The sequence below is a fragment of the Motacilla alba genome, chromosome 11, assembly GCF_015832195.1.
Source record: "Motacilla alba alba isolate MOTALB_02 chromosome 11, Motacilla_alba_V1.0_pri, whole genome shotgun sequence".
Taxonomy (NCBI): Eukaryota; Metazoa; Chordata; class Aves; order Passeriformes; family Motacillidae; genus Motacilla; species Motacilla alba.
This window is the reverse complement of record NC_052026.1, coordinates 907,098-1,051,276: the sequence shown is the minus strand read 5'-3', so window position 1 is coordinate 1,051,276 and position 144,179 is coordinate 907,098. Positions and strand designations below refer to the sequence as shown.

The 144,179-nt window shown below is 42.3% G+C and overlaps 1 protein-coding gene across 5 annotated transcripts; it reads left to right on the top strand.

Annotated features, from left to right (window-relative positions):
• The first annotated feature begins 27,108 nt into the window (after window positions 1-27,108).
• Window positions 27,109-110,413, top strand: CDH11 (cadherin 11). 5 transcript variants are annotated; one of them, XM_038147981.1, is made up of 15 exons: window positions 27,109-27,252; window positions 27,581-27,726; window positions 67,384-67,505; window positions 89,936-89,966; window positions 90,054-90,331; window positions 92,280-92,574; window positions 93,337-93,456; window positions 93,856-94,023; window positions 96,273-96,460; window positions 97,939-98,192; window positions 99,384-99,520; window positions 99,719-99,840; window positions 100,968-101,085; window positions 106,948-107,199; window positions 108,510-110,413. In XM_038147981.1, the coding sequence occupies exons 5-15, from the start codon at window positions 90,104-90,106 to the stop codon at window positions 109,004-109,006; spliced, it is 2,379 nt and encodes a 792-aa protein (XP_038003909.1). In that variant the 5' UTR covers window positions 27,109-27,252; window positions 27,581-27,726; window positions 67,384-67,505; window positions 89,936-89,966; window positions 90,054-90,103; the 3' UTR covers window positions 109,007-110,413. The 5 variants fall into 5 exon arrangements, with proteins under 5 accessions (XP_038003909.1, XP_038003908.1, XP_038003906.1 ...); XM_038147980.1 differs by adding an exon at window positions 69,227-69,313 and having other exon boundaries at window positions 27,110-27,252; window positions 89,936-90,331; XM_038147978.1 differs by adding an exon at window positions 39,983-40,047 and having other exon boundaries at window positions 27,110-27,252; window positions 89,936-90,331.
• The last annotated feature ends 33,766 nt before the right edge of the window (window positions 110,414-144,179 follow it).

Sequence of the window (144,179 nt, the reverse complement as noted above, 5' to 3'; positions counted from 1 at the left end):
CACGGAGACCTCACAACACCTTCCAGAAGGAAGTTGGAGAGCGACTTCTTATCAGGAATTGGAGTGACAGGACAAGGGGAATGGGTTCACACTGAGGGCAGGGCTGGATGGGATCTTGGGAATGAGGAATTGTTCCCTGGCAGGGTGGGCAGGCCCTGGCACAGGGTGCCCAGAGCAGCTGGGGCTGCCCCTGGATCCCTGGCAGTGCCCAAGGCCAGGTTGGACACTGGGGCTGGGAGCAGCCTGGAACAGTGGGAGGGGTCCCTGCCATGGCAGGAGTGTGACGAGAAGATCTCTAAGGTCCCACCCAACCCAAACCACTCTGATCCTATCCTCAGGTAACTTTTCCTCTCCTCCAGAGCTGAAGTTCCTCTTTCCTGGCTCTGTCCCTCAGAGTTGGGTCCCCATTGCACAGAAGGAAACCCCTGGAGCCCCAGCTGTAATGGAACCCCTGAAGATCCAGCCCTGGCAGGAGGCAAGGGCAGCTTCTGTGTCTGGAAAACATTGCTGAGGTGAAGAGCAGGGAAGGATTTTTAGTTTTCTGCCTTCTTGTAGCTCCTGTCAGTCACCTTTATCAGCCTAGGGTATTTATAAGGCACGTACCACCTCGGGATCTAAACCACACAGGCCTCCCATGGAAGACAGCCTAGATAAAATAACTTTGTGGAATAATGAACTGACAATTGCAGGGTGTCCTCCGATGGGAATTCACTTGGGACAACGAATATATCCCACAGCATTTAACTGCTAATATATAAATCCAATTGTAAATATTTATACTCCACACTATAACACAGAGTTTTAGCACATTGTCCATAAAATCTTGATATTTTGAGACAAGCAGAATTTATTTTCATATATTTCATGCAACTATATTTTTAATCAGTTTTGTACTGAATTGTGTGCTGAACTGCAGCAGGAGTAAAGTAAATATTAATGAAAATACATTTGAAATAGTATTTTAATTATTAAGATGTGCTGAAATATTATATATACAGAAATATTCATGGCTAAATCCTAAACTAATACTGCAAGATAAATTTCCAGAGCCTCAATTAGCAGATGACCAGTGGAAGAACAATAGGTTTGGGAGAGTAAATGTTTTCCTGTAGGTATGAGGTGTGATGGGTAGAAGCATTTTTGAGAATGTTGCTGGGGTATCACCAAAATGTTACTTTCTGCAGCACTAAAATTCATCACCAGAATTCTATTGCTCTTTTACACTTAGCTTGAATTACAGGGAGAAGTATTTCAATTTATCTCTAATAAAATACCTGGCAATCATTTTAGTGGAAACCAGAATTACTCAGAAGATGGAGGTTGCTTTAAGAGGAATATGGTATGGGTAAATTAAAGAATTCTCATCACATTCCAGTGAAAATGCTTAAAAACCCCTTAAATGTGCATGCTTTAACCAGAGGTTCTGGCTCATAGCCCCTAATTGTGCTCAAAGCTGTTCCCAGAATTGCTGAACTCTGGATTGATGTATCTGTAGTGAATATACAAATAAGAAATAAGTGCAATTTATTTAGTTAAAATCTAGGAATTAAGAGAATTGAAAACAAGTTAGAGATTTCCCAGGTTTGCTGTTATTAGAAAAGCAAAAACTGTGGGGCTTGGAGGAGGTTTTTAGTCACTTACATTGAGTCCATTTCATATATTTGGGTGTTCTGCAGGAAAAAATACTCCCAGTCTCTGAGAGAGCTTCAATTTATCCTATCTCATGAGCTCTAAATCTGAAAAGGTGACAAAAATGGCTGTTTCAATGAGTTCTTTCACAGTGTCATGCCAGCCCTAAAATCGAGAGCATCTATTACACATGCACCATGCTCTGAGCAAGTAGGGAACGTGTTCTGATCCCAAAAAAAGTTCAATATTTTTCATCTGGAGTTGGTTTACTGTTTTTACTGTCAGCAAAAAAAAACAAAACAAAACAAAACCAAAAACCCGACCATGGATGCAGTTGTGTATTTATGAGCAAGTTTTATCTCTAAACAGATTTGTAACTAAAAACAGAAATATCTTTTTATGGGAGACAGCTGGTTGGGAGATTAAAGAAACCCAGCAAGGGAGGGCAGTTCAAATTAACAAACATTCCTAGACAAGGAATGCCTGTAAGCATTAGCAAGCTTTTAGCTTGCGACCTAAAAACATATCTAATCTCATCCATGGGGCTGCACTGATGGCTTCCACTTGTTCATTTGCTGATAAAGAAACCTTTGAAAAGCCTGGGGTGGAGCCAATAACTCTTGGATGTCTTAAAGTATCAGACAGACCTCAAAAATCAGTGTCAGCCTAAAAATTTCATATTATGCCATGGGTGCCAAGGAGTTAAACCTCAGAGAGCTTTGCTGGTAGTTTTTGTTGGGACACACTGCTCTGAGTCTTTAGCAGCTTCCCTGAAAACTTCCAGATCCTGGAGCAGAGCATTGTCACCAGAGATGGTTTTTGTCCTAAGGAAAACAAAATTGTCTCCCTGAAGAGCCAAATATCTGAAGATGGGCAGGCAGGAAGCAGCTTGTCCACAGTGTGTAAATCAGAATGTCATATCAATAACTGAACCCCCTTTTTGGCACAGGAAACTGTGCAGGACAATGTGTGTGATGTTCCTGTTGGTACCAAGGTGCCTCCTGGGACTGGAGCTCCTCAGCACATTTGTGATGGGATGCAGAAAGGCAGCTCTGCAAAACAAGGCCATTGTTCTGTGCAGAGAGGTTTGAATAGCCAGACCTTGAGTGATTTGACAAATCTCATTGAACTTTTCTCAGAAAGTATACAGTAATGTGTCAGTTAAAAATAGTTGGAGTATGCCTGTGCATATTGTATTCTGTCTTTGCTTGTTTAAATATTATTATTGGGAATGCTGCCAGTTTCTAACAGAACTATTGCTTGTTTTTAAATCAGTATTGTTACATTTGGAATTGTGTTCTTCCTTCAGTCTGGCTGGTTTTTATATAATTTTTCAAGTTCATCTTATAAGGGCACATCTTCTGCTGGAGGAATCCAGCTCAGATTTACTGTCTTCCCATTGCACCAGAACAGTCTTATCTATACTCAGAAAATTCCCAGAAATATTTAGGCCAAGGAGAGAACCAAGGCACCAGCTTACTTAATACCAACTGCTTTGAAGCCTTTTTTTAAATATTATTTGTTAAGCTTTACCCAATGCATGTCTGTGTTTTTGTGCTGTATATCATAAATATGCCCTAAAAATTGAAGGGTGGAAAATCCTGTTCTCAGTGCAGTTAGTTAAATCTAAGTTTCCCAGTATCCATATTTTCACCTCTTCTGCTTGACTTTTTACAAACCCCAAGTTTGCTCAAAAAGAGTGAAGAGAATAAGGGAGATTATAATTAACTCTGATAATTAGTATGTGTATAAAAGGAGCAAAATGGCCAGGATGGGACTTTTTATGTCACAGGGAAGAACTTGGAGAAAACTTTGAAGGTAATTTATATTTGTGCTTGACCCCAGCTCCCTCAAAGAGTTCCTGGGTACTGATATTTGGCCACAAAATGTGGCTCAATGCAGGGGATGCTGGTGGAGATGAACAGAAATGAGTTGAGGTACTCAGTTCCCTGATTTCTTGTCTGTGTTTCACTTCTGTTATCTCACCTGCTTCACTCAGATTCCAAGTGCTACATGGAGGATAATTTATGTCTGACATCCATATTTCTCAGCAGATATCTCTTTGAAGACTTGCAAAATCAAATCTTCCTAAAAAATATTCAAACTAATTTGGGTGTTGTCTTCACCACAAATATGCTCTGGGCCATTTCTGGTTATTGCCTTTTAGACAGAACAATAAACTGTGTGAGTGATGAAAAACACACAAATTAAATTTTAAAGGGGAAGAGTTGTAAAATCCTTAAACTGTGTTTTAGAGAATCAGAGATCCAGTGGAGAGTTTGTTGGCATTGGGGTATTTTAAGTGAGTTATTAACAAATGTTTAGCTACTTAGATAAATTTTAAAGATATTTTGTTCCCTGCAGGATTGGGACTTAAACATTTTAGGGGTTAAATATGGAATTTTAGAGCTCTTCTATTTGCTTTTTAAAGTGGATTGAGTGCAGGTGCCTGTAGCAATTTATGCTTGCACCTTCCTAGTTGCAATTATGTACATACATTACCAAATCAGAATCCTGCCTCTGAAAATCTGTTTCTTTCAGTGCTTTGTGAGAGTATCATCAGTTTAGATCTTTCTCACACATGTTCCTGATTATATCCTAAAGAGGAAACACTTTTCAAATTCAGAAGTTTAAAAAAAAAAGGAAACTGTATCTGATTCTTGAACCAAAGAAAGTAACATGAGAATCGTTCTATTTTGACTGGAATTCTTCCTTCATTATGTGCAATTCTAATCTAGAACACATTTTTATTGCCCTCAAAGTGACATTCTTTCAGCATGTGCTCGGGTGGAGAGCCACAAAAAGGCTCAAATACATCCCGACGGCACAAACTTTTTTTACATAAAAATAGTATTGGTGATTATCCATTCCATATATTTATGCTGGGAATATTGCCCTTTCCCTACTCCTTTCTGTCAGTTTTCCAGCCATAAAAATTGTGGTGGAAGGGATCCATGCATTGTTTGATGCATTTTTCTCCTGTATAAAGATATTCATGGGATGTTTAGAAATCTGATTTGTTGGTATGGTGTTTTTTTTTTCTGGGTTCTGTTTTGTTGATTTGATTTCTTTCATTGTATTTATGACACATTAAGTAATCTTGGCAAGTCACATCTTAGAGATTTCTGTAGAAAGCACATAAATCCTGATTTTATTAATTCTAAGAACTCACCTTGAATGCATTCTGGTGCATTCTTTTGTCCAGAATTAAAGTGGGTTTGGATTGGAAGAAAGTCAAAATGGGTTATTTTTATAAAAAGACCTAAACTAAACCTTTCCTTTGGGCAGCATTCACTTTTGCAGTGTGAATGGCCTCTGACTGACTACCCCTGAACATTCACCCCCTTTGTTGGAATATTCATATTGAAAATATCAGCCATAAAATCATAAGGGATTATGTATTATGTATTTAATATGTATTTAAATATTTTTTTTAGATTGATCTCTTTTACCATCCATTTTCTTCTCCATTAAAAAAAAAAAAAAGAAAATCATTTGGAGAACAATAAGAAAAGTGAGTAATGGACCACATGATGGAAATTCCTCCTACACTACAGGCATTTATGAAAATGTGTGTGTATAGAGCTCAGAGAGCAAGTAAATAAAAGTTGGGGTTTTTTTAATTTCAGGATTGGCTGGAACCATTAGTTTATCTGTTTGACCTTTTATGTGCAATAACTCTTGCCCTTTTCCTTTCCTGCACTGGGCCCGTGATGTGAGGGAGGCAACAGTGCTTGAACGAGAGCAGCACCTCGATGGGAGAAGGTGAAGGTTCCTCTCCTTAATTACTGCTGTGTTCAATTAGCCAGCACAAACCCATGCCTGGTAGGGATTTGTCTGATTTCAGCATGGTTTGTGCCAGGTATGTTTAGGATTTCCCCAGGAAAGTTTTCTGTCTGTGAGTTCACCATGTTTGCCAGAGAATTTACACTGTAAAAGCCAGCATTTGTCCTGTCACATTCCCCAGTTGTCATTGGAAGTCCCTGTTGTCACTGTGACATGAAGAACAGTTGGTTGGTGCAGTTCTAGTTACAAACCAACCCCTAAATTCCAGTGTTTCCCTGTCTTTGTGCAGGGGCTGGTCAGGATAAAGCTTCCCAAGTCACCTCTTTGCGCTGTCTTATCTTCTGGGGCTCACACCACTTTCAGCAAGCACAATCAGTTTAATTTAATTTCCTAATGGTGTTCCTGTGACTGAAATTCATGTATTTCCTTAATTTCAGTTTGATTTCTCTGCAGCTTGTTTTAAATGGTAATGTTAATATCTTTAATGCTTTCTGGCGTTTTTGCTGGTACTTTCTTAGTAGCCATAATACTTAGAGTTATTAGTTCTATTAAGGTGATGTTTATGCTCTGCAGAACTGAAATCATAAAAGTCCCTGGTAATAGGTAATATAATAGGATATCCAGAATTACAACAAAACTGAGCAGTAGGTGTGTTATTTTTTAATTTAAGCTTTACTTGTTCCCCTCTTTGGCAGGGCCACATCAGCACCAGTGTTCTGGTACATTTATGTCACCCATCAGTGAGAAGCCCAAGGACTTTTATGAAATTCTTATTTATTTGTTGAAGGATAGAGTTTTGCACAAGACCAAAATAAGTCTTTGGCAGGAAGACAGAATTAAGCTGAGGGTCTCACTGCCTGGCACTGAAGTGTTTTTCAAATTTTGGGAAATAATTAGCACCAATAGAAAGCAACTCAAATAGCAGAGAATATATCTTTATCATGCTGGAAATATTAAGAAGAGATGTTAAAAAGAAGAAAACCTCCTGAGATTAATACCAAAAGCAAGAAGATCATAGAGTACACTATAAAATTATTGCTCTGCTCAGTGGTTACTTTAATGATGAGCTGAAGGTTAAATAAGAGTAGTAGTAAAGTGGAAAGAATGAAAAGAAGTTGAGACAAAGATGAAAAGATAAAGTAGAATTATTTTATTGATAGCCTGGATCAATTTTATTCCCCAGGAGACTTTCTGAGATATCCTGTCATTGTCCATAATTATCTCCTGCTACTGGAATGGCTTTTTCTCTCCTCTCACAGCCAGCTCTGCATCTACAATGTGCAATCCATCTTATTTCTCTGTTGTATTCTTCATTCGAGGCATAACAACATGGAAACATTTCATTTTTTCACAGCATTTCCATTGCTGTTATTCCCAGTGAATTTTCCCTGATAGAAGCACTGTCCTGTCCAGCAGAAGTCCCAGGTGTGTAACCTGTGGATGGTTTGGGGTTGGGTTGATCCATGCTGCTGTATTGTGGTGAGCAAGCCAACACCAACATGTCACAGATGGAGTCAGAATGACAGGAGATTTTAATCAGAATGTCTAAACCAAACATTCCTTCACTGGATGTTTGAATGTGTTCTGGTGGATATTTTAGTCCTTATAAATCCCTTAGTGCTGGTAAAGTCTGGGAGGTTTTTGGCTTCCTCTGAGGAGTCTGTGCTAAGACTTCAGTGAGTACAAACCCTCAAGATGCTGTAGAAGGCTTGAATCATGACTTGTGGGACTGTTTATTCTCATAAACAGTCCTTTTATACAAGAGAATTCAGAGGAAAGTGGCCATGGCATAGCTTTTCCAGCTCCACAGGCTGTGTGTAATTCAGGTCCCAGCATGGCCTGGCCAAAAGGATGGAGGAAAAATGGAATTCTGTAACCCTGGATAAGTGACTTAAGCTTGTCTGGTTTGGAATAAGTATTTCAGCTGAAATGGGATTGACATTTTAAGGTGAAGATCAGTTCCTTCGGTATTCTTGAAGCAGGAAGATCAGGTTGGAAAGCCCAAAACAGAGCCCAGTATCCCCACCTTTTGTGCTATGGAGAGCTCAGTAAAGGTTAGAACAAAAGGAGGAATGGCTGTGTAAGAATTTATCCCAAAATCCCGTGAAACATTGATAGGAAAAAAAAATGCTAGAAGGATCTGGTGTTTATTTCTGCATTCCACACCCCATTACCTTTATTGTCCACATAGGGAAAACCAGCACAGACATGACTGTGTGATTTACTAATGTAAATAATTAATTCTGCTGGTCTTAACCTATTGGAATGTTTGATTTCAAACACTATCCAAACGTACGCTTGCTCTGTTCAAAGCATCCGTGGGGTAAAGCCCAGCCAATCCTCCTGCTGGAAGAGGTTGGAGTGTGTGACCACTGGGAAGAGCCTGGTGGGGTGGAGTTACTCCTGCTCCACAGGCCCCCAAGACCTTCTCCAATGAGCCACCAAGAGTGAACTCTAGCCAGTGTTTTCTGAGACAAAGGAGCAATTTCAGTCACTCAGTTAGGGCTCTAAAGGTAGAGGAAGAGCTGCAAATCTTCCACACTCTCAATATTTCCATGGCTGCAATGTGTACAGCTGGGAATAGATATTCCTGCAAATTTCTGTTGTCTGAGTGAGGATGATACCTAATAATCAAGCAGAAAGTGCATTCTGATGTGTTTGATTTAACAGTAAATAAAACCCCTAGTTTAAAAGCAAACTTTTCTGTTTCAAAGTGATAGTGTTAGTGAACCAGAACAGAACAGGCCCTGGGAGTCCTTAAACAATATTTTCTGTATCTCCAGACAGTTGTGCTAAATGGTACTAATAATTATGTTAACCTGCTCACTAAGTCATCACTGACAGGATGCTGCAATAATTAAACACTGAACTGGGCTCTCATGTTTTGCTTTTACAAATCCAGTGAGTTTTGGTGCAATTTACACAGAATATTCTGGAAGAGTTTTTTCTTACTTGAGGTTTGAGTCGGGTGATTTTGCTTTGTATTTGAAGTGTTCTACTTGAAATATTATTCTTTTATCTAACAAGAAGACAAGGGCTAGTTACAGTGCCTTGGAAAATTGCCTACTTTTAAGATGAATGGCAATTAGCACCTTTTTGTTTCAGGATTTTTGTAATATCTCTCTTCTTTCACCTTTGTACATTGCCTTGTAGCTATTATTCTCTGCTGTTTTTTATGGTATTTGATGTCTTACTTCACTTTTGTGAATCAAACATCAAGTGTTTATGGTTTCTGTAGGTCACTTCAATGTTATATTCACACTGGATTCTTTCAGGCAGTCTGAGCTTTGAACAGAAGCAGCAATATGCAGCTTCCCCCTCTACCTTTCACTTTATATTGTTTTCTTGCGCTTCCTGGACAATGTTTCAGATGAAGTTTTATTGGAGGATCAACACTTATTTACACTGATTTTTATAATCACATTGTGAATTGGAGACAGAAAAGGATCAACATAGAAAGAACCAGAACATTTCTCTTTGCCAGGAGCAAAAATGCAAATGACTTAAGCGGTGACTTGAAGAACAGCAGCACAGGAAGAGAAATTGTTTTCTGAACCAGGGGAATGATCCCAATGAGTATTCAGGGAGAGCAAATGATGCTCTAAATCACATTATTTTTCCTGTGAACCTTGTGGTGCTTCCGTAGAGAGCTGGTTGTCTGCAAGCCAAGAACCCACTGCTGGCTCTTATTCCTGGGTACAAGAATGGGAATTACAAGCAGTTGGCACCTCTGGTAGAGCTTCCCAACAGTGGTGGTGTGGTCTTCTCTGATCCTGGGCCATTGAGTGTGTCCCAGATGTTGTGCTCTGGTCTCGTGGGAGGGGAGCAGAGTTTGCGCTGCAGGGTTGGAGATGGATCTGTTCCCTAATTTGCCTTAATTTGAGGGAGGCAAGGTGTAGATTTGAGGCATGTTTAAATTTTGCGTTGTCTTTGGGAATCATGTTCAGAAAGCTTCAACCCTGTGCCTTCCTGTCAGCAGACCTTTCAGCAGGCCAGCAGAGGCAGACTGTGGCAGACAGTGCACATCTGTGGTGCGGAGCTGTGGAACTGAATGACCCCAGGAGCACAAGGCTTGATTTCCTCCGTCTGAGGGGTTTAGCACTGTGATCACCACTTAGCAGACAGGATTAGCACCATGCTGATCATCCCTCAGGATGATGAGCAACCCTGGCCAGTTTGCTCTTCTGGCTGGGTAGGGTCAGGAGGAAGAGCAGCCCCCCACCCTTTGTTCAGGGCTCATGTGTCCTTTGATTTCCCCAAACCATCCTCTGCTGAGACATGAGAATGCTGATCATTATTTCACAAGCCTTCAGAAAAAAAGCAAAAGGAAAAGAAACTGCTCCCAAACTACTCTGCTAGTCTATTAAAAGTAACAAGCATGTTGGTTTCCAGTGTACTCTAATGGAAAGCTTCTCTGTATATCTGATATGTTGTTTCTACAAAGAATTACTGACACCTTGAACGTTATCAAGGCAAAATGAACCCATCATTCCTTAGAGGAATTTGCATCAAAATTAAACTCTTCCACTCCCCTACTGTAAGTAATACAGTGATCTACTCTTTCTACTCCCTTGGCTTTTTAAGCTTTTTTTAAAGAGTTGTACAATACAATACACTTGATTTAAATAAACTGTTTCCTGATAAAAACAAGGAGCCTAGAAGAGCTGTTCTGTAATTGTGTGGTGTCAGAAATAATGGGCAGAATATTCTGCACATGAAAACTGGCACAGCTCCATTAACTTCAAAACTGTACTGTGAGTTAACAGCAGAATTAACAGCCAAAGGTGTAATTTGAGCCAGACCCCTGTATGTGACTAGTCGGCTGCAGAAGTTTGCAGACTGGTTTGGGTTTAACTGTAGAAAGACAAGGATAGCTTGATCCACTCCAAGCAGGAACAAATTCCTTCAGCAGCAATCAATAAAAGTTACTTTTTTCCAGGAGACTTCCAAAATCTTTAATAGACATATTTTCTGTCTGCCCCAAAACTGTAACAAACAAATGCAAAGCAATTCAAGAGAGAAACAAAACAGAAAGGAGAAGTTAATTATGATTTATAAATGTATTCACTTGTTGAATATTCTAATGAACCAAAGCAGGAATTTAATTTCAGGGCAATTTCGCTAAGGTGTGCTGCCAAAAACAGTGCCTATGGAAAGAAAATAACACCTGTCAGATCGTGGCTTAAGATCAGTAAAAAATGTAACCTTTTAACCATTGATGTCATTTGTTTACTTATAGATAAGTGGGTAAAAGTGACAGATTACCATCACAGCATAGCTGAACCTTGCAAAGAATCATTACTATTTCATCAGCAGAAACAGCAGTGGCAAAAGGAAGAGCTTGGGCACATGGGGGCTCCTGCAAAGCTTCCCACAGATTCCTCTGCCTCGGCAGATGCTGGCTGTGGAAATCCTGCTGCTGTGTCCCAGGGGATGAGTTGGTGTTGATGTATGGAGCCACAATTTCTCCTTCAATAGCAGCAGAGCCGTGTTATTTTAATGACACAGATGTCAAAATGAACCTGTGTTGCTGCCTAGAATGGCAAGAAAAATCCCCAATCCTCAGCTAATACTGAAGAAATTTTGAAGGTATTCAGTGTAACTGTGAAGTTAAACTATTGCTGTATTCAGGGGGATGTTGAAATTAAAATGATAATATAATAATAATAAATTTAAAAGAAATTATCTTTGCCTTTTGCATATTACACATTTGCCTATATTTTTATTTTGGCACTCTCTGTGCAGTATTCTTTAGAACAGCATTTGCATGAACTCAAAAGAGGCAGATGATTTGCCCAGTGTCCTGCAGGAGAGGAGCTCCAGAGCTGGAGCTGCTGCCCACGGAGGTGGATGCTGAATTGATGCTGCACCCTGCTAAGCTCTAATTCAGATCCAGTTCTCTGTTTAGCAGTCTTGGGGCTGGGAGTGAAGGGTTTATTCCTGACAGTTTCCCTCCCTGGAGACAGGTTTGGATCTGATGGCAGCAGCAGCTTCCCACAGGATGAAGTGAGGATTAAAATCCCAAATGAATTGCTGTGGAAAGTGCCCTTTGCTGAGGCACCGTGTCCCATGGCAATGATGACACCCCTCTGGATCCTCGTGGTGGTGCTTTGGCACCTTTCATCTCAGGGTTTCAAAGCATTTTCCAAACGTGATGAATCACACCTGATGTGAAGGGGATGAATGGCAAGTCTCATTAGAACTGCCTTGTTTTCGAGACCAATTTTTAGCATTTTTGTTTCATGCAGTTATGGCCTTTTGTTTGTTGATGTGGCAGTGCATAAGTTTTTAATACATTGGCAAGCCTGTAGATTCATTAGATGAAATTTAATTTAAATTAGTCATTCTTCCCTTTCCTTGATGTCGATCATCATTCTGTAGATTAAAATGGCTCGGAATCTGATTAGACTTGCAAGTTTTCTTTCCACTTGCCACTGCTAGTATTCCAAAATATTTAAAAAAATACTTTGTAACATTTCTTTCTCTGGACAAAAAGTCTTCACCTTTAGTAAAAAGATGTGTGACTCTTAGAGTCCCAGAACCACAGAAAGGTTTTGGTTTGAAAGGGACCTTAATGCTCATCCCATTCCACCCCTGCCATGGCAGGGACACCTTCCACTGTCCCAGGCTGCTCCAAGCCCCAGTGTCCAACCTGGCCTTGGGCACTGCCAGGGATCCAGGGGCAGCCCCAGCTGCTCTGGGTACCCTGTGCCAGGGCCTGCCCACCCTGCCAGGGAACAATTTCATCCCAATATCCCATCTAAACTTACCCTCTTTTAGTCTCTCTTCCATGCACTGAGATATTCTCTTCCCAGATCTCAGCTACCTTCAGCACACCCAGGTGAGCCCCGTATTTAATGGCTGTCCTGGGTTTTGCCCAGGAAATTTCTAATTCTGTCATTGGAGAAATCTCTATTTTTAACAAATGAATCAATTCTTTTTTTGCTGAGTGCAGCTCGTGGATATTACAAAGCAATGCAGTGGTTTTGTTTTCTGTGGAAGAACCATACTGTGTAGTTGGGAACAACACTTAATACTCAAATTTTCCTCTTATTTTACACATTTCTCTACTTTGCTTGTTATATAGAAATTTTTAAGCATGGATTATCTAACCCCCTCTCTTTGCCATTTGGATGCGCAGGTTCTCAAAGAGTTCCTTTCAAGGACTTGGGTTGCAACACAGCATTTTGACCCTCAATGAGTTTTTCGGTTAATTCCATCCCAAAAATGCACAATGGAGTGATGACCTCATTATCTTGAACATGGAACTGCTTTTGATAGATCCTCACTTTGCCATCTTCATCAGTCCTCAGATGCCTTATAATCTGCACCATGAATAAGGTGACATTGGTGCTCAGTCTTGATATATCTTTATAAATGTTTGGTTTTACACATTTTAGCTGCTGCCTTTTCACATTTCACTGTCTTTTAGTTGTTTAATATGTATAGAGATAGGTAAAAATAGGCTATTCTTTTTTTTATTTTTGGGAGTATGTGAATTAAAAAAATATATTTATACTGGGTACATTAACATGAGAACCTATCCATAAGATCCTGGAGAACAAAGGTCATGGAACTACTTTTTTATCAAACCAGTGAATTTCATCATTTACAAGTTCAGTGGAATATTTCTGTGCATGTCATTATCATATTACTTGTTACCAACATTTATAGGTGTTCCCATAAACCTTATTTAAACTGAGAACTGTTTTTTTTCCACTTTGGTCGCTCAATGAAACAACTTAAACATTTTTTTCTGTTTGAAATGAAACTCCCAAAATGTATTTACAGTTTAACTAAATGTAACTAAATGTTCTAATGTGCTCAAAGACAGTTTTAAACATTTAGGTTTGAGAAATTTAGTTACATTTTGTTTTGGCTTACATTTATAAATAACATTTTCACACATTTTGTTTAAAATATATTAAAACAATGCTTTGACTCATCTAAAATGTTTCCCTTCTCCATTTGCCTCAATCCCATTTGCACACCGGATTTAATGTCAATTTATCAATAATTTGTTGCTAAAATTTCAGTTTAATATTTTGACTAGCAACAAAGAGAAAAAGTAAATCCATTATGGAAATGAACAATTTAAACAGAGGCTGAGAAAAGCACATGCAAATTCAGGCCCAAATTGCACAAGGCGCTGAATATTTTGTGCTGAAAAGAAACATCCCTGTTGTTAATTTGGGTTTTAATTGGAAAAGCTGAGGTGCCAAATGCTTTGAGAGGTGAGACATTGGGTGCCACAAGGGCTGTTTGATTTGGGACAGGGAGGTGAAATGCATGGAGGCCGTAGACACGACTGGAAGTAATGCAGAAATAATGACATTTAATGGATTACTCAGGAATGTCATGTGGGACATGTTCCACTACCTGCCATACTCCTGTTGAGATTTTTATTATAATGAACGAAAATTTCCTTTTTCTATTTCCTAGTGGCAGATTTGTTTCTAGAGAATTAAATTATATTGGCATCTGAATACTTTCTTTGATCTTTTACAGCAGGCTGTGCCCCTTTTTTGTCAGATTTCATGCTGTAATTGCTCTGGGCAATAAAATTAAACTATTTTAGTTGTATGTGTGTTTCAGTTCCATTTTATTCCAGAAAAAAACCCTACATAATTGTCTAAAATTTTAACTAGGACACTGTTGCATCATAAAACACAAACAGTAAAAAAATCACTTGTAAATTAGAGAAGATGCTTTCTTTAAGGATTTTCCTCAGCCAAATTTAAGGGCAGTAGGATTCAGGGACTTCTTCAAATTAGCCCATTACATAATGTTTTATGTTTAATGTATCATGTCTGTAATGTAGTTTAGATTATTTTAAATTATTCTCTTGGTATCTTTAAAATCTGCATACTTTAGTTACTACAGCACATCTCTGAAGAGGATGATTTACAGTGCTTGATTTTCAGGGTTAAGGGTACAAAAAATTTTGTACGTCTGCTTTGTGTGTGTTTTATTCAATTCTTTGGTGTACAGAACCATTGCAGTTCGTCTCAAAAAGCCTCTGTAGATCTGTTCAACTTGATTTCTGGGCAGTTTGTACATGGGTGCATAAGGAAATTTAACGGGCACGTGATGCTCAGAACTGCACACATAGTTTGGGAGTGGAGCATTAATTTCTTCTTATATCTCTTACCCAAAGACCAGCACCAAACCAGGCTTCATTCTTTGTTTATCAGTTCTTTGAGGTTCTCATTTATTCAGGAAAATTTATCAACCGAGCCTATGACTTTTAAAGTATGAGAAGATGGATATGGTGTCCTCTTATGGCAGATGAGAAATTAATTTGAGTGAAATGAAACTCATCCTCTGTTTCAAGAATTACAGATTGGATTATTGCACTCCTCTCGCTGATGCTCTGAGAGCTCCCTGCAAATTGCACCTGGAGAAACCCAAGTGCACAGGTTCCAGACAAAAATTAGTTTTTCCATTAAATTCTGTAGAAATCCTTTTTAATGAATGAAGGAAAAGTGAGATGAGGCATCAAGGTTGAAATCAACACTCAGACATGGAAATGTATGAATATTAGTCTTGTGCCTGGGAAAAAGCAAAACAACCCAGACCAAAGTATTTAAAAGTTTTCTGAGTTTCAGCACGAGTCTGTCTTAAACAGAAGACAGGCAGCTGAATGATATCAAAATCTGATATCTGTGCTTTAAACCTAGACTCAAGTTTTTACTGAATAAGTGACCAGAGCATAAACCCATCCAATATCTGAGCAGAATTAATCCAGGAACACCCCTGTGCACCCAGAAATGCTCTCGGATCTCCCTTCCCTCACAGCCTCCCTTGTTCTGTTACACTCTCCCAGGATGTCCAGCTCCTCTGCCAACTTACAGATCCTTAAAACAGGTTCTTTTGGCAGCTGCAAATGCTCTTATCAACAACTGCATTTGAAATTTATCCAACTCCCAGACAGTTGTAAAATCTTGCAAATTGAAAATCCTTGGATCTCCTGGGAAATCACTGTTTAAGATCGTGTTTAATCTCCTTTTAATATCCTCTCAGCAGTTTGATCCTGATCCTACAGTGATGTAAATTCAAAGTAACTCTCCTGAAGTCAATGTAAAATCTAAGTAAGCCAATAGTGTTATTTTGGATTTATGGCATGAGAACAGAATCTGGCATGGCCCCCTTATGTTTTAGCTGCTTGAGGAAGCAAGTGGGAAAGTTTCTGAATCCTGTGCTCTTGTTTCTTCATCTTTACCTGCCAAAAGATTTGTTTTCTTTTTTTGAGCTTGACCTGAAGACTTGTAACATCAATAAGTAATGAATCATGTTCTCTAATGTGGTGGTTTTAGTTCGAAACTGGGCAGAAACACCAATTTCATGTAGTTGGCTTTGGACCCTCTGTAACTTCAGCTCCAGAATCCCAGTGGTCAGCCTCAAGTATCCCCAGGCACCTTCTGCCAAAGGCTCCAGGACAAACCATTGTTCCCGGCTGCAGAGTAGAGCACAGTCTTCACCTCTGGTCCCATCCTGACTGGGCCAAGGGCTACCACATGAGCAATCTCCTGCTTGACCTGGGTGAAGGCTTGTTGCTGTTCAGGACCCCAGTGGAAATTGTTCTTCTTCCGGGTAACCAGGTAGAGAGAGCTCACAATCTGACTGTACTCAGGAATATGCATTCTCCAAAAGCCAATGGCACCTAGGAGACTTGTGATTCCTTCTTGCTGAAAGGAGCACAATGTCTTCAATGGAGACATTGATGTGATTTAATTGATGACCTCAGTGGGAATCTGACGCTGTCCATCTTGCCACTTAACTCCCAGGAACTGGATCTCTCGGGCAAGTCCCTTGACTTTGCTCTTCTTGATGGCGAAGCTGGCTTCCAGCAGAATCTGGATGATCGTGTCTCCATTCTCAAATACTTCATTGCTGTCTTCCCCCGCACAATGATGTCATCAATATCCTGTAGATGTTCTGGAGCCTCACCCTTTTCTAGTGCAGTCTGGATCAGTCCATGGCAGGTGGTGGGGCTGTGCTTCCACCCCTGGGGCAGTCGGTTCCAGGTGTACTGCACTCCCCTCCACGTGAAGGCAAACTGAGGCCTGCATTCTGCTGCCAGGGGAATGGAGAAAAATGCATTGGCAATATCGATAGTGGCATACCACTTTGCTGCCTTGGACTCCAGCTCATACTGCAGTTCCAGCATGTCTGGCACAGCAGTGCTCAGTGGGGGAGTCACTTCATTCAGTGCACAGTAGTCCACTGTCAATCTCCATTCTCCTTCAGATTTATGCACACGCCAAATGGGGCTGCTGAAGGATGAGTGGGTTAGTGGGTTTTGCTGACCACCCCTTGGCTCTCCAGCTCACAGATCATTTTGTGGATGGGGATCACAGCATCCCGATTCATCTGATACTGCCAGCAGTGCATCGTCAAGGTGGCAGTTGGCACTCGTTGCTCTTCCACCTTCAGAAGTCCTTCTGCAGATGGGTTCTCTGATAGTCCAGGCAAGGTGTTCAATTGCTTACTGTCCTCTGTCTCCACAGCAGCTATCCCAAACAACCACCTGAGTTCCTTTGGGTCTTTGAAATATCCGCTTTGGAGGGAGTCTATGCCTAGACTGCATGGAGCCTCTGGGCCAGTCACAATAGGATGTTTCTGCCACTCATTCCCAGTCAGGCTCACCTCAGCTTTCAACAGGGTCAACTGTTGTGATCCCACTGTCACTCCAGCAATAGAAACAGGTTCTGCCCCCATATGTCTTGATGGGATTAGCGTGCACTGCGCACCAGCATTGACAAAGGCCTTATATTTTTGTGGATGTGCCAGGCCAATGAACCCACACAGTCCAGAAAACACAGTTTCCCCTAGCATCTACCTGGCTAGAGGCAGGGGCCCTCTAAGCCTTGTTATCCTTCTTTCCCTGGGCATACGTCTTGGAGGCTCCCTCAAGGGGATCAGACATGTCATCCTCATCATCATCGTCATACCTGGCAGTTCGGCTACGGGCAACTGGAGCTGCTTTCCTTTTGGTGGAACTTCCTCTCTGAGCCCTGTCTTCCTTCAATTCACGCACCTGTTGTGCCAGAGCAGCAGTAGATTTTCCTTCCCATCTCCTCATGTTTTCTCCACAATCATACAGGAAAAACCACAGCTCAGCTCGTGGGGTGTGCCTTCTCTACCCCTGCTTTGCTCTCAGAACCAGTCTTAAAGGTGCAAAACTTATTACTGGGCTAAACAGAAAAATGGGGATACAAGCATCACAAAGTCACCCCAGGACATCTAACTTCTTTGCCTCATTTCGTTTGCCTCCTTATTTTGCAATTCTCATATAGAGCCTTTTTCAGTTACCTTTTCAACAGAACAAATGTTGAAATGGTACGGGGACAGTATTAATTTAATTGCATGAATCACCGCAATGAAAGAAAATTAATCTCTCTTTTCACTGCATGATCAGGAGATTCAAACATTCAGGCATATTTTTCTAACCTTGGTTTTGTTGGACAGTTGTAACCATCATTATTACTAATTGCAATATTACAATTAAAAGTCAAAAATGTCACTAGATCCAGGCTTTAAATGTATAAACATGTGTAACTCCTGGACACAGGGGTGTTATTTATCAATATTGTATTTAAATTCTCTGTTTCTGGTATTGTTGAGCCAAACTTTCAAATACTATGTTCTACCACAAATACTGCAATCCAATTAGATTTTCAAGTTAATGCCAAGCTTCATTATCAAACCAAAAAGGAAAACATGTAGTCCTATAATATAGTTCTGTGTAGTTTATCATGACACCATAAAAATCATAGAGTGGTAAAATGTTTTGGGTTGGAAGAGACTTAAAAGCCTATCCAGTGCCACCCCTGCCATGGCAGGGACACCTTCCACTGTCCCAGGCTGCTCCCAGCCCCAGTGTCCAACCTGGCCTTGGGAACTGCCAGGGATCCAGGGGCAGCCCCAGCTGCTCTGGGCACCCTGTGCCAGGGCCTGCCCACCCTGCCAGGGAACAATTCCTCATTCCCAAGATCCCATCCAGCCCTGCCCTCTGGCACTGGGAGCCATTCCCTGTGTCCTGTCCCTCCAGCCCTTGGCAATTGTCTCTCTCCATCTTTCCTGCAGCTCCTTCAGGTCCTGCAGGGCCACCCTGAGCTCACCCCAGAGCTTCTCCTGTGCAGGTGAACAAGCCCAGCTGTGCCAGCCTTTCCTCCCAGCAGAGCTGCTCCATCCCTCTGCTCATCCTGGAGCCTCCTCTGGGCTCTCTGCAGCAGCTCCAGGGCCTGGCTGTGCTGGTCCCAGGGCTGGGGCAGCTCTGCAGGTGGGGTCTCACCTGAGGGGCAGAGGGGCGGAATCCCCTCCCCTGCTGCCCATGCTGGGCTCAGCCCAGGGCACGCTGCCAGGTCCATGACTTCCTTGCACAAGTCCAGATGGGACTACACTGAAATAACTGACTTTTAAAAGCTTAGGAAAGTAGGCTCTGGCTCATTTTAACATCTTGTGGGGATGGTCTTGAAATTGGGCCAGTATCTGGGTCCCTTCAGGACAGGTCTCAGTGCCTGGTGTGGAGCCATGAGCAGGCAACAATGGCAGAGAGCATCCACTGCATCCTGAAAATCTGCAGCAGGCCACCCCTCTCCAAGATGCTTGGGAAAGCTACGGACAGTCGCAGTAATCAATACATCCCTAAAGCTGAAGCAACTACCGAGAACCCCTTAGAGGTTTCTGCATGGGAGAGCATTGCAGGTGCTGCTTTCCATGGAAATGAGTTCATCTAGATGCTAAACAGTTTAGTGAGGGTCCTTGCACATTCCTACACGGCGACGGTGGAAAATGGAGAAGGATGAGGCTTTCTCTGAATAGGTCTTATGGAAATGAAAGCATTTTCCATGGATTAAGGGCTCTGCAGATCCAGAACATGTGTAATTTTCTCCAATACTCCTAGGAAAGAGACATTCAGCTGTGTTAAATTGTATGAAATGCTTCTGTGAAGTGTTGCTTTATGTTGTATAACCTGAACAGAGGCTGAAGAGGCCTAGTCTATGTGCAAATTCCCATTTGTTTATTTTTTTTAAATACATAGGCTTGCTTCCTTTGTTGATTAAATTAGTAGGAAGGGTGCACTGGATTCTCAGATGGAACGTGTTTGTCTCCTGGTTGCATTTGACAGTGTGGCAGCACAGTTTGGGCATGTTTTTCACGATTTCTTAGCACCCACAATATTTCACTTGGAAAAATCCCTGACATTGTTTGATGCATTAAGCATCTGTGTTAATCTACCTCTTGATTTTGAAAAATGGAAGGCAAACAGCAACACATCTCCTCTGTGGAATTGACAGAAGATTTGTAGGTTGGTTTTGTTTGGTTTTTTTTTTTTTCTTAAAAACTAAAAAACATCACCACAAATAAGGAAAAAATAACCAAAATCAGCAAATGGCCAAGCAACAGAAAGACATTCTCATGATTTCTTATAGATGCCCAAAGGACACCATGTTTTTCTTCAGAAGCTTGTTAGATGATCTATCTAGGTGAGAATTAAAGGCAAATAGATGGCTGAGCTTCCTGCCTGTTATTATCAGGCATCTCTTCTCTGAGTGGGATTTATGACCCTTGACTTGCCTGTGCATTAAACTAAAAATGCTATTCACTATTTCATTCATATTATTGGAAAATAGAAAAAAAAAAAAAAAACAACAAAACCCAGCAGACTCTTCAAATAATTATCTGGGCTCAAGCAAAAAAATACCATATTATACACAGGATTTTTAAAAGATTGCACTGTGTGATCAATGAGATTTTAAACTCTGTGGCAGATTTATAGTAAAGAGGTGCCATTTCATTTTTTTTAACAAGTTTAATAACCGAGATTGTTTTCTTGTTTTATGATTGATTATTGTGTGAATCATCTGATGTTTTCAGTTGTGACTCATCTGACAAGCTCCAAAGTCTGTTATATTTTTATCTCCTGATAAAATCAATAATAAAGAATTATAATCTTGGGGACTTTAAATAGTGAATCGAACATATTTCTTTTTATAACTTTTTTACTCCATTAAAGCCACTGTGTTTTTTCCAGTAGCAGACAGATGTGAAAGCAGTGACAGCACATGATTTATGGATAAAACTTAATAATTTTGCCATTATTTTGCTAGTCTATGCACAATTTATAGCTGTTTACTGAACTTGAGAGTGGTTGGTCTCTTGGATCATGGCTATTCATATACAGATGTGAAAATGCCTTCGATTATGGCCTTGTGAGGAGAGATAAGTAGCTCCTGGCTCCTGGTGCCTGGAATAGTGAGGGGACATGGACAGAAATCACCAGGAACAATCTGAAATACTCGAGGCACTCGCTGGGCGAGATTGACTATCTCAAGCTGTGGGCATTCAATGAAGAAAGATCTTTGTGCTAGATAAGCATGACTGCCCGGTGTCTGTCAGCACAGGGGGCTGAGCAGGGAGATTACAGGGACAGCACTCTCCTTTAAATCTTCCTGAGCACAGCCAGGGCTGTTCACAAACTGATGGTTGGAGTGCCCAATACACAGCAATAGAAAGAATATTCCCAGCAGAAGTACATGCTAACAAATCAAACGTGATTTCTCCAGACAAAATAGGAACACGGACATGGACAAAAATGAAATATTTTGAAGATTATATATTTTTTTCTTAGATTTTGGAAGAAATGGTCAATCATTAATTGTACAGCGCATCCTGCACCAAATAACTGATATTCAGACCTGGAATGAAAAGACACGATTATTAGCAGCTATTTAGCTGTGCTATGTCTTACTGTCAGATGTGTGTACAAGCTGTGCTCTCTAGGAAGATGCAGTGATTTTTTTTAACTTGTTTTCTAACAAGATAAATTAATAAGCTATCAGTTGACTACATTAAAGGAATATATTCAGAGGTGTTATCCTGCTTGGCAGCCTGTGCAGACAGTGCCTTACACATGGTTGGAATCACAGAACCATGGAATTTTGGAATATCCTGGGTTGGAAGGGAAAGGATCATTTGTCCCTCCATTGCTGACTCAGATGCACCTGGCCATCCACCAGGACCCCCAGGTCCCTTCTCATGGCTTCTTCCCAGCCTCTCATTCCCAGCCTATCCCTTATTGTGTGTTCATACACATAAAAAAATGCATTTCTTTCTTTTAATGCACAGCATCAGAAATAAATGACCCTCAAGTTCCTAACTAAATAACGCCTTGTCTAAAGGAGAAATTTAATTTTAGTATCTGCATTTCTAAAGAACTTATTAGCAGAAGACATTTATATGTTAAAAAGTTTATGAGGTCAGTCTGACTCACCCATACAAGCTTTTTTTTTTCCCTTGGATTCTTTGTGCTGTAATTTTTGGATACTGGGTTGAAGCTATAAATAGTTCACAGTTGTTAATCTACATTGGTCAGCAGACCCTTTAATATAGAGCACTTTTGAATTATTGTCCTTACAAATAATGTTCTCTGTGATAATCTACTTCAGTGTGGTCAAAATCACCCAGCTGGGGCTTGATCCCCGCATGGGCCAAGCGTGTAACTCAAGGCAGCCAAAAGTGTCCAGTGCTTCTGGAAACCTCCCAGGCTTGAGAGACCCTCGGAACAGAAAAGGTGATCAGCCCAGTCCTGCCTGGCATTCCCTGCCTCCCAGCAGAGCTGAGGAAATGGGATGATGGTCAGAATGCTGCTGCATTCACAACAGTCACTTATCACATCATAAAACTGAATAAAATAGGGTCAAAAGATTCAGAGGATTGTATGAGGGTAAGATGACCTCAAAGCTCGGTGACAGCAATGTTTCAGTGTCCATGCATTGCCAAACATCCTCAGATTTTATAAAACAAAGCCATGAGGGGAGGTCTCCCACCAAAGCCTTAATGCAAACAGACCCAGCTTTATAAGGTCTCTGAACACTGGAGAAAAATAAGCTGTTTTCTACTGCAGCCTAAACGAAACTGGACTCCATTCTGTTGTCTTCTGTGGGCAGGAAGGTGCTGGTTCTGTGGCCTGAGCCTGGATGCCTGGGTTTGGCTGACAAGAGGGATTTTCATCTCCATGGAATAGCTGTTCCACTTGGGATAGGTGTTTCCAGCTGACAGTTTATCAGCGTAGCCTGCAGCCTTGCAAGATGCTCCATGTGCATGTCTGAAATTTAAAACCACCCAAATTCTCTACCTATAATTGTACTATTTCCATAGTTCAGTTTGTTTTTACTGTGATCCTCTTCCCACTTCAAAATTTTTGAACCTTTTCCCTCCAGGTTTCAATGCTTCAAGTCTAACCCCCGGAAAATGTTTGCATTGCTAACTTTGAGGAGATTCTGTATCAGTTGTTTTGTGTATATTTGTTTTAACGTCAATGGTTTTGCCTTTGTTTTAACCTTTTTCAAGTAAACAAGGAAGACATTTGTTATTGGAAGAAATGGCTTTAGGTAGCAGCTGCTTTGAGCTGTTCATTATTTATGGTGTAAAAGCCTTGCTTCCTCACCACAAGAAAAACACTTTTGTTAGTTATACTCTTTTTACACACTTGTCTTCTCACTGGGCTGGCATTGTGGCTTTAATTAGTTTTCCCTTTTTTTGGCATTTTTAAGAACAGGGTTTTTTCTCTCCTTCAATCCTGGCCACCTTTCATGTTTCCACATGGGATTCAAATTGTGCTTTGATTCATTAGCAAAATGACACGGAAATTGAAGGGCATTTTGAACAAAAAACTTTGTTCTGGTTTTGTGGAATATCCTTTTCTATAGACCTCTGCTTTTCCTGCTCCTTCCTGTGCTCCCAGCTCCTGCAGATAGCAATATGCTACTCATGTGCCTCTTAAATCTCTAATATTTTCCGGGTGAGAAGAAAAGTGAAGGAAATTGCAGGTCTGTTAAAGGGAGCTGAGGGGGAAGAGCATGTGTTGGCAAAGCCAAACAGGACTGGGGGGGCTGCAGAAATCAGGGTCAAAAAGATGGAAAGAAGGTTCTCCTTTCCTATTCCCTGTGTAAAGGTGCTCAAGCTGCTGAGTAAATGGGGTACTGATAAATTCTTTTGAGTTGGTAAAGGCCTTTTGCAGTTCAGTGCCTGAAGTTCACATTTCAAGCTTTTGCAGGCACCCCAATGCAAATGTCCAACTTAAACTTGCAGCTTTCTTACCCTTATTTATAAACTTGCAATTTCCTAGAACAATAATTCAATTAGCAGAAGTGCATGTATCCCTTCAAAGGCTTAGAAAACAAAGCAGCCAGCTTATCTTCAAACAAAAAATGGGTTAATTTACCCAGCCATAAGCATAATTTAAAAAAAAAAAACTTCAGGTTCTGTAAACCCACAGTAGAAAAGAAACCTTTTTTTTTTCGGTTTCACAGATTTGTTATCACAGATGTTCTTAACCTAAATATATGGATATGCAAAAACAAATACTGTTCAAAATATGTATAAACTTCCTTTATTTATGTCTGACACTGATTTTATTCTGACTCCAGGTTTCAAGCAGCTGGAAATGCTAACTGCAGGGCTCAGTGTGCTCCCCTGCTGCTCCCCATGCCTTCCTTGGCAGCAGGAGAGCTCAGCCTGTTTTTTGGGGGTGTATCTAACATTTTGAGAAGAGAGTTTACAATTGTATCTAGAAAGATTTCCCAGCAGTGAATGTGGCACTGAGTTCAGCTTGGTTCAATGAGCCATTCACAGAGGGACCACCAGCCCAGGGCTGTGGAGGTGGGGGTCACAAAAGCAGAAATGGAGAGTGGCAAATCCACTTTTTCCTGTCTCTGTTTGTGCTGGAAATATCAAGGTGTGGTCTGGGCAGCCTGTGAACTCACAAACACTGGCAGAAATCTGTAGGGCAGCTCTGCAGCCACTCCAGGCTGCCCTTCCTCCCTGCCCATGCCTCCTTTGTGTGACCTGCTGTCATTCCCTGTGCAATACTCTCCCGGAAAGATGGCATGGTGGTTTGGAGCTGCTGGAATGGGAACTGCAGTGGCTGAAGGGAATATTCCAAATGTCACCATTTATCAGCATCACAGGCTGATTTTGGTTTGAGCACTTCTTCTTTTCTGTGTCCAACAGAAAAAGCAGGTCCTGCCTCTTCTCCTCTGGCTGGCAGATGGCTATAGGTAGGATTTTTGTGAGGAGGTTGTCTTTGGGATACAGAGAGGCATTTCCAGCTAAAGGCCTGTCCCAGTTCCAGGGACTGTTTATTGACATTGACTGGGATTTTTCTACAGACAGCCTGTTAGAGATTCAATTTGAAAATGGTTTAAGATAGGTGAAATTAATTCCACAGTGGTTATTCAGGTAATCAGCCTTGGGACTTAGCCAGAGGTGCTCATATAGGTTCCAGGAGGAGTTTTGCTTCAATTTTGTTTGCAGATAAGGACCATCCATCCATAGATCCTATGGGAAGATGAACAAATGAGAAAAATAATAGCAGAATCTGATTAGTTTTTGTTGAGATTTCAATGCAGAAGGAAGGGAAGATACAAGGCTCTCTCCAGATCAGATGTTACTGCACTCATTTGTTAACGTGCGTCCTTGAATGGAATTAATGAAACCTTTCATTATAGATCAATATGCTCTTTGACTAAAGAATATTATGGGTACCTATTGTATATGCTTAATTAGATTGAAATTGCTTTCACATTTCCTTTATATTCAAAAAAAAACTGATCTCAGCAGTTTAAAAAAGGGAATTACAAAAGTCATCCCCTCTGCCATGGTGCTGGAATCAGCAAGAGAAGGGGAAAAGGGAAAAGCTCCTCCGCCAGCTCTCAGGTCTCAGCTTTGTGTGAGTTATGGCAGAGCTCACTTGTACTGCCATGTACCCATGACAAAACCAAATGGCAATTCTTTCACCATCACTAGGAGATTGACTGGTGTCCATTGAAGGCAACATGTTTGGACTGAGTCTATAAAATCAATTTTGGGACATACTTGTATTTTCTGTCCAAAACCAATTTCTTGACAAAACTGTTGTCAAATTAATGTGCACCACCCTCCTTCCTCATCCACATCTCCCTAAAGACGTTCTCAAACAATCCTTTGCATGTTTCCTTTCTTGAAACCTTTAATTGCCTTTATTGCTCCTTGAATTCTCTCTCAAAACCCAGTCTTAAAATGTGTGGTCTTAGTCCTACAGCCTTATTCCTACAAAAATAAAGCCCTTAGGCCTTCAGTGCTAATCATTCTGCTGTGCTGTTACCTCATGCTTTCAGCTCAGTCCCTGGGGTGTTTCTGGGTTTGCTCAGGGCTGTCTCAACCAGGCCTTGTTTCTCACCCTGTTCAGCCACCCAGGTCCCCAGCATGGCCCTGGGGCTGTGTCTGAGCTCCAGTCCCATCCTCCCCACTCATGGCACACCCAGGCCTGCCCCTGCGCCTTTCTGAGCTCAAATGGCAGCTCTCAGCCACGCAGTTTGTGTCCTTAATTCTCCAAGCCCCATCTCTGCAGGCAGAAGGCTCTTGCTGTTTGCCCCAGGCTGCCACGGGCCGTTGGGGTTATTTAGCCTGGAAAAAAAGGAGGCTCCCTCTCCTTAGAGCTCTCTTCAATTCCCTGACAGGAGGTCGTAGCCAGGTAAGGGTCAGACTCTGCTCCCAAGTAACAAGAAACAGGACAAGGGAAAATGGCCTCGGGCTGCACCAAGGGAGGTTTAGATTGGCTATTAGCAAAAATTTCTTCACTGAAAGGGTTGTCAAGGGCCTGTCCAGGGAAGTGGTGACTCAAGCACTCAAAGACTGGAGGATGTGGCACTTGGGGACAGGGTTTAGTGGTAGATTTGGCAGCGCTGGGAGAGCAGTTGGACTTGATGATCTTACAGGACTTTTCCAACCCAAACAATTTTATGACTTAGCGTTCCACTGTGCTACGTTCAGTGTCCCTCAGCCTCCTAAGGATGCATTGTTTATCAGCTTTCCTCCTTCCAAATTCTTTGTTTGTACAGTGGCAGCTTTTGTGCCAATTATTTTTTTTCTTTTTGCCTGGAGTTATTGGCAGAGCTAATTAACCACAGAATATAAAAGCCTTGTTCTCCAGGGCCGGGTGGTGCTGTCCCAGAGCAGCACCAGTGCTGCCTAGGGGAACGAGCAGAGGTGTGGGCTGCCTGAGGATGGGCAGAATGTCTTCACAAAGAGGTACCAGGTTTATTCCAGCAGTGAAAGCAACTCTTATTCTGGAGGAGCCACGTGTTGCATCATTCTTTGCCCTGCTCCACAGCCACATGGATGGCACAGGCTGTGCTCACAGGCTGGCACGGGTGGGGTACAGTGGATGCTGGTGGATCAGAGGGGATTTGCAGGCTCACCTGTACCTGTGTGGGCATGGGGAGGACTGTGAGCTGCCTCTAGGTGTGGATGGGTGCACAGGCTCAGGGTGCTGCTCCCTGCGTTCACAGAGCTCAGCCACACCTGGGAAACACTGTAGGTGAGGAGAACGGGGACTGGGAGAAGGGCAGCTGTGGGGCAGGCCTTGTTGAGAAGGAAAGAGTTCCCCCTCCAGATCCAGGCCTGGCCTCAGCCTCTGGCTGTGAGCTGTAAGAGACCAAGATTTTTAAATGCTTGAGGAACTTTTTTCTTTTCTTTTCTTTTCTTTCTTTTTTTTTTTTTTTTTTTTTTTTTTTTGGGGGGGGGGGGTGTCTTTTTTTATTTCTAGACAAATATCTGCTCCTGACAGGAAACATGACTGGACTGAGTATAAAATGCTGGTGCTGTCCCTGCCGCCCAGTCGAGCCCCGTGTCTGTGTCCCCACGCACGGAGCTCCGGCGGCCGCCCTGGGCAGCCTGCAGAGGCGACAGCGAGAGCACGCACAGGGACAGGGCAGCAGCGCCGCGGCATGGGTGGGGGTCCCCGGCCCCCTCGCAGCCCTGCCCGTGGGTGCCGGCGTGACCGAGAGGGTGCGGAACGAGCCGTGGGGAGGGGACAGCCGCGCCTGCCTGGGCCCGGGGGCAGGGACGGGCTGCCCGGGGCGCCTTCCCCGCTCGTTCGGCCCCGCCAGCCCCAGCCGGTCCCCGCGGGCACAGCGGAGACAGGAGCGGGGCCCTGCGGGAGGGCAGGGCCGGGGGCCGCGCTCCCCCTGGGCTGGGGGAAGGGACAGGAAAATCGAGACGAAGCAACAGCCTCCAGCTTTTCCCTTCCTCTAATCTTGCTTCACTCCCCTTGCTCCCTCTCCCTCCCTCTCCCCTTTCCCCTCCCTCCCTCCCTCTTTCTAATTCCTGCCACTAGCTCGGAGCGTCATTCAGCAGCCGCTGCCGCTGGAGTGTAACAGGCTGAAGATGCTGCCGAGCCCGCTCCGCGGCCACTTGTGAATGGGACTTGCCCGGTGTCCCCGCTCGGCAGGAGGGACGCGGCCAGCCCCGCGGCAGCCGCAGGTGAGCGGGGCAGCGCGGGCAGCGCGGGGAGCGGGGCAGCCCCGCCGGGGAAGGGCAGGGAAGCGGCGGGGGCTGAGCGTGTGGGCAGCTCGGAACGGAGAGGAACGGGGGGATGCTCGCGGGCCCCCCGAAGTTGGCGGGGCTGGGCAGGTGTGCGGAGCGGGGCCGGGCGCGGTGCGGGCGCTGCGGCGGCCGCAGGGCCCCCGGGGCGCGCTCGGCTCTCCCGAGGGAGAAGGAAAACGCTCTGGCAGACGCTGCTTTATTTCTTTTTTTTTTTTTCCTCCCTTCAGTTCTTTCTCGGGGGCGGGGAGGGGGAGGGCGAGCGTTTGGCCTTTTTAAAATGCTCCTCCGGAGAAGCAGATGCCGAAAGCCCCGAACTGAAAAATCTCTTACTTATGCCGTAGCTCCCAGGCACGAAATGGATATGCAGGAATTAGGAGTGCATAAAACGAAGGATATTCTAGCCAGAATGAAAAAGGCAAAGACTTTGATCTATACCCTTTCCGCCCTCCCTCCCCCCCCCCCCCCTTTATTTATTTATTTAATTATTTTGCTGGCTTTCATTACTATTCACAAGGTACTAAAATGGTATCTGTCTCTAACACGGGCTAGTCCAAAAAGCATTAGACTCCTGGGTGATGCATGCATAAGCACATCCCCAAGGATGGTAAAATAGATCAGGCTGCAGGTCCCCATAAATACCATTAAGTTCAGAATAAAAGTGCTTCCTGTGCAGCCCTTCGGGAGCACATATAGCAGTCTGACATCATGATACAAGTGCCTTCACCTCCTATAGAAGTCCCCCTTTATTGTCTACTTTTTAAATATTCATTTGGTGAGGAGAGAACCAGTATATGCTGGGAGAGCTTCTTTGTACCGCTGCTACAAAGGACAGAGTGGCTCTGTAACACAGTATTTACCTACCCAGATATCTGTGACAAAGGAATCTCTTTAGCAAATGAGGTCACTAATTCAGAAATTGGCCCTTTATGAGGAGAATGCTCATTTCTTTTTCACGTTCCAATTACTAGCAAGTCTCTAGGAAAGACTTTCTTCCTGTTGATTTGTGATGGTGATACGATAAGGTTTTCACAGACTCCGTGCCTCTCTATTAAGAAATGCAATGTTTTGAATTATTTAATTATGGAACTGTTGAATAAGAGAGGCACTGCCGGGCTCAGGGCAGAGGAGCACGCATTCAGGCGCTGCTGGGTGTCCGTCTCCTTCCCCCCGCCTTGCTCTTCCGTCTGCCTCAGTGTTTCCAAAGTCTGTGTGATTCCCCAGGTAAAATACTTTGTTCTCCTTTTCCACACTGGCTAAGGAATCCCAATGAATAATTGCCTTTCAGTGTAGAAGTCCTGCACTAATTAACGAGACATCTGCCTCAGCCGGGTCTGTCCGCCGAGGTTTGGAACACAGATCGCTGCTTGTGCTTGGTCCTTGGGCTGGCTTTATAAGCAGAGATGTGCGAGTCCACAGCAGGGGAACTGCAGATGTTTGCTCGGGAGCAGCAGATCTCTGGCAGGGCTGCACGGTTCCTGTGGCTGGGAGAGGGGCAGGGAGAGCAGAGGGAATGGGGAGCAGGAGGTCTGGTCTGAGCTTCATGCCTCAACACACCAGGCATTCTTGGAGCAGGTTTCTGAGTCTAGAAAAGTCTGTGCTCTAGAAAACAGAAGTTCCTGGCTGCAGTTCAAAAGCAGTTCTCCTGCCTCTTGCAGAAGAACAAAATAAAGTTACAGAACTAAGAACAAGATATTCAGTAAAAGAATTGGAAATCCTTTAGGAAAATTTTACCTAAAGAACATCTTTCTTTGGCAGGCTCTTGTTCTTAGGCCCTGAAATATGATTTTTTTTTTCACCTCAGCCTTGCACATCAGAGAATGAACATGGACAGAGAATCAGAGAATGCTATTTATAGGTTTCTCCACATCGGCTTTAACTTTACTACAATTGTAAGTGTTGCCTGTCCAAAGAAATCAGTAGGAACTAGATTACTTCATTAGCAGAAATGCTGCTACAATAGGGCACGGCAGGGGATAAGTCATTGCAATTTATCAGCAACTGTTTCAGAGGAAAATATGTATAGAAATGAGATAGGGCAGCTAAATTAATTTTTTTTTCTGCATAAAAATATGGGGAAGCTGCGAAGATTGGAGTGATTTCTGTGATTTATCTGATAAAATGCTTTTAAGTGTATAATGTGATTTCAGCTTCAATTAATATGCTATTCTGACAACATCTGACATATTCAATTTAGTGTAAGAAACATATGTGAAGTTCAGAGTTACAGTAGACTGAGACTAGCATTCTTATTTTCTGCAACTGCTCTAACATAACAGCATAACTTGACAAACAAATCTTTGAGTGATGAGAATTCCATAACAGAAGCCATTTGTAGCTCAGACATCATAGAAATTTCAAATAATCTCACACTTAAAATTGGCATATCTTCTTTTTGGTGAACCCCCAACTGAATTTTGAAGCCATTTTGTGAGCTGGATGTTTAGCAAAACATCTTCAGTGTGTGAGAAGCAGAGGTCTCATCTGGAATCACTTAATTTGAAACAGTTTAGCAACATACTTCCTGGACTTTGTGTGTGTGTCTGAGTTTTTCTACCAGCATTTTAAGCTAAAATCTCTGTCCAATTTCCTATGCCATACCCATTTTTATGTTTTTCATAGCACTTCAGCTTTGACTGTTCTTTTGTTGGGGCCAATCCAAGGCTTGGGGACAGAAATTACGTGGTGGCCATTGATTTAAATGGAGATTGGGTCAGGGGCTTTGTCTGGGTGAACTAAGAGGACTTTATTGTCATTTTATGCCATCTGTGTCTCCGTAAGTCAGATACGTTATCTCTTGCCGGTCGAGGAGCACTGTACCCCTCTGCTTTGATACATGCCGGACATGGAGTAAAACTCTTTTATAGTATTTTAGGAGAAAATGCAGCGGCCCCGTGTCGGGTTTTGACGCTGAGGACTCAGACTGTGAGACAGGCGGTCCGCGGTGCGGTATCCCCGCGGAAGGAGGGCTCGGATCGCTCCGGCTGCTCCGCGGGGCGCGGGGCCGGCGCGGCCGGGCTGCGGCGGGCGGGCGGCAGGGGGCAGTGCTGCGCCGCGCCTCCGCAGCGCTCCCGGCTCCGCTCCCGCGGCGGGAGCATCCCGCGGGATGCGGCGATGGACCCTCCGCGTGTTCCCGGCTCCGCTCCCGCGGCGGGAGCATCCCGCGGGATGCGGCGATGGACCCTCCGCGTGTTCCCGGCTCCGCTCCCGCGGCGGGAGCATCCCGCGGGATGCGGCGATGGACCCTCCGCGTGTTCCCGGCTCCGCTCCCGCGGCGGGAGCGTCCCGCGGGATGCGGCGATGGACCCTCCGCGTGTTCCCGGTTCTGTTCCCGGCTCTGTTCCCGCACTGGGAACATTCCGCGGGATGCGGGGATGGACCATCTGCGTGTTCCTGGTTCTGTTCCCGGCTTTGCTCCCGCAGCGGGAACATCCCGCGGGATGCGGGGCCGGACCATCCGAGTGTTCCCGGAGCCGTTCCCGCCTGTTCCCGCACCGGGAGCGTCCCGCGGGATCACGCCCGCGTTCCTCGCGGTTTTACAGCCCTCCAGCCGCTGACCGCCTCACCTGCGGCCGCGCGGCACCGTCTTGGCTCTGGCGGAGGAATTTTGGGATTCTGGAAGTGCAGCTTGTCTGTAGACAAGCTGACTCTACAGATGGAGGCTGGCCGTGGAATTGAAGCGCGGGCCCCTCTCGGGAGGGTTTTTGCTTGCTCTCTCGTCCATTTCAAAGGCAGGGTCGGTTCATACCATGCCAAGAGTTCAAAGGTGGAAAAAAATTATACAGTGAAACAAAATGTATTTCTTTCAGAGATGTTATCGGGTTTGAGAGATCTTATAAAGATATCTTTGATAGGAGAAAAAAAAAAGACATATTAAGCCAAATTGGACTAGTTTTATCTGTTCACATCCAGGTCAGTGGAGCTTACAGCTGAAGGACTGAGAAAGGCAAATTGGTCCAAATTACTTAATTACTTCCATATATCCTGCAGCACCTTGGAATACAAAAGATGTTGTTACCACCCACAGAATCACATAATGGTTTGGGTTGGAAGGCACATTAAAGCTCATTTCCTTCCACCACCTTATACTGTCCCAGGGACACCTTACACTGTCCCAGGCTGCTCCAAAACCCATCCATGCTGGATGGTAACCAGCAAGGACATATATAATCATATGTATTTGGAATCTTTGCAGGCATGGAAAGAGGCCTATTCCAGCTGCCTTCTTCTGATGTTCTTCTAGACATGCCCTTTGGGGTGTTTCTACAAACTGGACCTTTGATTTGACTCAGACCAACCACATTGCTTTGTGGAAGAAGGATATACCATAAATAATAGTACAGAACTCAACAAAATTGCAGAACATCCACTAGGTGCAGCCAGAGGAGTTCATTAATGCACCTCATCCAAGTTCTTGCCTACAACACAGCCAGGCAGCACAGCGCCATGACAGCTGTACAGTTTTCTGTCAACGGCCTGAAAGAGACTATTAATTAAGAACTACCTTGGGGAAACAACCCTTGGTGAGAGCGTCAGTGTCTCCTGCACAGGAGGGCACATTTCTTGCGCAGGAGTCCTGTCAGTGCCCATCCTCTGTGCTGCAGGGCAGGGAACAGCCCTTCAGCTGCTCCCTGTGCTCAGGCTGGGAGGGAAACTCCGAGCTGCCAGTGCTGCTCAAGGCCCTCCCGAGAAGACCCCGCACGGCAGGGACAGCAGCGGGGACAGCAGCGGGGACAGCAGCGGGGACAGCAGGGGGGACAGCAGCGGGGACAGCAGCGGGGACAGCAGCGGGGACAGCAGCGGGGACAGCAGGGGGGACAGCAGCGGGGACAGCAGGGGGGACAGCAGCGGGGACAGCAGCGGGGACAGCAGCGGGGACAGCAGGGGGGACAGCAGCGGGGACAGCAGCGGGGACAGCAGCGGGGACAGCAGCGGTGCCTCCCTAGCCAGCAGGAATTCAGAGACGAGTGTGTGGAGCCGGCAGCCGCGCTGTGAGCAGTGCCCGGGGGAAGGTGACATTCGGGCTCTTTTTGCCTGCCAAGGCATCGGGGCTCCTTCCCTCACGGCATGGGGGTGCGGTGGCTCCCAGGCATCCCCGTCCCCCCGAGCTCTGCTGGCTCCCCCAGCCATAATTTAGCTCCTCGGTTTTGAAGTGCTGGCTTAAGCGAATTCTAAGGGGTTTTGTGTGTGTGGTTGGTTGTTTTTTTCCCTCCAAAGTTTGGCAGTGAGTGAGAGCCCTCTCCCTTCTGAATCAGCAAGAGTTCATCAGAATTATTAAATGGAATGCAATGGCAGGCAGAGTTGGAGTAGTAGAAATCAAACGGATTAGAAAGAAAGAAAAGGACCAGGTAACCAAATGTAAAAAAGGACCCGCGATTTTCCAGAGTGATTGGTGAACAGTGCAGCAAGAGGTTTCCAAATACAATTCATTATTATAATGATGTTTAATTGTTCATCAACAGGTAGACTGTAGCCACATAGATACACTAACAGAAATTGTGGATCATGGAGCATGATAATGCAGACAAAACTGGACAGGACTTTGATATGTGAATGTCAGGTGTAGGAAATGCCTGTCTAGACACTAATTGCAATTAAGGTTTCATTAAATGGTGTTGGTGCAGACCAACACTGTTGCCGTCAGCCCCCAGTGGTACTGAGAGGACACCAGCCCATGCTGGGAAACACTGGAGAGATGAGCAGGAGGAATTTTATTCAAAAACCCTTGAAAACAGAGTTTTTGTGTTTGTGAGCTGCACAGCACCAAGCGTTTAATCCCCCTGTCTTTGTACAGTGCACCTGGTGTAGGCTTTTGTGCCCTATGAGCAAGCTTGGCTCAGCTCAGCCTGGCTGGGTCAGGTTTGTCCCTGGATCCTGTCCTCCAAACCCAGACAGGCAGTAAATCAGTGCTGTGCCCTCTCACAGCCCCACTCCCTCCCACGCAAGTCCCTAATCACACAGTCTGTGCTAGCCTGGGAAGCCAAATCCCATTGAAGGACTGCTTCTTCTGCCCCACATTTTAGTGCTCCTCCTTTTACATGAGATAATCCAAGGGAGAGAGTCACACTCAAAGTTAAACTGCTGCCATATAAACTCTGGTTCAACATAATTTTGATCCCAGTGAGGTTGCTGATATATACTTTTAAATAAAATCAAACTTCAGAAACACATTAATTGGTCTCAGTGGTTAAGTTAAATAGTTAAATACATGCATACACATCATTCTGCCAAGGCTAAGCCATTAGTTCAGTGGAAAGCAGAAATGATGGCTCTATTGGAATCAGGAGACTAAACCTTATTTCCATTAATTCTAACTGTTTTATTAATACATGCATGTGTCAGCATTAAGTAATAAATTTAAATGGTCTGCCCCTTCTTGATTTAAAGTAATTATCTCACTGATCTTGACTGCTGAATGAATAACTCTGTTACTCCTTTCATCTTTTATCAGCTAAGGTTTTTTAGTGTTTTTTTTGGTTTGGGTTTTTTTTTTTTTTTTTTTTTGGTGTGTATAGACATTGCAAGGCAAACAAAAGAAATAGAGCTTGTGCAAAGTTGGCTGGCATTTGAACCATTTATAGAGGTGACTGGAAAACTTTGATGGAAGCAACGGGTAAAAATTGCAACCTTCATATTGCTCAAGGAAAATGCCATTCAAAAAATATATCCCTAATTTTTTGATACATTTTAATTTGATAAAGAGTGTCCTGAGGCAAATACAGGACTTTGAATGGCATTTAGAAATTAAACACAGTTGAAATGTTGGATTCAATTCTAGGATTCAATCTCACCCTCCTCAGAGCAGTGCTCCCTTCAGAGACCTGACCACACACCGGTGCAGTTAAGGATTTCTCAGCATCACTCAGCTCATGGTAGATCATTCAAGACAAGGTTTTAGTGCATTTCTTGCTTTCAGGGCACTTCCTGTTCAGGCAGGAATGGCTGTGAGCTGTTTTCCAGGAAGGAGCAATATTTGAGCAGCTGAATGCTGCCAGGTTAATTCAGCACGTCCAGAGCACTGATCAAACCCTCCCGTCCCATATTGCATGAGCCACAGGGATCAGCAGCTTGGTGGAACTGAGAATCACTCCAACATTTATCCAGTGCACACAGAGAACAGACATTTTTTATGGTAATGGCTCCTTCCCATTCTCTTTCAGGACGTTTTTCTTGCAATTGAAATTCCAGAGATCTTCAATATTTCACATTAGTGAAAAGTCACTGTTCATTCACAGTTTCAAACCCAATTCCTCCAGACATAAGAGGTTCCAAAATTTTGAAAAGCAGCTGAATAATAATTTTGCTTGGAGCTCTGATTCAAATAGAAAATTTTGTCCAGTGCTGATTGTTGCCTTTTTATTTGTTACTGTTCCAATTATAGCTGGTATAGCTGGGAGAATATGGCTGATTAGTATGCATTTCAATTCTTTTTAGCACGGTAGCAATTTCCATAGCATTTCTCTTTCTAAAGCAAGAAGAAAACAGAGCAGGCAGTGGCATTTGCATGCAAACAATTTGTCATTTACATACAAAAGGGCTGATTAGGTAGCAATACATGTGGCTGTAGGTCAGACAGCCTGTAGGTCATAATTGCTTTTTCTGTCCTTAAAATTATGAATTTTGTAATATTTATATTAAAAATTATACTCATAAATTCATTATGTTCATGTTTCAAGTATTGAGTTACAAATCCTCTTAGAGATCTCCAGTTTTCTGTGATGCTTTGGCTACAGCCCTATAAGTGAAACTGGTTTTAGCTGATCCCTTGCTCAGCGCTTCCCAACCCAGTGCTGCAGGCCACAGTCCACTGCCCTGGACAAACAAAGCTGATTTGGAGCATTCAGAGCTAATTGGGGCATCTGCATGCCCAGGCTCACAAGGAACCACACACAGCAGCTGAGGCTGATGTCTCTGTGCCCTTGAACTCCTGGCCTTGGCTTGGGGTCTCTCAGGTTCCTGCACCTTCAGCTGGATTTCACTCACCTGGCTGAGGTGTGGATGAGGTTCCTTGCCCCTCAGTTTGTCAGATCCTGCTCTTCCTGTGCAGTTCCAAATCTAATATTCAGTGAACATTTCACCCCCAGACTTTCCCACTTTGCAATGCAAACTTTGCTCTGCCCTGCCATAACCTCACCTTTAGCAGGTACAGCAGCCTCTTCTGACCTTTCTTTTTTAATTTTCATATTTCTCCGTGACTCAGCCAGCTTCATTTGTGTTCAGAAGTGGAGACATTCTTCTCAGCTTCCTTGGGTTAGGCTTATCCAACATTTGCCTTCCCCTCTGACTCTTCTTTCTCCCTGAATTAAGCAAAGTTTCCACATCCAGCCTGCAGGGCAATCACACCCCTCACTACGAGCATGGAGCTGATGTCCAGTGACCTTCTGCTGAAATTATTTCCCTTTTTGGATCCAACAGCAAAAGCTTATTTGTCTGTGTATTTGTCTCAGTAGATGTCAAAGTGCTGGGAGCAGCTAAAATTAAGTCTCAGTACATTCAATGACTTCAATAATTATTTACTTCATGACAAAGAAAACCCCACATTGAAATGAGGCAAGAGTGTTATCTGAGAAATACCTGAGCACTCTCCTGAGAGAGGAAGTGGGAACCAGCCCTGCTGCCTCACCAAAGAAGTGCAATATGCAGCTGTCACATGGAACTAGGACATGACGAAGACCTTGGAAAAGGTAGCACAAGGATTCACTCCAGGCTGCAGTGATGTGCTGTCATTCTGGAGCATCACAAATTACCAAATGGCTGCTGGCTTGGGCTTTAAAGGAGCAGTCAAAACACATGAGGAAAATTGAAAGTCAAAAGTCAAATTGCTGATTTTATTTCCTCATGGCATGGACTTGACATTGAGGTCCACCTTATTGTACCCTTCAGTGTGCATTTGTACTTTTGGAAGGCACTGGGAATATCCACCTTGGTTAATACATGCTCAGAACTTTGTTATTGTGATTAGCAGCCTTTTAGAATTATTTTTATGAGCGGGCAAGTTTAAGCTGTTTATCTGATGTCTGCACCTCCTGGTTGAATTCAGACTGGTGAACCTGATCTAGAGCAGAGAAGTGGTGCTGGAGTCCATGGGGTTATTCACTGACGCTGGGATTATTGAGCAGCACCCTTGATGTGGCATTTCAAGGACTTTTGGTGGTTACACTGAGTTTGTGTTTGAGTTTAGATGGAGTTGTGCACCCCAGAGCTCAGCCAGGTTTTGGTCCTACCAGTGTTAGGAATGCTCTCAATACTCCATCAAATAGATGAAATTGCACTAACACATGTTTAATTATCCAATCAAGTTGAAATGAGTTGGGCTGAAATAACCAATTCTGCAGAGGAAGTGCCAGCTCTCAGATCTACCAAGATTCACCAAGATTTGCAGTTGCTCGTTGTCCTGACCTTGGCTTTTTTGGGATGAGCTGCAGGTCAGGGAGGGTGCTCCTGGAATTTCTGCCTTCCAGGCATCCTGAGGGCTCCTACCAGACTGTGCGGTGTCCCCCATCACTGAGGGACTGGGTGCAATTCTGTATTTTGATCACAGAGCTGTGAAATCCTGCTTGTAACTATCCCCACAAACAGTCTGGGGAACAGCTCAGCCTTTTTGGCATTTCCCTTCAGAAATGAGTAACCAGCAAGTAATTTCTTGGAAGTTGTACATTATAGGAGAGCTACCACAACTCAGGACTTTTAACTTCTATTTTTTAACTTCTTTTTTCTGCCCAAAATTTACAGAAGGTCACTGATACTTTATTAAGAAAATAATGTAAATTAAATTAATAATGTCTATAAAAGACTTTTCCATTGGTGTTTAGTAATTTTGCCTACTGGAGGAGAGAAGGAGAATTATTTTTGCCTAGAGGCATCTCCCATCTGGAAATCACATCAATTTTTACTAGAAATGAAATTTTTACTAGAAATTCAAAATAAACTGGAGTAAAGCTTGTGTTTTAACTGTTTCCATGTCCTTTAAAGCATACTATATTTAACCCATAATTGCCTTGGGCATTTTATTACTCTGAGCAAATGAATGCTAATTGCTTGTTGAGCTGGAGATCAGCAGCTCCTACTTTAACACTTTTCACTGATGTTACCAGGAGTGTTGGCTCAAAGAGGAAGGTTTCCCATTTCTCATGTTAGTTACATGTGCAGATCTTTTGGCTTTATGGAAAATGCATAAAATTGTGTAACTTGACTCCTTTTCTCATTCTTACTAATTCATTATACACATTTCCCCTCTGGGCTTTACAGAAGACCCCAAGTTTTATTTTCCAACAAGTCAGAAACATCCCAACTTTTTAAGAACTTATCAAGCATTCTAAAGTAAATACATTAATTTCTATCTACATCCTCATGCCCCAAAATAACTTGCCTGTTATCTAGGGGAAGGCAGGCATGCTCATTATGCCTTTCGCAGCCTGTATCCTGTGAATTGAGATGTCACTCTGCATGACAGGGATCCTTTCCCCAGCTGTGCTGTGAAGGACAGATGCCTTTCTGCCGTGAAAGACCAGAAAAGTCCTGTTGCAGAACTGGTTTTGCAACATCTCAGTAGTCTGGTGAGGTCATTTCCATCATCCATGCAAGTGCTGCTAAAATTAGGGATGTATCCATGGCTGTTTTGCTGGAGCTGTGTAGGAAACTGAGTGAGAGATTGCTATGTATTAATTATGCCTTCTAATTATGTCCTTTTAGTGACCTCCTCATGTCCCAAAAGTATCTTAGAATGAATGAAGGGGTGCCTAATTCCTCATTTATGTGGAAGAATTCTCTCAGTAATCATATTCAGAATGGCAGATCAGCTGAGAGCACAGTGTCTGCACTGACTAGTTTCTGTTTTTCTGCAGGCAGTATGACCAGGGCTTTGACTTGGTCATGGCACAGATTAATTCATCCAGGTGCTTGTATTTGAGGAAAGGCTTAGATCTACTTGATTTTCCTATTTGAGGAGTGTTCTTTCACCTGACTAGAGGAGTCTGTGCCCACTCCCATTTCTTCTGGGGGGAATTGTTGGGAAGCATGGACGTGATGAAATCTCTGGTACAACCAAGGCAAACCCCTTTGCTTCTCAACAGCATTTTTATGTCTCAGTGTGTTGCCATCCAAAGAGCAGCTCCCAGAAAATGCTTTTAAGACAGGTTGACTTGACTGGGAAATAATTTCAGCTTGTTTAGAAGATGAACATCCCATCCAGTCTGGTACAGGAATCCTCCTGGACCTGCCGTGCCTCCTGTGCTCCTTCTGGAGCAGCATTCCCAAATGATGCTGTGGGGCTCACTTGGAAATGCCAGAACACTGCCTGCAGTCTGCTGCTGGTGCCAAAAGGGTTAAACCCCGTGTGGGCCAGTTATCTGTGTGGAGCTGCAAACAGCCTCAATCGACATCAAAAAGGGACTGCAGCGACTCCTTGATCAAAGCTCAGGTAATTGAATTATTTGCCTTCATGAATCAAGGAGTCCTTGAACAAGCTCAGGATGCCTGGATATTAGAATATGGGAAATTTATTGTTGCACTCCTTCTAATGTTCCAACATCAAAGAGAGCCTGTTCCTATAAACAAAGCAGTTGGAAGTCAAAGAATTCAAGTAAAAGCTAACGTGGAGAGACTCAGTTTTGTAAGGTCTTTGTGAGCTGGAAATTAAGATGATTCCTGTGGGGCGAAATATTTACCACTGTGATTCTTTGTGTCTGTTTTATGTAAGAAAACATCTGTCCCACGCTGAAATGCTCAGCTCCCGCTCCTGCACAGCCACTTAGTTGCCGTTGTTTTCCCGCTTCCTCAGTTTTGGGCGATGTTTCGCATTTTGGGTCGCAAGCCTCTCTGTGCCAAGCTCTGAGTGGCTCTCTGACCACGTCACGCTTTGAGATTCTAATTAGCACGTCGCAATTAGCCCGGGCACCCCTGTGCGGGGGCGGTGGCTCCCGCGGCATCCCGGCCAAAAGCCGGGATAAATTCCGGGAGGGGAGCGGAGCTCAGCCCGGCGGCAGCGGTAGCTCACAACTAATGGGGTGAAAACGGACTGGCCTTTTTAAACGCCAGCCGTAGCAGAGAAGCGTGTGCTGCTGCCACCAGAATGGATCCTCCGCCCGCAAAACTAAATGTCGCTTTATTTCTGGGAGAGATGAACTCCTTTGTATCTTTCCCTAATCTTTTCATTTTAACATTCTCTTTTCTCGGTCTGCCACATTTTCTTTCGCAGCTGGGGCCTGACCCCTGTTGTTTCCTTGTTCATGGAGCAAACATAAAATACTAGAATTTCTTCTGGTAAGTGCCAGCCTCGGTGTGTGTGTTGTGTGTTTATGTGCTACGTCATTTCTGCATAAAAGCTCTCTCCTTGCCTATGCTGCCCTGGTTTTGGATGTGCTTTTGGATGTGTTTTATTCTCAACCTGCACCAGTCCTGTGTGTGAAGCTGCTGCCGATGGCAGTGAGATGTCTCTGTGCTTCCTCATGTCTCAGCAGAAGCCAAAATAAATTAGTAGGAAACAAATGCAGCCACTATGTGCAGTGACAAATGTTTCTGAGAATGATATAGAAGTTATTTAAATAGAAAATAAAACAGTGGCTCATTCCACCTCCTCGTATTTACCTGTGAGATAAGAGCCACAAATTTCCAATGATGCAGACCCTTTTGCAAATGAATTTTTTTTTCTTTAAAAATGTGATGGAAATATTTTAGAGGAGGGGATGAAAAATGCAAAATATGATAAATAAACTGCTTAATTATTTTATTCAACACAGTGAATAATTAAGATAGCAATGCAGTATTCTGCAGCTCACTGCTGAGGAGCTCTACAGAGAATTTTGGATAAAATGGTGAAAGGATGCTTGGAGAGACGTTCCTCTGCTTGGTGAAAAGGTGTAACCTTCATCTATGGATTAACTGTAGAACAGCTCTATGAGCTCTTTGCATTTCACTTCCCTACAGATCACAGAATGTAATCAACTGAGCTCCATTCTAGTGACATTCCAAATTCCTACAGCAAAACCCAGGCAACTGTTATCAGAAGAATGTTTCATTTGAAACTTTTAAAACCGTTGGGTCCCATTTTTCAGTTTCTTTAATTTGGACAGGGAACTTTTAAGCCTGAAAGACTTGCTTTTATTTTCCATGAACAAAACATGGTTAGTTTATTATCAGGTGAATATCCTATTCCTTATTTTCTGAGAAGTCAGCCATAGAAAAGCGATTATTTCACTCAAGGGAAGTTGTTTGGTTAGGATTTCCAGTAGCATCCAAGACAGCCAGGCAGGATTGCCAAAAAGTTTTCCAGGCCAGGTTGGATGGGGCTTGGAGCAACCTAATCTGGTGGAAGGTGTCCTTGCCTGTGGCAGGGGGTGATTTTTAGGATCCTTTCCACCCCAAACCATTCCATGATCGTGTTTGAGAACACGCCCCCCTCCTGGGTGCCAGTCACAGAGCTCCTGGTGCCAGCAGGAGTTTCTGGCAGCCCCAGTGTGTGCCCCAGAGCTCAGAGGCTCCGTAGGCAGTGGATGATGCAGTGGCAGAGCTCATGGTCATGCCACTACCAGAGGAGGAGGAATTGATTAGCAGTAACACACTTCATTAACATTGCACTTTCTCAATCATTGTAATTGTGGCTCTTCCCCTAAAACATCAAGTGGATCAGGTTTTGTTTCAACCAAATCAATCTAATGTGTTAGAATTTACATAATTTCCTCTCATTTCGTTTATGGAGCAGCAGGAATTTTAATTTGCATTGTCTGTATAGTCTATAATCAAAGTGTTAAGAGCACAAGGTTTATTCATTATGTATGGCATGTGGTGACAAATTTGCATAATGGGCCACATCTTGCTGAAATGTTCCTTCTTTCCCCACACCCACCTTGGCAATTTTGTCTATAAGTGATTTTCTATAAACCTGGTAATTCAATTACACAAGAGTTTGAATCCCTTGGAATATTTATTGGGGATAAATATCCCTATAAAAATTAAAAAGTGGGTAAAATATCATACTGAAAGATGAGAAGGGCTAAGGGAACTCCTTGAAAACTGGGCTGTGTTTCCTGATTTAGGGAGAAAGCTGATATAAACCCATTGTTGCTGTAGAGTAAAGGTGAATATTCAGAGGATGAATAGAAAGGTGCCTTTTATGTTTGTTTAGTGGCAACTCCTACACAGACTCCTTCCTATGAAAATTTCAGGTCTAAGTTAGGGACTAAAAAGCCATTAAGCTATTAATGTGCTGTAAATGAAAACCTCCATCATAGACTATTGTCTGCCAAGGCCAACATTTGCTTTATGAAAATGAAGTGCTAAGCACAATTTAATTTCTTTTAATAAAAGATTATTCTATTTTAGTACGTAGAGAAAAAAAACTGTAGGAGCTAAAAATATTATCTAAAAGAGGGATGTAATGCATCCTTTGGTTTGGATACACAGGCCCTTCATGGAGCACCTCGGAGCATAAGAGTTCTCATTTAGATATTCAGTTGGTGAGTTTTGGATGTAGCACAGCTTCATTCTTCCTTTTGCTGCCTGAGGATAGTCTGACTAAAGTGTAGGAATTTACACTTATTTCTATTTTATCCAGCTATTTTACAATCCAACAGTATAAACAATATCTTCTATGTACTAACATGAACAGAAATTCAGGTTGTACAAGATTTATCTACCTTTGATCAAAGCAAAGCTCCTGACAGAAATGCAGAACATCTTTAGATGTTGACAGCCACACTCTTTGTAAGAGTACATGGACAGGTGTTTCAGTTCTTTTAGGAAACATTCATACAGATAATTTTGTTAACACATCCTTAAATCCCTCATCTGAGGTGAAGAGTTTAAAACTCCCAAAGTGCATTGTATTATTTTAGCTAAGAAAAGGGGCTGTGGGTGTAGTACATGCATGATGACTTGTGTTTGCAAGTTATGTAAGGAGAGGAGCAGACACAAATCTGACATTTGAATCATGAATCTTTCAATCTCTGCTTGAAACTGGAGTGAAACTTTGACAAGGCTGTTGGCACCCAAAGTCTGCCAAAAGGCTTTTAAAAAGAGTTCTGTCACTGTGGATGCAACAACTGCAGACAGGAAAAGGAGAGGGAGCACTCTGAGTTCACATTACCAAAGTTGTAAGAATAATGCCTAGAGAGAGGTTTGCTCTGTTGGTTAAGAGAGGTGTAAAAGACAAATGTAAAGCCACTTAGCCTTTGAGAGAAATTAAATCCCAGGAAAGGGGAGGCTCATTTTGCCCTGTGTTCACCACTAAAAGGTCCTATTAAGGTGATTAAGCTGTAACACTCTCAAACCCTAACAGTGGTCACTTTTTTTCCCCAGCTTTTCACAGAAGTTGCTGTATGTGCTGCACAGTCTTTGAAAGTGCCATCTCTGCTCTCCAGCTCCTCTGGCAAGACCTCTCTTGCCTACTTTCCATCTCTTTTTACTTTCTTACTTATTTTCCTACCATTTCTCCACATCCATTAAATGCTGTTGATAAATCTGAAAGGATCTCCCAAGATTTACAGAGAGACACACATAGAAAGGGCAAGTCAGTCTTGGTGTCTCTTTGCCCAGCCTATTCTCAGGGATAAACAGTGGGTCTCAGGATTCACATCCTTAGAGTGCTCCTGGATGAGCTTCAGAGGTGGGGGTGAGGGAATGTGTACAGTTTTTTTAATAGTTTTCCCCCTCATACCCATTGTGGGCAGCTGCAGGCACCCCAGGCTGATCTTGGGAGCCTTGCAGAATATTCTTGTCAAATTGAAATCCATCTTGAACCACACCAGGTTCTGGAATCTGCTCAAGCATCAGCACATCTTGCTGGTGATTAAGCACCAGCTGAAAAAAACACCCAAAAATGGGAATGTCCCCAGAGCTCCTCCTGGCCACCAGCAGGGAGCCAGCCTGTCCAGGTGAGAATTGCTGTTTCCCAAAGGCCAAGGAAAAACAGGGAAAAGTTGAAATATGGTAAGGGGCATATATTAGGGGCAATGCCAGTTCATACCAACCAAGAACATGCCCTCTCTGGGGAGCTGCAGCTGGAGGCTGGGGGAACCAGGAGCAGATCTGTATTTGTATTAAGACAGGGAATTAAACCTGGGGGGACCACGAGCAGCCCTGTATTTGTAATAACACAGTGAATTAAACCAGCTAGGTCAGTTTGGGTAATCTCATTCTGCAGCAGCACCTCTGAACTGGCTCTGTCTCTTTCTAGGGGAATCAGAGCTGCTGAAGTCTGAACAGTGCACTCAGCCTGCTACTGCCATGAGAATAAAATGCAATAGTCAGGGCAATATATCTTAACCCAGCTCAGCAGCTCCTGGCTGCTGCAGGTGCTATCGCTCCCAGCCTGCTCCCTGCAATTTCAGATACAGTTTTTCTTGTCCATGGCTTCAGCAGCTGTCATGTAGATCAGGCTCCAGCCCAAATCTCTGTCTGTGGCACTCTTAGTGAATAAGAAAAATGTGTTTTACAACTCAGCGTGAGAGATGAAAGCCAAATCAGATAAAGTTAAAATGTTTTACAAGTTTAGTGAGTTGTCTCTTGAAATGGCTACAGAACTTGGGCAGCCACTAAAACAAAATGTACATGAATCAGTTGAAATAGCAGCTATTTGTTGTAAATGCTGTTATGTACAATTAAATTGGACCACTTTTATTTTTGTAAAAGGCTATAGCTAATCCAATCAGAGAAGTGCCTAGATTAGGGTAATTGAAACACCAATTGCACCTTCTTTCTAATCCCAGGGGACAGTTTGGCACCCAGGCAGGAGAACAAGGGGATGCTTCACCTTTGACTCAGATGCTGTGGTTTGGACCAGACTTAGGCAGGCTTGGGTCACTCACTGGGGTTGTTTTTCAATTTGAACTCTTCTTCTTTTGGAACATGGAATGGGATTTTTTTAACAGTATCATCCAGGGCTTTTACATTGCAAACATGTTCCTCTTCCAGAATCTGTGCTTGATTTCTCAAGCTCTGTTCCTATGGCACTTTAGGTTTTCCATCTTCTAGTGCACATCTGGAGATTTCTATACTCAAACCTGTATGCTGCTTACCTGTGATGGTGTTTCAGGAGCTGCACCTTTTCAATGTTCTTCCTTGCCTGCTGGAGTCGAAGTCTAGAAATTCCTGGTGCTCCTTTTTTATTCAGTAGTGCATAGAGGCAATTTCTTTGATAATTTACATGATAATATAGAAGTGAAAGTAGAAACCCCTTAAGTGCCATTATTTATAGGGTACTTTGAAACTCTTAAAAATATTGGTGTTGATAGCTTTCAAAGAAAATAATTTGCTGCAAGTAGACAAAATATTCCGTTAATGGTTCTTTCTCTCCTTGATCCTGTTTCAATCCAGGGACTATAAAAAAAAAAAACAACAACAAACAAATAAAACAAACAGTAGGCTTAGACATATTAAAACCTATTTAATAGGTTTTTGGAAACTTAGTTTTAAATCAGGGAAAGATCAGCAATATGACACTGCCAGCTCGAGAGGAAAAATGAGATGTCTTGTACCTGAAATAAGTGCTACAAGTCTTTGTGAGGCAATGGCTGTATTTTTTCCCCTGCCTGATTAGATTTTATAAATATCCTGCCTTGTTCAGGTGTGTTCTCATCTGCCTATCAGCAGTGCAGGGCTGTGCTCCTCACAGCTGACAAGCAGCCAGCAGCTGTTAATGACAGCACTGGGATTTTTGGCACCTTTTTTACACTGCTCTGACTCCCTGCTCACAGGGTAATTATCGCTCTGCTCTGCGGCACTGAGCACAGCGTGTGCATCACTGCTCCTTCCAGAAATTTCCCAATAATTTCTTGTGATTTGAGGGGAAAAGGACCCTTCACTCCATATATAATTCCTGCAGGGGTATTACTAATACAGTTCCTTGTTTCTCTTTTCGGAAATGCTTTCAGTGAATTTTGGGCAGGTTGCAGCATTGGGATAGGGGATGATAAGCAACTTTGTATATTCTTGGATATCAGAGGAATTCCAGCACATATTTGTGTGGAAAGCATCAGAACTTTTGAGGATGGTTAATAGGGTGCAGGTGAAGACAGAGATCATGGTGTTGTACCTAAAGCCTTTGTTTCATGTAAAGTTTGACCCTGCAGGGAGTTCTTTATGGGCTCCATCATAAGAGCTGAAATGTAAAATAGACTGAGCAGTGACAGAGGCAAGAAGAACATGGATCCTCTTTGCTCCATATGCCCTTTCTCAGATGAAAGACAGATATAAGATTCATTCTTATTTATAAATTTTCACCCCAATGTTGCTTCATTTTTCACCTTTTCAGTGCCAGGATCTTTTATCCTTGGTCTCTACTGCCTGTTTTTCAATATCCTCATACCATGGATTCCTTTTTCAAATTCTTGATCTCCCATAGCTCCATGAGATTCTTCCTGCTGAGCTGGCTCAGATCTGAGGGTTCAAGGTACCACATACAGTGGATTCCCAACCTCAGTTCAGGGTTTCCAGCAGACTTACTACAGGGATCCACAGGGATCCTCCTTTTGTTGTTCGGTTTGCATTTCTTTTCTTTTTTCTTCTTTTTTTTTTTTTTGTTTTGTTTTTTTTTTTTTAATTTATTTAAACTGTAATTATAATTATTTCAAGCATTATTACATACTTCAACATTTTGAGAGTACTAAATGTTGTGCAAAACACTAAACCAGCTGGTTTAAATCCTCAGAACCGAATAGTGTCAGCAGGCTTTTGATGCTGCCACAACCCTCAGGTGGCACCAGCCCAAGTGCTCCTCAGAGGAGTATGTCCTGAGGAATGATCAAAATGAAGCTGCCACAGCATCCCCAGCTCAGCTGCACAAGCTTTCATTGCCTGAACCCACACTGACCCCTCCAAACCAGGTTGTCCTGAGCCCCACCCTAAACAACATCCTGGGTCAGTTGTGCCTTGTAAAGTGACTTGGAGGAAACACCACTGGAATGGGGACCTTTGAGTGAAGGAATACCAAAACTTGTCTTAAAAGAATCTGATAAATGAAAATAAAGAATGGAATTAGTTTTTTATAATCACCCTGTTCAGATTTATTTGCTGTCTTTTGGATCAGAGAAGGCAAATTCTATTTGCAGTGTTTTTTCTGTATAAAATATCCATTGTGCTCTTTCAAATTAAATATTGCAGGTTTGTTAGATTCCCACAGAGCCTGGGAAAACCAAGGCATGTATATTGGATTAATGGACCTCTAGTGAAATCCATAGTCTTGTCCTTAGAGTTTAAGAATAAATTTTGTAAAAGCTCCTCAAAATGTATCAGTTCACAAGGTGTTCTCTGTGTTTCATTTGTTCTTTTCTGACTACTTCAATATGACTATTTCAGTTCTGATTACTTGTTTCTTCATTTTAAATAGAGGAAATGTAACAAATTTATTCCTGTAGTAAAATGTTCCTTGAGGAGGTGTGAGAGTACCACAGAATGAGACAAAATTCAGATAAAACTCTGTAATAATATCTCAAGGAACCATTAAGGTTTTCAAAAGAAAGAACATTAAAGTAATACAGGGTAGTCATTTCTTTCAAGTATTTTCTTCAGATACTATGGTATAGAATTGCAATATTTATTTTTCTTATTCTTAAACTGTTATTATTTTCTCCAGATTCTTTTAGGACAATGTTGTCAGGTATCTGTTTCACTCATAAATCCAATAGTTGCATCCTTTATGCAGTAAAGAAAGGACATTTACTACCTTGAAGTGATGGTTTCTCAGATGCTAAAACGAGCAAAAATCATAAAGTGACAGACTTGCTGTAATTTTAGCTACTTATTTCCTGGAAGGAAAAAAACCTTGAATTTTTAATTCAGAAGAAAATTAATTCCATCCCTTAGTATTCTTAGTAAATGACTCATGTAACAGTTTTGAGGCACCAGCAAATCTGTCTTCGGGTAAGACATAAGATTGAACTTCAGAGGAACTGCTGACGCCCACATGGTGTCAGTTGGACTCAGTTGACACTACTTGCCAAATTTATTTCTTTGTCTGCCTCTTGTTTCTCTGTAGGAGAATCTGTAGGATATCTTGGAAGGTGCACAGAGCATGGAAATGTGTGTGCAGTTGGTGGGAGAGCCTTTGCTTTGTGTAACAGCAGTAGTAGCTCTGTTCAGAGGGATGGGAACAGAGAAAATCCACTACCACAGATTCGTGGAGCTGTGGAATAGAGGTGGACTTCACAGGTCAGAGGTCTGAGATGATTCCTGATTTTAACATTACTATTTTAATTAGTTTTAGGTCAGGACAGTGGCAGGAAACAGAATTTTCTTCAAATGGAGACGTTATCTCTTAAAGAAATGTACTCTCACCAAACTGTCTGCTCCAAGTTTGGAGGTTTTTTGTGGTTCAAACTTTAAAAGAAAAAAAAAAAAATCTCGTCAAGGTATGTTTTGGGTCCTGTTCTGCAGCAGAAAGTGTTTGCTGATAGAGTTCTGCCAGGATAGCTGTATCAACAGCACTCCTTATTATAAGCACAGCGTGTGCTGGCAAAGAAATGCTTTTATCAGCTCGTGGATAAAACTCATATGGCAGAAAGGACCCAGGTTCTGCCAGATGAAAAACTCGGGTTTTTGTCTTACACTGTCTGATGTAGGCTGAACCCAAATTTTCAGGAGCCAGAGAAAGTGAGTCATCGCTAATTAAGACATCTCTAAAGTTTCTGCTATTTTTTAGACATTATTTCTAGCGTCACCATTTTAAAGAAACACTGTTATCACCAACACAGAGAGGTGTCAGTGCAAAGGATTTAAGGTCTTGTAAAAACTGACAGAAAAGATTGATAGACTATATGGTTAATGTCACATTTGCTAATCTAGAGACATCTGAGTAAAAAAGGTGGGTTCTTTTCCTACTACTGTGGATTCCTTTAGTGACTTGTTTTATGGCCTTTATCCAGGCCATTCATCTCTTTACACCATCCCAGGTGGCTGTGCCCATCTCTTGGCAAAGGTCTGCACATGATTTTAGAAACCTAGAGGCTTTAGGGAGATAGGTCCTTCTGTCAAGGCAGGAAGGGTTTCCAATCTAAGTAATCTAAAATGGATGAAGATTTTTCTTGCATATAAGCTGTGTGCTAACCTAAAAACCTGTGGATGTAACAGTGACCAGCAGTGTTTCCCCAGTTCAGAGCCTTCAGGAGCTGTATCTCACTTGCTCCATCATTATTAAATTAGCAAAATTAAACACTTCATAGCTTGGAAATGCTGCTAATTGCTGGTGAACAATGTGTCGTTCATGCACCATGCAGAGACAATCCCCTGTGCAAAGCACCATTTCCATTTTCCTCTCTATAAGCTCATAAGTGTAAAATGTACTTACTCCAGGCCTGTGGTGTTTTTCTGAAGACAGGACTGTTTATGGAGAGGTAGGACAAAAATGACTACAGAAAGTTCTCAAACCTCTCTCCCAAGTGTGTATCTGGGTCTGCCCACAGTAGTTACATGAGGATACCGCTACACCCTCTGGCTTCTCACCCACCAAGAAACTTCCCAGGAGCACACGTGGCTCTAGAGCCTCTCTCAGCTGCGCAGAAAGCTCTTCATTACTGCTGATAGCTGAGGCATCTGCCAGCCTTCTTTCAGACTCAGCTGCCTGGCTTTTCTTTAGGTCAGAGCTGTGACTGGTGCTGTGGGTTTGGACAGGCTCGAGCTGCTGAGCAGGGATGAGACACCAAGGCAGATGTTCAAGGGGTAAGGAGATGCAAGGCATGGGAGATAAAAATGTCACGAGCATTCCTTTCCATTGAGCCTTTGTGGGGCTATTTTCCTTTCAGCATTTTTGGTTTATAAGCAATGGAACTGTGAGTTTATACTGGGGGGATGGAGTACAAATAAAGGGTGAGGACCAGCTGGCACCAGAGCATTTCTTGGTTGGTAGGTTGAGAAAAGTGCTTGACAAACATATAATTTATATCCTAGTATATTGTATATTTTACTGTATAGTGTATATATATCTTTTGGCAATATAGTCTTTACCACGATTTTCTGTTCTGTTTGTTTGTTCTTCTTTCCCCAAAAGTTACATTTAATAAAAATGGGCTGCAGTTTTGGTTTCTACTTTGTGTATATAGGAGAGAGTTCTGACTCAATGTTTTATATTCCATTTTCTTTACTGTCTGTATTTCATTGACTGCTTAGGATTTTATTAGTTGTGTCACCTTCTCTACATACAAAAGTCACGTGAATTAAGCAAAACGTGTTCTTTGGGTTTGGGATTTAAGACTTAAGAAGTGAGTTAGGCCAACACAAAAGAGTTACCAGTGCAGATGCACAGAAGATAATTAAGGCTATGAAAAATAAAAGAACATAAAAATCTTAAGGCATTTATAACTTGCTGAGTTTGGGATGAAAGGCAGGTGATGCCTTAGCACAGCAGCTGTACTGAGGAGATCCTGGCAATGGCATTTTGGCCATCCAGAAAAAACTGTGCTCTTCCTAAAGACACTGTGAGCTCCATCCTGCCTTCCCTCCAGCTGGAGCTGGTTCATCCTGAGCCCTGCTTAAACTGGGAGCAGTTACAGGTTGTTTTACCTCCAGCTAGAAATCTGAAACTGGTACTGAAAACTTATTTAATGCGAGGCAAGAAAAAAGTTAACATCAATTTATCGAATTGCAGTTCTTCCTTCCCAAGAACAGGAATAATCTACTCTTTAGCTGTGTGCTGTTTATTTGGAGAGGTACTAAATGGTGATGAAGGAGGATGGAGTGCTTGCTAAATACTGCAGAGATGCTCCAATAGCAGCCTGAGCTTCTGCTCACATCTTACCAGGAGTGCAGAATAATACACCAGCATGGCTTCAGCTCTTAATAATTCTTCTAATGAGCTGAACTTGTGCTCAGCTTGTCTCCTTTTCCCTAATTTTGTGGACCTAAAAAATCTGAGTATAAATCAGAAGTCACCTGGTTGCCTCTCATGATGTTTGTTGTTTCAGTGCAGCAAAGCCATTTATATTGTTGAATAATAAAAGTAATGGTAGAGCTGATATATCATATTTGGCTTCATATCAATGGAAGTAATCTTGACCAAACCTATAATTCAGCCCAAGTAGGGGGAACTACAAAATCTCACAGGGCTGTTTGTCATTGAGGAAGCCATCATGTTTTGCTAATTGAAGCTAATGATTGCTGTAAATTGGGATACAATTAGTTTGGATTAGACAGCAGAACTGTTGGGTGTTCAACTGGATGGAGCTAGTGAGAAATTCTAACTGTGATTATTATGGTTTATCCAAACAGATGCTTCTACCTTGCCATAAAATCACGGTCATGCAATCTCCTTTCCTCAGAATTTATGTGTTAAAATTAAATAGGAGGATGTGACAGGACACAGGGAATGGCTCCCAGTGCCAGAGGGCAGGGCTGGATGGGATCTTGGGAATGAGGAATTGTTCCCTGGCAGGGTGGGCAGGCCCTGGCACAGGGTGCCCAGAGCAGCTGGGGCTGCCCCTGGATCCCTGGCAGTGCCCAAGCCAGGCTGGACACTGGGGCTTGGAGCAGCCTGGCACAGTGGAAGGTGTCCCTGCCATGGCAGGGGTGGCACTGCATGGGCTTTAAGGTCCCTTCCAACCCAAACCACTCAGTGATTCTATGACTCTAAGAAAAATATGCTGATTTGGTGTAATTAAGAACATACAGTAATTTTTTTTAGATTATTTTAATAGCATTACTGAATTTATTACAAGAATTCATTTAGTAAAGGTCATCCTGCTTTTCCATTTGCAGTATTTTCATGCAATAATTACATACTAACATAGTAATCGAAAATTAGTTCATCTCAGCAAAGACTCGTGTATGTGATCAACTTTTCTCACCTCACTTGACTGTTTGCACAAGGTCAGTGGCATTCATTGTTGGTGGAAGTGTGTTTATTTGGGTTTTTTTGGGTTTTTTGTGTGGGCTGTTTGGTGCATTTTGAGCTGGGTTGATGTGATGTACAAGTGATGTGTGATGACCTTCAGTTTCCTAAATGGATGTGTGGTTCCTGGAGTTTGGATCCTGACCAGGAATATTAGCAATGACAACTTGAAAGGCTGCTGTGAATACTTATACAAAATATGCTGTTCCAGCAAACACACTTGATAATCTGGATTCAGGGAAGCATTTGCAGATATAGGACCGGAAAGTGTGTGAATTTGATCAAAATGTTTTAATCTGAAATGAATATTTATAATGCTTTGGCAATATTTGCACAGCTTTTATAATGGCTCATGGGTGTATCAGACTACTTTCATTTTCTTACTGTGGAAAAAGAATTCATTACGTGGGGCAAGCAGCTAAATAGAGGCAAACTTTGCTCTCAGGGAGCTGGAGTGAGGTTCTCATCACAGCTGATGGCTGAAGTGGTATTCAGGAGCCCAAGGCACAGCTGCTGGTCTCTGTAAGGCAGAGCAGTGAAATCCTCAGTTCTGCTTTTAGTCATAATATCACAGAATCATTAAGTTTGGAAAAGTCCTTTAAGATCATCAAGCTCAACCAGGACCACCACCATCTTCACCACTCTGAGAAAACCCTCAGCATCCCACCAGAAAACTGCCACTCCTGCAGGGTCCCCCACTCAGCCTCACTGTTCCATGCTCACAGTTATTTTTGCATTTGTTTATGTTGTCTGCAGATCCAGAAATGAATCCTTGTCTTTTTTTCCTACTTAAAATATGTCAATGGACTAAAGAATCTAACAAGCCTTTTTTCCATAACACTGGGGAACTTAAAGTGCTTACATTGTTTCCCTCACCCAAAGATGAAAAGGAACTTGTGGGTCTTGCCTTCCATCATGAAGTTGAGAAAATGTGGATTTAACACCAAGTGCTTGTAGAAAAAATTCATTATAAAAATTTCCTAACAATTCCCAGCTTTTGATTACAGCTGTCCACCCTTGTGTTTGAAGGCATCAGAAAGTTTGCAGCTAAGCCTTCCTGATGTTTTTTTAATGCATTAAAGTTATTTTTAACCTTTTATTTATTTGTTGCAAGCTGATGCTTTCAGGTCTCTGATGCCATTTTCTCCCTGACATCTGAATGAGTCATAAGGTGTGCCTTTTATTCATTGTTTTTTTTATTTTTCTTGTGTTGCTGATACATCTTTTGATCTACCAGGCTCACAAATTCTTAAGCTTGGAATTCAGCTGCAAGACTAAGCACTGCAGCCTTAGACTGTTTTCACCTTCTAATTTTTATTTACTTAATCACGTGAGCATTTAATGAATACTTTCCAGTTGTTTCCATCAAGGTCACCAGATTCTTCATACCCTTCAATATCTTCTGTAGCCAGGACCTTTCATCATTGTCCAATTCAGCTTTTAAGTACAAATCTCTCCAAGTTTTAATATTTGTTATATGGTGACCAAAAATCAGTGGGTTTTTGATTTTGTTTCCTCTGGAGTTACTGGAACTTTTTTAGAGTAACTTTCATTTTCCAGGTTGTGATCACTGCTGATAGCTGGATTCTGAAATTCAGCTTTTACCTTCCCTTAATGCCTCATGCTTTTTATTATTGAAGAGTTTAGAATAAAAGGTAATTTTGGATAAAGGTTAAATGTAAGCGGGTAACTTTCAGGAAATGTCAACTTAATTTTAGCAAGATTATAAAAACTTTTTTTTGCAAAGCTTTAGAAAATGGGACATGCTCTGTTTCTTAAGGGCTGAACAATCTCCAGCATTTTGGACAGTGACCCCTCTAACTAAATTTGGGTGAAAGTTTGGTTGAGACTATGAAAGTTGGATAAAAGTAACTTGCCCATGAAGTTTTATTCACATCATTTTTATGTCCACACAAATTTGTAATGACAGAAGTTTGTCCTCTGACTTATTTTAAATTTCAGAATGTTTGATGATTTCCCAGCCTATAATTGAGTTAAAATAAGACCTATAAGGAACTTCCCTTCATCTGACTGACAGCACAGGTCTGACAGCACAGCACCTAGACCCTGCCTGCTGCCAGCTGATGAACCCATAAGGAAATTCTCTCTCTCTCTCTCTTTTGAATTTCCTCATTCAGAGCCTTTATTTATTTGTGCAATTTACTTGTTAAAATTAGACATTTTTGCTGTTCTCTCATAATTCCTATAAAATTTCTGTATCCATCTCAGTCATTCATACATGATTTTCTTATAAATGTTTCTAGCAAAGTAATCTTGGGTTCATTCTGAGGCTCCAAAATGTTGTTTAAAAGCATAGGCATTTGTCTCCTCCTGGTTCATGTTAGTTCATGTGCTAGAGTTGACGTTTATTAACAGAACATTTTATAAGAGCATAATTTCTGGATCCACTCTACATTTTAAAAACCATGTCTCATGTCTGCTCTACAGCTTGGGGAAAAAAATAAACAGAGAATGGCTCTTGCATTGTTTCACATGCAAGATATTCCATTTCAGCTGCTTTAAGTGCTCATTTTAAATATTGTGCTATACAATTAACAGACAAGATTGTAAAAGGGAAAAGAGTGGCAGAGCCCTTTTGGCTGTGAGCTGCAACCACAGAATCCCAGAATAGTTTGGGTTGGGATCATAAAGCCCCTCCATTGCCACCCCTGCCATGGGCAGGGACACCTTCCACTGTCCCAGGCTGCTCCAAGCCCCAGTGTCCAGCCTGGCCTTGGGCACTGCCAGGGATCCAGGGGCAGCCCCAGCTGCTCTGGGCACCCTGTGCCAGGGCCTGCCCACCCTGCCAGGGAGGAAGGCAAGAATTGCTCACTCATATCTGCTCTAACCCTGCCCTCCTTGAGCTTCATGTTGCAGGAAACCAGCAGTGAAGGAGAAAGAGCTGCATCTTGCCTTGGTCCTTCCCTGCCCTGCAGCTGGGTCAGGTGTGCTCCCAGTGTGGTTTTGAGGAAGTTTAACATTGTGCTGCCCTTTTTACATTATTTGAGACAAACCTCAGCTCAGCTCCTGATGTGCAATGTATTTCTTTTACCAGCAAGATCTAACAAGTGTCAGCCAGGGAGCTGCTGTGCCTTTGCCAGCAACCATTGCTGTGCCTTTGACAGCAATGGGAGCTGAAGAACAAGACAAAGCCTTGCAAATCCCATTTTTCTGCCTTGCAAATGCACATGTACTGCCACTGAAACATGCTGAAAACCCAGTTAATTTCATCATGTGGTTCAAAATGCAGAGGTTCCGTGTCCTTTAAGTGTGGACATTAACCTTCATTTCAGTGCCCAAATTATCTCTTATATTCTCTGCATCTTTAAATGTAAACACATATCAATTCTGTTTGATCTGCAATGCCAGATCAAGATATTATTTGTGTGGAAGGCAATAGAAAACTTTGTGAAGTATCTCAGTATTTCTCAATACCAGCTCAGTGGGTAAGCTGCTGTTGCTTTAAAAATATAATGTGAAAACTATAATGAGAAAAAGTTTGGATTTGGGCCAAAAAATTTAAAACCTTTATGGTGGATTAAACTGTTTTGCAACTAAATACTGCTTTTCTCTGAAACAACCCATTCCCTCATGCAGCTAAATACTGCCATATGTTTAAATTCTTGCAGGCCTCCTAAGGGTGACCCAGAAGAAATGTCAACAAATGTTTGTGAGTCCTTGTGGCCTTGTAACATTTCCTTTAAAAAGTGAAGAATGGAACAGCAGGAGCTGTAACACTCCCCCAGAACAGACATATGAAGGCATATGGCTGACATGGGAGCCTGCTGGCTCTTCCAAGATTGCTGGCTTCATTTAAGAATCCTTTTTTTTTTTTTTTAATTTGTCAAGACAGCTAAACTTGTCTCTCTGTTTGGTGAGTTGCTCTGTTCTACTCAGAGCTGAGTTTGAGATGCCTGGGGTCCTGTACAGCCCCTGCTGTGCCATGGGAGAGCCCACAGGTTGTTCCTAAAAGTGGCAGACGGGGAAATCCAGGGAGGGCGAGATGTGGTGCATCTGAGCTGGGGATGTCCCAAAGGACATTCAGGCAGCTCTGTACACACAGGAGCTTGGGTAGCTGGGGAGGTTTTCTCTGTAGAGCCAGTGCAGGCTCTGGTTTTGACAATGAAAATAAATGACATTTGCTGAACAGTGCTGAATAGTTCCACTTAACTTTCATTGCAGATGTGGGTTTATTACTACTTAATTATAGGGTTTGAGTTTGCTGATATGGGGGAAGATCTTCAAATGTACAGGATCTCAAGTTTTTTTCCAAGTCAAAATGATTTAATTGCACAAAGCCATTAGACTTCTAATAGAATTTGTGCTCAAAAAAATCTTTGATGCCTTGGATCACTTTTCTTCTTCCCTGTAAATGTCCTTTCCTTCAATTATTAATTTTAATTAATTGAAATATTCTTGTGCTGTACTGAAGTAACTTCAACCCAGGGCACAAAGCAACCAGAAGGATAAAAACCAGCTCCACAGCTCAGCTTCCAGCTGCCTGCGCTTCATCTTCCTGATAATGTGCATTTCCTTCCCTGCTCCTAAGGCACTTGGGAACATCTGTGTCCATAAGTCCAACTCTGCAGGTTTCTGTGTCTCAGAGGCTGCTCCAGGCCAGCTGGGTGAAATTGTGGATTATCACATAGAGAGAAGCAGTGACTGTGCCTTGGGTACCTCTCCAGATTTCTTGCTCTGATGAAACACCAGATCTTACTCTCCAAGTTGCGACTTTTGGTCACTTTTGTCTCAGTCCATTGTACCACATTTTTGGATGTGCAGTGCTTTAAACCCTGAAACCTTGACCTTTTGAGTTACAGCAGCGGGTGTTTCTCAATACCACAAGATATTTCTTCACAAAGTATTTTGGAAGGTAATTTATGTAATTGCTCATAAAATTGTACTGCCTTGCTGTGGAAGACTAGTGAGGATTGGTTTCTCCAATGTGGCTGGGGCAGTTTCTGTGCCCTGAAAGATAAGAACATAAACCCAGCCTTTGAATAAAATGAAAACTATAAAAGGAAAAATCCAACATTTAGTGGAGTTTCTGTGGTTTATTCCTCATGCTTTTTTCCTCTGGGCACTGCCATTACAGTAATAAGAAAACAATTATGTGAAAACAATGAACATCTTGCATGAGATTGACAGAATGAATAACTAGATTTCTTTTTTTTGAAAGGGAGTGGGGAAGCTTATTATTGGCATTTGAAACCTCTCAAATTAATTTTGTGAAGTGTTCAGCCAAAATTTAGCATGTAGAATGCTGTCTGTTAGAAAGGACTGCAGTGTAATCATTATTTCTGTGACTAGACAACCAGCGAGGTGTTGAAGCTGAATTGTCCACACTCTCAGGTAAACTCCTTAGGGGTTTGTTTCCCTGTAACTCAGGTTGACACTATCTGAAAATGAAATAACAGATTTGTTTAGCCATGTTGAGCTGTCAAGTACTCATAAGTCTCACGAACTCGAAGCTGATAGCACAGACATGAGTGTGTGTTTATGTTCTCCAAGTGGAGAGCTCACCAAATTGAACATTAAGTGTGCAGACAGCCTCAGTTTGGCTCAGTTCCACAGCACACATATGGAAAAAGGTTGGCTCCCTGAAGAAATAATTATATGGCCGTCTCATTCTGGGTTTAGAGCATCTCAGCGTTGGTTGTGAGAGTGAATTCCCTCCCCTACCCAGCCATTCCCAGATCCAGGCATTAATTGCTGTCTCCAGCTCCTGAAGCTGAGGAGCAGAGCCCATGTTGACAAAGCCTGCTGTTGGCAGATGGCACCTCAGCCCAGCCCAGCCCCAGCACCGTGCTTGTCCCCGTGCCAGGGCTCGATGAGCAGCTCTGATCACCAGCCCTGCACCCAGCTTGCCCAGGCCCCTGTGGGCTGGGCACACCGTGCCCTGCTGAGCACACGGGTTCAGCTTCAGCTCAGCCTGCAGCTGGGGCAGGAAGAGCTCGCATCTGCCAGCAATGCACTGTGGAGACACTCCCAGCAAAGCTGCCCAAGGCCACCCAGAAGGCTTCAGTTATGGCCTGAAACATTCTTCCGCCCCTGTCCAATTCAGTTCAAAAGGAAAAATGTTACTGCTGAGTGAGAATTATTGCACTTATCTATTTTAGACAAGCCTTTGGCAAACAGGCTTTTCTGTGCTTCTGGGGAGAGTCACATTTCTGGAGAGCTGGTAAAGTGACTCCCTTCATTATTATAAAGTTATCTTTGACTTTTATTAGCAATTATAATCATGGAATCATAAAATTATTTAGGCTGGAAAAGCCCTCCCAGCCCATGGAGTCCCAGCTGTGCCCAATGCCCACCCTGTGCCCAGCCCAGAGCCCTGAGTGCCACCTCCAGCCCTTCCTGGGACACCGCCAGGGATGGGCACTGCAGAGCTCCCTGGGCAGCCCCTGCCAAGGCCTGAGCACCCTGGCCATGGGGAAATTCCTCCTGCTGTCCACCCTGAGCCTGCCCTGGCCCAGCCTGAGGCCGTTCCCTCTGCTCCTGTCCCTGTTCCTGGCAGCACAGCCCGACCCCCCGGCTGTGCCCTCCTGGCAGGAGCTGTGCAGAGCCAGAAGGGCCCCCTGAGCCTCCTTTGCTCCAGTCTGAGCCCCTTCCCAGCTCCCAGGGAGGTTATTTCCATGCAGTCTTCCTTTTTCTCTAGGGATGTTAACACAGGGCATTCCTTGCTCAGTCCCAAAACAAAGCCACTGAAACTTAGGGAGTAGCTGTGCTTCTGAAAACTGGAGAAACAGTGGAGACAGGTTCTCAGCATTCGGCCAGTGAGGGTTTGTTGCTTTGTTAGTGTTGTTTTCTGTTGTTTTGTTTTGGTTTTTTTTTCATTCTTGTTTTGTTTTGGAGTTTTTTAATGATCCTTTTATTTTCCTAAATATATCCTCTTCTTGGTTGAATATGTTTACCACGATTGCTAGTGGTACCCTGGAGCTCATTTATTGTTATTTAAAGAAGTGCCTACAACACCTAGGACTATTTCCACCAGGCAATACCACTGACAGATACCAGCAGGAATTTTTCCCTAATTGTGCAGTTTCTGTGGAATATGCAGAGCACTTGCTCTGTTTTTGTTTGGTTGTGTGTATTTCTACTTCAGAACCATTGTTTGGAAGAAACCTCCTAATGCACTTGCTTGTAGCTTGTTATAATTGCACCACAGAAAATTAAAGCCTTGGTGTTCTTTGGGTGGCATAATGAAGGGCAGACAAATGTTAAATATTAATATTGTCAACTATTCTGGTTCATTTTGGCTGTGAACTTTGGTGTTAAGAACACGTCATTACCTGCTGCAGCTGAAATACAGATATGTGCTCAATTTACAGCTCCAAGAACAGATGGGAAGACAGGTTAGCAAATAGCAAAATAACTCCATAAAAAATATTAGTGTATTGTAATTTCTGGAGTGATATCCTGAAATTACAGGCGGTGGAAAATCATGTCATCCTTGCTATAAATATTGCTGAAATTCTGCAAAATTCTATTAGTTGTGAGTGGGAACAGCATGGCAGGCATCAAGAAATGCTCCTAGTCCTTTCTTATCTCCCAAGTTCTTACTCACTGATATTTAGCTCTGTTTTTAATGGATATTTCTTTAAAATTATATACATATATATATAATATGCATAAAAATATATGTGTGTATATATTATATATACACAGATAAATTATATACTGATTATAAATTATATTATTATACTCAATGATATTTAGCTGTGTTTTAAATGGATATTTCTTAAAAATTATATGCATCTATATAATATTCATTAAAATATATGTGTGTGTATATATTTATTACACAAATAAATTATATTATGACAGTATCAAAATATCAGTTGCTCAGTATTGTTCAGTCCTGAAAACTGAAATTACCAGTTGAAGAGGATTTGGGGGTTGTTTTCCTTTTTGAATCAGTAATGTTTATCTGGTCTGTCTGAATTTCTTTAGGCTTTCTTTTGTCCCATTTAAAGACTGCTTCATGGACAAATTAATGTGCTTGACATTGCCTTGCCCTTGATTGAGAAGCCAAGTGTGTAATGTCCTTTGAGGAAACACAAAAGGAAATGAGGAAAAGCCAGTGAGGAAGGACAGAGACAGAATGGCTTCCGGGTGACCTAAAATGAATTTACAATCCATTTTCCCTTCCTGCCACCCTCCCTAGATCTAGACAAGCTGTGACCTCTGGGAGTCTGGGAGGAGAATGGAATAGGAATAGGCAAAGGGATATATTTGGTCCAGAAATAAGATTGAATGAAACTTTTTTAAAAGCCTTACAAATGTTTGAAGAGTCATTGCAGGGTTTGCAATAGGGTCCCCAGAATGAATAATGAATCTTCCTGGGCTGACAGAGATATTCAGTGAGTTGAATGAGGCCCACAGAAATTCAGAAACATCAGATCTCTGGGGTGGCTTTGAACAACTCCTCTTTTCTTTATTTATTAATAAAAGGAAGAAGGTAGGAAAAAATGTCCCGGAGACCAAAGAATTCTGTCTCTCTTGAGTCTCTTGGACAGACTCTGAGCTATTCTCCTTTATGGTATCTCTGATGTCCCAGAATTATTCTTCCTTGGGTGTCTCCAGTGGACCTGGAACCAGCAGGATGATTTTGTAGAACATTTATATAAAGATTTTTCCAAAGGTTAGTTGAATTTCTTTTCTGTGCTGAGTGTCCCCTACAGCTTGACTAATGGGGGCATTCAGCATATACTTCAGTGGCTCTCAATTTTTAGGTTCTCTTTTCAGGTCACTAGAAGAGATTGATAAAAGAGAGCAGAAGAAAGCCAGAGGAAAGAAATAGAGAACAGCCTCCTGAAAGATAATATAAATAGAGCACCAAATGCTAGTGAAGACAGCCTGTGCTAGGGATTTGCTCAAGAGGAAGGATCTGGCCATTCATGTTTAGTGGTAGAAAAGCACCAAAGAATAGGAAAATGGCAAGGGGAGGACGCAAACCATTAAAAAAAACCCCAAAACTGTAGGGCAAATTTGCCATAAAAAATCTTTCAGTGCTGACAAGCTCCCAATCTGTGGTGTCTGACATCTGCTGCCAGTGGAAGCTGAGCTCCAGTGTGACTCAGAAGGCTTCAGAGCAGCTCTGTGTGCCTGCTGCACTGGCAGGAACTGATTTGGTATGCTCTGCATGTAGAATTTGCTTTTCCAAGAGAGAATATATATGAGCCTTTTACTGGTAGCGGCTCAAGAACAAAGGTTTGAGATAATCTGCTAGACAAGGAAAATAAAAAGTCAAGTTTTTAGAGTACAAATGAAGTGTTTTTCCCACATGTAGGTAATTTGAATTATATAGAGTGTGGTACATAGAAATATTTATTTAAACATGAAAAACTTGTGTAATTTTTAATTCATATTTATTTACATGCATATACATCTATATAAGTATGTATGCACAAAAAGTCTGTAGCTGCTTGCTGTGGATCCAAAATGCTTCCAAATTTAGATTTTAGAGGAAGCTCAGGGAAGTTGGAAACATTGAAACAGAGGTCTTGATTTATGATATTTAAAATGACAGAACACACCTGCCTGCAGGCCTCCCAATCCACTTGTATTCCTGGTACCTGGCTAGGATGGGGCTGCAGCAGCATGAGGATAATTAATACAGACTTCACCCTCCAGGGCCCATCGTTTGCCTCCAGGCCCTTGTGACCCAAAAGCAAGAAAAAGCTGATAAAGTCATACTGTATGGGTGAGCACAGGACTGAGCACTCATGTGATTTGCAGAAGGCTTTTAGAGGGAGGTTAATTTCTTCCTTGTGAGCCCACATGACCTTTTTCTGTCCTGCTGGGTAATTTGGACTCAGATGGGTGAGATTGGGGCTTTAGTCGGCCGACTGTTAACATCCTGCAAAGCACTGAGATGCGGTTTTGTCTCTCATGAGAGCACACAGCCACTCTGCTCCTGAGCTTCCTTTCTGCCTGGTTTGTGCCCTCCCAGCTGGGTGTTGGGGTGGTGTGTTTGGCAGAGCTGCTCTGCTCTCCTGGCTCTCTGCCTGTGCCACAGCAGTGTGGGTGGACAAGGGATGGGAGCACCAGGAGAAATGTTTGGCAGAGTATAAAGTCAGAATAGTTCAAAAGAAAGTGAAACAGGCTGTTAACCTGCTTAGAACAGACCCTTGTTTGTGTGAAACCTTCTCTGCAGCTCTCGCGTTTTGTCCTTCTCCCATGTGGCCTGCACAAGGCATCCCCCTCAAGCAGAGAGTGCTTTCCTCCTGGACAAAGGTACAGGACTGTACAACTTTTTGAGTCAAATTCTGGTTTTGATCCTCATTTTATGTCAGGCTTCTTGAGTTGAGAACTGCTCCTCCAGGCCTGAGCCCTGTGTGTGGATACAGGCATTAGCTCTGTCCTGCCTCAGAAGCAGAAGGCAGCAGAACTATCTCAGGTGCTGCAGGGCTCTGGTGGTAGAGGGACAGGGTATGCTCCTGTCCCGGCTGCTCAGGAGTGAGCACAGAGCAGGGAAAACACCCCCAGCTCTGAAATCAGAGTTATTTACCCTGGCCTGCCAACAGACCTGTCACTGGGTGCGTGTGGGGAAGGCAGATTATCCAAATTGCTCTTCTGTCCTTTCTGCTGCAGTTCTTGCCCTTTGCTTTGTTCCATACCTTTGCACCTGACCATCTTTCAGCACAAGATGGGAACCCTTATGTGTCCATGTCCGCACAGAGACCTTGGTCATGCTGCTGGTGTCAGCTGTGGACATTAATTAAGTGACAGCCTTAATAACCTAAATGAACTTTGAATTTGGAGGTGCTTTCAGTGGTGCAGTTGGACCAGGTGTCCTCCAGAGCCCCTTCCCATCTGAATTATCTTGGGCTGCTTTGTTGGTTGCTGACTGTGGGATTCCCATTGCTTGGCTCAGCTGCCTGGAATCAGAGGGAAAAACAGTTTCTCCTACAAGGTGATTCCAAGCATGAGCTTATTTACTTGCTAAGATAATGGCTAGCCCAGGAGCAATTTTTACACAGCTGAGGAAAATCACCCTGGTCAAGGCCCCCAGATCCAAGCTCTCCAGAAGGGTTAGATAATCCTAGTTGTACACTGAGACTTAAACCCCAGTGCAGATCCATTTTTTTATACCTAAACAGAGACTACTCTATATAAAAATATGGTGTGGTGCTGTGGCGTGTAGTAGGGCCTAGAATAAAACTCAGAGAGCTGACAGGAAGCAGATTTTGTTGAGGCTATGTTCCTGAAATGCAAATTGCAGAAATGATCATAATAATTGCATGCAAATTATATTTATACAGATGATACAGCTTCAGGAGAAAGGGGAGTTAGGGCAGTGCAAAGCATAGAGCAGCAAACACCAAAAACAGCATTGGGGAAGTCAAGTGTAAACTTTATTTTAAGACAGAACTTATACCTACATCTTTAGAACAGTTAATTATTCAGTGAGGAGAGAAGTGAGAGAAGAAATGGGGAAGCTCTGCACCCAAACAGCAGAGATCCTCAGCTGGCATGTGGGAGCTCTGAGTTTTATATGGATTAGTGCATTTTTCAGAGGTGAAATATTTTATAGTGTGCCTTTGCTCACTTTAAGGAATGGCTCCAAGGTGAAGAGATGTGTGGCAGGGCCAGACTGCAAATTTATGATAGAACCGTGGAAAGCTCGCATATTCCTAAACCTTTGTGACTGTGAGCTCAAACCTGCATAATTTTTATTTTAAATTACATTAGCTTCCTTTCTTTTTTTTTTGTTTGTTTTTTTTAATTTTAGCATTATTGTTGTTGCTCATTGCATACATACTGAATATTTAATATGAGTAATTTGTTTCATAGTTTATGAATACCTGCATTTTTTGTAGGCTTGTAATAATTAATCAGAGGGGGGGAAAGCCCTTGAGCCACTCAGACCATTGGCCTGGGCTGTGTAAAAACCTTGTTCCTGTATTGGATTTGAATAAGTAGTTTATGATCAATAATTCAGTCAAGACATTTTGGCTTCTCCAGGTTTTAATTCAGCCATGCAGATGTCTCTGGCATTTTGAATATGATCAGCACTCTTTGCTTGAGCAATAAGTTAGATTATTAGGGTTTTTCTTTAATCATTGTGTGTGGTGTCACTTGTGTTTCCATAGGCACTCCTCACAGCAAATTGTAATCAAATAACCATTTATGTGGAAACCTGAGGCAATAGAGTTCTGACTGTGTCAGAAATGCTTTTTGAAGTGTCATATTTATGGAATATTTTAGTCTCTTTCAGTAATTTCTGTGATATTTACCAGAATTTTCATTTGGCTTGAAAAGAGTTGCAAAAATCTAGCACCCTTTTATTTCAGAAACTCATCCCTGATGCTTTTGGATTTCTCTGTAAGTGGGACCTAAACATATGTAGTTAGAAATCCACAGTTTAAATCCTTTTATGATTGTGAGCAATTTGTCTTTATTTCATTAAACTCTCAGATATGCTCCCAAGTTTATTTCTGGAACTGCTCTTCTGGAAATATTAATTTTAGGGGCACAGTGGATGCAATTTTTCTCCAATTTGAGATCTTTGTGGATTTCTAATAGTTTTCATTTCTTTTGATAAGAGTTATGTACCTGGGTGTTTTTTTTAGAGGGACAAATGCGTGTGCAGAGCATCGGGAAAAGAGAAAATTAAAATAAACAGGGGTTTGGGGTTGTTTTGGGTTTCCACGGCATAAATCTCATATTTTGCGTGCACCTCGATTGTATTGGTTTATTCACTTTGCCAAACGGCCCACAAAGCTGTGAATATTTATTTAGTGCTGTTCCTAATAGTTTTTCTAATAGGGAATTATTTGGGTACAATGAAAGACATTTGTAAATGAAGCAGATAAGCGCTTTGGCAGACAAGGAGTGTTTTGTCCAGCACAAGAATTCTATTGTCCCCTGCTTTAGTTGTCAAGTGCCTGGGGAGCCCAGGATTTATGATGATGTTACAATGGCCCTTTCAGAGGGGACTCTAAGAAGCTGTGAGATTCCGTTCCTCTGCTTTTCAGACTCCCAAATCTTTTTATGGTGCGAGGACAATGCCGGATTCAGCTGCTGCCTGGGCCCGTCTGACATCGGGCATTGTGCAATAATTACCATAGTGACAATGGGCCGGGCTCTGCCCCGTCCCCAGCCGCATTTCCGAACCGCTCCGCTTGGCACTTCGCATCACCCAGCCCTGAAGCACGGCTTCTTTCGCCCCAAAAACTCTTGTTAGGCCGAGTGGTTGAAAGAGCCACTGTGGCAAATCTGTTTGGAGCATTGGAACTGTTTAATGGATTTGGTTTTTTTTTAAAGTTTTCTTGTAATTGCAATTGGACTTTGAAGCAGCCTTCTGTAAATACACCAGTTGGGGGGCCTTGGCTTTTCGCCCTTTTGTAAGCGTTATAATGTTATTCAAACTCCTGAAGGCATATTCAGCTGCAGAGAAAATAGGAAAATTAAAATGTTACACAGTAAGTAATAGGCATCTGATAAATGAAATGGTAATAGGAAGTAAATATCCTGTTTACCTAAATATCAATTACTCAAACTGTTCTGTCTACAGTCACAAGGACAGAAATAGTCTCAAACTATGTTTTTAATGAAAATTGACACCCGGAGGTGTTTCTCCTTGCTTGATGTCAATATGAAGATTTATTTACTTCTAATAATGGTTAATGCTACAAAAAGTATAAGTCTGTAACCCCTAATATTTGTTGAAATGCAGTGTGATTGCAGATAGAGGCTGTAATTGGCAGTGAAATGATCATCTGCCAATATTATCTATTATTCTTTAAGATGCTTCCAGCCCAGCCCACTCTGTGGTTCCATTGGTGTCTTTGCTGGTGGCCAGGTGGCTGCACAGGGAAAAATTAATGGAGATAGGTCAGGTGAGGGCTGGTAGTGTCTGTTATCAAATCTCTGAGGCTTTTAAAGACAAAAGAGCTTAAAAAATTGGATGGTAGGGATGTTTAAGATGATATTTTGAGAAGTCCTTATCCAAGCAAATTCTAATGTCTTGGGCTGCAAAGTCATCCATAAAGATGTTGTTTTCTGCAAAGATATTGAACAAATTCTCAAAATGAGGGAGTTTATTCAGTTTCAGTCATTCACATGAATTGTGAATTAGTTCAAAAGGGTCCTTTATAAAAAAAACCAAAAACCTTGCGAAATGAATATATTACAAAGTGCCATAGGTACTTCGTAGCATTAATGTGTGGAGTACTTTTACCAACCAAGTGCTTTTATATTAGTGGCTCAGTCATCACACAAATCATCACTCCACATAACTTAACCTTAGCAAAATCCACTGTCGAGGAATGTGCTTTTATGGCAGGCGTATCCCAAATTCTTAAAAAGGACTCAATGTATTTGCAGTCGTGAGGGGCCACAGAAGCCATGTGACTTTATTTCTTCCTTTGATGGAGAAAGAGTGAAATATGTTTGTGCAATGGTGAATATAAAATAGCCAGTCAATGCCTGTTTCCTTTTCAACACTTGTGCTGGGAACTCTGAAATTCCACCTGTGCTGCTGAACTGGGTTTTTTGCAATTAAAACTTGAGTGGTTTAACAGGGGTGAAAGGTATTGTCAACAATTAAACTCTACAGAAAATTATTAAGTTGGATCTATCAGCCCAAATTGCAGAGGCTATTTTGAATAATTAAATAATTAGTTCTAGAAATTTCCAGTTAATACATTGGAGGTTCTAGGGAATCTGGCCTGGTTTCCTTGGCTGGAATGGATCTTAGTCCTAGAATTCAATTAGGGCTGTTTAAGTGACAATTAAGGTCTCAAATGAACCTCAGGAACGCAGTGTCTGCACCAGTAGGTAACAACAGATCACACTGAGTATTTCCTTTGCATTCACATTAACTATATTTTATCTATATTTTACTTGTGTGGGGACATTGTCAGAAACACCTGGGATGATGAGGTGTGAAATGATGAGGTGTGAGGATGACTGGTCTGGGAAATTGTGACCATCCTTAATTCACCAATTTAAATTCAAGACTTGTCATGAGAAATGATTCAGCAGGTTTCTTTTTGTTCCTGCTCCCTTTGTCCAGACTGACTCAACTTCCTGTCTCATTTATGAAAGAATTGTAACCACCAGCTGTAGATGAACTTCTTACAGGCAGAGGCACCTCTTACTTGTTTGGGGTTTTTTGGGTTTGTGATTTTTGGGTTGTTTTTGGTTTTGGGGTTTTTTTTTGGGGGGGGGGTGTTTTGGTTTTTTGGTTATGTTTTTGTTTTCTCTTACATATTTTTTCACTACTGTAGTGGCAGTTCCACTTCATAAAATAATCTTCTCCCTTTTCCATCATAATGATAAACCCACTAATTTTCTAATATGTCTTTAGAGCACTTAGAAATGTTCAAAGCACATCTTGCTGGTTAATGGCATCTGCAGCTGTTCCTTTTTTCACTAGAGTGTGTCTTGTCTTGGATAACGCTGCCAGAACAGATTTTTTCCATAGATAACACAAAAGAGATGTGAAAGAATTTTGATATGGCCTCAAGCATTTCAGTTATGGGAACATTGTAGCAAAAGTGAGTCTTAAATATTCCAGGTTGGAGGGGGATGGGATGGTGGGAGGTGTCCCGTCCCGTGGCAGGGGTGGCACTGGGTTATCTTTAAGGTCCTTTCCAAACCTGGACTTCTGTGATTCTAGGTAAAAGTTATTTATTAATTAGAAGTAGTATTTAATTGCTTGTCTTTAGACTGTCTTTAGGCTGCTGTGGTAGTTTATAGGCCAGGCTTCAGTTTCTTTTTCTATGGTCTCACCAATAGTTTAGATTTCAAATATCCTTTTTCCTTCTTTGCAGCCAGAGCTGAAGTAGTGGCTGAGTGGCAGCAGAGGGCTGACAGGTGTCACAGCTCCTGAAGTGGCATTTCAGATGTGTGGAATATGCTACATCAACTGGCAGCAGGTTTCCAGTGGGTGAAGGTAAGTCCTGCATCCAGCCCTGTCATCTCCTGAGGGATGTCAGGGATCCATGGCTGGGACCTTGTTTCTGTAGTGACTACAAGGTGTGTGCAGTATGGGGAACATTGCTGCCAGCACAGATCCCTCAGAGAGTTTAACCAGAGCTCCTGATAGCTGTCAGCTGCAGGACACAGACCATCCTTCTACCTCTGAACAGCATAGTTTGATAAGGGACATGTTTTGAATCCCTTTTGTTGAATTTCTTGTTTGAAACATCAAAGTATCACTTGAAAATTCACAGCAGTGGAGCGCTGAAGAACAGGAATGTAAGAATTTTTCTGATATTTAGGTTTACAGCTGGAAGTGATCAGTCAAACAGGCTCATACTTTCCTTATTCTAGTGAGTGATTAATTCCACGTTTCGACCCTTTCTCTGATATATTGTGCAATACTATTGAGTTCAGTCTAACTGCTCAGACTTGGGTTGGGAAAGTAACTTCATGGTGACCCTTAGGCTTCAGAGAAGGTGGAAAGTGTGGAAATACAGAGGTCGGGAAACTCTAGACGTAAAAATAGTTGGATCTGCTGCTCTGATGCCTTTAATTTTTTAAATCCTCTGTGACTTTCAGTTGTTCTGTTGCTGCAATTCCACAGAGGTGAGAATTGCTTATTTACAGGAGTGTCCATTGTTTGTTTCTAAGTTTAACACAGAAATAAATTTGGTGTAATAGATAATAAATATCTAACCACTGTCATTTTTACAGAATCAAAGGCACGAGTCCACCTGAATTGTGTGGGATAAAAAGTACAGTGCCAGGATAAAAAAGCTCTTTGTCATGCTGACTCATTCACACTTTCTACATTCAATTCACTCAGGTCCTGCTTGACAGATGCTTCATTTCAGTAAAAATTCCTTAAATGACAATTATCTTATTTCTGGCAGCCAAATGGACCAACGCTTCAACATCCTTGTGAGCAGCTCTAGGGGATGTGTGTGTATGCTGTCCTCAGATTTGGGGAGGGGACTGCAGCAGCCGGGCTGGGTGACACCAGCAGCACTGGGTTGAATTAACTCCTGAGCAATGGCAGATTCTGGTCCTGTCTGAACACAAAAGCCACATTTTGCAAACAGTGCTCAGCTCTTTTCTCAACGGAATGATTCTAAAGAGGGTTTGGTTTGAAGACTTCCTGACTAGGTTTCAAATTCATTCCTGGGTATCAAGAGGACATAGAGAAAATATCTGAAATTAGTTCTGTATGTCTCTGCTCCGAGCACAGTTACATGAATTTTCTCACCACAGTTTTGCCTCTTTTGGCATTTTCTAATATCTCAGTTCATGATTTAGTTCAGGCCCCTTTCTACTCCACTTGTTTTTGACTTCAGAGCCACTTCCAAACAGACTTAATTTTTAGAAATTAAAGGACTGTGAGGAATAAGCTTAAAGGAAAACAGCCCATCACTCTCACTAGTGTGTGAGATAGGTGAATTTAACTGTGTCCCTACCGAAGTTTTAGCTGACAAAGTGTTGTCTTTTTTATTTTCATAGTCTTCTTTGCATTTCAGAGTTAAAGCAAATAATTTGTGAAAGAAAGCTTCCTGCAGAGAGACTGTGGGATGTTCCCTCTGCTTGGAGTGTGAAGTGTCTCCCTGCAAAAGAGGAGGAACAAGAGCTGCTTTTGTTGATTATCATGTAAACCTGTGACTCCATATGCTTCCTAAATTCTCTTCCTTTCTTTTGAAGGATCTTTCTTAAATTACTTCCAGCTGTGCCTATTCAGGAATGCAAATTTCCTGTTACAGTATCTGGATAATGACAAGAGTTGAGAAGGTAAAATATTCATGTTTAACTATTGTTCATGGAACAAAGAGCAGCGGGGCAGACAGCAAGGCCCTGCTGAGCTGCTGGGGGCTGTAACACAGCCTTGGCTCAGTCACTACAGAAGGTGACCAGGGAGCCACAGGAACTGGGAATATCCTGACTGGCCGTTTTCTTCCTGTGCTGCTTGGATTTTCTAGACTGAATTTCAAGAGAGATTGAGGATAAGCACAACAGATACACTTCCCCATGATTATATTATTCTGTAAAGCATCCCACAGGAAAAAGGGTCCTCAGGACCCCAAAAAAGAATACTCTCATATAGAATCATAAAATCAGGGAACCCCAGAATGGTTTGGGCTGGGACCTAAAAACCCATCCAGTGCCACCCCTGCCATGGCAGGGACACCTTCCACTGTCCCAGGCTGCTCCAAGCCCCAGTGTCCAGCCTGGCCTTGGGCACTGCCAGGGATCCAGGGGCAGCCCCAGCTGCTCTGGGCACCCTGTGCCAGGGCCTGCCCACCCTCCCAGGGAATAATTCCTTCCCAATACCTGAGTGAATTTCCCCTCTGTCAGTGTGAAGCCCCTGCCCCTGGCATCACAGCTCCTGGCGCAGAGCCCCTCTCCACGCTTCCTGCAGCCCCCTCAGAGATCCTGGAAGGCTGTGATGAGTTCCTCAGATGGGATAAGAAACTGAAGTTCACTTCCTAAATCTATAAATTAGTGCTGTATAATGCATGCTTTGCCTCTTTCATATGCAATATTTCATTCCTGTGTAGAAAGACTATAATGGGAAAACCAGGCTGTTCACAATGCACAGAGCACATCTTGGAATGGAACTCCTCTATAGTTTTGTTTTTGCACAGATGGCATGTGGAAAGAAAATAATTTTCACTTGGAATTCCTGTCCTGCATGCTGAACCCAACCTACAAGTCAGAGCAGAGTGTTCCCCCTCCAGCTGCCTGTTTTATCCTGTCTCACATCTTCACTTTGCTTCTCTACAAATATCTGCTTCTGTAGGTTTTTAAAACCTGAATTTTCAATGCTCAGTGTCAGCCTACAGAATAGACACTCAGTGTACCTGCAGGATTAGCTCATTACATGTATTTTAGGATGGATATTAGTAACCTCAATGAAATAGGCTCACATGTGAGGGCAAAAGCTTTGGTTTTAGTTGGATGACACTCCAAAGTACAGGGAGTCTCCAGGTGGCTCTTAAAGAAATGCCTGAGAGTGAAATGTTAAGAAGAGTAAGTGTCATTTCACATAGTCTGTGCAATGAGATGGAGTCTGAATTTATTACTTCTGCCTTTTTGGTTCTCTTTAAGACCTTGCTTGAGCTGAAAAACCTTTGGAAACATTGTTAGGATAATTATAAGACCTATTCTGGTCAAACAGATACTAAAGAAGAATGATTATTTTGTTAGAAATTACAATGGCTTCAAAGACATCAAATGGGGAAATACATTGACACTGTCCTGTCTCTTATGGTCTCAGTATTTACTAACATCGACATTTCAGGTTTTCCTATCTGCTTTTTAATAGAATATTATTTCCATGTTGCCTTGAAAGAAATATTAATGTAGAAGAATGCTGAAATTAGTGATTTTGTTTTTGGAAACAATGAACATGTACCTGAGCTGAAATTCAGCTTTTCGTGGCAAAAAAGTTTGTTCCTGGTTGGATCCTGGAACAACTGAGTCATCAGAGACTGATCGATGAATTTTCCAGCTTTCTGGGGAATCCCAGCCATGTCTGTGCTGCAGGGTGGAGCTCTGGAGCAGGATCTGGAGCAGCTTGGCTGGGCTAAGGAAACTCCTGAAATCCTCCCCCCAGGATGAGATTCCCTAAGGAATTTGCACTGCACAGGCTGTAGAGATTGGCCAGCAGCGAAGAAAGGGCGTTAAAAGATTGATCCATTGACTGAAAAAAATCCCCAAAATTCCAATAATTTCTGGGTCAAAATAACCTCAAATACTTGGAAATTGTGTTCCGATAAAATGAACTGGCAAAAGTTCCACAGTTACTTCAAAGGTGAAAAATGGGAATTAAAAGCTAAATCAGACTCTTTCTGAAATAATTATAATGGAAATTTATACATAAATATACAGTGTGTATATATACGCACACATGTATACCTAGATACATATGTCTCTGTGTATATATGTATATATATATATATATATATTTGCTCACTTTGTGTTTTAATAGTGATGGTGAGGAGGAGAATAATAGCATATTTAAAATTTATACTATAGTGTCTCCAAGAAAAAATGCACATAGCCAGGGCTAGAAAAATAAACCCAAGAGAAAACTAAATAGTGTGCCTATCAAGTATATACTACATATGAAAAGATGGCTGTGCACTCAGCCTTTCAAGGTTTCATAAGAAATAAAAACTATTTGAATTCTGCTCAGATGTTAGTTTGCTGTCTCAAAAATTGACATATTCTGTATGCCATAAAATAAATCAAAATTTAGTGTATTTAATTCTTTTGAGGTGTTTAACCCAGCCAATTACTACATTGTTAGTCACAGTTGAAGAAAAACTTCTTAAAAATGTATCTTGCAGGAACACTTGCTGATATAACCATGCAGCAGATGCAGTTTCTGTGGCTTTCCTCATCTGTATAAACACTAATAAAGACACATAAGTAGTGATTGGTAAAATCGAATGTAATGCAAAGGTTTTTCCCTTTCCATTCCTGACAACCTGCATTTGCAAGCACTCAGTTACTTTTATTTTAAAATGGCTTTTCAATTACATTCTGCTGCTGTAGGGGAAAGCTTTTTGACAAAGGCATGACATAAACCATTTCTATTGCAGCTCCATCATAGCTTCCACAGCTAAACTAGACTGGACAGTTCATTAAAAAGAAAAATTAATAGTACAAGGTCGTAGGGAAACAATAACAGATTATGACTGGCCTGTGGCAGCCCACTGAATTCATGTAGTGGAATAAAAATTATTCCCTTGTTTCATAAATGAAGGTTTGTTCCAAGGTTTTAGGTGAAGTCTCTCCTTCTGTTCCTTTACAGGAAAAAGCTGTCCAGTTTCTGGTCTATAAAAGCAATACTTGTAATTACTGCAGGAGAATATTGTGGATTTTTTGGGACAGAAAGCACCCATTTGATAATCACTGACTATAAAATAATAAACATAACATCAAAGAGAATGGCATAGAATACTAAACAGATACCTTAAAGCAAAAAAGGAACTCTCTCAGGGCTGGTCAGGGACAGGAGGGACAAAATGAGAATGGAGTCAGGACTTGATCCTATTTTTTCTTATCTGATAAGGCAGTAACTGCTCTAGACCAGGCTAAATTTGCTAAATTCAGTGTGCTTAAGCCAAAATGTTTGTGATTCCATGGCAGTTCTTTCAGGTCTGCTGCGTCTACCTGTGCAGCATCAGGTTTGATTTCTCTCTTGCTTGAGGCTGTTCTTAAACGTGGTTTAACTTGTTCTCTGACTTGGTGCAACCAAGTCCTAAAGCCTCCCTCTAGATGGAAGTGCCTATTTCCCCCAATTTCCTCAGGGTTCCGTGGCTCAAATTTTCTGTATAACTCTGGTATGTGTAGCAAGCAGACAGACTCAGATTTTAGTGGTGTAATCCGAGTTTCATTATATTGATGCTATAAATTCCTGTCTCAGAAGATATTTCAAAGAATATGGGCTTTGGGATGCATTACCCGTTTCTTTTGGCCAGTAGCCACAGCCTCCTAATGAATTCAATGGGATAATGGGAGAGGCCAGGAAAGGGGAAGTCTGAGCCAACATAACATTTGGAATCAAAAGCAGGACTGACCCTGAAGGGTATTTTCTGGTTCTGTTTATAATCACGATCTTCTTTTAGAAACAACAGCCTAAAATACTGAATATTCATGGTCATGGGGTCTGACCCCCTGTACTTTTGCAGGTTTATCCCATCTTTTACAGGAGAACTTGGCCATTTGGCCTCCAACTCTCCCATCTCTCCCCCCAAAACAGAAAAGCAGATTACATAACCTGCACAGGCTGGCCACTGTCAGAGGCCTCCTGGCTGTCCTGGCTGGGGTTCGTGCCATCAGCTATATTTTGTGAACCAGGGTGTCATTGAAGCAAAACTAACCAACCAAGCCAAAGGCTCTGCCTTGACCTCCTGAGCTGCTCTCATACTTTCTTACTGCAGGCAGCATGTGTGAGTTGCAGGATGCTGGGTAGAAGATATTCCCTATTTATTCCAGGAAACATTGCGCTCGCACAAACATTTAGCACTCACTAAGGAGCTGTTCATCCCAAGGCTGGGAGCCAGCTGCAGCCTTCACTGCTCTGCTGTCCTATTCATAAGCCCAAAAGTGCCACCTGTGTACCTCCTGTCCCCCTCTGCCATGTGTGAGGCCCAGAAGAGAACAGCCCCATCCCAGGAGCATGCTCACCCCAAGGACAGCTCAACAAAGACTGTGCTGTGCTCTCTCCCAGTAAAGCCACTGACCCACTGGTTGTCACCCCTCTGCTGCTCCCAGCCATAGCAGAATGACACCAAAGTTGTGTGTCCAACAAATGGAATGACCACTTTTCTCCTTGTAGGTTTGTAGTCATTTGATTTGTTTTATATTTAACAAAGGGATTTAATAAAGAGATAATTATTTGTTTAAATGGGAAAACTTCACAGCAAAGAACAGAATGGTAATAACTTTTTAACAACTGTCAAAACCACTCTTCCAAGCAGGGGCTGGTGCTCTGTTGGGTTAGGGTTATCCAGGACACCTCTGCTCCCCACGTGCTGTTCTTCTGTTTCCTCTGCACAGCTCACACAAGGCTGACACAGTGCCCTTTGTCCAGCTGAGTGCTTTGCCTCTGAGCAGTTGTGGAGTTACACCCAGGTCTCAGTGCAGGGTCCTTGAAGTCTCCACCAGTTTAATCTGCTGCAGCTTGTTGAGCTCATCTAACCCAAAAGAATAGAAATTAAAAGCCAAGAATGTTCTGTTGGCCTAAATTCTAAAGAGTCTAACCAGAGAATTATCAGTTCTGCCACACTGAGCTCTTATACAAGTTATGTACAGTTAAAAGTGGTGCACAGGAGCTTACCAGTCCCTGCCTTTTTCTGATGGTAGGGCACCATCAGCTGCCTCAGGCAGAGGTCTTGAGGCAGGATGGGGGCGGGACCTTATCCCAGAGAACTGAGGGATGGATCCTTCTCCCTGGACGCAGAGCCATTGTTCTGTTTCTAACACGATATTTTTCCAGAGTCACTGTTAAATTTGCAGTGCTCCTCAGGCTGCACTTTCCCCTGGCTCTGTAAGGCACACGGCAGCCTGTGTTGCTGTGAAAGGTGATTTTCTGGGTGTTGAACAGCACCCTCTGCTCCCTGTGCTGTCTCTGAGATTTGTGCAGCTTCCAGGCTGCTGTGATTCCATGGCTGAGCCCAGGGGAGCAGTTTCCAGCCCCACCATCCTCCAGTTTTCTGATCTCCTCTCTCCTCCTATGCTGTCTGCTGGCTGCACAGGTACTTCACTGTGTATGGACCAGTGCATTATTATTTTTACCCTTTCATTTCAAACATACACATAAACCCACTGTGTTACAGCACAGAGTCATCCTGAGTGAAGCAATAAGCCCAAGCAAATCAGGCAATGGTCCTCTGGTCCTTAGCTAACTTCTTACAGCCTAATAAATTAACCAAATCCAAGGCCTGGGCAGGCCAAAAGTGGTGCTGATGCTGCCTAAGAATCCAGCTGGGTATGCTGCCTGTGCTGGCAGCTCACTCCAGCTTGGGCATGTCACAAGCAATGGTGACACTGTCCTAAGGGCTTACAAGGCACTGAAATTTTAACAAGTTCACATTAACATGTGGAAAATTATGTTTTACACTATTTATTTAAGCCCCATTATTAAATAAGCATTTAGTAAACACTCCTATTGGCAATGTCCTTCTTACACCATCATTCGTGTCACATATCATGGCTGGGTTTAGTTCAAGCTGTGTTTACAAACATAATACAAGTGCCTGTGCATGACCTTTGTAATTATTCTTCCTGCTTATAATATGGATTTGCCATTCTTTGGGTCTGATTCTAAGCTCACTTGCTGAAGCTTAAGCCAGAAGAGGTTCACAAAATATCATGTTAAGTTTTTTATAGCAATGTTTACCCTGTCAGCCATCCATTGGAATAAGAAATATGTCTGTCTGCTCAGAAAGATCTTCCCTGTTCTTGGATGAATCCCCAGATCCAGTTTCTCCAGCTGGTGCCTGTCTGGTGCTTTATTCAGTCTGACCACTGGATTTCCAGGAAGCTATTTCTTATTGTCCTTTTGCTCACCCTTGTGAGTTTTTAAGTTGAAAACACTGTCTTTGGGTCTTCAAAGTGGCGAGAAAGCAGAGGTTTAGCTTGCAGAGAAGCACTGTGTCACTGTCCTTGGGTGGGATATGGTAAAGGCTCCATAAAGAAATTCAGATACTGATCCACATGGGTTATTCTTATGCAACATAATCTCATATACCAGAGAGATTTAAAGGAAAAGGAGGATGGGCATTTCAGCACCACACATAAAGAAAAACATAGCCAAGGAATTAAAAGAAAAGCTTTAAATGGAAAGCTCCATGTTCTTTGCAATGTGAACAACACTAGCAAGCACTAGAATTTAAATTCTGTGAAGTCTGAGGTACCAGACTAAGCCAGAGAACAAGGTGAGAATCAGCTAAGTTTGTTCTGAAATCAGTTATGCTTATCCGGTGAATGCCAAATCCCCACAAATAAAAGGGAATCCCTAGCAAAGGTAAAAGACCTTATTCTGGGAAAAAAAAAAAAAAAAAAAAAAGAAAAAAAAAAAGAAAAAAAGAAAAAAAACCCACCGAAAACTCATGAGATGCTCGACATGCTACACCTAGCAATTTTAGCCTGACTTGGAGCCAAAGCCAAAGTACAGCTGGAACATAAAGTTATACATTTGGAAACTCTGTGGAGCTGTGAAACTCTTGTTTGCCTCTATCAGGGTGGATCAAATTCTCAGAGAAGGGAGGCATTGGAGCTGATGGATGGCCACACACAGAACCTCCCCAACTGCAGCAGCCCAGTCTCCAAGGACTCCCACATGATGAATTTAGCGACTGTTCCTGCCCTCCTCTGGATCATCGGTCCTGGGCTCTCCATCCCCTTCATCTTGTTCACCATCCACTTGCTTTAACACTGCAATTTGGCCTTCCAGTTCTCACCAGCCCTCTTGGGCTTAATACATAGAATTTAAAAGCTTTCTATTGACACAACTTCCATTTTCTTTCTCTCTGCGCTCCCAGGACTGTCAGCAGTCATTTTAGCTTGAGGCTTACTTCAGCTGGGAAGTTCCTTTAAAAAAGGCTTACTTCAGCTGGGAAGTTTCCTTTAAAAAAGCTAAAAAGGTCCAAAGTTTTTAAGTATTCTATCCTTCTTCCAATAAATGTAGCAAGCACCAATGTTTCTAGAAAGATTATGTTTGGTGACAGACTCTCTCATCTCTCTTTAACCTAATAGTTCCTTTTCCAGAAAAAAAAAAAAAAACCAAAAAAAAACCATAATTACTCCAAGAGCAATTTATTTAATTACTGTTATGGGAGACTTCAAAGGAAATTGGTTGGATTGAAATAGTGACATCACCCAGGCAACATTTTGAAGAGAACATTTTGGTAGAAAATATGCTGAATGTAAGGGCACGTTTAATGTGGAGAAAAAAAATGCCTAATCCTGCTCTGGTGAATGGAGCTTTCAGAATTTTCAAGTGCATATTTGCACATGCATGGTATTTTTTTAATTATAGGTTTTTGGATTTATTTCACTTCTGTAAATGTAAATTTTTCCCTTCTTCTTGCCTCATATTGAGGTTATTTCATCAAAAAATTAAACTGTTCTCAATCCAGCAGTCCTACCAAATGATAGGTTTTCCTCTTTCTTTTCCCCAAACTAATTTTTATGAGCACTTCAGGCATTTTCATTAATGAGAAAATTGTTATTGATGTGGAAGGTGAAGCTTTACCTGACTGGACATAGGTTCATTCCCACTCCAGTACTTTCATAATCTCCTGCTGGTGCAAGAGACAGAAATGAGGCTGTGTTCCAGGACCTGCAGATACACCCCACCAGACCTGATTATTGCACTCTTAAGGCCAAGGCTTGCCTTTGGCACCAGAGTAAGGGTGACAAAAGGTATTTATAGCCTCAAAACCCCTAATGCACTTCCAAAATACATCTAACAAGGTTGATTCATAGATTCAGCTATGAATATCACTAATCTAATTTCTTAAATTCTCATTTTTGGCCAATTTCCCACAACAAACTCTGTGAAATATTAGTTCAGGTATTTAAAATTTGCCTTTTCTGTATGATAACAATGACACCAAACATCATTCTAGCTAAAGCAAGGCATTGCCTTAAATCTGTTATTGCTACTGGTTCTGTCATAGGAACAGAAATGAAATGTTTTGTCACCATCATCTGTAATTATAGGTCAGCAATAGTGCCAAGCCAGGTCTGGGATGTGTTTGTGGTTCATGTGATCTGTTAGAAAGATGTGATGTCAACTCAGAATGAGTTATGCTTATGAAAAATATGCTGAATAATTTGCCCTTTTTTTTAATGGCTCCGTTGAATGAAAACCAAATTTTAAGTGCAAGCTGACACCTGTCTGTCTTTTTTGTGCCTATGTTTTTTGTGCTATTATTGTATTTATTTGTATGCTTAGCATACATTTGTATGCTTAGCATCTCATTGCATCATCCCAGCACCTGTTGCTGGATTTTTGAATTTGCAATAAAAAATTGGGAATTATGCCTTAGTCCTTACAGCCTATAACCCCTAAAAATCCATATAATTCCTCTGATTTGTGCTCAGAGCAGATCAAGAAGCCAAAAGGAAGTTGTTTTAATGAAGATGGTGTTTTCTTTGTGTTTGTGTACTTGGGGTTTTTAGGTTAAATGGAAATATTCTACGGTGACTAATCACAGCAAGGCATCTCAGAAAAGACTCATACAAACATTGTTTTAATTATAATATTGTGATTTAATAGGTTGCAAATAATAATAGAAATGTGAAGATTTGGTCTTTTCAGCTGTAGCCTCCCATTAGGTATTTAAACAGTGATGGTCTCCTTTATTAGTGGCACTGAGGCTGCTTTAGGAATGTGTTTGAATATTCTGAGGTTGTTATCTCATACTTTTGAGCCAAAATTGGTCTCATCACAGACAATCTCTGCCTAGGCAGAAATTAATTATTGATTCAATTTTTCATTCAGAAATCTCAAAGTAGCTTTTATGCTCTTATGGAAGAAATCTGCACTAAACTGGAATAGTTAAGCAAGCTATCAAAAGAACCTTCCATGGGCATGGCTAAAGGATCTGAGCTCTCCCTTCCACAGCTCCAAGAAAGCTGGGGAAAGGACAAGGCTTTTGATTGGTAATTTAGCTCTCACCTTTCTCTTTTTAGCAAATGTATTTGTAAAGGGAACTCTCAGTAATTCCCTAACTTGTCGAGTTTTATAAAGATAAATGTTCCAGGGCCTGTAATGTGAACCTCTCTAAACGAGTCACAATGGGGAAGTCTTTCATCAGGAACTTTCCTGCGTGAAGGAGACCAAACTGAAGGGGACAAGGGGATTGAGGAGTCCAGTAGGATTAAATTCAAAGTGGAAGAATGTTTTGTAGAGGAACACACTGGGCGCACAAAGACCACCCAGGATGCTTTAGTAGTCTGGCTTTTGGGCAGCACTGCTGAAGCTGCCTCTGGAAATGAAGCTGTAAGTGCAGAACCACAGACTGAATTTAGATTTCTGCTCCTGAGGGGGCTGCCAGCCCTTCAGCAAGAGGTTATGGATCTGAGCAGAAATGGATTGCTGGCTGGAATTCTGTCTGCCTTGGTTTGGGAGCTCAATAGATCTGCCTGCAATCATTAGTTTTTGATAGGTTTTCACCCTTTAATCTTGATTTTCTGTCTCATTTCTGGCACAAACCAAAGAGATTATCAGTCACAGCACAAATGCTATTCAGATATGCACACATATCAATTCTTAGGGGGAAAAATATTCAGGGTTGGCTTAGCATGTAAATACAGCATTAGTAGTTGCAAGTAAGTTGACTTTAGTTGTCATTTGTGTCCTCCTCAGGCTGTCATTGATAGCCACTTACATAATAACAAAATGACTGAGACTAGCATGGGCTTGGCTGCAGCCTTGTTGGCCTTGGAGCATCCATGGAATTATGAGACTTCTAGTTCATCTGAGAAGCACAAGAACACAATTACTATTTAAAATAAACTCTACCAAAAGCTTAGTCATTACTTGAAATGACTCTATCAATCACCATGTTCTTTAATAAGACTGCCTTTCTTATGCTGGTTGTGTTCCTGTAGAGTTTATGCTTAAAGCCAGACAGCCTCTGTCACATTTATCTTAAGTGGATCTCCCCAGGGCAGCAAGTAAATGTAAAACTCTGTTTACAGCCATTTTTCATTTCCCAAGCCTTTTAATATCACTCTCTCAGGCTTATTTCTGTGTCATTCACTCCATAATGTACTAAGTTGTCTTCCTGCTTTCCCCTGCTTTATATGAGGTACAGCAAGAGGCAATCTCACCCTTCCCCAATGAGCACAAATTAAATCAAAGCTTGGGGAAAATGCCCTCCTTACATGATGAATTCAGAGGTGGCTGCTGACAGATAGCACATCACACTGTTCATGGGGTTATTTCTCTTCCTCTTCCCTGCACAATGACTTCTGTTTTCAAAGAGCCATCATTTTCTGGCTTTGTCTATGGTTTTGCAACGCTGAGTCTCAATGCTGCTACAGGAAAATGTGGCTACATTTCAAAAACTCTTCTTTGGAGCAGCTGGGGATTATTGGCTTTAAACATCTCAGTAATCCAATACAGTGCTATAAAACATAATTTAAAAATGCAAAGGATTAGGATTTCCTTTCATAGGATTCTACAGAACTCAGAATAGGATTGTACAAAACTTGCTTAGCATTTTTGAAGCGACTTCTATTGTCAAGATGCAAATCACCAGTTCTGTACAGATTTCACTTCTGTATTTAGTACATACAAATCTTGCCATGACCTAGAATTCCTCTGTGGTGGGATGCCTCTGGAACTCGGCTGTTTGCTCACAAAATATAAAGTTATGTATAAAGTTATATGTACACTTATCTCTGTAGAACTGCAGCCTCAAATTCTAATCCTTCACATTGCAGTGTAAAGTGCTCCCATGCAAAACACAGAACATGAACTGGGGGAGTGTGACATTCTCATTATTCAGTGCAGTAACTAAGAATTTTTTTTCCCCCAAGTATCTTTAAATATGAAGAATTTCCTTTTCTGGACTAAATACTTTTGTCTCATAAGACTAATTATGTTTTGTGAATGGCACAGAAAACTTTATATTAATTTGCATTCAATTGAGGGGTTTTTGCTGTTCTCTCCAGTGAGGCCTGGAATGTGCTCCAGCAGGAGGGAACAAGACCTGCAGAGGGGAGTTACTGCTGCTGGTCTGCTTTGGAATCACACACTGGGAAAAATGAAATTGACCAACTCCATCAACAGCAGGAATGCATAGAGATCAGAGCTCTTGTCATCTGAACAAAATATTTTACATGAGACCAGTGCATATTGGCTTTTATTAAAAAATTCCAGGATGGTTTGGGCTGGAATGGACCTTAAAGCCCATCCAGTGTCACCCCTGCCATGCAGGGACACCTTCCACTGTCCCAGGCTGCTCCAAGCCCCAGTGTCCAGCCTGGCCTTGGGCACTGCCAGGGATCCAGGGGCAGCCCCAGCTGCTCTGGGCACCCTGTGCCAGGGCCTGCCCACCCTCCCAGGGAACAATTTTTTTTTCCTAAAATCTGTTTTAAATCTTCCCTCTATCAGTTGTCCTGTCATTCCATGCTCCTGGTGCAGCACACACAGATATACATGACCAGACTCTGGGGCTGCTCACAGGCATGGAGTCAGTTTGATGCAGAGGGAGTCCTTCAGTTTTTAATTCTCCTATTTCACACATGATGAGTGAAGCCCATGGTGCTGGTACTGAGAGAGGGAACTGTGCTGGTGCTGTGTCCCAGTGCTGCCCTTGGAGAAGGGGTTCATTTGAGGAATCATACTTCATTTCCCAGTTGGATGACTTCCTAACTGGAAATATACAGGAAGCCTTAAACTGCTCGGGTACAACTGAAAGTTGATGTTGTCTCATCTCCCAGTTCAGCTGTCCTTTTAAAAGAGGCCTTGCAAATTTTAACACAGCAGTGTTGCACCTCCCTTAATTCTGCTAAAGGGTAAATTCAGCCTGGTTTCTATTTGCAGTGGAAAAATGCAATAATCCTCACTTGAGTCCTGTTCAAATTTAGCACACCTAGAATTTAAAATTTCAGCCATTTTCAGGACTAAAGGGTTTATTTGAAGAATTGGCTTTGCCATATGTGTCATGCAACTGAATGGGCTGCAAAGCAGATCTTGATATCATAACGTTATTTTGTGTAAATAAAATGAGAGGCCCTCTTTTGCACAAGTTTGTCATAAGTCCAAGCTAAAAACTATTCAAACATTGACCTGATAATGCAGAACAGTTTAAAATCAAAAATTAATGGAGAGAATTAAGTTAATTGGGCAAGGTACTGATTCCAGGTGTTTTTTCTTGTTCCACAAGGAACAAGAAAAAACAATAACAAATAGGCTATCAATTTACTTCATTATGCAATTTTCTTGAAATGACTCAAGGAAGAGAACAACATTTTGTTGAAGAGGAAAAAACCAAATTAAATGTTAAATGTGGGAAACTAACTGGTTAGGGTTGAATAGCTTTCTGCAACAATAACTTTTATCCTTCAAAAATATTTTCTTATTAATATGCCCCAAATTTCTTGAAAATTGGTAGGCATCAAGCATGGAGCATGGAGGATAAAGGAGGATAAAGATCTGTGGCAGGCTGAACTCCTCCCACACTAATCAATGCACAGGAGGAATGAAACCCTTGTGCACAGAACTCTTCCACATCCCTCCCCTCGTGTGTTTTATTAAAAACTCCCAAAGTTACCTTTGTGATATGTCCTAAAGATTAAGCAGTGTGACTTAACTGATTCTTGGATCTGGAGATGTGCTCCCTCCCTGCTTTCCACGGGAGCTGCTAGTTTTCCACGAGCCCAGGGAAATTGCAGTGTCCAGGGAAGGGACACACTCCGTGCAGAGCACTGAGGTTAAACTGGGCAGTGGGAGCCCTTGGGGCTGCTCAGAACAGCCCCACTGCCAGAGGCAGGAATCTGTCCAGCTTCCGGGGAGCTCTGCAGTGCCGGAGCCCATGGGGAGAGGTCCCTGCCCAGCTGGGGATGTCACTTGGACACTGTAGGCCCCTCCCTGCCTCCCAGGGCTCCTCCAGCTGAGCCCCACCTCCGCCTCTCTGCCCAAAACTGAGGCACTCTCAACTCCAGAACTAATATGATTCAATATTTATTTTGTCATTAAAAAGCTATTCATTTCCTTGTCTGATGATAAAATTATGGTAGAATAAATCCTTCGTCTTTTCAGCTAATTCTAATTACAGCTAAAATCTCATTTAGACTGGGAGTTTGCTATTTATTTACTTGATATTTTTGCAAAACATTTCAGAACATAATCATCCCTTATTATATTGCAACACTGTGATCTTGGCTGCCTTCTGCCAAGTGTATTCCTGAGAACAATTGCTATTTTAATGCATCATCCAGAAGTTATGGCCTAGACAAATCAGAAAAAATTGTTTAGTCTATTATAATTTGGCATATGGTCATTTAATAGCACACAGGAAATCATCATGAACTCTGGGGATTATTGTTGCTGTAAAAATAATGAAAGGAATTTAAAGTTGGCTAGACTTCACTTCCACCACTGCTCTTGTCATTGAAATCATCTCTGCTGGCTCTTCATTTTTCACTGTTGGTATCTTGGAGCAGTCATTCACATCTGTGTGAAGCTGTGTGGAGCACACTGACTTTGCAGAGTGGCTGCTTGCAATATGGTTTCCATGTGGAGATGCATACACTATCTCCCACAGCATACTCCTAGGTAAGCTGGCAGCCCATGGCTTGGACAGGAGCACTCTGTGCTGGGTTAGGAACTGGCTGCATGGCCGAGCCCAGAGAGTGGTGGTGAGCGGTGCTGCATCCAGCTGGCAGCCAGGCACCAGGGGTGTCCCTCAGGGGTCTGTGCTGGGGCCAGTACTGTTTAATATTTTTAATGATGACATGGATGAGGGTTTAGAGTCTTTCATTAGTAAATTTGCAGATGACACTAAGCTGGGAGCGTGTGTCTGTTAGAGGGACGGAGGGCTCTGCAGAGGGACTTGAAACGGTTGGATGGATGGGCAGAATCTAAAGGGATGAAGTTCAATAAGTCCAAGTGCCGAGTCCTGCACTTTGGCCACAATAACCCCCTGCAACGTTACAGGCTGGGTATGGTGTGGCTGGGCAGTGCTCAGGCAGAAAGGGACCTGGGGGTGCTGGTTGACAGCCGGCTGAACGTGAGCCAACAGTGTGCCCAGGTGGCCAAGAAGGCCAATGGCATCCTGGCCTGGATCAGGAATAGTGTGGCCAGCAGGAGCAGGGAGGTCATTCTTCCCCTGTACTTTGCACTGGTGAGGCCACACCTTGAGTGCTGTGTCCAGCTCTGGGCCCCTCAGTTCAGGAGGGACGTTGAGAGGCTTGAGTGTGTCCAAAGGAGAGCAACGGGGCTGGTGAGGGGCTGGGAACACAAGCCGTGTGAAGAACAACTGAGGGAGCTGGGGGTGTTCAGCCTGGAGAAAAGGAGACTCAGAGGTGACCTTATCACTCTCTGCAGCCTCCTGAAGGGTGGCTGTGCTGAGCTGGGGTCGGTCTCTTTCTCTGGGCAACAACAGACAGAACAAGAGGACACAGTCTCAAACTGTGCCAAGGGAGATCCAGGCTGGAATTAAGGAGGCAGTTTTTCACAGAAAGAGTGGTCAAATACTGGAATCATCTGCCCAGGGAGGTGGTGGAGTCACCATCCCTGGATGTGTTTAAAAAAAGACTGGATGTGGCACTTGGTGCCATGACCTAGTTGAGGTGTTAGAACATGGGCTGGACTCGATGATCTTAAAGGTCTCTTCCAGCCTAGAAATTCTGTGAAATTCTGTGATTCTGTGATATTATTTTTCAGGTGTTGTGTTCTTGATTGAATTCTTAAGTGAACAACATATTTCCATTAGGAATATTGCTGGGTGTTATTTTCTAACAGTCAAAGAACAGACTTTTCTTACATTAAAATTGAAACTGGTGAGGTTTGCATTAACAACTACAAGCACACAGCACAGCCATGCTGTCTGTGCAGCTAGAAATGCCCAGCAGGCCTGTTCTTACAATTGTTTAGGGACACATTTTATTTCCATGCAGACATTTTGGTGAACACCTCCCCATGCAGGTTGTTTTTCAGAGTGTGGACTAGACTTTTAAAATATTTCTCTGTCCTGCATGCATCCAATAATATTCAGGGATTTCACTGCACTCATGTGCATTGCTAATGAGATCAGACCTTGTGTGGTGGCTATCTCTTGTTCACCCTTTGCCCCTGATAACACTGTTATTCAATACCAAAATTGCCAACATTTGTCTGTATACAGTTAAAAGGTATTAATGGAATTCATGCTTTTGAGTACAAGTCCATCTTGGTTCAGCCAGAGCAGTCTGAGACTTCCTCCCCAGGGGCAGCTCCAAGCTCTACTTTGGGCCAGGGCCAGCACCCAGGAGTGGCTGGAGCTGGGCCAGGGCAGGCTCAGGCTGCAGAGCAGGGAAAGGTTCTGCTTCCCCCAGAGGGTGCTGGGCACTGCCCAGGCTCCCCAGGGAATGGGCACGGCCCCGAGGCTGCCGGGGCTCCAGGAGCCTTTGGACACCAGGGATGGACAGGGGGGATTGTTGGGGGGTCTGGGCAGGGTCAGGGGCTGGATCCATGATCCTGGGGGGATTGTTGGGGGTCTGGGCAGGGCCAGGGGCTGGATCCATGATCCTGGGGGGATTGTTGGGGGGTCTGGGCAGGGCCAGGGGCCGGATCCATGATCTTTGGGGGATTGCTGGGGGGTCTGGGCAGGGCCAGGGGCTGGACCAGATGATCCCTATGGGTTCCTTCCCACTCAGGATAGTCTATGTTTCTATGAAGCTTGGGATCCACTATGCTCAAGGAAGTGAGAAACAGCTTTTCTTACAGATTTGTTAGGAAAATTTGGGATTTCGAAATTATACCTTGCACAAAAAAATCAGGATATTTGTCAATTAACCTTAGCCAGCAATTGAGCACCACACAGGCACTGCTCACTCCCTGCTACTCCCCAGGGATGGGGCAGAGATTTGGTAGAGTAAAAGTGAGAACACTCCTGTGTTGTGATAAAGACACTTTAATAGGACAGAAAAGGAAGGAAATCATGATAACAGCAAGGAAAGAATTTGAATATACAGACCAAGTGATGCACACTGCAGTTGCTCACCACTCACAGACTTCTGCCCAGCCAGCTCCTGAGAGACACCTGGCCAGCTCCCCCCAGTTTATGTGCTGAGCACAGTGGAATGGTCTGGAATATCCCTCTGGCCAGGCTGGGTCAGTTATTCCAGCTGTGTCCCCTCCCTGCTCTTGGTGTCTCCCATGCAGCCTGCTGAAAGCCGAAAAGTCCTTGACTCAGTGTAGAGCACTGCTCAGCACCAACTCCAACTTCAGTGTGTTATCAGCATCATTCTCCTCCTAAATCCAAACCACACCACTGGAGCAGCTACCAGAAGGAAGAAGGAAGGTTAACTCCATCCCAGCTAAAAGCAGCAGTGTTGCAGTTTGGCCAACTGCCCACTGAAACTGGCTTTGCTGCAGTTGAGGATTATAACCTATGGGCAGAGATACCCAAAGGCCTCAAAGATTGTGACTTTTAAAAAAGGCTGCAACCATTCATGGCAGATCAGTCTGACAAATCTGTCCAGCGCTTGAATCCAAGTGCTGTGCACAGAATTTTCAGATGCTCACTGGAGCAGCAGCCCAGCAGCTGCAACAATTGCCATCCTCATATCTGTATTACAATGTCTCAGGATTATGAGGTATTTTTCCCCAAGAGAAAAAGGAATTGCTTTATAAATTGTTTAGCTGTTTTCCCATGTTTTCTGCTTGAAGTAGAAGGAAGCTGTAGGCTTTCAGCAGCTGAGTTAATGTTGAAATGTTTGAAATGTTTTAAGTAGATTGTTTGGAAGATAAAGGAAGGTAAAAATAGTTTGGTTTTTTTTTTTTTTTGGAAAAGCTGCTGCTTCATTTTTTAATTAATTTTATTTTAGCTTTAACTTAAGAGCGTCTTCTGCACCTTGTCTTTTAGAATACAAGTAGTTTATGAAACTCCAGACTGTAGCTGGTTTGAATTTAAGTAATTTCTCAGCCTTCAGTAGGAGCCTGTTGATTTATGCTATTTTAGGTTTTCTGAGGATAGGAGTCAGAGGTTTTACTGCTGGAGTGAACACGATGTGAGTGAGCAGAGCATGAACTCCAGGAGGGGAGAAGGGGCATGAGGAGGCCAAGGACACATTATTGCAGCTCCAGCTTTCCTGGCAGCCTGTCTTACCTGGGGGTCACTGCCTACAGATCCAGCTTGGAACTGCTGCCTGCACAGAACCCTTTGCCTTTAAAACCCAAAACAGAAGCAATCGCTCCAAATGGCCTGAGGCACTTGTTTTTAGCCCAAGAGGAGCCTGGCCCACTCAGAACCCCCCTGCCCTGGCGTGAGTCCCAGCATGGGCAGCAGGGGAGGGGATTCTGCCCCTCTGCCCCTCAGGTGAGACCCCACCTGCAGAGCTGCCCCAGCCCTGGGACCAGCACAGCCAGGCCCTGGAGCTGCTGCAGAGAGCCCAGAGGAGGCTCCAGGATGAGCAGAGGGATGGAGCAGCTCTGCTGGGAGGAAAGGCTGGCACAGCTGGGCTTGTTCACCTGCACAGGAGAAGCTCTGGGGTGAGCTCAGGGTGGCCCTGCAGGGCCTGAAGGAGCTGCAGGAAAGATGGAGAGAGACAATTGCCAAGGGCTGGAGGGACAGGACACAGGGAATGGCTCCCAGTGCCAGAGGGCAGGGCTGGATGGGATCTTGGGAATGAGGAATTGTTCCCTGGCAGGGTGGGCAGGCCCTGGCACAGGGTGTCCAGAGCAGCTGGGGCTGCCCCTGGATCCCTGGCAGTGCCCAAGGCCAGGTTGGACACTGGGGCTGGGAGCAGCCTGGGACAGTGGAAGGTGTCCCTGCCATGGCAGGGGTGACACTGGATGGGCTTTAAGGTCCATTCCAGCCCAAACCATGCTGAGATTCTCTGAAGTGGTAGATGAGAGAGAATAGTTTTCTTTAGCTTGAAGACCTGGAGCCTTATTGCTTTATCTCTGTACATGTAGAGGATAAAACAAAAGATAACAAAGAATTTTTGCTTTAAATCCCTGTTAGTAAATAAGCATGGATTTGTGATTACCGTTTTGTTTTCAGCACTTCACACTTGAAGAGCTGATAGTAAGCAGTGTGTGTATCAGCTTGGCTCTGCCATTCTGGTTAAGCAGCTTTAAAAAGTGTTTACTGGTTTACATAACAGTATTGAGGAGTTGGGGAAGTGTGGGGGGATTTGTTTACTTATCTCTGTAGCTGACATCATTCTGTGATGCTAATGATGAATGACTATCAGTGAGTTTAATTTTCAAATGCACCCCAAGTCTATTAACAGAAGTTTATTTACAGCTTTTAGGTTAGTGGGTTGTTTGTTGGTTTTGTTTTTGGGTTTGTTTTTTTTTTTCACAGCAGGTTTAGAAATGCACAGCTGTCCAGGAATATCTTCCTGTTCCATGTTTGGAGTATGTAGGTTCTTTATAACATTCCAGGAACCCAGTCCCCTCTAACTACTGCACATGAGGGATCCCTACAGGACAAATCCTATCCTTTTCTTTTCCCTATGCAAAGCTGGGTGCAAAACAAGCATCTAAATTAGGTAAAATCTCAGTTTTCACACGATTTAAGCCTTTTATTGTTTTTAATCCTCAGCAAGATGGACATGAAATAGAAACCACCAACCTAATGCTCCACACTTCACACACATATATTGTGTCAAAAAAGAAGCATTTTCCTAAGCAAAATCATTGGAATTGTTTTCCTTTTCATGTCTTCCGTGCTGATGTGAGTAATCTGTAATGTGTTATCATGTAACAATAGGAAAAAGCCAAATGGATACACCAAATCTATTTAATAAATGTGCTTGGGAAAGCCAGTCTATATTTGCATCTATGTGTGAGAATGTAATTTCACTCATTCTGGAGCTAGTTTGGTGCTGTAATTGAGGTGATTTCAGTTTTCAGTAAAATTAAATTGAAAGCTGATCTTTTTTGAGGAAATAAACCAATATATTTAATTCCTTATTCATGAAGCCCTGTCAGCCAATGTATTTTTATGTAACTGTAAAAGGAATGTGGAAGGAGAACATGATTGCTTAGGATGTGAGAAAGACAACCCCAAATGAATGGGTTTGGGACTAGTGAGATGTTTGATGGTGGCTGGAGTTGCAGAATGTGCTTATTAGCTTCAAGCTTTTGCCTATATTCACATTTTCTCTGCTGAAAATACCATTAAGATCTCCTTAGTTCACATTTAAAAATCATTCTATTTTACCGTTGATGGTGATACATGTACATATATTTGCCTGTATAAATATAACATCAAGATTTTTATCAGTATCTTGCAGAAGAGTAAAGTGAATCACACCAAAAACTAAACCAAACATTTTAGGGACCTTGTAAAATTTGTTGCTGTGTAAAGATTTAAAGATAATATGTTGGAAACCCCAGGGATAAGTGGAAGTGGCCTTTGTGATGGATTGAGGGCTGCTTAGTTCAGGTTTCACTGTATAATGCAATTTCTCCCTCAAATATTGAATCTGACCTAGTGTTTTAAGAAGTATTAGAAACTCTAATACTCTCCTGATCAATGTAATCCTAGTAATTTGACACCTAGGAAAAGTAGAAATAAATAGTTAAATCAATTGTTATACTATCAAAAATATCTGAATGCATCACATTGACAATCAGTGCTGATGGTGCCTTGATACTCAGAGGTGCTTCCAGGGTCTAAATCCAAACTGGAGCTCCTTGGAGGTCTGCCAGCCCCTGCTTCTGCCCAGAAAAAACAAAGAGGGGTGGTTACGTTCAGCATAAGGATGTGTTGATCATGCAAGGGCTGGTGGAGAAATATTGCATTCCTGATAAGTCTTGGGATCTCCCTTATATCTGGACCTCTGCCTTAGCAGCTTATATCTAAGGCTTATATCTAAGCTCCAAAGAGGGATTAGGTCTAAATTAGGTATTTCTACAGTTACCTTGCATCTTGGGCTAATCTATTTGAAAAGATCATGAGAAAATATGATTCCCTATCTATCTTTCAACTTCCAGCCACTGAGTGGCCAAACCAGCCAGTCAGGAGATTCTGCAAGATGGCAGCTGCATGTAACAAAACATCAAATCTGCTCTTTGCTCAGGATTTCATCAGCATTGATGTGTTTATTTTAATCTTCTTATCTTGATATTTGCCAAGGAAGTCCTGCTTTTGTTTTGCTAAATAGAAAACCCTACTAGATCCCCAAAGAATTGATGATTTTTTCCATTTTCCCTTTTTCCAGGAACTGAGTTGGGAAGCTGCAGAGCATTAAGGTGATGTGTTTAATGCATGGTGGCATCCTGCGTGCACAAGGGTTTGTCTGAAACTCCTCAGTGACCCCAGACTTTCTGACTTCCAAGGTGGAAGGGGTAGAATCTCGGATACTCCTGTGCCTACACACTAACCAAAAATGAAGGAGGAGCATTGTTTACACACTGCTCTGCTCTGCTTGGGGGTGCTGTGCTACAGCCATGGCCTGGCCTCGGAGCGCCTCAGCCACACCCGGCCCTCGCTGCATGGCCACCACGAGAAGGGCAAGGAGGGACAAGTCCTGCACCGCTCCAAAAGAGGCTGGGTGTGGAACCAGTTCTTTGTTATAGAGGAGTACACGGGACCAGATCCCGTGCTGGTAGGAAGGGTAAGAAAGAATTCCTTTTCCAGCCATTGATTAATATTCTTAATTTTTATTATTTCTGAGGTGGTTTTGTGGGGATTTTTTGTGGGTTTGTTTTCTGGGGTTTTTGTTTTTTTTTTGTTTTGTGTTGGTTGTTGTTGTTGTTGTTGTTGGGGGTTTTTTGTTTGTTTTTTGGGTTTTTTTTGTTGTTGTCTTTGTGCTGTATAAGTTGCTTCTTCATTTTCTGGTAGCTCAGTTTAGATGCTAAGCAAAATACTACCTAAGTCAATACAAATATTTCCATTGACCTAAGCAGTCCTTGAATAAAGGTATGCAGGCTATTACTCAGCAAAACAGCAAGAACCACACCAACCACTTGAGCAAAAATAGGTCTCAAGAATATCATTCTCAGGTCTTTAAAAACAGCAATTAAAAATTGAATGTCTAACCCAGCAGCTCAGTAAAATAGGAATCTTTTTATCCTCTCATTTTCAAATTATCAGTAAAATTAAATATATTGAGGGCCATGTATAGAGGAAGGTAAATATCTGTGTGCACGTGTGTATGTACACACGTCCTGCACTGGTTTTTTATTCTGCTACTCTCTAACACTAGTAAAATATAAACAGGTAAATAAACCAGTATGTTTGCCAGTTTCTAAATGAGCAGCAGAACGGCGTTGACTTAACTGAAGCACAAAAGGAGTGGAGCAACAGGATCAATGTCAGCAAATACCATGCTGGGTATTCTGGTTTAAAATGGTGCAATTTGTAGCTGTCAATATAAAATCAATAAATCTGTAATTTGGCTCAATGTTTCCCTCATTCATCAAACTGAAACGTGCACTGGTTTTGGAATTAAGAATGTTTAGTAAGCATTTGTTTCCTCTTTTATATTAGAGAGGGTGTAATTAAAAACTAGTTGGCAATCCCAGAATCACACAGAATCCCAGAATCTTTTATCTTGGAAAAGCCCTCCCAGCCCATGGAGCCCCAGCTGTGCCCGATGCCCACCCTGTCCCCAGCCCAGAGCCCTGAGTGCCACCTCCAGCCCTTCCTGGGACACCTGCAGGGATGGGCACTGCAGAGCTCCCTGGGCAGCCCCTGCCAAGGCCTGAGCACCCTGGCCATGGGGAAATTCCTCCTGCTGTCCACCCTGAGCCTGCCCTGGCCCAGCCTGAGGCCGTTCCCTGGGCTCCTGTCCCTGTTCCTGGCAGCACAGCCCAACCCCCCGGCTGTGCCCTCCTGGCAGGAGCTGTGCAGAGCCACAAGAGCCCCACTGAGCCCCCTCTTCTCCAGGCTGAGCCCCTTCCCAGCTCCCTCAGCCCCTCCTGGGGCTCCAGCCCCTTCTCCAGCTCTGTTCCCTGCCCTGGACATGCTCCAGTCCCTCCATGTCCTTCCTGAATGAGGAGGCCCAGAACTGGACACAGCCCCAAGGTGTGGCCTCAGCAGTGTCCCCAGTACAGGGGACAGTCACTGCCCTGGTTCTGCTGGCCACATTGTACTTGCTACAAGCCAGGGTGCCCTTGGCCTTTTGCACACCTGGGCACAGCTGGACTCATTCATTTATCATTTAACTCATCCCATTTGTTATTTAACAGCATTTTAGATGCAACCCAGTAGAACATGGTTCACTGAAGTGTACAAAATCTTTGTAAAAATTACTCCTCCTACCAACTTCATGCAAATAAAGAACCTGCTATAAGCATCTTTTTGTGTCTTTTCTTCCTTAAATCTGAAATTTTGGGTTTAGCAGAGCCCTGCATGTGGCAGGAGGCATGTCTGGGCTGGCACTACTCTGGATGCAGGGTACCTGTGGCCACAGCATGTCCCTGAGTGTGGATTAGTGCCTCATAAAAGCCACAATTGTTTAAAACTGTGAAATGATAGCAATTCTGCATTTCTTTGTTTTATAAGCACATCCAGAAAATGTGTGCCCCCTTGTTAAGGTGTATCTGTTTCTTCTTTCGTAGCTTCATTCAGATATTGATTCTGGAGATGGAAACATTAAATACATTCTCTCAGGTGAAGGAGCAGGAATCATTTTTGTTATTGATGACAAATCAGGGAACATCCATGCAACCAAGACACTGGATCGGGAGGAGAGAGCTCAGTACACTCTGACAGCTCAGGCTGTGGACAGGAACACAAACAGACCTTTGGAACCCCCTTCTGAATTCATTGTCAAAGTTCAAGACATAAATGACAACCCGCCTGAGTTTCTCCATGAAAACTACCATGCCAATGTGCCCGAGAGATCAAATGTAGGTGAGTACTCAGAAGGGCACTGCCCTTGTGGAAGGTGCTGCGCTGTCAGGACATCTTGGCTTTATTTCATTCTTATTGTCAAGGATTTGGGGAAGTAAAATTTACTTTTGTGTTCAGCCATTGATTCCCTTGATCTATTTAATCTGCTGTCCAAATCAAACCCTGCACAGCTCCTAACTGGGAGATGCTCCTACAATAGAACTGTTTTTCTCCTAGGAAGGAGCAGAAGAGCCCCCTGGAATTTATGGAATGTGAATCCTCTGGGGTAAACACAAAGATCATTCCTTTGGCAGAACTGTGTAATAAAGCTGGGAAGTTACTGCCTCACCAACTATTCCATTTTCATCTCCTGTTTGAGCTTGTGTCTGTCTCAGAGATTTCTACAGGAATGATTTGTCTGAAACTTACTGAGAAAAATGTAAAGGAAAACTCTATTGTTTGGCTGTCTAACGACAAAAGCAATATAAGGCTTAAACTACTGAGGGGAAAAACCATAACAGTGCAGGGTGACTGCTGACTCTCATATCTTCACTGGTTAGAACATTAATCCATTAATCCACATCACAGCTGGTGACAGATCTTTTTGGATCATACAAATATATTTTGTCATATAGAAATTTTCAATTTTGATCTTCATTTTCCAAACATGGAAATAAAAAATTTTAGGAATAGCTCTGCTGTGTGACTGAAAGCATCTCTGCATGGTCCTTCCAGATGTGTTTGCCTCTGACTCTCCCTCCTGTGTTTGCTCTCCATTTTTAGGTACATCAGTTATTCAGGTAACAGCTTCAGATGCTGATGACCCTACCTATGGGAATAGTGCCAAATTGGTTTACAGTATCCTTGAAGGTCAGCCCTACTTCTCGGTGGAGGCTCAAACAGGTATTGTTAAACAGTTTCTTTGAGTGGCACCTCATGACCAGAGTGAATCAAAGTGAACTGAATGTACTGACTGGGCACAGCTGCTGCTGTGTCTGAGCAAAGCTTCCTGCTCTGCTGCAGGTGGGTCTCCTGGCATTTGCTGGAGCTTCTGCACCAGAAAGCTGATGCTGTTTCTGGGTGTTCTGTATGCTGTGATGGTTGTTGGGCTGTTTCTGTGCTCAGCTTAAATTCCGCAGGCCCGTCCTCTGCGTGGAATATTAGGGCTGCTTTCCTCACAGCAATGCTTAGGGAAAGCAGAACCTCCACCATCACTGCAAATAGGGCTGTGTTTAATGCACTCCAAATGCAGCAGCCAGGTTTTCATTAAACCTGTGTTTTGACCTTCCTTCGTGCCTGCAGGAATCATCCGAACTGCCCTTCCCAACATGGACAGAGAAGCTAAGGAGGAGTACCACGTGGTGATACAGGCCAAGGACATGGGAGGACACATGGGAGGCCTCTCAGGGACAACCAAAGTGACAATAACGCTTACAGATGTCAATGACAACCCACCAAAGTTCCCACAGAGTGAGTACCAACAAAATCCTTCTCCCATCTCCTACCAGGACCCATGTTTGTGCACACCCAAGGCTTGAAGAGACAATAACTGATGGATTATTGCACCACACGTGAATAAAGAAGTTGTGGCTGGTAATATATGGAACTTCAGTGTCTGGATTATTTGCTTTGTGTTTCAAAGTGAGACATTTTTAGGGCCAGCATTGAACTGCAAGGATTCTGACTCTACACTTCATTTTTGAAGCTACCGGGCCATGTTGTATAACTTATATGAGCAGAGAGACATATGTATATATTCTTCAAGACTCATATCTACCATGGCAAAACAAACTAAATTTAGCACAATTACATTTTTAAATTGTTGAAGTGTATTAATGGAGGTCAAATACAGCAATTTTTTTATACCTGAGCAATTTACTTTTCACATATAAAATTAATCAGGGCTGACATTACCAGACTCAGCCTTCACAGCTGGGTGGAAGTACATTAATGGGCCCACACATCTGTTCTGCAGCTCATCTCTGCATGGGTTTGGGGTTTTTTGAGTGCAGTGCAGACTCACTCAAAGCCGTCTCAGCCTACCATGTTTCTCCTCTGAGCAGCACTTCTGACCCTGACATGTCCTGGCCGTGGCCATCCCTCTAACAGCTCTAACAGCTCTTCTTCCACTGCTGCAGCTCTCTGGCTTCTCATGTAAGAGCTGAATGCAAAAGTTTGTGTCAGCATTATTTACTCTTCAAAAAGAAAAGGATTAAATCACAAAAAATCAGGCTTTATGTACCTTACAAAACAAGCCTTTTCCCTCCACATGATAACCTGGAACACCAGGATACAATATTTTGTTAACTCCATCAAATTATGGATTTTTTTTCTATGAATTCAAGCCCTTTCACTGAGTATTTTGTAAGAACATGTTAAATTATCAAAAACGCCCAAAAGCAGTTCCTCTACTTAATCATTCACCCCTAGGTTAAATCTGATTTGGGAATGCTTTGTTACTCAAAACCAGGGTTTAGCTGTCTGTATAAACAGCCAAATGACTGTTATTTTCATTATTTTCCTTTTTTTTTTTTTTTTTTGTTTTTTGTTTTTTGGTTTTTTTTGTGGGTTTTTTTTTTTTGTTTGTTTGTTTTAATGTTCATTGCTCAAGCTGTTAATGAGTTATATGCTTCAATTTTTGATTCTTTGTGACTGGAGTTAATGACCTTTTTCAATGACATGTGGCAATTTTTTTTATGGGTAATGAGCCAAGTCCCTGTCTGGTGTAAGTCTCCTAATGTTCCTAGGGTGCCCATGGAGCAAAAAAGAGCAATTACAAAGGGGAATAAATTAGATTATTTTATTTTATCAGCTCTTTTTTTTCCTCCCCAATTTATTACAATGCTGATGATGTGGCAGAAAATGCTGACATAGATTTATTTATTTAGGATCAGGTTATGATATCTAAACTCTGGAAGTGGATGGGAAAGTTCTGGAATCAGTAGTGCCTGAAGGACAACTGTTGGAGAGATATCTATCCAGGAACAGTGTTGCCCTCCTCTGGTGTCCCTGAATACCCAGGGAAACACCTGTGGGATGTTTGGGGATGGTTTTCTTATTGGAGCTTGCCATGGGAAAACCATTTTTTGTTTGGCATGAAATCACATACAAATTGGTACATACTCTCAGTGGTGTGAAATTTTAATAATTATTGTTGCTCTACATTCACACTCCAAATTCAAGCCATAGAAAGCAGCAGATTTATACTTTAGCCAGCACAGCAGACAGGATTTATCCAGTTCACTGTATCTAATTTATGGCTCTTGAATGAATGGGCAGAAATGAGAAACAGAGGTGAAGGTTTTACCATGAGTCATGTGAGGGAGAGTTTTCCTTCCATTTTTGTAAAAACATCTCTGCTACTGATGGTAACCTTGATGCCACAACAATTGCTGCATTCTGGGTGCTTGGTTGTCCTCTTAAGTCCCTCCCTGAGCAGAGGGGTAACAGGGAGGAGGTCATGTTCTACGTGTTATCCATGTGGGTTAAGGTTTCATAGCTAACTTGCTGCTCGAAGCTCTTCAGAACAGAACAGAACAGAACAGAACAGAACACAACACAACACAACGCAACACAACACAACACAACACAACATTCCTTCACAGGGGTGACAATGCCAAAAATAACTGTGTTTATTGGAACTCCCGGGTTCAAAGAGTAAACACACAAGTGGGGAGCACTTGCTCTCACGCCTGTTCTCCCTGTTCCCCCTGGCCCAGGTGTGTACCAGATGTCGGTGTCAGAAGCGGCTGTCCCAGGAGAGGAAGTGGGGAGAGTGAAGGCCAAAGATCCTGACATTGGGGAGAATGGCTTGGTGGCTTACAGCATCATTGATGGAGATGGCATGGACATGTTTGAAATCACCACAGATTATGAGACTCAGGAAGGGGTTGTGAAGCTTAAGAAGGTGAGTGATGCCTACTGCTATGTAGTGTTTTTTGTTGCTGACAAATCTGTATTTGGTAATAATGGATTACCACCTAAGCTAAAATATTAGTAAATGCAAATTTCATTTAATTAATTTCTCAAGGTGTGATTAACTCTTAATATTCCATTTCCCCATTAGCTGAATTGGAATGGAAGAAAATAACCAAGAAGAGTTACATAAACACTGTACAGTGGATTAATTGCACAAACTAAATGAATTCATAATAAAAAGTCACGGTAAAATACGATGCCATCAGCTTCATTGTTAATGAAGTTTTGCCTAGTGCTGATAAGTAGCAGACATTCACTGTTGCTTTATGTTCAGTCTGAAAAGCATCATGCCCTATAGTTTGAATTCTTCAGCTGTGCATTGTCCACAGTAGTGTTCTGAAGGAGTCACAGGCTATTGGAAAAGCAGCAGAGGGGATTTCACACACAGCCCATTAGCGGGAGCTTTGAAAGCATTATCAAATTAATTTTAAATTGCAAACTACAGAGCATAAATCTTATTATTATGGAGGCATTATCATTTTGCCCTTTGTATCTTTGAGCTATTTATCTCTTATCTGAAGATAATCAGAACTCAAAGGAGAAGGCCTGGTCAACTTCTGGTCAACCCTGCCCTGCCCTTTGGGGCAGACCATCAGGAAGGGACCCAGAGGTCTCCTCTGCTCAAAATTGCCCTGGTTTGATTTCTGTATCTGTTCTAGAGGTGGGAGTGGATTTTTTTGTGTGTTTTGAAATGTGGGTGAGCTGTCACTCCACTCCTGTGGTGTTAATACTTTGTGAATTGTGGTTGGCACCTGCGTGATTATTTTGAGGTGCGCCCCCGCAGCCCCTTCATGCCAATACAGGTACAGAGGTGCTGTGGCTTTGATCAGGCTCCCAAAAAGACTTGTCCCATGGGGCATAATTCCACCTCCCCTTTGGAAAGTGGTATGAGTTCTGTGGTTGGAAAGAACTGCAGGAATGAAAGCACTCCAAACCATCTTCTTATTTTCCTCACTACCTAAATAATTTAACTTATCAGTGTGCTATCTCATGGTGCATCCAGGAGCACTTGAAACCACATCCATGTGGAATGTCTGCCAACCTGGATAAAGCCAGGCCTCTTGTGGAAGCCTCCTTCCCATCTCTTGCACTTTTGTGCTGCCTGGAAGGCTGGATGGAGACAAAATTCATGTTTCCAGTACAGATGATTTCCTTAGCAATACAGCAAACAAAGACCAAGACCAATACTCTGTGGTGATATTTTGAATGCTTTCCTATGCTGCTCTATACATAGAATGTAGCTCCTTCCATTTGAGTCTTTATGTTTTTAAATACACACATTTCAGTCCAAGCTCGTTGACAGACGCTCACCTTTGTTTGATGTCATTGAACACTAGGGCGCTGCCTGCTGCTCTTACAGCTTGGTTTCCCTGACTCTGGAACGCATTGTCCTCTTGTTTCTCACAGACCTTAGATTATGAAACCAAAAAGTCCTACAGCCTGAAGGTGGAGGCAGCCAATGTCCACATTGACCCCAAGTTCATCAGCAACGGGCCCTTCAAGGACACAGTGACAGTGAAAATAGCCGTGGAAGATGCTGATGAGCCACCAGTGTTTTTGAAGCCAAGTTACATTTTTGAAGTACAGGAAAATGCAGCATCTGGTACTGTGGTTGGAAAAGTACATGCCAAAGACCCAGATGCTGCCAACAGCGCTATAAGGTTTGCTGGATTTCCTGTTTCCTTCTGAGCATTAGCTTGTGGAATTGTTAGGCAAGTTCTGAAGACAGTGTGACATATCTGTAGACACCCAGAATATTGAAAGTTTAACCATCCAGCATTGTTTTTGTGCCTGTTCCACAAGCTGTCAGTTTCTCAAAACCTGTATCATACCATAGCTATGTCTAATTCAAATATACTTAAGGGCATTTTCGGTAGACTCTATTGTAAATTAAATTTTCCACAAATATCTTGTGCTGTTGTCACAGCATGGATTTTTCTCAACATATCAAAGTTTAAGATGTAGATTAGGGATTGGGCTGGGTAATTGTTACGTGTTAATTATTAAAGACAAGCCCACATGGACCCCTACTTTCTGCAGTTATGTTGGATCATCTTGGAATCACAGACTCATGGAATGGTTTCAGCTGGAAGGACCTTAAGGTTCATCCATTCCCACCCCCTGTCATGGCAGGGACACCTTCCACTGTCCCAGGCTGCTCCCAGCCCCAGTGTCCAGCTTGGCTTGGGCACTGCCAGGGATCCAGGGGCAGCCCCAGCTGCTCTGGGCACCCTGTGCCAGGGCCTGCCCACCCTCAGAGGAAAGAATACTTATAATAGCCTTATATTAGTTTAATATTATTTGTCATGTTCTCAGTGTAATTTACATTTTGAAGACCTCTTTTGTGGTCTTCTTTAACATTTCAAAGAATTTCAGTGTGAAGTTATGAAAGTCAGAGCTGTATAAAGCTGTACAAATGTGCAGAGAGTGGATAATAGCTGATAAATTGGTATGATCAATTAACATTCCAAGTAAACCAAAGATTGGAAGACTTAAAAGATCACCAAGATTAATATGAAACAGAAGAGAAAAAAAATCTCAGAAGATATTTTTATCATGTTTTATAAGAGAAGAAAATAAAGAATATATTAGGGCTTTGATATAGAGACTTTAAAGACCAGCATTTTCACTTATTACAAACATTCTGATGTACTCCTTTTCTAAATTTAGAAACCAACCAGGTGATTCTCCTTTTAAGAGAGCACATATCGTCCTTTTGACAATAATGTTGAGGACAACAATAGGTCTACTACTTACAATTATTTAGAAATAATAATTATATAGAACAAATCCGGATGCATGAAACTCCTAAGTCCTCTTTTCTCTAATTACTGACTTTCAATCTTCTTTAGATATTCAATTGATCGACACACCGACCTTGAAAGATATTTTGTTATTAATGCAGAAGATGGCAATATCAAGACAGTAAAGGCTTTGGATAGAGAAGAAATGGCTTGGCACAATATCTCAGTCTTTGCAGTTGAAGTCCGTGAGTATTTCACTGAGGTGTTTGAGAATCAGCGGTACGAATCCTGTAATCCTCCAATTGTCTCAGTTTGATAAACTGCAAGAAATCTCAGCAGAAATACATCAGCATATTTGATCTTTCCTTGGATGCATCTGGGAATTTGTTTGTTTTGAGGGATTTTCCTGCTTCTGTCTCATGTCAGTGTTGCCTCTCCTGCAGACAAACAGCACCAGGAAGCCAAAGTTCCAGTGGCAATCAAGGTTGTTGATGTCAATGACAACGCTCCCAAGTTTGCGGCTGCCTACGAAGCCTTTGTGTGTGAGAATGCCCGAAGCAACCAGGTATGGTCTGCCCAGCACCTCCTGTGCCCAGCGCCTTCCTTGTTCTCACCACCTCCCTCTGCCCACCACCATCCTGTGCCCACCACTGCTCTGTGCCCATCACCTTCCCTGTGCTGCCACCTTCTTCTGCCCACCATCCTCCCCTGCCCCACTGTCCCACTTTCCCCTGTGTCCACCATCTTCCCTGTGCCCACCACCTTCCTCTGTCCACTGCTTTGTGCCCACCATCTTCCTGTTCCATCTACCTTCCTTGTTCCTACCACCTTCCTGCGCCCAACACCTTCACTGTTCCCACCACCTTCCTTGTTCCCAACACGTCCCTGTTCCCACCACTTCCTTCATGCCTACCACCTTCCCTTTTCTCACCACCTTCCTTGTTCATCCCACCTCCCTGCACACACAGCTCTTCCCTCAGGGCATTAGCCCAGGTCTGTCCTGTCAGCTCTAATGAGAAGGAGTAAATGAATATTTGTTTTGAGGTTTTGACCAGAAAGCCTTGAGCACCCAGAAAGGCACTTTATTTCTGAACTGCTTTCAGCAGTTATCCAGTGCTATGTGCATGGATTGGTGTTGGCTGGGAGTACCTGCCAGCACAGGGCCAGTGGAGCTGGGGGCAGCTTTCCCAGTTGTGAGACTGGTTTGGATGTTACAGAAATGGTCAGTGTCTTATGGGAAGAACCGCAGTGCAGTGCCTTTAGAGTCTAGCCAACAGATTAATTCCTGGCAATCTGTGAGGAAGAGGGGTTAGGATCACAGAGAAATACAGTTCTGCACATGATCTGTGCTTTTGAAGTCAGAGTAGAAGCTTAAAAGAGACTTTCTCAGCTGCTGAGATTTCTGCAGAATATTATTTAATCTGTTGTGTTACCATTAACACATGTTTGTGTATAAGAATGTTGAAGGTGTGTGCTTTTACAGCTGTAATTATGGGCTGGTTAATGCAATAGTAATTAAAGATTGCCTCCTGTAGTTTGGAGTCAGCTCTGTGTTTGTAATAGCTCATATTTGTATTTGAGGGGGGTTCTGCTATTTTACAATTCTTACTCAAGGGCTGTCTCAGAATGCTGCCTGTATGTGATGTACCCAGAGAAGGAGCTGTTTGTTTACAGAGTGCTTTTCTTTTACAGCAATTTATTACAATTAGTGCTGATGACAAGGATGACTCGGCCAATGGACCAAGATTTATCTTCAGTTTACCCCCTGAAATCATTCATAATCCAAATTTTACACTCAGAGACAACAGAGGTTTGTGTCAAGATTTCCAGTCTACCAGAATCCAAAGAAATGACAAAGTAGAACTAATGGCCAATGTAATGTCATGCAACAGCATTGTCATTAACTTTGGCAGAGTTTCTCCAAAATTTAGGGGAGGAAGGCAAAAGCATACAATTGAGATGCAAGGATGTTGTTGGGAAAGTGGGATGTTTGTTAACTCACTTGAATTTTCTTGAATGCATACTTTAAATTACATAATAATACCCAACAGGAAGAATCCACTGCCATTTTATCTCCAAGAAAGAGGATAAAAACACTGCCAAACACTCAGTAAATGGAACTGGCAGATCTCCTTGAATTAGACAAACCTAAAATTAGCTGAGACAGCATAAATTATTAGCCTGCTTGTGCCTGCCAGCTTTTGTAAATTATGGATCACAAGAGACGTGGGCTAGATTCCCAATGGAATCAAATCACTTCCCAGTGCAGGAAATGAAACGGGGATTTGTGCGCTGGAATAGACCTGCGCTGGCTGTCTCAGGATCTGGATATCCTGATCCCTTTGCCAGTTTCATATTCACAAAATAAAGTAGAGCTTTGCATTCAGATTGATGGCAAGATGTAAGAAATTTGTAAGCAAAAATCGCCAGGCCTGGGTGAGTGTCAAAATTCAATTGATCACAGCATAATAACATCAGTGACCTGAACTTGCCAGAGGCTGAGGGAGCCAGCGGAAGTGGGCAAACTGAAAAAAAAAAAAAAGACAGGTTTGGCCATTATACGTATTTATTCAATTTATTTAATTATATTCTGATTCAATGTTCATTTTTATTTCCCTTCACAGGGCTTCCCTGTTTCAGCTTCTAAGGTTTTGATTAGCAAGCTTTAATGTTTGAAGGAAACTTGACTGTTTTCTGAAAAGTGAAACTTGGTTGAACTGGCTTAAATAATGAATCCAAGAGTGCCAGGAATACAAAAGGCAGCACAATCCAGATACATGATTTCAGTAAAAACTGCTCTGTTGCGGCACACTTTAAATCTCTCTCCTCATTTGAAAGGAGTGTAATTATCATCAGAGTTCCCAAACAAAATCTCTGTTATTCCTGACTGATCAAAGTAATACTGTTGCCTGGTGCTTGACACTTGTACATACATAAGCAATTCATAAAGGCGCCAGTGCAGGGCATATATTTATTCTCTTTAAAGTAGTAAAACACAAGTTTTGAAAAATTCATGGGTGTATTTTTAGAAAGGACTAAATAAGCATGTATTCTTTGCTTGAGACCCGGAGGCCAAGTTTCGCTATAAAATACATTTTAAGGTCACCACATCAAACTGAAAATAGATTAGATTCTATAATCTAGCAGAGGAAGCACAGCTCGGGGTGGAGATACTCTGAGTGGTATTATGGTTCCTGACTCCACCCAATCCCACTCATACTTCATTTCCATATGCAGCAAATTTGTTACTGACAAAATTAACTCAGATAAAATGTGTTGTAGTTGAAATTATGATGTCAGGTTAATATAAGGTTTCTACCTACAATAATGCAAAAGGTTATTTCAATAAGATAGTATTAAGGGATTGAATCTTCCCATATAATTTTTTGGGGGAAATAATTAGTCTGAGGAAATTAATTCATTTCCATCCTTTCTTTCCCTCATTTTGTTCAATCCTCAGTGCAATTATGTTATTAATTTACATATTCTTGTGAGTTTTTTAAAGTAAGTTATACTAGAACAAAGTAAAAAAGTTAAAATTCTGTATACTCCCATATAAAAAAAAATTCTTAGGGAGAGTGTGTTGCCATTTGCAAGTCAAATCATGTCCATGGTCATTCAAAGTTGTTTTTTCAGTTATAAGTCAGAGTATTCTATAAGCCATGCCACAGCTTTCAGAGGGAATTGCTACTTTTAGAGAAAAATAGCTTCATTAACTGTGGAGAACAGTTAATGAAAACTCCAGTGTTTGGGCCTATTACAGAACTTTAAAGTGAATACAGTCCCATAATTATCATTTAATAGAGTTTCTTTTTACCAGCTCCTGAAAGTAATCACATATTGCAGTAATCCAAAAAAGCATAATCACATTCTACATCCTATTAATAGCCCACTGTGTTACCAAGTCTTCAGCTGAGCCCATCTCCCATAGAAAACATGAGATAATGGCTTAGCCCACGCTGGGATAAAACGCAGAATTACTTTTGCACTGTTTCCCTATATTATAGCTCATAAACAAACAGCACTGTCTGCCCGGGCTCTGCTCAGTTCTGCTCCCACTGAAGTCAGGCCTTCAAAACAGCAGCAGAGGCTTGTGGCACTTCACAGCAGAGAGGCAGGTTTTGAGTAAATGGATTTCCTGCTTTTAACCCTGCTGGGTCCTGTGCTGAGATGCCCTTTCCTTGGGCTCCCTCAGCATGACATTACTGGAACGGCTGCAGTCCCAAATTCACAAGATAGAGCTTTACAGAGTCTGAAAGTAAACTTGTGAGCCCCCAAAAATCAGTGACTAAACTCTACTCTTTAAATTCAAACATGTGCTTCACACTTTTTCAACAAGAAAATTTTGAAACAAACAAGTCACAGGATTTTGCCATGGATTATCCACAGTGATTGCCACTCCTGGTAAGGTAAGGATTTTAGACAGCTGGACCCCTTGTTCCTTTTCCAAAAGGAAATTGTTTCCTTTTCTGGCTGAATCAGCAGTCACACCTGATATAGATGATACAGTTCACATTGCAGTCAGCTCCTGTAATCTAGAATCCTCCTTACACAATCTATGTGTTTACAAGCCCCAAAAACTAAGCTACATTTGCCTATGCACACAGGAAAAACTGGAATCATCAATAAGATCACCAGAGAAAAAGACAAAAATCAAAGGTCAGGGAGATCAGTATAAGTATCACCAAGAAATAATTCAATTTTAGCTTCTAATTGTGAAGATTTCATGGAGAGCACAGGGAATCTTCACTTGCAACATCTTTGGATATTGGATAGCCAAGGCAATAATAGCTGGAAAAATGTGATATTTTGGGAATGGCCTTGAGATGTCTGTTCTTTTCCTTCTTGTGTTAACCCCCATTGTGTTCATTAGGACTGACAGTCAAGTAGCTCCCATATGTGTTAAGTAATAGCTTTAAGCTGGTATTGACATTTAACTTCTGTTGGCTTAAAAAATGCCATTTTACCAGGATTATAGTTCTACTCCTGGGCCTTGAAAATAATAAAAAAGCAAGGATGAGAATATTAGCTAGGATTATATGTTATCTTTTATCTAGGTAAGAAACGGGTTTTTTTCCTCGTATGGATATTATGTTTCTTCTAAATGTGAGAAGTGAACATCAACAGTAAAAGTTTTAAAAATGACCTTTTAGGCTTGATGTATTGTAGTCCTTTTTAAACTTTAGCTAGGCATGTTGATTGGATTTTTCTTTTTAGAAATCTATCTTAAGCCAAAAATTGCTTCCCATTAAAACAGATAGATCAGCCATTGGATCAAAATTTGTTTTGTTTAGTGTAAGTGACTGCAGTGGACCAGGCCAATCTGTATAACTGCTGAATAATTTGCCATCCTTTTTCTTATTTTAAATTAGGAATACTATTTCAGCTGACAAAAGGTAAGAAAAATGAAATATATGATAAAAAAATGCATAGCCAAAGACTATATATACTAATATATGGCATTGTCATTCCTTACACATTGCCTTTGCAGCCTCGAGGCAGCTGTAGCTCAGCCCCCTGTTAATGTTCATATTTTTTGCCACAAGAATGATCTGCCCTGTTGTGGCTTTTTATTTAATGGAGCAGATCTTGGTTCTCCCATTGAGGAAATGAATTATTTAGTGCATTTTAGAAGACTCTGGGGAATATTTTATTCTGGATCAATATATTAGTTCAAGTTAGCGGATAAGTTAATAGATATTAGATGTTGCATTCCTACTTGTACCAAATTGCTATGAGCCCATTAAAGTCCTAAAATAAGGCTTTTGTCATGCAGACATTGATATCACCAAGGTCCTGTTAAAAATTGTGCCTCAAAGTTTAGATGGTGCATGTAAACATTCAGGAGATTAGGAGGACTCTGAGGGACACAAAAGACACCTTCAAGAGCCACAAGTAAGAAACAATCAGATTTTTATCAGTGTCTCTGTCCTTAGCAAATGTGACATTGTGCAAAGGAGAAGTTAACAAGCTCCTTTCTACCCAGTTGTTGTTTTTGTGAGACTCAACACCAAAAAGCAACAGTTGTGTCAAGCCCAGGTGGCCATTCAGGGCACCAGGGGTGTGGGCTGGTAGGACAGGGGCCGATATGAGGGATGGATTCATTTGCTATGTAACAAACAGCTCCTGCCTTAAATACTCATCCTTTCTGGTGAAGTTCCTGGAAGAGTCAAGCAGTGCAATCCTCCTCATCCCGTAGACTGACCAAATTTGGAGGCAGTTTTACACCTTGTCCTACATCAGGGGCACTGCCTGCAAGGGTGGTTAATGCAAGGCAAGAACGCTTCTCTTCAGGTATAATTTATTCACAGATTTCCATGGAAATCACAGTGATTAGATCATTAGGAGAGGTTTTATGGCTTGCATTATTAAATTCTGGGATTTATGCTGACTCTTCAACAGGAAAACGATTAATCTGCAGAAGCCTGAGGCAGCAGTAAAGTGGGTACCTTTGGAGGTGAACAGCCCTCCCTCCGCAGATAAAAGAACTGCTCTCCCTCCCCCACCCCCCTTTCCCTTTCTGTTACACAGTGAAAAATAAAGAACATAGCAAGCCAGGAAATATTGTATGGAATAAATCTTCAATACAAAGAAGATTTGGCTTTTGAAGGTCTGAAAACCATGGATTATGATCGTTTTCACTTTATTTACTTTGGGATGTTTACAACTGTTACAAACTTTGGTTTAGGCTGAGCTGAGAGAGAGAGGAGGGGCACAACAAGGGAGCGGTGTTGGTGTTCCCTTGGGAGCAGGAAGCACGGGCTGCCTGAGCCCAGGGTGTGATCTCACACTGCACCCCTTTCAAGGCTCTAGCTAGAGGAAGTATGCAGGACCATCCAAAATATCCTGTGAGATGGCAGTTCATTTTCTGTCCCCTGCACCATGGCAGGTCACCTCTCATGAGGACAATGGGAATAGAGTTACAGAAATACTGCCAGGAGTTGGATTCATGGATCCCTGTGAGTCCCTTCCAATTCAGGGCATTTTTGAGTCTGTGATTTAACTCTTCCTCACATCCACATGATTCAAAATGTGACCAGACGTACTGTGCATGTATGATCAAGCTCTCTGAATTTTGGCTTTGGAAGTTTGGGTGAAAAACAGATTTTGATAAAACACTGTTACCTTCAGCATTTTTACTGAATCAACAAGGCTCAAATTGCTCATACACAACAAATATTGGCTTTTGTTATGGTGGAAGTCTCATTATCAGAGCTCATTTGGGGACAGCATTTACCACACTTTTAGATGTGACTGCAAGAACACATAAGGGAGATAGGAGTTTTACCCCTCCATTGAAAGTTTTAATTCTGGAGAGACACTAAAACCAGATCAGACAGCAATAAGAAGGTCCAGTTGTTTGGGTAGTTGAAAAAATATTGTGAATTTCTCAGAAAGTTACAGATACTAAAAGGTGCTATCAGACAGAGATTATCTGTGTTGCTTGTGTTAATTAAAGAATTAAAACTGAGTGTGGTGCTATATGAATTAAATACAATCCTGTAATTGCTCTTAGGTCGTTACGAAGGCGGCGCTTTCTACTGGTTTATTGTAGAAATAACGCTAAAGCCCCAGAAAATTGAGAGCCTTTGCAGCAAGATAATTTCCTTTGCAATATTTGCTAAGAGGACTGTGGAAGAATTAACAGTGATCCTCTCTCTTCTTCAACCAGATAACACAGCGAGTGTGCTGGTCAGACGGGAAGGGTTCAGTCGCCAGAAGCAGGATTTGTACCTCCTCCCCATCGTCATCAGCGACGGCGGCGTGCCCCCGCTGAGCAGCACCAACACACTGACCATCCGCGTGTGCGGCTGCGACGGCAGCGGCTCCCTGCTGTCCTGCAACGCCGAGGCCTACGTCCTCAACGCGGGGCTCAGCACCGGCGCTCTCATTGCCATCCTGGCCTGCATCGTCATTCTCTTAGGTGAAAAACGCTCCTTCCTCGCTGCTCGTCTGGGATTGTGTTAAAAAAGTAATCCTGCCCTCAGCTCCAAGATGGAGACATGAATCTGAATTTTTTAGCTTTTATTTTTATAGGGAGTGCTGATCTGCCTGGCTGTGAAAGGCTTTGGGGTGAGCTCAGTGTGGCCCTGCAGGGGCTGAAGGAGCTGCAGGAAAGATGGAGAGAGACAATTGCCAAGGGCTGGAGGGACAGGACACAGGGAATGGCTCCCAGTCCCAGAGGGCAGGGCTGGATGGGATCTTGGGAATGAGGAATTGTTCCCTGGCAGGGTGGGCAGGCCCTGGCACAGGGTGCCCAGAGCAGCTGGGGCTGCCCCTGGATCCCTGGCAGTGCCCAAGGCCAGGCTGGACACTGGGGCTGGGAGCAGCCTGGGACAGTGGAAGGCCCTTGGCAGAGGGTGGCACTGCATGAGTTTTATGGTCTCTTCCATCCTAAACCATTGTGGGCTCCTGTGATATCTTCAATAGCAAACACCAGTGAATTTGTGTAGATGTGCTTGGAGAATGTCCTCCTGTGGCCTAATGCCAACTAATCAGGGACACTGCTTAAAGGAGGTCATGACATACAGTTCTAAGTTTTGTGATCTTCCCTGGATGACAATTTCCTTATTGAGGTCAGCCAGGATTAATGGCCCCTGCCAGCTATTTCCCTCAAACCCATCCTGTGTTGAAACCAGATGAGGGGCTTGGAAGACCTGCTTTTAAGAAAGTGCTGCAAAGTGTTTCCTGATGATTTGGAAAAAAAATTACACAATATTTTCTAATTTCCCTGCAACATTTTATAGTGTTTCTTTTTTCATATATTTTATTTTATAGAAATTTGAAGTAAGAATGTGAAACAAATGCATCTTTGGAGGTGTTGCTTAAAAGAATTCCATTTTAATGGAAATGACACTCTGGAATTAGAGTTAAGCTTTGGGCATGCAGGAGAGGATAAAGATTCATCTTTGTTTTGTTGCAGATATTCATGTGCTTGGGCTGCTTAAAGGCAGTGTCACAGTGTTCTGCAGCACTTGAGGCCCCACAAACACTTCCCTTGAATTAGTGCTGAAGTAATGAGCAATTAGTAAGAGCACTGGCATGCAGCTCAGACAGAAAGCCTCAGATCAGTGTGTTTAGTTCTGTGTACAAACATCTCTGCTTTTACCTAGCAAGGAGCACTAAAAATGCAGAAGTTTGCAACAATCCAGCAGAAAAGCCAAGGGCTCGGGGATGCAATAATTAGGCGCTGCTGTTTGACGACGCACTCTAACCCGTGTTTTGTTTCCCCAGTCATTGTGGTGCTGTTTGTAACCCTGAAGAGGCAGAAGAAGGAGCCCCTGATCGTGTTTGAGGAGGAAGACGTGCGGGAGAACATCATCACGTACGATGACGAGGGTGGAGGCGAGGAGGACACGGAGGCGTTTGACATCGCCACGCTGCAGAACCCCGACGGCATCAACGGCTTCATCCCCCGCAAGGACATCAAGCCCGAGTACCAGTACCTGCCCAGGCCAGGGCTGCGGCCTGCGCCCAACAGCGTGGATGTGGATGATTTCATCAACACCAGGATACAGGAGGCTGACAACGACCCCACTGCCCCTCCTTATGACTCCATCCAGATCTATGGCTACGAGGGCAGGGGCTCTGTGGCTGGGTCCCTCAGCTCCTTGGAGTCAGCAACAACAGATTCTGACTTGGACTATGACTATCTACAAAACTGGGGACCTCGATTTAAGAAACTTGCAGACTTGTATGGCTCCAAAGACACTTTTGATGATGATTCTTAACAATAAAGTTTAAGATTTGGCCTTAAGAACTGTGTCCGAAGTTCCGAAGAATCCAGAGGAAATGTAAGCAGGTATTTTTTTAAAAATCAAGAAAAATCTCATTTAAACATTTAAGTTTGACAGAGAGGATTCCTTTGATAAAAAAAGGACATGAAAGTGGTAAATACTGTGAAGTACCTTTTCCTACAAAAGGCAAATCTGGAAGTTGGCTGCCAGCTTCACTGAAGGAAAAAACCCACTTAAGAAATGTGAAATATTTAAATGAAGGAAAATGCTAAAAGCAAACCTACAAATAAGGGAAATCTTTTATGTGTTATGAACATCTAAATTTTTATTTCAAAGAAGCTTCCACAAATTAGAAAAGATAACAGTTCTGAGCTGTAATTTCGCCTTAAACTATGGACACTCTATATGGTAGTGCATTTTTAAACTTGAAATATATAATATTCAGCCAGCTTAAACCCATATGATGTATGTACAGTACAATGTACAATTATTATGTCTCTTGAGCATCAAACTTGTTACTGCTGATTCTTGTAAATCTTTTTGCTTATTCTTTCATCTTAAACTAATATGTGCCAGATATAAAAACTCTGTCTTGTTCAGTGGGAGGCGCCCTATTTCTATGTCATTTTTAATGTATCTATTTGTACAATTTTAAAATTCTTATTTTAGTATACATACAAATATCAGTATTCTGACATGTAAGAAATGTTACAGCATCACACTTATATTTTATGAACATTGTACTGTTGCTTTAATATGTGCTTCAATATAAGAAGCAGACTTTGAAATAAACTGATTCTTTTTTAATTCTTGTTCTGGTTATTAAGCATATAAGGAAAAACATAGTGTTTCTAATGTCCCATTTATAGTTCTGACTAATTTACTACAATTGTGACCTTTTAATAGCCTTATTTATTATGTGTTTGTAGTTGGTTTGTTGCCTTGTTAAGTGATTATTTAAAAATCAAGTACATTTTACAAATGTTTTTTAGATTAAAACAAATGTAATGTCTGGTGAACATTTTGTACCCTCTCTATCCACAGCTTGTGGCTGCTCCCAGAACACAGTAAGAATCAACATATAGTCCTACTGTGTTTTCTGGACTAAATTAAGTGTAATATTTTTCAATATTTCCCATGTAATATGCATTTATCTTCTATCTTAGAGATTTCCGAGGGCTTCAGGAGTGACTTTGTGGGTGGACGGGAGTACTCTGTGCTTACACTTTACTCCAGCCCTGTGAGTTTCCGTATCTGTGCTGAGCTTCTGCAGGTTCTAGAGACTGAAATCTGACCCAGTTTAGCTGTGACTTCCCTAAGGACTGTTCTACCTGAATTACCTTAACTGAGTAGTAATTAAGACTCTGGTACTTAATTTTTTTTCCTTTTTTTTGGGGGGGTTTTTTTTGTTTTGGTTTGGTTTGTTTTTTTGTGGTGGGGGAGGGTTGTTTGAGTTTTGTTTTGTTTTTTTTTTCTTTTAATTTCCAGTAGAATAGCATCATCTGCAGATAGGGAGACATTTTAATTTGTGATGACAGAAGAAGAAATGCTTTCAGAATTGTTCTTTGTAATGCATGTTTTTAATCCAAAATGGATCTATAACTCTTTTTTTCTTTTAAGTATTAGTTCAGAGGGAGCAAGGGTTTGGGGTATGTTCTGCACATCAACATCTTCTGCATCTGTGTACAGCTGTACCTCTGCTGAATTTAATATAGTTGGCTGCTTAATGTCAGAGATCAGCAGCTGCAATATGGGAAGAGGCAATAAATAAAAATTATCTACATTTTCCTACATTCGTTTTACAGACCCTTTCCTTCATTTGCAGCCAGGTACCAAACTGCTTGATCTGAGAGGAAATCTGATTTGTTGGTGTGTTGCTTTTCTGAAGACCCCCCCCCATATATGTAGTTAGATTAAAATTTAACTCCTTAAAATGATGACTGATGTTTCAGCTCTATATCCCTAACATATTCACTTGTCCCACTATATCCCTATGTTTTATAAGGCAGAGTTTGCTAAATTAGCAGATTTGCTCTACAACGTTTATTGTAATATTTCACTTTATTATAGCTGTATGCATTCTATATAATTCTATAGCTTATTATTAACTTGGTTCAAATTTCTTTGGTTGTTGATTTTTCTCTGTTTATAATCCAAAGAATATTTTGCTACATTTGCACATTTCTCCATTATAAATTTAAATAAACATTTAAAAAAAGAGAAAATAAATGAGTATCACTTTGAAAATTAACAAATTGAAATAAAGTAAAAAAAAAGGTAATTTGTAGGACTCCATCCTCATTGATGCTATCTGGATTTATTTCACTTTTGAGCAAGTTTTTGAATTAATAACTGCATTTTCTACATTTTTATGTTTAAATTTTAAGAAGGACATTGTCAACCACATTTTTTAATAGTTTCAAATGCTTTGAGTTTTAGTCTCTATTGGTTGTAGCACTCTCGTAGATGCTTGGAAATAAATTTTCTTTCCCTCTTGGTTTTGTCCTTTTTCATTTGATTATTTTTCCCCTTCCCAGTAAACATGCAATTATGATAGTGCTTTTTTAAGTTAGGCTTGCTAATCTCAGCCAAGGCCAGCCCTGAAATGCTGGGAATTCTCTTCAGTCCGGACTGTCAGCAGCACCTTGAACAAGCTGCGTGTTCTGACACCACAATAGGACATTGCTTTGCCTTGAACTTCACCACGGGCGCTCGCAGGAGCCTCGGGTCATTAGTCTGAACTTGGTAAAACCCAGCCCAGCACAGTGGCTCCAGGTTAGTCCCGACACACCCAAGAATGCTGTGGGCCCTAGATTGTTGCAGCATTTCCAAAGATCTGAGGCACCTGGGAAAGGAATTCACCTACTCCCGTTACTTTAGTGCAGTGGCACTGCCTTCCCCAAGGACGGAGCCTCACATCCATGGAAGACAACTGAAAGGTTAATTACAGCCTCAGTGGGTCTGGAGAAAACCCTAACCACAAGGAGGATCACCACAGCTGAGCCAGGTAAGGCAGGGGATAGTGGCAAGCGAAGGTGGTGCTTTGGCCAGTTTTGCCTCTTGCAAGTCTTGCCTGAGGATCATTTGAGAGGCTCCAACAACGCCCCTCCAAACACCATCAGTAACAGACAACCTGACCTGACCAGAGGGATTTTTCAGTGAGCTGAGCGAATCCTGAGCTGCAGCTGGCAGAACTGCTCAGCTCCTGGTGTAGCTGGGGGTCACCAGGAGAGCAGGAGGCTGAGGTGCCACGGTGTCTCTGCAGTGCTTTGGAATGCCGTTCCTCCTCCTGGCAAGAAGCAATTAGAGAAGCAAGTGCAGGGCTGGTTGCTAAGGGAGCTCTCCCAACTTGCACTGATAGGGAAGGGGAGGATTTGTTTGGGAATTCTCAGATCTCCTCTGCCGTGTTCCTGCCACGATGTCAAGCATGATACCCTTTGATACCATGTTAAGGGGTACAAGCTTGCAAGCTCACCACCAGCATTTCTGTGATCTCAGGCAAGATCCTGCCCCAGAGACTGCTACAACTCAGATGGGAAAAGCTTTTTAAAGAGCTTGTGGGTTCTGTTGGTTCCATGTTGTCGACTGACTGGCAAAATATAATGCTGAAGTTTACCATTGCTGCTGGTAAGCTCAGAGGTAAAGAGAACAGTAGGAATTTAAAGAAGGCTCACAAAGGGACAATCTTAGGGACCCAAAAGTGTGGAATTCTTGTATGTTTTCCCCGTCTAACTGCATTGTCAGAATTACTTTTGTAATGAAAGGGTCAGTAAGCAAAAATCCAAGTAGGACTTGAGTAAGTTTTCCCTTTGGCCTTTGCTCTAAATACTGAGCTACTGTAACCAACACTGATTAATTTGCATCAGAATCACATTCTGTATCAAGGGGAAAAAAGAAAAAAGAGAAAAAGAAAAAAGATAACGAAAAGAAAAAGGAAAAGAAAAAGAAAAAGGAAAAGAAAAAGAAAAATATAAAAAGATGAGAGAGAAAAGCAAAAGGAATGGCTTGGGAAAGGGACTGAGTGAGCTTTTCAGGGAGTGAGCTACAGGTCTCTGGAGCTCTATTATTGTTTCACTCTTATAGCCTAAGACTGGGGATCAACCATCTTGACCCAGTTCCATTCCTTGGGCAAGTGCCCAAGTTTTCCATTATTTATTATCACTGATCTCTGTGTTTGATAAGAAAGGCCCTTTCAAACCTGACTGAGCTGGACTGGCTAAAATTATCCAAGCCATTGGGTAGAAGAATTTTAGCCCACTCCAGTTCATGGATTCATAGTCACTTGAAAAACATTTTTCTTGTATTTCTGCGTCTTGGGCCTTGCCTGCTCACCAGCTCTAGATCTCTATACTCCCTCCCTTAATGAGCTGCAAATCCCACATCCAGAGTGGGTGTTCTGCCCTGTCCCACATAGCAGGGGCAGAAGCTGCAGTAGCCCTGCCAAGGGAACTTCATGTGTGTGCACTCACAGGGGACTCTGCTGATGCCCCAGGCCTCCTCCTCCTGCTGGGGGATTTGCATGTTAAGGACAGCTCCTGATCCATGGCTGGGGGGGTGGTCTGCAGAGGGTATGGAGCACTTCATGCTTCCCCGTAGAAAGAAAACAAGAAAGAGAGAGAGAAAGAGGAAAGAAAGAGAGAGAGACTGGCTTGCACTGTGAGTGACTCTCAGAACTCCTTCCAGGTCAGGCAAAGGTCTTTCTCAAGAGTCTTTCAGACTTCCCAGTGAAGCCAGTTTGTGTTTGATAAATAAATATTATCCAGGGCATGGAATTGAACCTGAAATTTTCAAAGTCCTTGTGAGTTCTCTTAACTGCCAAACTCAAAACCCGATACTTCCAACCCCCCCACCTTTTGTTTTCTGTTTTGTTTTGTTTTGTTTAGTCCGTTTCCAGTAGTTCATAACTGCATAGAGAAGAGCAACAGCTGATACACCAGCCAAGTTTGTGGGTAAAGCATTCCATGGCTGAGGAAAAACTGCTCTGGAGTGGCAAATTTATAGCTGATGGTGATGGGGAAACAATTATTGTCTTCTACCCCATGCTTCCAGGAGATGGAATAGCCAGCCGCATCTCTTGTTTTCTGCATTTCTTCTTCCTCTTTTTCCTTTTCTTCTTCCAATACCTGATTGCTCAGCTAGCTAAGCTAGGAGAAGACTACCTTGAGTCCTCTTTGCTATGGCTGTTTGGCAGACTCTTGTTCAAAGGGGTGCTCTTTTAAAATAAAACAAAATAAAAGCTTCAAAGTTTGGCCTTTAGCAACTTTAAAACTAGAAAGTTAAAAATAATTCAAAAAACTTACCCTGTAGGTTTTTTAACAATTCAAATTTAATTGAATTTGAGGGCATGCCTTGCATTTTTGGTGGTTAGTGAAAGAGTCTTGGACTTTGTAACTGCTTTGGACTGAGGCTGCTGATTGCTTTCCCTTTTTGTTCTACTTCCAAACAAGGGAAAAACATGTTTATTTTAACTGAACAAATCCATATGCTGTTGTCCAGACCTAGCTGCAAGTGAAGGCTTTGTTTTGTTGTTGTTGCCTTCTTTTCCAACCTAAATCATTCCATGAGTCCATGACTCACTGCATTGGCTGCCAAGGCAAATTTCCTGCAGTTCTGTCCCCAGCAGGACTTGCAGACACACCACTCTCTTTTGCTGAATATGAAGCTCTTCTGTATTGTTTTGTGTGATATATGAGGGCTTTAGGGACTGAGGGTGGGGTTTTGGTTGTTCTTTGTGATGTATGGAGGATTTAAGGAGCTGAGGGTGGGTTTTTGGTTGTCCTTTGTGATGTATGGGAGGCTTTAGGGGCTGATGTTGGGGTTTTGAGTTGTTCTTTATGATATAGGATTGCTTTAGGGGGCTGTGAGGTGGATTTTTCCACCAGGGTTTTGGAGTTATGATGCTTTTACTTCCACAATTACAAAATCGGCTTTCATGCTGTGCTCAGTGCCCTGTCTCTGGGTGGTAAGGAGCAGTTTTTCAGGGAGTAATAAACTCCCTCCTGCTTGGCAGGGCATCTCTAGAAAGCCCCATTGTTCTCTTGCTGCCAACATCGCCCTTCCTTGCAGGAGCCCATTCTCCCTCTTGCAGCCCCAGCTCACATTTTCCTTCTTCTTATTAGTGCACTGGAGAAAGTCATCATTAATCAAATGCAAGCACATTTAGCAAAGTTCAATGTGTATGAAAAATTTATGTCAACCTTTAGGCTCTATGACAGTCCCAAGGCTTCACTTAATAAGTTCCATAATGACTTACTGTTAATGGACAATTCACATTATCTCTTTGAGGTCTGCTGGGCCTTTCAGGAACATTTTCTGTTATTGATTCTAGACCTGCTGTACATTGGCCAGACATAGAAACAAAACCACTGTTTACATTCTTTGCTTTCTAAAATGGAAAGTTGGATGCCTTTAAGTGGAAAACCTCAGAGAACATGATTTGCTCTCCTGCTATGTGTCTCTAGCACAGAATGAATGAATGAGCTGTTTGTGGGGGCTGGCAGAAGCGCTGGGAAATGACCAGATATTTGATAAATCTTGTCCATTGATTTAGCAGAAATCTACGCTTCAAAAGCTGTCCTCAGCCAGGCATCCTTCACCCTTGATAAGAGTCTTAGAGGAGCTCAGGTACTGAATGGCCCCCAAGTTCTGCAGTTTTGTTCACTAATGAATCATAGTTAATCTCAGACATGTAATTTCTATCAGAGTTTTATCTGGGTGAAAAACCTTGGAAAGTCTCCTGACATCCAAGAACTGCCCATTTCTGTGGCTTTATACAATGCTCCAGCAAATGTTTTTCCCTAAGCATATTCTCTCAGGATTGTTCAGTTGTCATAATTGTATCATTTTGTAGAGCCTGGATCCTGTGTACATGCTCTAGCACAGTGTTTACTACTGTGAGTAAATGGTAGCACTCATGACAGTCAGTGTAATGAGCTAGCACTGCTGGAATCCAGGTGCTCCCACACTCCTGGAGGCTGCTGTGTCACACTGTGTTTAAACATCATAAAATGAAGAAATATGGACACTCTGTGTGCCCACCCAGGCTGCCACTGCACTGCAGACTACTCTGGAATGCCTGGTATCACGAACCATTCCTCTCATGAGGAAAACTCCTCCAATAACACCTAAGTCCCCCACGAAGAACACGTAGAAAGGCAGATTTTTTCCCCATGGCCACCCAAAGAGACCTGACTATTTCACTCACCTAAGTAAAAATACACAACTGTAGTAAGAGTAAAAACTAAAACAAAAACAAAAACCAACCAAACAAAAAAAACCAACAACAACAAAAAAACCCATACGAGCTGCTTTTCAATATTTTGAAAAAGAAAGAAAAAATCAGCAGAAATTTGTTGTATTGGGAGACACTGTAAATATCCAGCAAGGTCAGCCTTGACTGTCCAGCTGCTGTATAAAAGTATCACAGAATGACCGGGGTTGAAGGGGCCTTGAGGACGATCCCATTTCCCCCTCATGCCGTGGCCAGGGACACATTTCACTAGACCAGGGCTCAGAGTCCCTGCCTAGCCTGGCCTTGGGCACTTCCAGCACACAGATCAAAACAAGATCTCTTTTTCTTTTTTGCTGCCCTCACCTCCCCTTTCCTATGCCACCTCCAAGTGAGAGCAGCAAGGCCAGCACCCTTCCACAAGACACAGAGCCATCCTACAGAGCACAGAGATATCCTACAGAACCCAGAGCCATCCTACAGAGCACAGAGACATCCTAGAAAGCGCAGAGACATTCTAGAGAGCAAACACCTGTAGCAGCACCAAAAGAATGGATTTGGGACATGGCTTGTGCTGTGCCCAATGGTTCATTGTAAAATCCCCTAAATTAAATCCATTATGTGCCTTTTGCATCAGCAGCTTCAGGTTCCTGATGCTGGACCAGTGGCTGGGTGAGGGAGAAGTGGACAAGCATTCAGAAGTCTGCTGGCTGCTTCTCAAGTGAGATCACAGTGTTCACAAGCTATTTACTGACAAACTCTTTAAAGAATTAAAAGCTGTGCATAACCCTGAATATTCCAAGGAGATTATTTCTGGCAAAGTGCTCTCAGCCATAGCAGATAATCAGAAACTTTAGCAAAAAAAACCCTTTGCTATTAACTCTGCTTCAAAATAAAAAGGGCATCTGTACTTGACTGTAATAAAAAACTAGTGCAAAATGTCTGCGTGATAATAACAGAGACCATAGTTTTAATGAGAGTTTAGGAAAAAGAAAGAGTAGAATTTCTGACTGTTTATTTGCCCTTGGTGGATTATGAGATGAAATGAAAGTCCCTGCTTTTTTTAGCATGGAGGTCAGTGTGGAGTTGTGCTAATAAAAGAGCATTAGACTCCCAGTGCACCTATAAAACTCAGAGCCTAAACCAACCCTTCCCATGCACTGTAAGAAGCCAGATGCCAGCAATTCACTGCAGACATGGCCACGTCCCACCACATGTTCCAGAGGTGAGCCTGACCCAGGAGCAGTCAGCTGCTCTGTTTGTTGGTGCTGTGGGGGTTGCTGGAATTGTCTGTCTCCACCAGCCCAGTCTGTTTCCTTTCCTGTGACCTCCCTCACACCCCACAGGTGTCATTGTCCCCTACTCCCAGTTTGTGCTGGCTGCACACTCTGAGGGCAACATTTATGAAATATCCCTGGGAGTTGCAAGATGGAATAGCCACTGATGGATGAGAGATGCAGGGCTCCCTGCCCAGTGGATGGGACCCCTGGGCTGCCCTGGCAGCAGTGGAGGTGAGCCAATGCAGAGTTGCATCTTCCAAGAGAATGATGTGCTGTGACCACCCCACCAAAACCACCACCTTGCAGCCAGAAAAAAACATCTTTGCATTTGGGGAGTCAGGAGACAGAGGGATAGAAGCATTTCTAAGGAAGGGAGTCTACCTGGAAATGGCAGACAGCAGGGGAAGTAGGAGGAGCTCACCTTCAACCATCCTGCTCTCTCTGGGCTTTACTCTTTGTCTTGAAACTCTTTCAGAGAAGAGCGGGAGAAGAAAAGATTCAGGCAAAGTGCTTTTGGTCTGATTGGCTCAATGTCTGTGGGGCAAGAAATCAAAGAAAACAAGGCACACAAGATAATTTGAGTATGTATGAGGGAGTGAGAGGGACTCAGGCCTCGATGCTCACCTTAGCCACCACTTTGATTGCATGGCCATGATGGAGACCCAGCTCCTGAGCACAGCCCAGGAGACATACAGCCTTGGGTAGTAGGTTGGTTTCTGTGCCATAGGGAAGGGCTGCTCTACACCCTGGTGAGTGGGACCAACTCCGTTGACAGGCCCTGCAGGTCTGTTGAGAGTGCAACATTTGAAAGAATCCAGATCCCTGCTGACTTCAAATGTTACCTTGCAGCTCTTAAAATCCCTTTCTCCCACAAGCCCATTGATCTTTAAGAGTGACAGACCCCCTTTCATCCCCTCTCTGCTGGGTTCTTTCCCAACCCTCTTGTTCTCCGGGGCTCCCCATGGGCTCAGCATATCACTGCTGTCTGAGCAGAGAGTCAGGCAGGTCAGAAAACCAACAGCAGGATAAATCTTTCCAGTCCTTCCTTCAGGAAAGCTTCTGTGCTCACAGTGGAATTGCAGGGAAGCAGTGTCCAGCTGGAAGAAGGCTCTTGTTCCTAACTGGCCAAATTCAGAGTTATTGATCTGGCAAAGAGTTTCCATCTCTCTCAGAAACTTCAAAATTAGTCTATCAGGTTGAATCCTATCATCACTTAAACTCGGAAGACTGCAACATTTGTGGTGTTTTCTTAGCTCTGAGTTCTGACACGTGAGCTCTTCCTCTCCTCCAGATTCTCCAAGCAAAACCCAACACACTTTTTTTGCTCTACTCACGCTACTCACAACAAAGGTTACATGCTCAGTTTGTCTGGGTTTTTTTATTGTTGTTTTCCCTGAAAGATGGTGTTTTCTTCCATGATCCCTTTTAGATTCCATTTAAAATGTGTTCTGTTTGCTACCCTGAGCACTCTATTAATATCCCTGCCACAAACATCCACAACTCAATGTATTCTCTCCCTTAAGAAAATTTGATTTGTTTCAGTTAAAGATCAGTGTTGTCATAGAGGAGCAGAATATTACCCTCATCAGTTTAATGAATAAACAGGGTAAATGCTAAATCATTGCTCACTTCTGCAGGTCCCTCTGGTTCACTTGCAGGAGCTGCAAGGAGCATGGGGGTTGTCTGTGAGGGCAAAGTTCCTGAAGTTTAGGACCCTTTAGGATCCACCAGAAATATGGTCAGATGAACCATGGGAGTTACTCTAGGGAGAAAGGTGGCCATATGCAAATTTAATGCAAAATGGCCTCGCCCTGCCAAGGAAAAGAGAAAGAAAACCACAAAGGATTTTAGGGGCTGCCAGTGCATATTATTCAACTTGCATTAACTCTCTTAACAATAAGCCAGAGAATTGAATTTGGATTCTTGCTGCAAAGCTAAACTGCAGCCCATCTGTTTTCCATCCCAGACAATGGATAGGCCAAAATTTATGCAACAAAATAGCGCCTAGGATTTGAAGGTTTGAATAGCATTCACCTCAAAACCTGGTGTGCCTTCACTGCATTAGGGCTGTATTTTAGGGGAGATCTTTGTGTTCAGGCTTTTCCTGGCTGTATTTGAACACTGCCTGAGATGATTCAGGAGTTCTGCTCGACAAACGGGTGTTGTGATCCAAGGCCCATCTGGCTTGTTTTGGAGTGTGTAAAGGTCAGTGCTTCTGTTAATACAACTCGTACAAATACTTCCCTGCCATCTGACAACGTTCCTCCTCATTCAGATTGGCAGCCATTCCCCCCCCCCCCACAATCTGGAATCTCCTCCCAACGTGGGCTGTTGAAGTGGGGATGATCACAGTTTTAAAATCAAAGGTTGAGTGCTTCTGTTGAGTTATACTTGGAAGCGACCATGTTCTGTACAGTGAGAACATCCCATATGGAAAGGACATATGTGTTGGAGACAATAATACATAAATAGTGAATACAATTTTATATAACCCTTACATTCTTATGGCTCTTACATATAATTCTCTAATGAGACAGGTGAAATAGATGACTTCAATACTGATATTTAGGTCCATCTGTTGAAAGCTTACACAATAAATAGGGAGTTTTAAAGATAGATTTAGCTGTACATAATTTTTCAAACAATTGTACTGACATAATTTGAAAACCCTTTTGGGCTGTCCTTACACAATACTGGAGATAGCACTGAAATCTCACACTAAGATCTGCCTTGGACAGACACACCTACAAACAAACATCCATAATTTGTCAAATATAAACTATTTAGACTATTTTTTTTCCTGGTTTTGTTCAAAGAACACAAAGTTTTGGAGCAATACAGCAGGTGAAAAGTTTCAGTGAAAAGGTAGAGCTAAGATGAAGAGAATCCTGGCAATAGTTTTGTAATGGAATGTCAGCATTGGTCAAGGGCTGAGCTGTGGGGGCTGGCAGGATCCTGGATAACCATGTCCATTCATCACTGACCCTGCCCTAAGAAAACCCATCCCAGTGTAGAAGACGCCTAAGCCTGGATGGGGAGGAGGGGAATAAAACTCAGTTTACAGATGGTCAGTGAAGACCTGTTAACACCTGGCAGCCAAATTCTCCTCAGGAGTCTGGGCAGACAATTTTCCCATCCTGCCCTTGTCCTCCCCAGGCTCAGCATCAGCCACCACAGAGGAGCCTGAGCACTGAGCTGTCTGTTTAAAGTAGGAAAGGGGCAACATAATGACATTTCTGCTTATTTGAAAGGGGATTAAATAGGGGTTTTGCCTAAGAAGTTATAGTCATTTTATGAACTTGCATTACCTGGTTTCAGAAGTCAGGGAACAGTGATGATACATTTCATGCTCACATTAAGTTAGCTGCATTATTTTTTTCCTCATCATCACCATATTGCTTCACAGAGCTTTGGGAAACATTTGTTTTCCCTCTGATGACTAAAACTAGTTTTGCTGAAAAAAATATTCTTCTGATTTTTCATCTCTCTGGTTTCTTTTCTTTTTTTCATTTTTTTGTCAGTAAATACAAAACATTGACATTGCCTGGTGAGAACCTTTTGGGGAGGAAATCTGGGAATAGACTTCATTCACTTAACATATGTTCCCTGGAAGTTAATCACCTATGACATGAAGAACCCAATGGTTTGTGGTCATGCAGTATTAAGGCACATTAAGCACTAAAATGGAACTGCCTTTTTTTTCCAGCACTACTCTGATAACCAACAAGCCTCAGAAAAGAAATCCACATTCTTATTCTATGCTTTTTCATATATCTGATTAAAAATTAGCTGAGTGCTTTAACTGAGCTTGGTGCCAATGGCTTATAAAAGAACCATTTAAAAGACTTCAAAGCTCTTTGGTGACTAGTGGAGGCTTCAAAAGACCCTAAATATGGTGTCCTTTTTTTCCCAAAGCATTTCCTGAGATCCTCCCTGTACAAGGATCTGTGCTCCATGAACCTTTCTGAAAGTTCCCATCTTCTTGTTAAATGAAGCAATTTTGTATTTGCTTGGTTGTTTGTTTTTTGTCAAAATAATCCAAAATGCTGTGAAATAAACTGGGTGAAAAAAAATCCTACCATTAATTCCAATGGCCAAAGGCCAGGCTATTCTTTAATAATAGTAGTTTAACTAATAATAGTATTTTCTATTTTTATATATATATATATATATATATATATATATATATATATATATATATATAAAATAAACTATTTAATAGTAGTTTACACTGCAGAATGGGAATTTTTTAATCATGATGACCAAACTGAACTGCACTCAGGAATGAGGGCACTTCTCATCTTCTCATCCACCAGGTGATTCCAATTATGCAGCTTTACAGCCCTGAGAAACAAAAAAATCTGACTTCTTCCTAAGCTTAAAGACTGACTTACCTAGAAAACTCATCAGTGATTTTTTATAGTGATCTATAGTTTAGTGGGGATTTTCACACTGTCCAAAAATCAAAGAGCAAATTTCTATAGGTTCCCTCTACCAACTATTAGAAAAGCTATGGGGGAGGGCTGCAAAGAGCCTTCTTGCACCCTCCTCCTCAGCTCTCAGTGTGCCAGCCTTCTTCTGCATCATTGAATATTTATCAATTTATCTATTTATTTATTTATTTGTCAATTGAGTTTCACACTGGCTGGTTTAATGAGCAGAAATGGCAAAGCAATAAGCAAATGAACTAAATAAGAGAATTTCCGGGAAGCCACCCAAGCTGGATGCAACATTTTACTCACTGTGATGATGACCCTTCATTCTTAACATGTCTTCTAAGCCCTGCAGGGAGGAGCTGGCACTCAGAGATGCACAGAATTCCTGCAGCCCTCAGAGCAGGCATGGCTGAATCTGCAAGTCATCCTGTGCATTATCTGTTACGTCTTTCCCTTTAAAAATATTCAGAGATTCTCTTAGGCTCCTTCCACAAGTCATTTCCAAGTAAAAAAAAATTGCTTTTCCTTTTTTTTTTATTTAATTTAATGTACATTGACTCACTCTGACACATGTGCACAGAACTTCAGGTTTCCAACAGATTACTGTATCTTTTGGCAGCCTTCAACTATTAAACTGCTTGTGTTTTTATAGGCTAGACTAATGGTATTGATAGCCCTTAAACATTGCTCCTATAGCAACTGCTGAATTTTTGGGGTACTCCAAGGAAGGAGGAATTTAAACATCAACAGTGAGAATTAACCTGTTAAAGTTTGAATTTGTGTGGAGAGAAAGAGAGAGAAATGGAGGGAGGGAGGGAGGGAGGGAGGGAGGGAGGAAGGAAGGAAGGAAGGAAGGAAGGAAGGAAGGAAGGAAAGGAAGGAAGGAAGGAAGGAAGGAAGGAAGGAAGGAAGGAAGGAAGGAAGGAAGGAAGGAAGGAAGGAAGGAAGGAAGGAAGGAAGGAAGGAAGGAAGGAAGGAAGGAAGGAAGGAAGGAAGGAAGGAAGGAAGGAAGGAAGGAAGGAAGGAAGGAAGGAAAAAAAGAACTTGCCAAAAAACCTGGTATCTGAATCTTTGTTGATCATGACTGCCATAACAGAGCCTCCAAATACCAATTTCTCTTCCCAGCCCTCACATTCTGAAGCAGCTGCATGACTGGTTCTGGCCTCTCTTGAACACCACCAGACTGAACCTCTTTGTGGATTTGTCTTCAGCTTTCTCTTTCTTTCTTCTTTTCTTTCTTTCTTTCTTTCTTTCTTTCTTTCTTTCTTTCTTTCTTTCTTTCTTTCTTTCTTTCTTTCTTTTTTTCTTTCTTTCTTTCTTTTGAGGCTACAGAGAAAAGGAAAGCTGACTCTAAAGGCGCTTAAAAATGACCCTACATTTATAATTTTTTAAATCTCAGGGTTTTCAGCTCAGCAGTTTAGTAGGTCTGACTCACTGCTTTTATCTCTTGGGGATAGCAGTTTGAGAAACAGATTTCATTACAATAAAAGAACAGGTGCCATTCTTATTCTTAACATTTTTTTTTATATCACTGCATAACATACATCTGTCGCACTGCTGCTATACAAAACACAAGCCCTGAGGACTATTTACTGATCATTCTGCACCATTTTTCATAAGAGCAGGACTGTTCCCCTGTTCTGGTCCAGCTCTAATTAACAGAGCGATAGCATCACTGTAACATTGTGCAATTCCTATTTTAAATAATGTTCAGTATATACCGCTGCCCTTTTCTGTCAAAGTATTTCTGTGTGCTTTGGCACAGAGATATCTGCATTTCTATATCTTCTCCCAATTTTACAAAGGTTTTATAAGGCTTAATGAATGGAAAATGCTTTGAAAAGCTGTAGATAAACGGCAATTTTGAAGGCAGTCATTAGTAGTAAATATCCTCATCAAAATTTCTCTTGCTAATCCTCTTTACTCTGGCTGTGCTGACAGACCATTCCTCCAAGGTTATTCTGATGCCATCTCATAGACAAGCACCCTGAAAGTCACTTATATTCACAACCCTGCTGGCACCAGTGTCACTCAGCTCAGTTTAAATTATGCCACCTTAACACCACAGAGCAATAGAAAAAAAAATAAAATTTGTGGACTTTCTACAAGTCCCACCATTAAAACCAATATTGTGTAACTGGAAATCAACTGTTTCAATTAATGGGAATATATGGCTTCATTTTGTAGGTACAACCTTTGCATTTGAAAGCTTGCTGACATACGGGCTCCCACTGCTGTAATTACACCGTGCCTAAAAGTCATAATTAGTTTAAAATGTGGACGTGCTTTATATATATCTATATCTATATCTATATCTATATCTATATCTATATCTATATCTATCTCTATCTATATCTATATCTATATCTATATCTATGATGACCATTCTTGGTTGCAAGCGCTTTTCCTCCAGCACCAGTTCCAATGGCTTTTATTCATTGCGTTCCTAGTTCCACCGTAGTTGCTACAAGGGCCAATTCCAGGCCAACATCCTCTGGGGGTTGCAGGGAACAATGCCCCTCTCTAAAGCACTCTGTGGCTGTAAGACAGTGCAGCATTATTGTTCCTGGGGTCCCAGGTCATGCCAAAGCTCTGCACCCCACAGTCCTGCAGGAATGGGAATGTTTAACACACTGGATCACTGGGGTTTCGACAGATGAGGTGGTGGCCTGAGGAGAGTGACCATCAGAGAAGCAAGAGGGAAAACTGCCCTCTGAGCACCTAACTGTGCTAAGTTACCAAAATTTGCATTTCCAAGGTCATTTTTAACAGTCATTCTAGTGAGAGATGCTCATACTGTGCTGTGGCACTGGGAGCTTCTGGCTGAGTTTGATCAGGAGGTTGTCCATGTCACCTCACAGATTAAGTTTTTGCCTAGGTTTCCATTAATTAAAAAAAAAAGTAGGTTTGTAAGAACAATATTTTTAAAGTTTGGGGGGTGAACAAGCATGTATTTGAAGCTTTTACTTTGATCTGCACTGAACACTTCATTTTGTATTTCAGTATTTCAACAACACTTTTGTACAGTTCAAAGGGAAAGTTTACCTGAATTTGAAATAAACTTCCAAATGAAATCTTATGCAAATAGGAGCATGGAGATATGTTTAAAATTTGTCAAAAATACATGCTTTGATATATGTAAAGCATTGTGTTTGTCTTTTTGGGGAGCCATGAATACTTTGATGAAAATAATATGTGATGCGAAAACGGCCATCAATGTCAAGAGTCTGTATTTGTCACACGGCTCCAGTAATGTGTTTTGGTTATGCATCTGACAGCTGTGGGTCTTGCAGATCCTCCAAGCATTTTGTTTCCTCAGACATCCACTTTAACTCTGAGTACAGACCCCCATACCCAGCCACACTTCCAAAGGGGCACCAGAGAGGCACTAACATTACTCAGATCAGAGCAACGGAGTTGGGACTATTCATTTTCCCTCATCATCCTACAGATACCTATGAAAGACCTGGAGATCTTAAAATATTTGGGCCTGAGGTCAGTAAAGATGGAAAATAATCTTTTTATTGAGCTATACACGGCCTAATGGAGATCTCTGTAATAGTCACACAATAGTTATCTTTTAATTGCAAGAGCCAATCATCTCATTATCCATTTATAACGACCTATTATTTATGAAATTATTTGTACCAGTCATTTTTATGTCTTCTCTTTTTAGGCAACTTCTATTTGGTGAGCAAAGCACCAGAGCAACTGTTTTCCTGTGCTACAATGAGGCCTGATTGTGTCACCAAAACTGTGGGAAAAACAAAAACTCTCCAACAACATTTTTGGAGTTAGAAAATCAAAACATGTTTAGTGTTAGGCATTACTTTATTCTAGCCAGAATGTTGTTCTGGCCAGGACATGCAACAGAAATAATTTCATCCACATACAGCCCATGCTGTGCAGAGAAAATATTTCATGATACATGATTTTTACCAGATTTGTCACATATTTTATACAGTCAAAATCTGTAGAAATTCATTGGTTCAATGTTCACTGGTCCCAAGAAGTTGCGCAGTTCTCAGTATTTGGATTCCTATTGCATACTGATCCTCTGATGCTAATTAAGTCCTCTTTCTTCTCTCTGTTTCCCAGACCATTCTTATCTCTCTTTTTCGACCCTGCCAGTGATGTTTGGAGCTGATGGTCATTGATGGTTGTTATCTTTTGCTGCATGAGATGTTCAGGTCATCAGACCTCGCCTGGTGGAATAGTCCTCTGAAAATAAAAAAACCTCAATTCCCTTCCCACAGCACAAAGGTGAGCAAAACTGACCAAAGTTACTAGAGTTTTTAAACTTTACATCAATTCCAGCAATGATTTACACTGTTTGTGAAGGCCTGGCTGCAGCCTGGAGTTCTGAGTCAGTTTTGGATTTGGAAAGCTACATGGGGCCACACCAGGGTTTTTGCTCACGCTCTGTATCTTCCAAGGTGTGTATGATACTCTCCTGAAGCGGTCTGGAAGCAGTTCAGACTCTGGTTGTTTTTTATTCTCTTTGCTGTATTACAAATTATTTCTGGAATGCACTTGGCTGTTATTCAGACTCATTTTCTGTGTTGTGGAGAGGATTGAAGCAGCCAGGCCGAGGGAATGGACCGCTCCTGCAGCAGGGAAGGCTGTGCTGGAGGATGTCACACACAGCCGCCAGCACGGCTCACTGTACACCCCACAGACCTCTCTGAGCCTTCCCTGCAAGTGGCTGTGGGTCTGGGAATGTTCCTGGCTCATCCTGTCTGTGCAGTATTTACCCTCGGTTAGCTCAGTCTGGGACACAGCCTCGGTTCCCTGAGCTGCCGGAACACTCCTCTGGTTTCCAGCGATCTCTTTTCAGTAGAGTGCTGCTGTTTGCTTTGGTGCACAGCTGTCTAAACCTTCACCCAGCCCCTCACTGCTCGCCCTGAGCGTTGTCCCAGCCCACACAATCCTCCCAGGAGCACTCCGCCATCCCAGGTCAGCCCTCCAGCACAGTCACCCACACCTATTTCCCTGGCCCACACACTCCCTGCTTCCAGCCTGCCTGGGCTGGGGATGTTCTCACACCAGCACAGCACAGCCAAGATCCATTTGACCAGATTTCACCCGGTAGAGCCAAGTACAATCCCCTCGACCAGTCATTAGGCTGTGTTAATTATGGCAATCAGCCTACTCAGTCTGACCTAATTATAAATAATTAGCTTATCCCTTTATTTCCAAACCTCTTCCCTAGTGAGACGGTACTTTTAAGATTTTTAAACTAGCAAAAGTCCCCTCACAGAGTTGCTTTTCTTTTTCTTTAATGTCAAGGTGTAACAACCTTGATATTAAAGGCCCAAGTCCACAAGAAAGGCATGGCCAGATCTGAAAGACCTTGGGGTGAAGGAGGTGCCTTCTCTTCCTTGAGGAATTACAAACTTTCATTCTTAAGCTACTTCACTGTTGTAGGGCATTTTTAGTGGGATTTTTAAAAATATCTATAGGCACCAAAATTCCCATTGGCCCAATAAAAATATCTCTTTAATGCCTTTTTCAAAATCATGTGCTTTTGGATTGGAATGCTGCCTTTCAGAAGTGAGCATGGCACAAATTTTAGTGCCCACTTATGCCCAGCAGCAAATAGGATCATTGTACCCTCTGCACATAATTTGACACGAAAATGTTAAAAATTATTTTCTTACAGTGAAAAAATGCAATATTTTTATTTTTACTGCTTCAGGCAGCAAAGACTTCGCTGTTTGCCTCTTGTCTCCCATTAGAAGTAACTAATCCTCACCAGAAAGACCAGCTCCATATGAAACTGTGCTGCTTCCCAAGTTTATGTTTTGCTGCTGTCATTTAGGAAATGAGTACTGCACACATGGGTGGTGTGTCAGGAATAACACACTTGTAAGAAGTGGATAGTGTGTCCTTGTAGCCTCAAAACATCACTCCAAATGACTCTTCCAATAAAAGCTCCTTGAGGAACTTTCTAAATCCTTCTTCCTGATCCAAAGAAATCATTTTTCCTTGAGTTCCTGGAGGTGATTTTCACTGTGGCCATACCATTTTCCTGCAGTTCTCCCTCCATGGCCACCAGTTAATAGAGGCTCCTATGGAAGAAAGCACCCCTGGTTTTTAGGCGTTGCCCACCCACATCTGGGAGATGTTGTAGGTATTCCCCCCCTCCAGACTCCATGCCAAGCACAACTTTATACTGTCATGCCCTGAAGGACCTCTTCCCTTTACTTTTCCCACTAACAATGATGCAGTTAAACCCATTCAGTGATGTCAGCCTATGATCATTATGAAATAATTCCCATTCCAAGGATTTGTGCTCCTGGCTCATTCACACTAATGCAAAGTACTCCCAAACGTGTCAAAATTTCCTACTTTGAATACTAAGTCGAAGCTCATTAAAGCCAATTTATTTTTCCCCTCCAATGACTCCCAGGTTCTATGAATCAACCCGTTTACAGAATTCTCCCAAGGCTGCCTCATGCCTTGCCTTGCAAACTACATTTGCAAAGTAAAGCCACCTTTATTTCTATGCAGGGCATTTACAGATAGTTTGATGTGTAAATAACAAAGCTGATTGCCTGGTCAGGAAGGCAACCTGTGGGATGGCATTTTACTCCAGAAAAGTATTCCAATGAACTTCAAGTGGAAACTGACTGGAAAAAAAAAACAAACTACTTGCTCTGTACCAGGAATTCTAAGCACAGTCTGAGAAAAAGATAAAGTTACTCTAAAATGCAATTTTTCAGTTTCGTGGAGCATGTGTTTCTGGACTCTTCAGATGGCATGGCACTGGGATAAATGGATGACTGAGCAATGCAAATTCCTGCACTCTGTTCTGCTTTATGTGGAAGAAATGTCCCTGGGACATGGAAACTGCCTGGTTACAGTAGATGTTTTGTGCCAATTACCACAAATAGCTCACATGAGCAGAACAAGCTACTCTAACCAACCTATCTGAATTTTCCTGTACCCCTGCAGTGTGAGCATTATTTTAACTAAATACTGGACTGTTAGATGTATTGGATGTATTGGTGACACTGCTGGGACAGAGAAATAAGCTTTGATCAGAATGGCAAATTATAGAATCATAGAATGGTTTGGGTTGGAAGGGATTTAAAGCTCACCTCATTCCACTACCTGCCATGGCAGGGGCACCTTCCACTGTGCCAGGCTGCTCCCAGCCCCAGTGTCCAACCTGGCCTTGGGCACTGCCAGGAATCCAGGGGCAGCCCCAGCTGCTCTGGGCACCCTGTGCCAGGGCCTGCCCACCCTGCCAGGGAACAATTCCTTCCCAATATCCCATCCAGCCCTGCCCTCTGGCACTGGGAGCCACTCCCTGTGTCCTGTCCCTGCAGTTCCTGAGGAATTGTCCCTCTCTGGGTTCCCTGTAGCCCCTCAGACCCTGGAAGGAGCTCTGAGCTCTCCTCACAACCTTCTCCTGTCCAGGCTGAGCAGCCCCAGCTCTCCCAGCCTGGCTCCCCAGGGGAGGTGCTCCAGTCCCCTCAGCAACTCCTCTGGCCTCCTCTGGACTCTCTCCAACAGTTCCATATCCTTCTTATGTCTGGACACCAGAACTGTGGCAGCCCCCTAGCCCAGGTGGAGTCTCAGGACAGCAGAGTAAAGGGGGAGAATCCCCTCCCTCACCTGCTGTCCAAAGTACGGTGTATTTTGGCAGCAAAAATAATAAATAAACACAACCCTCCTGATATGAGCCCTCTGTTGTGGATGATAAATTAAATTCTACTTTATAAAAAACCCCAAACCTTGACACACTTTAAGCTTTCTTTCTCTGTAGATTCTTGTTATTGCCCTTTTTCTAACCCTCTCACATAAGCTGTCTTGTCTCTTGTTTTTGCCTGAGTACTACAAAACGCTCCTTCACTCTCTCACTCCTCTCCGCAGCCCATTATCCTGCTCCAGAGGGAGCTGCTGCCTTTCTTCTGCTCCTTGCAGGAATTCCTGCACGCTGCCAACCTTTGCCTGCCTTGCACAAAGCGCTGCTCTTGGACTGTCTCTCATCTCTCTGATCCAGACAGAGGTGTCAGAGGCTCCCAGGGAGCCAATAATCAACACCCACCCTGTGCCAGCAACTCCTCAGAAGCTCTCCGAGTAACTGGAGTGCTTTTGGAGGTCTGCAGCAAACAGCACAAGAAGCTTTTACCACCAATATCTTTCATAGATCCTCTAAGCTGATTGATGGTAATACTGAGAATTAAATATTTATGGCTTAGGGGCATGGGGAAGTTTTGAAATACATATTTAAAATCTGTATAAGAGAAGCAATGTCAAGGCATGTCAGAAGCTTCACATAGGGGTTGGAGAAGGAGTTCCATCTCCATTCTCTACTGTTTCCTTCCTTCTTCATTCCTTCCCCAGTCTTGCATTATTTTAAACAAAGAACACCCTCAGGAAGCTAAAAAATGGTAGATAAAAATCCCAAAAAGGAGAAATGGAAGACAGAAGATGTCTTAAGATTTTTGTCTATTTAATCATTAGAAATAAAGAAACAACCTGTTATGTTTCACATTGCTGAAGGTAACCCAAGGCAGGGACTATATATACATCACAATTATAAATGATTTACTATGGCCATATTATCCAGGGCTATGATCTCATGCTCTCCTCCTCTTCCCACAACAAATGGAAGTTCCCATTTTTCTGCTACCTTGTGGCTGGAAGATCCATAGATGTAAATGGATGAATATCCATTAGCAAATCAATCCTGTCCCATTCCATCAGTAGGCATCCTCTACTCTGCAAGTGTGGAACATGCTGGAGGAAGTTTTAGCCTCATACCTTTTAAAACTCTCATCAGCTCCTAATGGCTTTGGGATGTTTGGGATGCATTTTAGGATTTTCAGCCAAATAGGCCAATTTCAGTGTTCTGAACTGCATTTTGGTGCAGATACTGCCTTCCATCCTAAACAGGCCAAACTCTCCTATTAATATTCATTCTGTTTACCTTAATGACAGCAAAGAAGTACTTGGGCAAGGTTAAAGTGTGTTTCATTCCCTCAGAAGATTAATGACATTTCTATAATCTAAAATGTGAAGCCCTCTATATGCCAGATATGAAACCTGACAGCATAATTTTTTATTCCCATTCTAAGCAACAATTTGCATGGGTGAGCATTCTCAGGATTAGTTGCATACTTCAAAAATGTCCAGGGCCTGTTTAGGATTAACAGACTGAAAAAACAAGATGTTTTTAAATTAAACTGCTGTGGTTTAAAGAATGTTTCCTTAATGGGTCATCACAACCTTTTTTCCTGACTGAATGGATTTTTCTAAACCACACTGTATTGAGAAAGTCTTTTCATGTCAGCTAAAAATACAAAGTATTTGGCTGCATGATCTACATAAATCAAACAAGAAAACACTATTGAAAATACGAATTTTCTTCTGTGCAGGCCAGCATAAAGCCTGTGCCCTACATGAGTGCTCCTGGCAGCTCTTCAGAAAGGCTGATTTCACCTACAATTATGAATTTAGAGCCAAAATACCGAGCATATGAATTGATTGCTTCCATTGGTACCATCAATATTCTTGTCTACCCCTTTCTTGATCTGAGATTAAACTTCAAAAAGTGAACTCAGGAAACAAAACAGCAGTGTCTGAACTGAGGTCTGGTGGCATCTGGGACCTCTGAAAAGACAATGTGCAACTGAGCCATTAATTATTAATTTTAAATTTAGCCCCCCTCCCCCCCTCCACTCCAGAGCATAGTTGCTTTGAATGCAGCACACTCCCTTCTACCAGGCTTCAAATTGCATTTCCCTCCACAACCTTTGATCTTCCCATAAAAGAAATCTGAACAGGCTTTCTGCATAAGGAAGAAATCATTTTGCAGTTCTGAGTTCTCCTCCCACAATGTCCCTGCAGGGCTTACTGGGTTTAATTCATGGTCAGTGGAGTTCTCCTTTTCCAGCATTTCAGACATTTTTGGACATTGTTTTGGAAGAAGGCTTCCAGCACTTGTTTATCTACAGAATGATCTGCCCGTCGGGCACCAGCAGAAGCTCCTTGAGAGATGCCCCTCTTTTCAGGAAGGGTAAATAGTAGGGCCAGCTTAACCATGACAAGTAAAGAGAGCATTATCTGAGCTATTCCTGGTTTGGGTGAGCTCTTTTTTTAACATAACATTCCACCAGGGAAGTCTGGTTTTAATATAGGCAGATAGACAACGTGATAAACATAAGAACAATGAGGAGAGCAGCCCCAGATTTATTGTCATGTGAACACAGTCAGGTTCCATGGTTAGACAGTCAGCAGGGCATATAAAACTGGAATTTGAGCATCACATTTTATGGGCCTGGGCCTGGTACTAGAGAATTGTGACCCATCTCCCTGGGAGCCCAATATCAGGAGTCAGACCCTTCTCTTTGTGTCTCTGCTTGAGATCCACAATGGAGCTGATCTCCAGAGCTGGCAGAACAGAGGGAAATGGAGACAAGAGAGAATGCAGGACTTTGGCTGGTATTGGCAAATCTGAGGTGCAAAGGGACATCCACAGGATCACACATCATCAGGTGACAAGGACAGAGCTCCCGTGTCCTCTTCTTCTAGCTCTGCAAGTAAGTTCTATTAAAATATTAATTCAGGTTACATATATTGACAATGCTCCTGCCCATCGTCATGTTGAGGTCTACAGATCTCAGCATTTTCCAATCAATGTTTCAAGGTGGTCAGCATGTGCCTACATTTTTTTGTTTGTTTGTTTTGGGGTTTTGTTTTTTTTTTTTTGCTATTTCCTACTACAATCAATTTTTCAAAACCAAGACCAAAAAAGAGTATGAGCACAAATCAGAGACTTCCTGATTTGTGGTCAATCATACATCAATACTGAAATCTAATTAAGTATTAATCTAATTCTTACAAATAAAAGAATATATGTCTAACTAAGCAAATTCTTGAATCAGAAATGGTAATGAATGTGCTTATTTAGTACATTCAAAGGTTGAATAGGGTATATGATGTCACATTACTTTAGAAGTAAATTCCAGCTAAAATTTCACATCAGGTTCAAATATTCTCACATAATATTATCATTCTCAAAAAATTTAGCTATTTACTACAGGATTCATAAATTCAGATATGTTCCTTGAATTACATCTATTAGGAAATTGTGGGGTTCTGTGTTGTTACAATTTCCTATAGAAACTAATCAGAGATGAGATTAAAGGGAGTTCAATAACCTCTGCAGCTGATTTTCAAGTCCTGCTTTGAAGCAGCCCGGGTCAGGTTTTAAGTCACAAACATCAATTTTGTCACTGATGAGTGACTTGAATCAAGTCAAGTCTTAAACCCATGAGAATTAAGATGATCTGGATTTAGGGCCACATGTTCACTGAGAACATCAAGCTGTATAAGCTTTTAGCTGAGTTTTGACATTCACCCTGCATCCTAAATCAGGAACTGGGTTCTTCTGTCCAGAGAGGTCCCATGGTGGAGCTCGGAGCAATGTTGGGCTCAGACCAGTGGATGACCACAGTCCTGGGCACTTTCAGTCTGAAACAAGACAGGGGGTTAAATGCAGCCCTGACTCTCTGCCACAAGCTCTGCCTTCCAATCTAATTAGAGCTACTGTGGGGTTAATGCTCAGAACCATTTTTAACTGGGTTTTCCTCAGCTCCTATTTGTATTCCAGATCTGCAGCCTCTGTTCCATGAAGTCTGGGGAGTTGTGGCTGAATTCAGGGTAATGCAATCAAGAGTGGGGTGAGTTCTCTTCCATCCTATATCCTGCTGTAATGAAAACCAGACTGTGCATGCACACCAAACCTCCTGAGTTCTGCAAAGTTTGGAAGAGAACCCTGTGATTTTGGCCAATATACTCAGAAAAATATCATGGCTTTGTGGTTGTTGCAGATATGAAGACAAATTATTATTACATTTTGTTTAGGTTCAGAGAACATGAGAATATTTTCTTGAATAAGAACAATGTGCTCTTTCCCCCTATAAATAGAGGCTGCCATTTACTGAAAAATCCAGGAGGAAAAATCCTGTGACACTGAAGCTGTGATAGTTTCTATGACTTAATGTTAAATTTGGTGAGATCTGCTTTAAAAGTCATTGTTTGCACGTACTGGAGCATTACTTGTGTTTCTGGTGATTGAAGAGGAATGCCTACACAATCCTCATAGATGTTCAAAGCTGATAAACATTTTCCACCCACTATATTTCCTCAGCAATTCCCTGTCTTTTAATTGCACTATTTCTTTTGATTGCACTGATATTTTCCATTAGTTTCTAAATGGAGCAGATGTTTTTCCATCAGTTTGGGATTTTTCCTACCAAAATATTAACTTTTTAAAAAATTTTTTATCTCATGCTTAGGGCTGGAAAACCTTTATGAAGCAGCTATTCCTTCCTCATGGCACCAATGTTCTTCCAGCCTGATGCTGTTTCATTCCCAGAAAAACCTGTCACTGTGGAATTGCAAAGGGATTTGATAATTAAAGTATAAACTGTTTTTCCTTACAAAAATGCATGATGTCTGTTTTTCCAGCCTTAAGTGTAAATCAGCCTAACTGATTTCAAGAGAGAGATGTTAACACTAAGCTTTACCTTCTTCAGGTTTTTTTAATGCTTTTTTTTTAAGCAGCAGGAAATGAATATTCATTATACTGATATTTAAATTGGCTAAGAGACTGTTATACAAAGCTTTTTTCATGAGCAAATATCAAAGATTCAGCCCAATATTTTTTTTTTTATTTCTCCTAAATCTAATCAAAATCCAAACCTCAGATTTGTTTTTGTATCACAGTTTTCCATTTAAGGAAACTATACTATACCTATCCTTCCATCAGCTATTGACAGAAAAATGAAATAAAGTCCTGACAAATTACTCCATAATGAATTATTCTTTTGCTTGAACCAGAGAGAGTTTAAATCTTAAATTTTCTATAGAAAAGGAGAAACTGCAGTGTACTTAAGACACTCAGACTCATTTAAAACTGAGCATGTGTTCTTTTTTTAAAGAATTTCTCTCAAAAGGTCCCTTCTGAATCTAGTACCAGTTGTTTTTAATTTACAGTAGACAAGCAATTTTAAAATAAAATATCAAAAATACACCATTTAAAAACTATAAATCTGCATAAGAAAAGAAAGATGTTAGAAAAGAGAAAGACTACATCCAAATTAAATTATCAGTGTTCTCAGTGAAATATAATGAGGACATGATTTTGTAAGTGTTCTCAGCATTCTCACAAATCACTGTGTTATTGACGGCTTATATTTGGATAAAGACACTTAAAACTTCAGAAGCTTGAAGCACTTTATTTTCTTTTCTGAGTCTTTGCCATTCCTGTCTCCACATTATGTTAATCACAACTTTGCGCATTATAATTTTCAATTACACTTCAATTTTCTAAATGCATAAATTGTTCTGGTCAAATGTAAGGCTCCAAAGGTGTGCAAAAATGCTGGATCAGAAAACTGGATCACAATGAATTGTTTTAATAAAATACCTTCTCTTTCTTTAGAGATATTATGTGTCTGAATGCTCAAGGTGAACAGGAGGTCAGGCCACAAAAAACTGCTGAAAGCATCTTTTTTAAAAGTCAGTGCATTCTAAGAAGTGATGATAAGTATGTGAGAGGATTCCAAGCTGATCATTACAACTGTTAAACCCAGGAGATAAAATCCTTGTGTTTTATCTAAAGTTGCCAACAATTCATTTGCCACAGGAAAAAATCAAATACAAGGCAGAGATGGGAAGAGGAACAAAGTTTACTTTAGATTTTTATTATTCATAAGATGTTATCTACAGGGACAAAGATGAACATTTTCCTACAAACATGAACTTAAATTTCTTCCAAAAGCATAAAGGCTTCTGCAATGAATATTTGGTGGCCTGCAGTCCCATGTGATTGACTGTATACCTGGTTTTCTTTAAATTTTATGCACTAAACTTATGCCTCTGACAAGTGTTTAGAGTTCAGTATTTTATACATGCAGAGAAAAGTTAATGAGAGTTTGATTTTAAACATTTGTCTTCAATAAACACATACAGACATCTGGTGGTTTTTTTAGTGAAAGGCTCACAAAAAAGGCTTTATTTATTAGGGCAAAAGTTATGAATGTGAACTCTACGGTGTTGTTCTTTAAAAATATTTTATGTACGCGTATTCAGGAGATTCTAATAATTGCAGTACAATGCAATCGTGCTTGGGTCCCTTGAGCTCACATCAATAAATCTCGATGGAAATTGGGGCTGGAGAGTACCTTGTGGTTCCAATTGAGAGGGAAGGAAACAAAGGAGGAACTTGATGAGGAAAGCAGAAAAGAAGTGTTGAACAGGCAGTCTGGATGGTTCATCAGCCAAGATAATCTCCTTAGTATTCAGATGTGAGAAAGTGAGAAAGCAGCCAGATATTTGGGCAGAAAAAGGAGCTGAAGGCTGTGGATGCACGGAGATTTACAGGTTTCTCCCTCCCAGTGCTGAGAGGATGTAACAATGCAGATATTTGATATTCTCTGGCATTCACAGTGGTGCAGCCTCAGCCTAATCTGTTATTGCAGGAGGGGGTGGAGTTTGAGCCTTCCCAAAACCACAATTTCTTCAAAGAACATCCACATAATGGATGGCCAAACATACATTGCCATACATTGCCAAACTCACACCTGTATGAGCAGTGATTTCTAAGCACTTCAGGGATATTCCATCCCAACAAAGTTCAGCAGAGGCATAACAAGTGATGGATTTGATTTGATTTGATTTCCAGGCTGAATTGTTCTTTAAATTTTGGAGGTAATAGACAAACAGATCTGATTCCTGTAATGCAGGGATGCTTGCAAAGGAATCCTTATCCTGGCAAAAGAGTTTGGTTACTTTCCCTTGATCCCTTCTTCTTAAAAGTTGTGCTTCAGGCATCCATAGCCAAAACATTCCTTGGATTGCAGTTCCTCTGTTCTGCATGCAAACTCCTGTAACAGAGCTGTCCCCAGTGCTCCTAAGGCTGTGTCCTACTGCTTTCCACACTCACATTTCTTTCACAATGATTGCCTCAAAGTGAACAAAGATTTGGAATGCTGTGAGCAGCTCAGTTGGGAAAGAGATAAAAATATGAGAAGCATTCTGAGCAGGAAGTACTTTATTTTAATTCCAAATTTCACACTACACTTCATATAGATATATACTGTTTATCATAGTTGCACTACCAATACATTAATCTTTCTTTTCTCTTGCCAATATTAGGCTTCTATATTGATTTAAATGAATGCTACATCTTGTTGATTAGTTTGTGCATCAAGATAAATCAATAAACCTCCAAAACTTAAGAACATGGTGGAAAGAATTAATGTTAGGTGAGGCCTTTTGAATAATAAGTTTTCATCACTGTGCATTGCCATAAAAATCCCCATTTTTTAGCAAACAATCTTGATTCCAGAGTGGGCAAGGCTTCCTACCAGCTATAATTATATGTAGGCCAACCAATTTGATCTATGTAGGACATCCAAAAGGAAGGTGGGTTGCAGACACTTAATTTGAAGGATATTATTTTTAGTTCCACTAAGGACTAGTGGCATGAAAACAATTAGGATCTTTTGTCAAGTTAATTAAATTTTAGTAAGTCTAGTAGTCTCAGTGGGTTTAGTACACCAGAGGAAATGCTAATTAAAACCTAAATTCTTCCTGGTATAATGAGGAGCTCTAACTCTAGTAGCAAATGAGTGTTTTGCATACTGATAGATATTCAAACACTGATTTTTAACTAGACAAGGGTGAAGCCTTAAATGATTCAGATGTGCTGAAGGCTCAGTTGAGAACACCAATAAGTGTGTTACATCCTGGAGAAATCCACCTCAGGAACATTGAACAGTCTGGCAATATTGCCTCATTCTTAAAGGAAATGGAGTCAGCTTAGCTGGATCCAAACTAACACAGAGCATTTCAAAAGCAATGCAAATCTAAATATTTACAACTATGAGGCAAAAGAAAGAAAACAATGCTACCAAATCCCCTTCCCTGCTTTCTTTTTCTGCTGTCTTGGTGGGCATCAGAGTTTTGGTGAGGCTATTGCTCTGTGGCAGGTACAAGACTGACTGTGCATTTTTCTTTTTGTTCATGCCACTTGATATCTAATGGTCAGCCATCATTTGGTATCTTTTTAGACCACTTTCTTCATCATTATCTGCTTGAAAGAAGGGATCTCCAGTAGCCTTAAGGTTGAAAAGACACACAAGGAAGATGGAGATGGGTCTTTTTAAAGGAGTCTGTTGTGACAGGATAAAGGGGAATGGATTCCCACTGCCAGAGAGTCAGTTTAGATGGGATCTTGGGAATGAGGAATTGTTCCCTGGCAGGGTGGGCAGGCCCTGGCACAGGGTGCCCAGAGCAGCTGGGGCTGCCCCTGGATCCCTGGCAGTGCCCAAGGCCAGGCTGGACACTGGGGCTGGGAGCAGCCTGGTGTTGTAGTGCACTAAATAGTTGTCGTACTGCACTGGGTGATTTGAAGTGTTACGTCACATGGATTGTACCCTTTTTCCCTCATACGGTATGTTCCACTCACTCCCCTGCCCCACACCCCTGGCGGTCGGTGCTCCTGTAACCCCTTCCCTCGCCCCTCCTCAGTGCTCTCCCACTGGCTGCGGCCCTCCGTCCCTGCCCCGTTTCCTCGGGTATAAATGTTCTGTGGGATGGGACCACTTCCTCTTTTCCCACTGGGGTGGTCTTCCATACAGATGTCCCTTTCTAGCCAATAAAACAGTACATTAGAGCCACGTGGAGAAAGAGCGCTTCTCGTCTTTTGCTTTGTCTATGTAATATCCGTGTGGGCAGAGTCCTAAACTAGCCAGAATTGGACTTTACAGCCCGCAACCCACGGATATTACAGCCTGGGACAGTGGAAGGTGTCCCTGCCATGGCAGGAGATGGCACTGGGTGAGATTTAAGGTCCCTCTAAGCCATGTCATTCTGTGATTGAACAATCATCAATTCATCAATTCATGCTTCTATTTTACCTTTTAATGTACTGATTAAATTTAGACATGCAAAAGATTTTCCTTTAAAATTACAGCGGCCAACCTGGACTGGAAAAACCCTTTGGTCTGAAATTTTATCTCTATTCTAAAAGGCAAGCAAAGAGCATTATGGTGTTTCCCCCTTCCATGGAGAAGGAAATGTGACAACTGTCTGCACCCTCCCCAAGGCTGGGCTGTATTTGCATGTGCATGTCTATGCTAGGACAGAACTCCTGGCTGGAGTGCAGTCCTCTCCTGAGATGTGTGCCCATCTCTGCCAGAGTGAGCTCAGGATCACATTGTAGATCTGCTCTGTTGAACTCCAAGGACTGGGAATATTGATGGAAATCTCTCTGTCAGATGGCTGGCTGCTTCAATTCAGCTGATACGCTGAGCTTGGAGTCATTTGGGCAATTAATGTTCATCTGCAACTGCTCAAAGGCAGGGTCAAACTAGGGCAGAGGGATCTGTAAATAACAGGAGATCTGCCTGGCTGGGACAGGAACTGTTCCCTGGAAAAAGGAGTGTTCCCCTTGCTCTGCCCTCAGCACAACACTGCCTCTTTCACACCTTGCTTCTCTTACCCTTGGGCCCCTGGGATATTGGAGCAAAGGTGGGGTGTTTCTCAATAGGGAACCACTGCTCATCCCAGTCCTGGACTACCTGTGAGCCTTGTCCCTCAGTTGGGGGAGGAAAAAAAAATAAAAAGGGAGAGCTTGGGGTCTGTGCCGTTTGCCTCTTTGATGATAAACCAGAATGGTTCCCATAGCCTGGAAATACGCAGAGCACACTTGAAGGGACAGAGACAGAGAGAAGCTGAGATTGCCTTTGCAGTTTAATCCTTGGGGCTGTCTCAGAGCTCCCTCTGCTAAACCATTACTGGCTCAAGTGCATGAGACAAAGGGTGGCCTTATGATCCACCTACTTTTTCCTTCTTTACAGAGAATCATAATTAACAGAGAATCATAAATCACAGAATCCCAGAATGGTTTGGGTTGGAAGGGACCTCAAAGCCCATGCAGTGGCACCCCTGCCATGGCAGGGACACCTTCCACTGTCCCAGGCTGCTCCCAGCCCCAGTGTCCAGCCTGGCTTGGGCACTGCCAGGGATCCAGGGGCAGCCCCAGCTGCTCTGGGCACTCTGTGCCAGGGCCTGCCCACCCTCCCAGGGAGGGAATGCTACATTAGATGTGAATAAGGAGAGGATGTACCAGGAATGTGCCATGTCTTCATTAGTGATGATGGTAACATCATCTGAGCTTGCCATAGGAAGGATTTCTCTCTCCTGTAGCAATAGAAAGGAAAAAAAAAAAAGAGTTTAAATCCATTCTTATTGACTTTAAAGCAGAAATAGATCTGCTGGGGACAGCACTGGGCACTGCAGAAATGAGCTGTGGTAGTTTCCAGCCGTGCAGTCCCCTTGAATCAGACATCAGTACACATCAGGGAGCGGGAATTTAATTTGCAGATTTCTTGAAAATAATGCCTAAAATCACACCTTCTGCAATGTCCCCCTTAATTCTACATGGCCATGCAGCCTGCAGAGCTGACTGAGCAGAGCCTGTGCTGTTCCATGACTCTGACAGACCCATCAGCCCTGACTCCTAATTGCTGTGTACAGAGCAGCTGCAACACATCCCTTGAAGTTTCCTTAACAAAGTGACTTCGTTGGAATCTGCTCAAAAAAGATGCAGAGCTCAAAAGCAACCTGCAGAGAACTTTTTCTGGGAGCATTCTCCAGCATCAGATTAAAAAGTACAGGGAGAGCTCTTGCTGCCACAGATTCACTTTTGTCTGCTCCCAGGTGCTTCCAGGCATCAGGAAAACGGAGCCGACTGCAGCCATCGAGAAACAATGCTCACTCCAGGCTCCCTGTCAGTGTGCTACTCAGCAGAAGTTAACACCAACACACTCACAAAATCGATGGACCTTGAAAGTTGGAAGCAACTTTCCTTCAGAAATGGAAATATCTTTTAAATCTGTTTGGCAGGCTGGCTGTGGATTAGCAAATACAGAAGGAAAATGCACAGCAGCCTATATATTTCCATCTTCTGTTCTGACAAGTGAGGCTTAAATTATTGATAACAGACTTGTAAACATACTCCTGTGTCTTGCAAACCTGGCTTACTTTTAGAGGTTTTCTGATGGATCTGTTATTGAGGCTTTTCTCCTCAGAAGCTGATGGAAGACAGTGTCTATTTTTGCAGTATCAAAGTGCATTATCAGCTAGGTTTATCTGTGATGAATTAACAGTAGGGAAGGAAAAGTTTTTACAAAAGTGGAATTCTGTACCTGACAGGTCACAGTATTTCTGCTTCACAGCCAAAACTCCTGCTTCTCTTCTATAATAAGAATTAACTCATTTAAAGGAGCATAATTGTTATCAAACCTCATTTTAATAAGCAAAACCAACAGCAAACCCAAAGAATAAATTAGTCAGAAGTAAACCACAATGGAAGCAACTAATTCCAAAATATGTTGTAGCTTTCAGAAAGCCACGTACCACACATATCCATCCCAGGACAGAAACATTATTAAACACTTTCAGACAGAAAAAGAGGGGGAGAATATTTTCTTCCTGCATACCAAGCTTTGGCAGGACACCACCTTGTCTTTCTTCCTAAGGCACGGTAACTCCATCCCAGCTGAAGGAGTGCAGCTATAGGTTTGGATTAGACATTATGAAGAAATTCCTCCCTGGGAGGGTGGGCAGAGAAGCTGTGGCTGGCCCTGGATCCCTGGCAGTGCCCAAGGCTTGGGGCAGCCTGGGACAGTCAGTAGAAGGTGTCCCTGCCCATGGCAGGGGGTGGAATAAGAAGGTCTTTGAGATCCTTTCCAACCCAAACCACTCCATGATTCCATGATGTCTGGTGTGAGAATAGCTACTCACTTTTCATAGTTTAGGAAGGTTTATTAAACCTTATCAAAAATACAACAGAAGAAATAAAGAAATAAAGTTAATAAAGAAATAAAGAAAAAAGTTACAGTGCTGGGAGCAAAATATTTTCCCTGTTCCCCATCATGTGCTCAGCCCCTTCACAATGGAGGTTTTCCCTTTTTAACCCCTTAACCTCTCCCAAAGTTCTGTCCATCAACCCCTTCTTTGCTATCCAGTGGTGGAGATCTCTTCCTCAAATCCTGACTGGAGGTCAGATGTTGCCATACTGACAAGCCGGCCCTCCCAGATGTCCCAACCCCAGCTGTCCCTTGATAACCACACGAGGGGGTAAAACACAGCTATGAATCTAGAAAACCTTTCTTAACCTATATACATGATATTTGTCTATTAATTATGAGAGTCAATCATCGCATTACTCACCTATCAAGTCTGGCAAGGCAGAGCCAAGACCAAAGCTTAGAGGTTCATTAGTGCAGAACAGTTTCGTTTTGGTTGTGCTCTGAGATGTTGCTGTGCTTTGTTGATAGGGCCGGTGCTGTGGTGTGGGTAAAGCTGAACAGACCTGCAGGTGCTTGGGCAGCCTGGCCTGGCAGGGACAGCGTGTGCGGTGGGAGCTGTGCAGCTCCAGCTCAGCCAGTTTTACCAAGACCCGGCCAAAATGTGCTGGGCAAGAACAGAAAACCTTTTCTTCCTGTGCCCTGCCTGCCCTTAAGCCCCGAGACAGCACAAGAGGTGACAAGGACCTGAACAGGGCAAACATTGACACCAAGCAGCCCTGTGCTGTGTCCTCATGAGCCATGACCCCATCCCAGCCCCGAGCGCACAGCAGGCACTGAGGGACATGTCACTGAGGGGGTGTCACTGATGGGTGTGTCACTAAGGGGGTGTCACTGAGGGTGTGTCACTGAGGGGGTGTCACTGATGGGTGTGTCACTAAGGGGGTGTCACTGAGGGTGTGTCACTGAGGGGGTGTCACTGATGGGTGTGTCACTAAGGGGGTGTCACTGAGGGTGTGTCACTGATGGCTGTGTCACTAAGGGGGTGTCACTGAGGGTGTGTCACTGATGGCTGTGTCACTGATGGCTGTGTCACTGACGGGTGTGTTACTATCACCACCCATCTCAGCCTGCCCACCACATGGCTTCCAAACACCTTCCGTGGTCACACAAGTAATCCAAATCAAACAGCACCAGGTGGGGCAAACACCATTGTGATAGAATGAGGCCGTGTCTGTCCTGTTCCTGTTTAACCTCTGATGTTTTCTGAGACATGCAGCCTTGCTTGTATCTTGAAATTGTCATTCCAGGATATAAATCTAAAAGGATTGTTTATATACTGAATGACAACTTCTTTGTTTCTCTGATGCTGCCAAGGTATTCACAATACAATACTTTATATATGGGTTTTTTTATATATACGTTATTATATTTATTTTATTTACAGAATGTTAAGTATTCATGTTAAGTATTCATGTTAAATATTAATTTCAGACTCCAGGTTTGATTTTATGCCCTCCAGATCTCTCCATCCCCATTCTATAATTTCCAATTAATAACATTATTTTAAACACTGATGATGGCTGTGCTGTTCCTCACTAAATGCAGACCAGGAGGAAAGTCCATCCTTCAGCTGATAAAAATGAAGCCATGGAGTAAAAGAAAGCAACTTTGATGGCTCTATCTTTCCTTATATTCTACCATCTACAATTTTATTGCAAATAATGGTGTGAACCTCGAAACTTCAGCAACAAACTACAAGTTCCCACTTTGCTCTCCTATCTTTTGAAAAATTCATTGAGTACGAAATCTGTTAGAGGGCTATCAGATCCCTTCAAACCACAGCTGCTGAAGTTTCTAGAGGTGTGTATAGTTATTGTAACAGTCCTGTTATTTTGCCTTTGCTGGGATCTATATATTTGGAAATCAGATTAAAATAGCAGCACTGATGGGCAGTGTTGGAAGGGACATGGACTGGTGTGTTCCTGGGAAGTTCCTCTGCTGTCTTTTGTACCAGATGCTTACTTGGAATGGAGTTCTAATGCCCTGGGACATAAGCCTGTGATTTTACTCTTTTAGGATAGGAGATGCGCTGCTGTCTCATCATTTGATTGCGAACAAGATTTTCATTCTTACTGACAGGTACAAAAAGCTATTTTGTGTGTGTGTGTGTGTGTGTGTGTGTGTGTGTGTGTGTGTGTGTGTGCAGCTGGCAGTTATGTAATTTTCAAGCTGGACACTCCCTCTTGTCCTGCTATTACTTCCAATGTCAGTGTCACACCCTCCGATTCACCTTTAACACCTTATTATTCCCCATTAGTGCAGCCCCCACCAATTCAGAGGGGAAATCCCGCCAGGGGTGCCTTGCCTTACTGCTCTGACAAA

What these genes read in the sequence shown, in the direction of transcription:
- CDH11 (XM_038147981.1), top strand. Translation starts at nt 90,104, where the DNA reads ATGAAGGAGGAGCATTGTTTACACACTGCTCTGCTCTGCTTGGGGGTG. An exon ending in GCCCGAGAGATCAAATGTAG is followed by an intron (nt 92,575 to 93,336) that starts GTGAGTACTCAG and finishes CTCCATTTTTAG; the next exon opens with GTACATCAGTTATTCAGGTA. An exon ending in GCTGCCAACAGCGCTATAAG is followed by an intron (nt 98,193 to 99,383) that starts GTTTGCTGGATT and finishes AATCTTCTTTAG; the next exon opens with ATATTCAATTGATCGACACA.